The sequence below is a fragment of the Simochromis diagramma genome, unplaced genomic scaffold (genome assembly GCF_900408965.1).
Source record: "Simochromis diagramma unplaced genomic scaffold, fSimDia1.1 OVJJ01000612.1, whole genome shotgun sequence".
In the NCBI taxonomy this organism is placed as follows: domain Eukaryota; kingdom Metazoa; phylum Chordata; class Actinopteri; order Cichliformes; family Cichlidae; genus Simochromis; species Simochromis diagramma.
The window spans coordinates 169,436-313,614 of NW_024387419.1; the positions used below are offsets into that span (position 1 = coordinate 169,436).

At 42.0% G+C, this 144,179-nt stretch overlaps 6 protein-coding genes, 2 long non-coding RNA genes and 1 pseudogene across 8 annotated transcripts; 6 read left to right on the forward strand and 3 right to left on the reverse strand.

The window, feature by feature from the left end:
* Positions 1 to 836: 836 nt before the first annotated feature.
* Positions 837 to 18,134, forward strand: rubcnl (rubicon like autophagy enhancer). The gene is made up of 17 exons (XM_040012559.1): positions 837 to 2,910; positions 5,228 to 5,330; positions 5,681 to 5,993; positions 10,747 to 11,021; positions 11,766 to 11,863; positions 12,391 to 12,778; positions 13,336 to 13,381; positions 13,477 to 13,582; positions 13,775 to 13,911; positions 14,026 to 14,090; positions 14,500 to 14,539; positions 14,682 to 14,759; positions 14,939 to 15,059; positions 15,305 to 15,366; positions 16,411 to 16,564; positions 16,991 to 17,081; positions 17,262 to 18,134. The coding sequence occupies exons 2-17, from the start codon at positions 5,228 to 5,230 to the stop codon at positions 17,372 to 17,374; spliced, it is 2,190 nt and encodes a 729-aa protein (XP_039868493.1). The 5' UTR covers positions 837 to 2,910; the 3' UTR covers positions 17,375 to 18,134.
* A 1,295-nt stretch (positions 18,135 to 19,429) lies between these two features.
* On the reverse strand, positions 19,430 to 29,941 carry LOC120721916. Its single transcript, XR_005693292.1, has 3 exons — positions 29,932 to 29,941; positions 20,678 to 20,682; positions 19,430 to 19,740 (listed from the first exon to the last, which is right to left on the reverse strand). It is a non-coding gene; the product is annotated as an uncharacterized LOC120721916 (long non-coding RNA).
* A 9,277-nt stretch (positions 29,942 to 39,218) lies between these two features.
* LOC120721902 lies at positions 39,219 to 50,914 on the forward strand (annotated as a pseudogene).
* Positions 50,915 to 59,483: 8,569 nt separating this feature from the next.
* LOC120721903 (trace amine-associated receptor 13c-like) lies at positions 59,484 to 60,818 on the forward strand (the record flags this gene model as incomplete). The annotated part of the gene is made up of 1 exon (XM_040012544.1): positions 59,484 to 60,818. A coding segment is annotated over one exon (843 nt), but the record flags the coding sequence as incomplete, so codon positions are not given.
* A 3,063-nt stretch (positions 60,819 to 63,881) lies between these two features.
* LOC120721887 lies at positions 63,882 to 64,852 on the reverse strand. Its single transcript, XR_005693285.1, has 3 exons — positions 64,559 to 64,852; positions 64,399 to 64,470; positions 63,882 to 64,305 (listed from the first exon to the last, which is right to left on the reverse strand). It is a non-coding gene; the product is annotated as an uncharacterized LOC120721887 (long non-coding RNA).
* Positions 64,853 to 76,061: 11,209 nt separating this feature from the next.
* On the forward strand, positions 76,062 to 77,509 carry LOC120721935 (trace amine-associated receptor 13c-like). Its single transcript, XM_040012587.1, has 2 exons — positions 76,062 to 76,574; positions 76,689 to 77,509. The coding sequence occupies exons 1-2, from the start codon at positions 76,396 to 76,398 to the stop codon at positions 77,500 to 77,502; spliced, it is 993 nt and encodes a 330-aa protein (XP_039868521.1). The 5' UTR covers positions 76,062 to 76,395; the 3' UTR covers positions 77,503 to 77,509.
* A 16,183-nt stretch (positions 77,510 to 93,692) lies between these two features.
* On the forward strand, positions 93,693 to 94,989 carry LOC120721934 (trace amine-associated receptor 13c-like; the record flags this gene model as incomplete). Its single annotated transcript, XM_040012586.1, has 1 exon — positions 93,693 to 94,989. A coding segment is annotated over one exon (834 nt), but the record flags the coding sequence as incomplete, so codon positions are not given.
* A 14,714-nt stretch (positions 94,990 to 109,703) lies between these two features.
* Positions 109,704 to 112,644, forward strand: LOC120721904 (trace amine-associated receptor 1-like). Its single transcript, XM_040012545.1, has 2 exons — positions 109,704 to 109,753; positions 111,769 to 112,644. Exons 1-2 carry the CDS (start codon positions 109,704 to 109,706, stop codon positions 112,580 to 112,582), a joined length of 864 nt encoding a protein of 287 aa, XP_039868479.1. The 3' UTR covers positions 112,583 to 112,644.
* A 5,347-nt stretch (positions 112,645 to 117,991) lies between these two features.
* Positions 117,992 to 120,030, reverse strand: LOC120721885 (trace amine-associated receptor 13c-like). The gene has a single exon (XM_040012520.1). The coding sequence runs from the start codon at positions 119,083 to 119,085 to the stop codon at positions 118,192 to 118,194; it is 894 nt and encodes a 297-aa protein (XP_039868454.1). The 5' UTR covers positions 119,086 to 120,030; the 3' UTR covers positions 117,992 to 118,191.
* Positions 120,031 to 144,179: the final 24,149 nt, after the last annotated feature.

Sequence of the window (144,179 nt, forward strand, 5' to 3'; positions counted from 1 at the left end):
GTAGTGTAAGTTCTCTCTGTGTAAGTTTTAGATTTAACAATTGGTACAAACCTTCACAATTTTTTCTTCATTTTTAATGTCATATTTACACTATCTGCAACACCACTGCTGCAGTTTGTGAGCAGTAATGTCACCAGTTCCAAATGAACAATAAATGAACCATAAATATACATTTGATCAAATTTTATTGTTTGAGATTAAAGCACGGGAAAGCAGCTCTATGAGAGGAGAGAAACAGATTCATGCTGCAGGCCAAAAACCCTTATTTACAACCATCCTGTGTACATGAAGCTTGTGTGTGTGTGTGTGTGTGTGTGTGTGCATGAGTGATAATGAGAGAGTCCCACCGGGAATCAGAAGGAAGTGCTGAGTCAGCTCATTACATAACGAGCTTGCATCAGCAGATGATGCACAGTGCTGACCCCTGATTACAGTGAGCAGTGAGCACCATCACTTGTTCATACTTACATACTTGTGAGGACCTTTGCTAACCTAACACACAACACATCGTAGAGATTAACTGAAACTCAATAGTTATTGCAAATTTTTAGCCAGTTTGCCTTTTGCATGCACGGTTTACCCATATGGAAAAGATACACATATATATATATATATATATATATATATATATACATATCTTATAAAGTTTGTATCTGTCTTGTGTGAAACTTGTGTGAAAAGCATACAGGACTGAAAACAGATATAAGATCCCTTGAAAAATTATATAAATGAAACTTGGATGTTTTGGATGTTTTGGATACTTACTAAAACAATATATGAAAGTAATGAGAAAGTGGCCACTTTCATGAGTAAATCATATAAGCCTTATATGACTCACTATAAGTAGGCCACATCTTATGCAAGTCTTTTATAAGTTTTTACTATTTCTTTTCCACATGGGTATAATTACATATGTCCTTTTTTTATCTTCATAAAAGTCAAAGCAGAGAAGAGGGGAGTGACACGAGGCAGTGGAAGGAAGAAGTTTAAGAAGCGACTCAAATATTTCTCACAAAAAACGTTTTTACCAGTTAGAGCTTTCTTTTCCTTCTGATATCACAATTTTCTGACATAAAGTGATGCCATGTGTGTTAATGAGGTACCAGGATGTAAAAATGTGTGTTTCAGGAAATGTGTAGCTCGTGTTTCCTTTTTAAGCACTTTTTTTTTTTACCCCCAAAATAGTGACTATGTTACAAAACCAGCCCCCAGCTTGGGTGTAAGTTGAGCTCACTGTAAGTCAATTATGTGGTCTTCATAACAATGAAAGAGATCTGATTAAGCCACAAAATAACAGAGGAATAGACGACACTGACTCCAGACCAAGTCCCTACTTTCTATGGCATTTTGAATGGCATTATCAAAACATATGTTGTTGTTGTTGTTGTTGACTACAAAGTCTGGTATTCATGTTCACCAGCTAAAAAATGAGGAAGTACACCAAATATGCAATAGTGTACACTTAAAGTGAAATTCAAATCATCTCTGGATGTTCATGCTTGAAAGAATGAAGTGCTGCGGTTTAAGATTTCGGTGTTTCTTTCCCAAAAAGACTCAGTCATCTATCTTTATCTTTTATTAAAGCAAACAAATGAGTTGTAATGTTTATTTCATAATCACTAATAAAAACAGCCATATTTACTTACAACATTTACTGACTCATTACATTTAGGCTTGTAGTTTAAAATCAGACTTATAAGAGTTTTCTCAGATGACTCGTCTTGCTTTGTCTACTGGATCAAGTTACCCCTTAAAGAGAAGACATGGCAAAGTTGAAATATATTTTATTCATCCCAGAGTTGTAAGGTCTCTTTGTTACAGCAGTTAAAAATTAACTGAAAAAGTCCTGAGCATCACAAAAACATTTAAATCACTTCCCCCCTTCAGAACCTGGTTTGAATTTCACCAGTCCACTTGACCGTGTCTAAAGTACTGTGCAAAAGTTCTATGCTATCTCTCATGTTGCTAGGAAAATAGGAAATGTTGCAGCAGTTTACTGAAACATGCAAACCTCCATGGAAATACAGCATATGAAGTGAACACAGACAGGTTCGCTTGTCTGTCACAGACAGACAGACAATTCCTGGTTGCATCCTTTATATCTGAAACACCAATTGTTCTGAAATATCAACCGAATGTCAACTGATGTTGAGCTATGTCTGGGCTCTGAAATGCTGCCACCTGGAGGTAAAGACTGGAGGTAAGTGTCTCAATCTGATCACGTCTCAACAACACCCTCGGCCATTGATACTTGTCTCTGTACTAGAACTTCCTCTTTCACCTCTGCCAGCTGCCAGCTAACATGCCAGCCTTTGCTGAGCACTGAGGAATGTCACGTAAGATATGCTGCTGAACGAAACCTTTGGACTCGCGTCTGTGACGGTGTTTAAATTGAGGAACCTTTGAACACAACATTTAAGACCTGCAATGGGTTTAAGGAAACACTTTTGCTCCTATAATCGATCTGATTATATTTCATTAAATGTTCCTTCATTCTTTAGAATGAAAGAAACAAGAAATATTTTAGTTATGTATTATGTGTTATGTATAATGAACGCTCCTAAAATAAAAGCATGACTTAATACATAATGAATCAACTCCCTGTTATTAAATAGTTGAGAAAAAGTCAGAAGCCTGTGTTTTTTTAAGTGGCAGATTACATATTTAGGGTAATTTTGTGGTAAGGTGCTGTGCGGTGTACTGAGAGCTTCTTGGTGTCTCTGTTCTTAGTGGAAAAAAAGCCCAGCACTGACTGCTGAGACACAGAAAATACAAACCTGATTTAAATACAGGAAGTGCTGAAAACCAACCAGCCCTCTTCCTTTCTCTCCAGCTGCCGCAGCTTTTTGAAGACTCGCATTAGTCTTCCCTTCACCAGACTGACAGGTTTCCTCTTCGAGTCACTAACTGGTGAGTAGCCTGAGCTTTGTGTTCTGGTCAGTGCTGCTTCTGCTGTCTGCTTTCCCCCCTCTCTCTGCTTCCAAAGTGTTGCTTTTTACTTTGACTGAAACAAAAAAGGGAAATATTTTAGACATTATCACTTACAATTAGAATCTACTTCTGCATTCATACAGGAAGCTCTGTTTGCTGATTAAAGCGAAGCAGCTCCTTGAAGATATATGAGCGATATATAAGAGAGATTAATCAGCAGGGCTCATGTAGAAACTGCTTTCTGTGTCGCTTTGAGAGTAATACATTTGTATTTGCGCTGAAATATCTTTGGCTGTTTTCTTCCTTTTTTTTAAAATCTCAAATCTTTGAAATCCACTTCTTAGATTTGTTTGGGGATACATTTTGTTGTATATGTGTGTTATGAGGATACAGAGGGTGGACTATAAAATAACTGTAGTTTTAGTTGGATGTGAGGTCTGTTAATGACGTTGAAGGCTGTTCAGTGCTACATTTTCTCATTTAATTTAGTTCTTTTGTGTTTTACGCTGATTTCTCATCTTTGATTAAACATTCCAGCTTTATTCAGATTCAAAGACGGTGACATTCGGTTCACAACACTTCAGTACCAATGTAACCACTTGTGACACCTCAATTTGATCGTCATGGATCATGCTTTAGCCTAAAATCCCCCTCTAGCAGGCCTTGTCATTTATTCCCAGGTAGAAGTAAAAAAAAAAGTAAAAAAGCAGAAGTTGGCCATCAGGGTGCCCTAAACTCAGGACCAATAAGCTACAGTGATGTCAGGAAAGTTCTTATCTTTTTAAATCACCAACTAACCTCTGCATTATGTTAGGCAGAACTGACTACGTGTAAGTCATGTAAAAAAAAAAGTTAAGTTGTAAGTTGTAGTTATCTGGTTGTATTGACAGCAGCTGAAACTAAAGACATGTCCTGGATATTTTTATTTTGTTTTGGTTGGCTTTATAAGCGTTCGAGTTTTTTTAATTTGAGTTCAAACAATAAAATACTTTTTTAAACGTCATTAATTTAACACATTTCTCAGTGTTACCTTTCACTGTCAGGTCTTTACAATAACCTTTATGTAGACTGATATGCTTCGTAGTTCTAATGTTTTATCTTGCGTACAGGATAGTGCTAATTCTCACAGAGTGATGTCTCCGACACCCATATTTTTATCAGAGTCACACCCACACTGCACAGGCTGGGTTATTTTACAAAGCATGAAAGCTTAGATCTTAGATCTTTCTGCACATGGTTGTTGGAGTTTCTCGGCTGAGACTGTTCTAATTCTAGATGAACTAAAGACTTTGCTAGCATGTATTAGCTTTTATGAAGTATTGGCCACAGTAGCTGTTTTCCAGGAGAGTTTGTGAGATCTTTGAAAGCAACTGAAATAAACGATTGATGTTCAGCCCCATCTTCTGTAACCTAAAAGACATTATAAAAACACCCAAATACCTCTGAACGATGGTTATACATAAACACTCTGCTATTCTCATTATTTTAGTATGACGTTTTCTGTTTTTAATACACTGAATTCCTCCATTTGAATTCATAAGGCTGGTATGAACTTTTAAAAACATATTATTTTTTACAAGGATCTTCTTCATTAGAGTAGTTGTGCAGCAAAACAAGTAATTAGGAATAGTGTATATAAACACATGCATCACTTAACTCTGTTAACTCTTTACATAAATGCTTAAATCACCTTTGCAAACAGTTATCAGCATCTGTGGATGTAGTAATATTTATAACTTGCCAGTTGAAAGAATTGAGAACATCCAGAGAAGTTGATGGCACAGACAAACAGTTGCTCTACTTTGAGCTAATGAAATAATTCAGCTACACACTCTGTGCAGTTGTGACTTGCACAAATAAAAAGTCTATGATGCCACATTTCCTGGGAAATGCATGCATTGCTCCACACTGGGAGTTCGGATGACAGTGTATTTGTAATTGTTTAAAATTTGAAAAATCTTTAACTCTCCCCTGAGATACCTTCACACTTTAAAATTTGCATTATGATAAAGATTTAGGTTATAATCTTGCATATCCTTGCCTAATGAATATGTATATTTATTTATTTATTTATTTTTATTCTCATCAGTTCCAAATTGTGGCAGAACTAATAAACCTTCCCAACATTTTCAGCAGCTTAATAACTTACACAATATTACAGAACATTTAATACTTTCTGATCTTGTACAACCATTAGTCAATAACACAACTGGTACTTGTGTTGCCTCTGCTCTGAAAGCAGCAGGAAGTTTGCTTCAAAGTTATTGAGAAACAATGCCTCTCTTTTTCTGCACAGATGGGAAGCCACAGCACCATGTCCTCCTCTCTGTATAGTTCCAAGTATGTCAGCTGGTATGTGGATATAGTGGAGTCAAAAACCCCTGCAATGGCATCTACAGGTAAGATCCAGCACATATTTGTAAACCTTCTGTTCTAGGCATCTTGAAAGACGCATGACTGCCACCACACAGGAAACACCAGAGAGTTACTGAAACATTTATCGCAAAGCTTTAGTTTAAAACTGCTAGGCTTTTAGCTTGAAATTATCTGGACATATCTTTTCCAGAACAGTCTCTGTTTCTGGTTCCAGCTCCAAAAATCTACGTGCAATTAAAACGAAGAATGCCTTTGGAATACATATTGATCAGGCCTAACTTTTTCTTTGCTGTCTCCCTTGTTTTGCTTTGCTACCAAACACAACAGTCAGCTGCTATGGATTCTAACCCACTTCTCCTTCTGTCACCACCAGAAACTGACAGAGCAGAAGCAAATTCATCATCTTCCCATCACCACCAGCAGACAAAAGTCAATTGCCTCAAAGATTTTAAATCTTTCCTTGACTCCAAGTCAGACAGACTCAGTCACAGCAGTGAGGGTTTGGGTGATGAGTGTAAGAAAGGCAACATAGTATTGACAGATACTGACATCCAGAGCAAAGAGGAACTTTCTCTTTTGGATCCAGAGGATAAAAAATTCCACCTTCCCCGGAGCAGTCCGGTCATTTCCAGACGCAGCAGGCCCATCTCCTGGCACGGAGGAGTAAATGATACATCTAGTCCCAGGTAACCACTATATACTGTGTACTATATGTTCAAAGCATTACAAAACATTGCAGCAATATCATTATTACAAATGATTGGATAACAAATAAAAAAATGACCAAGAAACACAGATCTACATGTGTCATAGATGGAATATACACCTAATTATATAAGAAATAATAACAAAGTGCGGTGAGATACACCTATCAGCTAAAGCATCTGTTGTGGCTGAGCAGTGTGTAGAGCGATCAGAGTGCAGTGTGCTTTTAAAAAAACACAATGCCTCCTCAAAAATATTGAAACTGTCTCCCACATTCTGAGTGACTCTAACTTTTAAAGGGCAACACTGCAAGATAGATACTTTTCTAAAGTCTTGTTGTTATTCATTGGGGGTGAAGAAACCAGGGAAGGGTTTCATGGGTAAAAAAAAGACAAAGCCTAAACGACTATATTACGTTTCTAAAGGTGCTTTTTTAGGTGATGCTTTTCTAAAATAAGCTGTAAGCTGTGATGATGGGCAAACCAGTAACTATCGTATCAAACTAAGTAAGAGTTGTGCATGAGTCATTCAGTCTTTTCTCTTGAGTTCATGAATGACTTTTATCATTAGCTGTTTGGAATCCACACAAAGCAACAACTTTGTCCACTTGAACAAAGCTGCATGCTACATGATTTTACTGCGACAGTTCAGTACGCACAGGTAAACTGTAGGTGGCATAAAACATGTTAACACTTGTATTATTCAGATACTTAGGACCAGGAGTTAAAATGGGATTCGGCTGGTGGGGGAACCCTATAATTGGGTGTAGTGGTGCTGTGCTGTTATTCTGATATTTTCTGTTCTTTGGGCTAACTCGATTTAAATAAGACATAAGCAGAGAGCTAAAAGGCTGATTTCCAGACCTCTAGATCAGCCCAGAGTATGGTATGGCCCCAGGCTCCACCTGGCCCATTTGGTTGCCCCTGCCAGTGTGAGGTCAATTGGAAATTGGGATTTAAGCATAATATAGATAGATATACACCCAGTTTGTCCCATTTCAGCCAGCAAACAGTCCTTACATTTTGTGGGAAATCACAATAGAACTTTGTTTCTTTTGCTGTGAAGATGATATGAAAAAAACAAAACAAAACAAAACAAAACAAAACATGCATTTATGTCTGCAAGTAAATGCCACTTCGAGTTTGCTGGCCCTGAAATATGTCAGAAAGACTGATGCAGAATATAGAGCAGGGGTCTGAAACTTGCGGCCTAGAGGCCACTTGTGGCCCACGTCACACCTACTTGAGGCCTGTATATTGACGTGAAGAAATATAATACAATTTGGCTCTTGAAGTTACCTTTTTTTTTTAGGGAAGATTTGTTTGTTGTTGACTGCAATGTTAAAATAAGTCCTTTAAAAAGCAAAAAGCTATTTAATATGAAGGCAATATGAACAGAGAGTAAAAACATGTTGAGGGATTGAGTTTAGTGAGAGTTATTTGTGAAGAAAACAGTTTTCACTAGCAGTCAAAAACTCATGTGTACACTTATGTCTGCATTCTTATCATAGCTGAAGTGCTGCCACGTGTCTGGTCAGAAACAGTTTACCGATTTGTTTCTTTGGTAGTTCAATGAAAGGCTTCAGTTAGTTAAGAGTGACAAAAAATGTCTTCCTGTTTGTAGTTTTGTCTTGTGATACAATATTTGAAATTATTAAAAAAAACGAACAAAACACTAGATTTTCAGAAATATTTGTGGGTGTTTTCTTATTTGTTTGTTTTTTGAACTACTTGAACACTACAGTGGCCCTCACATGAAATGACAGTAGCAGCAGTGGCCTGCAGCTCATTTAAGTTTGAGACCCCCTGATGCAGAGTTTTTAACACACAGTCTTCTAAGTATTTATTTACTGTAGTCACAGGTAAAGCCATGTGTGTGGTTTTTGGAGCAGATTACTATGTTTAAGGATTGAGAAATACAAGAACTCGACATCTGAACCTTTGCTAGCAAAGCTACACAAGCAACAAGCCCTTCTCTTTTTTTCTTTAACAATCTTTAATTATCCAGCTTTTTATTTTTACTTCCAACAAAATCGCTAAAACAGTAATTCATACTCTGATGGGGAGTTTATCAGTGAATGTTTGGTGAATTCTTTTGCACCTGAGAGGAAAGGAGCAATTAAGAATATGCCACTCTCCAAGCAAGATCAACAGTCTTTCAACACCTTTGCAGGAAATCTGGATTTTCAGTTGAAAAGTGGACAGCGGAGCTATCAGGAATGTGTTGAGTGAAAGGCATGATTGGAGAGGCAAGCTCTGCAATGGGACAAACAGGCTGATGTTACAAACTATGGCTGTTCAAATCTGCTTTTGAAGCAGATGCAAAATGAAATTAACTAAAAACAGGAACTGGTATTTTTGAACTGTATCATACAGCAGGACGTGCAGTGTAAGTCAGTGCTAAAAATGAATCAGGTTTCTGATGCTGTAACTAAAATAGTCAATTTCATCAGGGCAGGAGCATTGAATCACCGACAGTTTGTTGCACTTTTGTAGGCACATCAGACTGAACATGGTGACATAGGTTCCCACACATGGGGGAGGTGGCTCAGCGTAGGCAAAGTGCTAAAAACAGAGCAGAAATTTTGTGACAAGGACATTCCAGAGCTCTCATATGCACAATGGAAAGCAAATCTTGCATTTGCTGTTGATGTGACTTTCCTTTGCATTTTCAAAACTGCAAATGATGTAATTAAACTGTAAACAGAAAATCTGGAAATTTTACAAAACACACTTTGTCCACAATTGTTTGTGGGAATGTTGATTATAGTGATACAATGTTGGCATGTGCTTATTTCACATTTGCATTGACAAATTGTAACATCTACTCTTGACAGACAGTGGCCATTTATAGAGATAATATTAATATTGAGCCGAACTGAGTTCGGCTTATTGATGCAGTTCAACACAACAGTCCCACTTTCTCACGTGGCCCCTTGGGAAATTTAACGGTCCATCCCAGTCCTACACAATATGAAGCTAGTAGCAAAGGTAGAAATTATTAAAATAATACCTAACATGTGCACCACAGCCTGACCTGCACCAGTCCAACATAGTGCATCACTGGAACCTCCACAGCGGTACAGCTAACTAACCTGTTCTGCCTCTTCTACACTTCACTAAACTGTCTATATTGCATACTTTTATGCATCCTTTAGCAAAAAATTAGGACACTTCAGTTAGTTTTGCAGGATCCTTCACAAAAAGGTATCATTAGTCATGTATAGATCTGATAACTATAAAATTAATTAAAGGAGAGTTAGAGTTAAGTTTTCAGTTTATATGGCTGCACCCTTATTTCCCACAGGGTGTCCACAGTGGATGGATCTGCATGTTTGATTTGGCCCTTCCTGATGTAATCCTTTGATTTGTGATAAGCAGTAGGAAGACACAAAGTTGGGCTCCCTTGAATCTTTGTTTTTGCTTCCTCCTGGTCTCAAAGCTTTTCCATGTCAGGTGAATCTGTTAATAACTACACCAAAAGTACATTTTTGTAAAATAGTGTTTTTTGACCTATGGAGACATTATTCACCGTATATGTATCTAGGTAATATGCAGATTCACTTACTGTCTACACTAAGCTAATAAATGGGGAAAAGAAACAAATAACCTTAAAGTCACAACTTTGCCTTTTTTTGTGGAGTCGAACTCAGAGAAAAGGTAATGCAGCTTCACTGAGTTCCAGCTGTAACGCGAACTAAACACAGCACACGGCAATTTTATAAAATATGTATTGCTCTAAATAAGACACGGTGCTGTGTGAATGCCTTCCTGCTGAAACCAAAAGATGGTCACCAGACTGCTCAGTACGCACAACAGTTCCTAGTTATCGGGATAGAAAAAGGGAACAGACAAGTGAAAGAAGCCTCATGAAAAACACAACCTTGCATTCCTCAGTGAGCAGGCTGGGAAAATTTCCTTCATATGAATGAGTATTTTTGTCCTTTAGTTTGTGTGTTTATTTTTTTAAATTACACACATGAAAAGTGCAGGCCCTCTCTTAGCATTTCACCAGCTGTCCCACATTGTCTCACAGACACATACTCTTTGCCCCACATTTAGGTTGTTGCTTTGTGGTCACCTCATACCTAATAGTGAATAGGAATATAGCACAGTCTGCTTATCACAGTGTTACTCTAGCACCACTTGATGGCGATAAGGCTTTAGAGACTTCAGTTACTGTGGGATAACTGGCTGCTGGAGGTAAAGTAACACAATAAAACTAATAAGCTCATGTTAACACTACACAGTATGCTGTATATGTAAACAACAAGCTTTACTTCTTGTGAATAATTGCAGCAGGAGCCAGTGTTTACTGCTTAGGACTCACAGTGTTTGACATTTGAGATACTTTATGGTAAATGTCATGAAAGTTGTGTGGTTGCCAAGAGCCTATGAGCAAACAGGAACTGAAATGAGTAAATAAAGAGACCTTTATTTTATTTCTGCAGCTATGGTTTTACACCTCAAAGTAAAAAGAAGAAACAGGATATTCCTCATGTTTCTGTTGAAAATACAGTGAACATACTATTTTCACTGCTCACACTAACTACTAACAACGAATTACTTGTTAAAGTGATGAGTAAACATTTGATGCCACTCAGCTGCTTGTCAGGTGATGCACAATATGTGCTTTTTTATGGTTAACATTTAATTTGGTGTTTATTTCTTGGAAGATCTTCACTTGCATTGTTTTGAAACTTCTCCATCTAAAGTGAAATGTTTCTCCTGTTAGCTCGGACCCACCATCTCCTGTCTTTGGTTCACCGTCTCTGGGTCCCCAGGAGTGGTCGACATCCAGCAGTGGGGAGGATCTGGAATCCAAACCGAGCTCCTATCAGTTGTCATTCGCAGTGGAGATGGCTAAAAAGCAAAGCTCTACCTCTATCTCATCAAATCTGAAACGGCTTCTGACTCCCAGCCTCCACCTTCCCTACAGTGGTCAGCAGGGATTAGCTGAGGAGCATAAAAGGCGGACCCAGAGTAGTTGCATTCCCAACAACACACCAGGTAAAATAGCATTACTGGGGTTTACTGATTTTTGTTTTGTATTTTTCAGCTGTGTCAAGTAGTAAAGGGTGGCTGGCAGTTTTATTGTGCCTATAAGGAGACTAACCATGTCCAAAAACACACTAACTCTATGATTTCATTCCCGGTTTTGAGCTGCAGATTTTCTTTAATAAGGGAAAAGATTATTTAGGATGGCGTCTTTCAAATGTACCACAAACACTTCTGAATCTCAGCGTGATGAAGTTAAGAGACATAAAAGTTGACGGCAACAACTCATAAAAACCCAGACGTCACACTGTACTTGTAAGGTGTAAAAGTAAAAAAAAAGAATAAGAGAAAGTTCTGTGAGGAGAAGGACGTCAGAAAGAAGCTGGATTCAAGGCATGAGTGTAAACTCAGGGATTCAGGGAAAACGTATACGATAAATAGGGATTATTTTGAACTGTGAAACATGTAAAGCTACTCCAGGCTTTGACTGTAGGCCTTTGTACACATTTATATTGCCACCTTTTCCTTTGGCATAATCTTGAGAAAACTTTTTAGTGTTTTATGAATACCCACGTTTATACCCTCGATAAAGCCCAAGAATAAAAATATAGAACTGAGCAGACAGTAACAGTGATACACCGAGTGCACTGAATGCAAATATGAACCTGACGTTAGCAACACTGAAAACAATATAAATGTTAAGAAGGCTAGAAACCCAGTCAGTTTATTTATGTGTGTGTGTGTGTGTTTCATCAGGATGCGCTACCTCAACACAACAAAGCAAAGAAAGAAGCAGCAGCGATATCCCAGCATCCCCTGCAGAGATCTACAAGACCAGTTGTGAACTGGAAAAGGTACATTACATTTTTCCCCCAACAGTCATTCACAGTTTTATTTATTTTGCAATGAAATTAATAAAAGTAAATATAAAAAAGCTAATGACACACCCCTTTATTTTTCTATTGTAAAACAAGCTGCTTATTTTAAAAATTATTGGCTGAGTCATACAACTGCAAATTATAAGCTACAGATATATGAAATTAAAGGTGGTAGAATAATGTCCCACTATTAAACATCAGTAAGGTATTAGCAAGTGCTTAATTTATCATTTATATATCAACAATCCTCCTTAGCATGCCATTAATAAACACATATCTTTATCCATCTGTTACTATTAGACCATGTAAATGTAAATCTAAGACACTGAACTTTTTTTTTAAAATTGAATTACCTTATTGAATTACTTCATTTTATGCCTTTAATCGGGTTACTATAGTGTTTGGCATTAAATATAGAAATGTGAAATCACAGCCAGATTTGTGCCAGCAGACAGGTGCCAAACGCTCTCAGCAGCGTCTCACCAGTGTCTGTCTGTGTGCAGGAAAACGCTCATTTTATTGTGGTGGACATGGTGCTGGAGATGCTCGAAAATGCAAAATGGACTCTTAGCTTAGATCAGTGGCGTTCCACGATGGACACAAACTGCCTGATGTGCAAGGAAAGACATAAAAGCTCTGCACAGGAGAGTTCGCCACAGAAGCAGACATTTAGATTACACAGGCATAAAGTAAAGTACAGCAGAGTTGATCCTAGACGAGAGAGATACAAGCGAAGACATCTTGATGAAGACATGAAGATGTCACACAGAGAAACACACTCATGTGTAGAGCAGCAAACACAGGACAAAGCGGAGGAGGAAGCAGGGAAGGATGAGCCTAAACATCAAATGAAAACTCTGTCTGTGCTCTCCACTGACAGCGGATTCGAAGGTAAGAAATTCTATTTTTAATGAAACACACATTCCTTAAATAGTTCCTTATCAGACATATTGTTTTGACCAGGAATGGGTCGTCCTACATCTTCCTTTGTCCCAACTTTGTCCGGATAATGTTTTTAGACAAAAAGCCAGACTAAAAAGCTATAGGATGATTTCTTACTGCAATTCATTCAACCAAATTTCATAGTAATCAGCCTAAATGCTGTGAAGATGGTATCAACAGGTTGATTGTTCCTTTCCACCAATCTTCCATCTGAGTCAAAAGTAACAAAGAACTCATATAAACATGCTTTGATCAGCAGAAAGTGCTTTCTTACTGTGAACGTATCTATATTTTATCTGCGCTTGGAAATTTGAAGCCTACAGTATTTGTTTCCCCCCTAGTGTGTTCACTGACTTTATATCAGGAACTGATTGTTTTAAATGTTGTTTTTTTTCTATGACATTTATCAACACATATACAACATCAACTAAATATAGAAATTATTTTCTTAATATTGGATTAAATGAGAATAAACATAATCATCATACTATGTGTTTCTGTTTCAGACTGTGGAGTTGATCATACACTAACTCAGAGAGAGTCTCTAAAAAAGTAAGAAAACCTATTCCTTTCAGTAAACATGCATTTTAATAATGTAAGCGCTTGTTCTTTTAAATCTGACTAAATCGATGATGTCCATGGTGCAGTGCTGAGCAGCTAGCCCAGCAGCTGGTGTTGGATTTCAAAAAAAGTTGGCTCCCTTCTACTGAGCTTCAGCGTGGCCGGCAAAGCCTTCGCAGCTCGCTTCAGGAGGTGAGAACAGCAACCACAAATCAACTATGACTATAACACTTTCTCAACTTGGTATTTTAATGCAAGATAAATATATAATAAGATATAGGTGGCTGATGACAAAGAAAACTTTCCCGCATATTTATTACACGTTGCTGGGACTGGACTCCAGAAATGACCACAAGTATCCTCTGTTCTTCCTGTTCATACCAGCTGCCGGGTACAGAAAATGTGGCGGTGAGCAGCGATAGCCTGACAGAAGAGATCCGACAGCGTACCAGGATGAGAGGATCCCTGAGCTGGGCACCACCACGTTTCCAGATCATCTTCACGGTCCAGCCAACGCACAGGTCTCATTTATATGTGATGACACAACAGCGCAGTGGAAAAATGGTTTATTTCTGATGCTATAAATGATTGTGTATTTAGAGCTGAATGTGTGTGGGTTTCTTTTCTTTGTTCAGACGAAGCGAGGTAGTGGCTTCGCAACACTTCCTGTGTGCAGGTTGTGGGACCGAGGTGGAGCCCAGTGAGTACTGCATTACATAATATGAATTGCAGAGGATTTTTGTTTTAGTTTTTATCTGAACATTACATTCGCATTCATAAAAACATTTTTAATCCCTCCACAGGAGAATAAACTATAGTCAGAAAATGCTTCCATTACCGAAAAAGCAGAGAGATTTATAAGTCATGCACTTCACTAATACAACTGTATTCAGCATTTTTGTCTAAAACTCAAAGTCATTCTGTGAAATGTAACTTTGTCATTTCTTAAAAAGGAATAAATAAATGTAAAAAACTGTTCCTCACTGAAATCATTGTTGTCTATAGTAATCAAGTTTGAGTACCAGTAAATACCAAACACAGGCCTCAGCCATGTCTTCACAATGTAACAAGCAGCAAAACCAAATATAAGACTCTTTGTCTCCCACCAGGGTACATCAAGAAACTGCGGTACTGTGAATACCTCGGCAGGTATGGAAAATAACATGTTATTACCCAAATATTAAAAACACCGTGAGCTAAGTTTTCCTGCAATCAGATATTAAGCCATATATATTTAAATAATGAAGCTATTACAAATGAATCATTGATCTGTTGTTATTCACTTTTGCAGATATTTCTGTGACTGCTGTCACAGCGGCTCAGAGGCTGTGATTCCGGGTCGAGTACTGTCCTGCTGGGATTTTGGCAGGTGATCAAATCAGACAACATATTATAGTAACTGTTAACATATGTTAAATGTATAGTTAATTCATATAGAAAACTGAAATGATTAAATGTCTTGTAAATGTAAATTACTTCTAAATAACTTGCAGTGCACTTCTAAACCTTGTAACATCATCATAACTCACAATAATCCTGATATTTCAGGTACCCTGTGAGTGATTTCTCCAAACAGCTGCTGGACTCAGTGTGGCAGCAGCCTCTGTTTGACCTGACCTGTGTTGGTAAAAATCTGTACAGTAAAGTGAAAGAACTGGACAGGTTTAGGGTGAGTTAATGACTAAATTATTACTGTTGTGCTTACCGTGATCATAGATCATTCACATTTAAAAACATATCGATAGCCATCGGAAGAATCCTGGCATTTTATTTGTTCTTTTACTGGATTTAGTAAGTAGTCTGTGGAATTAGATTTCAAAGCCGATACTGAAATTCAATGACAAACTATTAGGTTGTTTTCATTTAGTTTTGTATTCCTTTTGTTTTTTACTTGTCTCTCTATCCTCCCATCAGGAGGTTCAGGATCAGCTGCTGGGAATCAAGAAGCTGCTAAAAGCCTGCAGATTATCAGAAAGGTAACATTTGGAGATAATACAAAGTTGATATATATTGTATGTATGTATAAACAGCTCATGTCCTTGTTTTATAAAATAAAGACATTACTTCATTTACAGGTTTGGCAGTGAATCAAAATGTGTTTTTCATTAAATTTGCTGGGTATTTTTTTTATGTTTCTATCACATATTAAAGAACTATTACAAGGATTTATTAAGTTTCAAAAACCTTTTAATGGTAAATAAATAAAGAGTTTGGCCGTGACTGTATGCTAGGTATAAGATTTACTAGTTCACCTAGTTCATAGAGTGAATGAAATGCCACTGGGACACAAACTTCAAAACTGAGCAGTATATTTTGATCAGAGTAAAGAGTAATATCTCTAACTACTTCCTATTACAAGTTTAATTCAATGTTTATATGAATAAATATATTTATATAAACATGTAACTGTACTATATTATCATATATCATATTTGTGTGTATTTTACACTGAATTACCTGCAGTAACGTTTGTTATTGAAAATAACAATTGAAAATTATTTTTCTTCAGCGCATAGCTAAAGAAAAGCTTGAAAGGATGTGTGGATGTAACTGTGTTGTGCCAAAACAACCCCAATCCACAAAAGACCTCACAGGACCTACAGCAGATGTGAGGGACCTCCAGCCTTTAAGGGCCGGCGTTCTGCAGGTTTTAGATGTAGATCCTTAAATGGCTAAATGACCTCCTCAACATGCCTTGAAGTTCTCCAGAGGCCTGATAACAAACTAATCATTTGATTCAGGTGTGTTGACCCAGGATGCTATCTAAAACCTGCAGGACACCAGCCCCTGAGACCTGGAGTTCCCCACACCTGACCTACAGGATGTGCCCTAACCATGAAATCTATCTGTCCTAACAGGCCCTTAAAAAGCTTTTAAACTGAGGTCACTGCAATTATATGCTAATCCCTCAGAAATGAACAAAATATTTGAATTCACCTACAGTTTTTAACAAGTAACCTGTGTTGCTAACTCATTAGTAACTACTTAGTAACTTAATCTGCCCTGTGTTTGTGTCCTAGTGTCCTGGCTGAGCTGGAGCATCTTCCTGCTCATCTGAGGGAGCAGTCAAACCTCTTCTCCATGGATGACCTACAGAAGGTGAAGAAGGGTCAGCTGGTTCCACAGGCCAAAGCAGTGCTGCAGTCTGCCATTACTCATGTGGAAAACTGTGAGGTCAGTCATTCTGAACCAGATGGCTCCTGGCCTCTTTAATGTTATTTATTAGCTAGAAAGTACAGACAGTACATTTCTACCTAAGGACAGTATTATTATTTTCCAGTGCTGATGATATGCATTTGGTAATTAAATACTATTGCCGCTTACCTAAATTAAAAGCATTTCTAATTTTAAATTTATTTTAAAGTTAGGGATTGTAGATCTCAGGCCCATTCACCTGACTTAATATGTAAATGATGACTTAAAGAAATAGCTTTTCACGACTCCTATCCTTGTGCCCGTTTAAACAAGTACGCAACATTTCAGACAATATTTCAGTTAAATACAGCCAGGAATACAACACATGTTTAGAGGAGGAAAACGTGTGAATGTTTGTATGAAATTAAATCATTTTGACTTTCTTCTCTCACTTCTTTCACACAGCTGTGTCTTGCCCGAGGTTTTATCTGTGAGTTTTGCAGAGAGAAAGACATCATCTTTCCTTTTCAGACAGACATATGTAAACGCTGTCCAGGTGAGCATAGACAAAGCGAGATGCAGTCTGTGTTCCTCTATAGACTAAAACCAGGATTGACTTTGTACAACTTCATAATATTCTTCTGACAACCCCCCCACAAATATAACAAGTAATATGCTGCCACTGGGTTTATATGCAGGATACATAAAACCTATGAATATCTTCTGTCTTTCACAGAGTGCAAAGCCTGCTTTCACAAAAAGTGTTTTGTGGTGAAAAAGTGTCCAAAATGTGCACGGATCCAGTCTCGGAAAGACCGTCGGAATGAATCCATGAAGAGTGACACCTGAAGCAGCAGCAGTTCTGTGTTGCAGTGGTTCATTTAACACTTTTTAGCTGCATTTTCTTTTCTGTAACTTCACATAAAAACACTTTTGATATGTCAGTAAGTTTCTGCTCTCTCATCCTGCTTATCTCTTACTACTTAAACCACACTGTTAAACATGCCTATTCCTTTACATGACTTAATATTTCCTATGGAAATTTGATCGGCACGAGAGTGATTGTACCTCAAAAAACAAGATAAAGCACTTAAATTATGCAAAACTGTTTTTCCCATTTTTGGCAGGTTATATGTACTTTTCAGTGTAATGCTGATGGACAGCATAGCCATTCAATAGCTGCCTGCGATGTTTCCATGTGCGATATTTCATGTCAGGATTGTTGCTCAACAGAAATAATATATTACACATTACTTACTAATCTCTTGCTGAAGAAAGCCACTAGGTACACTAACTATTTAACCTCTTTTGCGTTATTCCATAACATGGCCTGAGATGCATTTTTTCATGTAGATTCCAGTCAACAATACAAACCTGAAGCTACAGTCCCACAAACACTGACACGAATCCCCAAAGAGGGCACATTAATTTTCTTTCATAATTTATATATGAACACAAAGTCTACAGCATGCCTGCAGAAAGTCAATGTCCTTTTAGCAGCAGCAGATGTTTCAAATGCAACTGTTTCTGTCCAGGATGCAGTGTGCACATTACAATTGTGATACTGTCCTTTCATATAATGAAAATAAAAATAATTTCCACAACTCTACTTGTGAAAAGTTATTGAGAACTTTGCCATTTCCTTGTTCAACCCAACAGTGGCTATATATTATAGGCTTATCATATAAAATGAAACATAGCTAGTACCACTAGCCGTCAGAAATTTGTAATAGAGCAAAATGTTTTAATTTGAAAAGCCGTGGAGCCCAAATATGATGTGTCAGAACAGGAAATTATAATTTAGTGGAGTAATTGCACTGTCAACTATCACCACCTCTTGGACCCCTAAGGACCAGGTGGCCCAGATTTAGACTGCTTTTGTATCATCCTAATACGTCCTCCTAATACTTTTGTACCCATCCTGTTTGCTAAATCTTGGAACTCTGGCCTGCAAAGTGTGCTTGTAATTATTATTTATCCCTTTGCAAGTAGTACACTTCCTTTACTTCCAGAGATCTGTTCCCAAGAATTCTGTCTGTCATTTCTGACCATGAGAAATCACGGTCAGATATGATACTAATTATTCTGCCGAATTGGCACTTTGCATGCACCTACTATTAAGACATATCACCAGATAAGGTTAACTGAAAACTTGAATTATGCAGAAGCCATTCTAGTGCTTCCCCACAGTTTTTAATAGTTGTCAACATCTATATTTTCTTTGTTAAACTGTGTTGAAATCCGTGTTGGTCAGAATAGTAGGGCGTCACATTTTAAGGGCCAAACCTAGTTTCTCCACTATTGTGTAAAATAACAGATTGATCCTGGAGTTTTGAATAAAATGGCAGGTTTATGGTGCAGCAATGAATCTTGGGGGTAATATAATGTAAGTCAATGTGTATTAACATGTACTTCCTGTATACAGTGAGATTGAATTTAGTTTTTTACATGGCAATATTTGCAAAAAGAATACGGTGTAAGCATTTGGTATTAAAAATGTTATGAATCATTTCCACCATTTTTTATTGCATCGTGTTTCTCTTTCACTTCAGTGCCTTGGCTTTTCTTATACCTTCCCCTATAATTATGATTTTATTTTGTGTGGGGAAGGCTAGTATTCTGCCAGTGGTGTGTGGTTGTTTACAGAAAGGCAAGCAGAGACATGGTAAAGAAAAATGAAACAATAAAACAGTATGTACAAACCTCACTGCATGTGTATTATTGGCAAATTGCACTTCAATGAATAAAAAGCTGCTTTTATGCAAAAAAAAAAAAGTTTGCCATCAGTGTTAAGTGGCTCAGGACCACATAACTCTAAATAATATCCTTCAAGCTCAGAAACACAGGCCTAAATGTTGATTGTAAGAAAAAAAAAAATCAAAATATATGACTAAAAGGCTTGAACATTGTTTGACAGGGTTAATTGCGAATACAGGAGGACTAAAATTTTAAAGGTGGTTAATCCGTACATTTGGTGAACCAACAAATCTCTCAGAGATATTAAAGTGCTGGTGGAGTCTGAACCTGTTGTCAGGGGTCGTGTGCAGAGGCGAGGAAGAGATGACCCACACGCAGGACTCTTGGTGCAGAATGAGGTTTATTGGAAACGGAGACAAAAGATGACAGGATGGCTGGCTGAACTTAATGGACTGGTAGACTAACTGGCTGACTGAACTTAACACGCGACAGGAACAACATCAATGACATGACAAGGGCTGAAGGGAAGAGAGGGCTTATATACATGACTAACAATGACAACGATTGGAGACAGGTGAGTGAACAGCTGAACATAATGAACTAATGATAAATGGGAAGAGGACTGAACATAATGCACACAGACCAAGGCTAACACAATAAAACAGGAAGTGGAACAGGCAGTAGATAAACAGTGAACGTGAACTGAAAATACTGGGTCAACGACCCATAAACCCTGACACCTGTTTAGCTTTAATTAAACTTGTCTGTTGTATCAAACTGGACATGGAACATCTCTCCATCATCAACTGTGTCCTTGCTAACATTGCAAAGAGGTTCATATAAAAATGTGTTCACACTATACTCTAACAGCCTCACTTAATATCACACATGTTGGTCAGTAAGAGGAAACTGATCTATTACCACAATGAATCACAGAAGCTTGTTTGCTTGCTATCAGCCAGTAGCAGCTTGTCAGTTTCCTGTGCAAGACCGGAGGTTTATTCATATTGTACATGCACAAACAACCAGAAACAGCTTGGCTTGACTAGCTCAAATCTTGGCTGATGGGACACAGACATACCCTGAAAGCACAGGCCTCACGGAGATTCTGATAGAATATTAGTAAAGCAGACTTAACCCCACTTCCAGACACAAGATGGCAGTATTTTAAAGGGTGGACTCAAACAGGCCATATGGTCTGATATGAACACTGTTTGTGATGAAAGGACAGAGATTGGTTGCCCTTTGTTACTTTTTAATTGATGTCTATTTTTAGACTTCACTAGACAAGTGCTGCTTGCCTCGACAGATTGACACTGGAGTCTGTCATTCAGTTTCTTTGCAGGGCCACAGAAAAATATTTATGAAGTCACAAGAATGCATGAAAAATACAAGCAGTTGCTGAATAAAGAGTAATAACAGGTCACATATGGGGGAATCTCTAGTCTAAGACACACTGACTGTGTTGGGTCTTTGGTACAAACTTTTAGAAGAAAAACAAAAAACTTGAGACAAAAGAGAAGTTAAAGTGAATTCTGTGTGGACTTGTTTGTGCAGTCTTAATGAGCCCAGCTAAATAAAAACTAATAGATGAGTGTTAACTTTTACTTCAGTACCTGTGACACTTGCCTGTGTTCTATGGCCATTAGCAGACCTGAAACACAAACACTCACAAGTTCCCATAAGACTTAACCTGTGGCTCCATGAAGAATGTTTCATAGCCCATTAGCTGCTCCTAATGGCCGTGCAATGAAACCCTCAAGACATGCTTCACACCCGCATGGGTGAGTATCAGATAATGCTATCTCGCCTCTGAGGTGTCGCTGCAATCAGAGGTGTGAAGAAAACAAGCTTCAGGATAAACATATGATGCAGTCTCACAAATCAACATGTGATGCAATCTCAGTTGAGAAGTTTCTTAGCTGGGAAAGTTTTCTGTCATCACTTCCAGTCATTAGATATTTCTGTAATATTTTTATAATAGAGAAGGATCAGATTGTCACAGCACAGCTCCTCAGAGAGTTATAATGTTGCTCTGCAGTTCCCTTAGGCTCTGTGCAATGCACTTGTGTTCTTTAAGTCATTGTTTTGATTTTTAAAGCCCACAACTTCAACTTTATTATGGATTATTTGGATTAACAAATAAAAACTTAAATCTATTTTAATGAAAAAGAGTAAAAATTGCACTGAGACATCAGTCATGCACAGAGGCCAACTGCTGAAGAGCTATGAACACCCAAAGGTTTAGGTGTACGTAGAGAGGATGTTCCTGGGACACAAACACAGAATTACAGCGAAAACAGAAATTAGGCCCATATTCATCAAAAGTCCAGAGACCACACTTTGAATGATTGATAGATAGATAGATAGATAGATAGATAGATAGATAGATAGTGAAGAACGTTTTTGCTGTGTGTGTGTGTGTGTGTGTGGGTGGGTGTTTGTGTGAGTGTCAGAGAGAGAAATAGAGAGAGTGTAAAGTGTAAGTCTAGGAAAACTGGTCCATCCGCAGCCCACAATAGTACTGAGGACCCAAGGCCACACATCTCGGCGATATCTGTGCGGCCGTCCTGGAAGGAGAAGGAGGGAGGCCCTAGATTGGGTGTCCATGTTAATTCTCCCTCAATTAGCCATTCTTTTATTTTAATATGTTTGATATGTTTTAATCTGGAATTAGGATTGAAACCAGCCCAAAACTTTTTTCCTTTTTCTTGCCACTCAGAGGTGGGCTTGCTTGTCTGTTTTGAATTATTATCTCGCTTGTTAACCCAAGTGTGTTTGAACATCAGGGCACAAACTCATGGCTGGATATTCTCATTCATGATTGTCTGGTAGCAGAATTCATGGTTCCATCAATTCAGATAAGTTGTCTAGGTCCTAAGGCAGCAAAGCAGCAAACCACTACACTACCACCACCATGTTTAACTACTAATAGGAAGTTGTTTTTTTTTTTTTTTTTTTTAATAAAATGCCTGTGTTAATTTTACATCACATGTAATGGGATTCAAACTTTCCAAAAAAAATATTTCTCATCAGTTCAAAGAATATTTTCCCAATAGTCTTGTGTTTTTTTGTAAATGCCAGCTAAGACTTTGTGTTCTTTTTGATCTGTGGGGGTGGTTTTCACTTTGGAACTCTCCCATAGATGCCGTTCACTTTGTCAGGCAGTTTCTATTTAGGTGATTTCTTGATTCAGCCATTCTGGCATTAATCAGGCCTGGGCCTGGCCAGTGAATTGAACTCAGCTTACCAAAAAGGAGTGCTACACGGTGATCTAAAATCTGCCTTTGATATTTATCAAATTATGTGGTAATAATTAGTCTCACATTTGAGCAGCATATTAGGAAACACTAAGAGTGCAAGTAATTCAAGCAAAAAAAAAAAAAAAAAAGTAAGAAAGTAGGAAAAACGATGAAAACAAAATGAGGTAAAAGCAGAAAAGGTGTGTGGAGGAGAAAATAGTGATGGAGTCTCAATTATGGAGTTCCACAGGGTTCAGTGCTAGGACCAATTCTTTTTACATTATACATGCTTCCCTTAGGCAGCATCATTAGAAGACATAGTATACATTTCACCGCTATGCAGATGACACCCAACTCTATCTGTCCATGAAGCCAGATAACACACACCAATTAGTTAAACTGCAGGAATGTCTTAAAGACATAAAGACCTGGATGGCCGCTAACTTTCTGCTTCTTAATTCAGATCAAACTGAGGTTTTTGTACTCGGCCCTGAAAATTTTAGAAATATGGTATCTAACCAGATTCTTACTCTGGATGGCATTACCTTGGCCTCCAGTAATGCTGTGAGGAACCTTGGAGTCATTTTTGACCAGGACATGTCCTTCAACGCACATATTAAACAAATATGTAAGACTGCTTTCTTCCATTTGCGCAACATCTCTAAAGTTAGAAAAAAAGTTCATTATTGTTATTAATTATTATTATATCTTTATTTCAGACATATACAACAAACCAATATATACATGTACACATCAAATCAAATCACTTTTATTGTCACATCACATGTGCAGGTACACTGGTACAGTACATGCGAGTGAAATTCTTGTGTGCGAGCTTCACAAGCAACAGAGGTGTGCAAAAATACAATACCATAAGAACAAACAAAATATAAGAATGGCTATATCTGATATGAATAAATATATGTACAATATAAGAGTGTATGCACATTACTGAATGTGTATACTAAATATGTATATCTACGTGTGTGTGTGTGTGTGTGTGTGTGTGTGTGTGTGTGTGTGTGTGTGTGTGTGTGTGTGTGTGTGTGTATACACTCACACACACTTCAAGGACCTCGTTAATCCCACTGGCATGTCTACTGTAGAGGAACCAGAGTCTGGGGATGAGAGGGACGACTCATCAATCACCGTGGGTGAAGTCACTGAAGCAGTTAAACAACTCCTTGGAGGCAAGGCCCCAGGGTGGATGATGTTTTTGTGTCTGAGTTCCTGAAGGCTCTGGATGTTGTGGGGCTGTCTTGGTTGACATGCCTTTACAATGCTGTGTGGAGATCAGAGACAGTACCTCTGAACTGGCATACCGGGGTGGTATCTATCTTTAAGAGGGACCAGAAGGTATGCGCCTGCTGTAGTGTATCACAGCCTCCCCAGGAAAATCTATGTCAGGGTGCTGGAAAGGAGAGCCCGTACGTTAGTCAAACCTTGGATTCAGAAGGAACAATGCCGTTTTCTGCAGGCTGTGGAACACTGCACCAGCTATTTACCCTCTCCATGATACTTAAGGGTGCATGGGAGTTTGCCCAACCATTCTACATGTATTTTGTGGACTTGAAGAAGGAACACCCCGGTCCCTCGGGGTATTCTATGGGAAGTGCTTCGGAAGTATAGGGTGTCTGGCCCATTGCTACAGGAGATTTAATCATGCAACAACTGCAGGAGCTTTTCTCATCCTCTTTGGAAATGCTGCAAGGAGCCACATTTTTTTAAAGCTCAATCTACAAAAAGCTTATCATCTGGTCTTAATCAAAGTGGCTGAGGTGGGTGTTAAAAGCAGTTTTCCACTCATCTCTCTCTTCGAGTATCTTGTCGTGCCCTTTAGCAGTGTTGGGAAGGTTACTTTTAAAATGTATTCCATTACAGATTACAGAATACATGCCCTAAAATGTATTCTGTAACGTATTCCGTTACGTTACTCAATGAGAGTAACGTATTCTGAATACTTTGGATTACTTAACATATTATCATGCATTTTACAACTACATGAATGTACTATTGCTGTGATTTATTACTATTACTGAAGGTCCGTGGCTCCGAACCGTAGTAAATGGACCTCTGACTAATACGGTTCCGTGTTGGGCTCATAGCCGAAAACTAGCTTTACTTTGTTGTGTGGGTCAACTTTTCTTGCGAGAGACAGAGAGAGGCGTTGAAAGACTGCTCCAACGGAACTTATTGTTTCGGAGGAAAACACGAACACAGTGTACAGTCGAGTTTTAATAGCTTACTTACAACTGGGCTCGTCAGGCACTCTTCTTGGCTGCAGTGGTTATTATTATATTTACATGCTTCCAGCTCCCGTTTTTGCTCGATGACAGCTCGTACTTTTCCACTCTCCTTTTTCTCCCTCCTCGCGCTCACAGACACATAACGTGTATGGCAGTCCATTCTCCCTGCAGCACGGACTACACTGCCCATGAGGCTACATTCTTTAGAGCTGTAGCATTCTGCCTATTAGCTTAGCACAACAACAACAACAAAAAGGCGCTCTCTCACCCAGGAAACGCAGAGCGAGAGCGTCACCCTGTAACCATGGCAACCGCAACGCTGCCGCCTGGAACAACAGACCGTAGCTGTCAAACAAAACCCAAACAGTCCTGACCCGCGACAATATGAAACAGGAAAAGTACCGCCGTGTAATCCATTTATTTCAACAAAGTAACTGTATTCTAAATACCACCTTTTTAAACGGTACCTGTAACGGAATACAGTTACTCGTATTTTGTATTTTAAATACGTAACGGCGGTACATGTATTCCGTTACTCCCCAACACTGCCAGTCAGATACCAATAAACAGAACACATAGGATCACCAAGTACCCAGCAGGCCATGTTCCTAAAGATTTCAAATGGCATCAGCAAGAGACCCACAAGAAAGTCTGAGACAGCCAGAGAGAGGAGGAGGATGTTGGTAGGTGTGTGAAGCTTCCTGCAGAGAGACAAAAATATATATATTCAACAATAATCATTTCAATATATCCTTACTGATATCATTTTAAAGGAGGTCTTTTACATTAGTAAAAGACCTCCTTTAAAAAGACATGATTCTTTCTAGCCACATGAAACATTACAGTCATTGCTAAAGTACATCAAGTATGTGCCACATTCATTACACTTATCAATCAATCACTGTGTTTCTAAACTTTAAAATCCATTTCATTTAAAATATTAAATTTGTGCCTGAAGTGAGAGACTGAGATGATGACCAGAAGGTTTAGAGCAGCAGTGAAAGTACCGCCGTGTAATCCATTTATTTCAACAAAGTAACTGTATTCTAAATACCACCTTTTTAAACGGTGACTGTAACGGAATACAGTTACTCGTATTTTGTATTTTAAATATGTAACGGCGGTACATGTATTCCGTTACTCCCCAACACTGCCCTTTTGTCTTAACCAATCACCCTGGTGTTTTTCAGGCTATTGTTAACAATGTTCTCCATGATTACCTAAACTATTTTGTCTTTCTATTTCTCGATAACCTCATTTTCTCAAGGACTCTCTTGAAACACTAAGTCCTTGTTTACCAGGTGCTGCAGCACTTCCTAGAAGATAAAATCTATATCAAAGGTGAGAAATGCGATTCAGTCTCTTTTCTTGGTTTCATCATAGGAAAGAGCAGATCAAGGCAGATCCAGCTACAGTGTAGGCAGTGTTTACTGGCCCTTACCGGTACTCAGAAGCATCGCCAGTGCTTTCTTGGGTTTGCTAACTTCTGTCTCCTCAGCAAAGAGAAGGCAAAATGTTCCCTGGTGCCTTTTTCTCCCGTTGTCTCTGTCCCACAGAACTAAATTATAATGCTCTGGAAGAATAGAGAGAATTGCTGGAAGGAGCTGAGAAACCTTTTGTTGTTTGGATCGACCATTAAAATCCTTTAGTGCCGTTGCTAAGCAACTCCATGCTCATTAAGCCAAGTATATCCTGTTCTTTACTAGATTTAATCTTGCTTTTGCCTACAGACCTGCAATGTAAAAGAAGATGTTCTGTCCCATCATCAGTGCTCCAATCCTTCTGGTCCATCACCCATCATCAGCTCACTAATCTGGGAGATGGAAAGACACTTGTGCAAAATGCTCAGCAGGATGAGTCTGACCCAGGAAAAAAGATCACTTTACTGTATTTTTGTTCCCTCCAGTGTTTATTCCCAGATTATACATTGGGCCCATACTGTCAAGTCAAGTTCAGCTGTCACCCTGGTAATAATGAAAGAACCTGAGTTAAAAGAGAAAAAAGTCCAGTCCTGCCTGGACCATGACATTTTAAGCAGTGTTAAATCCTCTCAATTCTTTAATCTTTGGGCTGAATGAAGGACAACACTCGGTGTATAAATGCTCAGTCAACAATCATTTTATTCCATACCATTGTCATAATTCCATACAACACTCTTGCGCAATACATCCAGATGGGAGATGTGCTGAAGAGGGTAACAGCAGATCTCAACGTGTCTGACCATTTCTCACATTCTTATAGCTTCAGGAGGCCCCCACCTAGTCATAAAACCTAAACATCCATATTCTTTCTCTCTCTCAGTGAGCCTAAGTTATGACCTTCGCTTCCTGTGCAGTATGTTCTGTTCTTTTCTAATCAGACAAATAAGGCCTTGATTCTCTGAAAACTGTATCTCTTATAATGCTGCAGTATCATGCATCATAAAACAATTTCATTCATTCACAATAAATCAGCAGTCTAATGTAATAAATCAGCAGTCTAATAAATGTAATAGTTATCACCTTCTTCTAAGTCAGGAGAATAATGCAAACTAAAACTACATAATAATTTCACAATCTTTGATTAGGGGTCTAACGTGGCATAAGATGATATAATAATCTCACAGCAGGCACATGTTGCAATACATAATATAATAATAACCAATATCATGAATTTCAGATCAATGTAAAATTAGTGATTATTATAATCGAGTGAACAGTGAATGTACGGTGTAACACAGGGGTGTCGAACTCCAGGCCTCAAGGGCCAGTGTCCTGCAGGTTTTAGATATCACTCTGTTTCAACACACCAATATCAAATGATTAGTTCATTACCAGGCTTCTGGAGAACTTCAAGACATGTTGAGGAGGTAATTTAGCCATTTAAATCAGCTGTGATGGATCAAGGACACATCTAAAACCTGCAGGACACCAGCCCTGGAGTTTGATACCTGTGGTGTAGTGAGAAAGAGGAGGGACATTTTTGTGTGTGTCGTGTGTGTATGTCTCTGGGTGGTGGTGTAATAAATCAGGTCTGTGAGAAAACATTCTGATCAGTGAGCTGCAGCTGTCTGATGATGGAGATTCAGAAAGCAGCTGAGCTCTGTTTTCCACAACTCCTCAACAGTTCCTGCAGGAAGCCGACACTTCATTGGTCCAAAGCTGTGCTCCTGAACATTGTGCTGTCCTGCATCTCTCTGATCACTGCTGCTCTAAACCTCCTGGTCATCATCTCAGTCTCCCACTTCAGGCAGAGATACATTTCTCTGCTGAAACTATACTTTAAAATTTAGAAACTTAAATTTCAGAAAATTATGATTTATGGCATTTGATTTTATGATTAAGATTGAGATGATTGAAGTGGTGTATTTTAACCAGCTATTAAGTTTTATATACCTAGACTGAATCTTACTGCATACTTTAACTGATGAAAATCTAATTTAAGCCATTTAAAAAAATATTAATGTCCATTATATTCTTTTCTGTTTCCCTGCAGGAAGCTTCATACACCCAGTAACATCCTGCTCGTCTCTCTGGCTGTCTCAGACTTTCTTGTGGGTCTTCTGCTGATGCCATTAGAGATCTTTAGAAACACAGCTTGCTGGGTACTTGGTGATGTAATGTGTTCTGTTTATTGGTACCTGACCAGCAACATTACCTGTGCTTCAATAGGGAACATAGTTCTAATATCAGGTGACCGTTATGTGGCTATTTGTGACCCTCTGCATTACCCCACCAGAATTACTTTGGCGAAAGTCAAACTCAGTGTTTGTCTGTGTTGGTTTTTTTCTATTTTCTACTGGAGTCTTTATTTGAAAGATATCCTAGTTGAACCAGGCAGGTATAATTCCTGCTATGGAGAGTGTGTGCTTATTATTAATGACATTGCAGGGATTGTTGACCTTGCTTTGTCCTTTATAGTTCCAGTTACTGTTATCATAGTCTTGTATATGAGAGTATTTGTGGTGGCTGTGTCTCAGGCTCGAGCCATGCGCTCTCATGTTACATCTGTCACACTTCAGTGTTCACTGAATCAAGCAAACAAATCTGAGCTGAAAGCAGCCAGGACTCTGGGGGTTCTTGTAGTTGTATTTTTGGCATGCTACTGCCCATTTTACTGCTACTCTCTGGTTGATAAAAATGTGGTCAATGATTCCTCTGCATCTTTTGTGGTTCTTGTCTTTTATTTTAACTCTTGTTTAAACCCATTGATCTATGCTCTGTTTTACCCCTGGTTTAGAAATGCTGTTAGATGTGTTATCACTCTGCTGATATTCAAGCATGACAGCAGTGAGGTCAACATACTATAGAAATATAATGAAACCTGTTCCAGTAAGATGTTCAACCAGTCAATTGATACAGTTCAGTCTGGAAATGCATCAAAAACAAATTGATAAGGAAATTCATAATTCTTAAGCTTTGTTTAAATTATGAAAATAAAATTAATGTGATCATGCGTGAGTTCAAAGTCAAAAAGGAAAGGATTTTCACAAGGAATTGCCATGCGGAAACCATTAGGTCTCAATTATCACTTCTACTTTTTTAGTACTTTTGGCTGAAAATAATTTAAGCTAAAATGTTTAACCTCAGTGGTTCATTTTGTATGTTTGCCATATACCTTTTTAAATTTCATATGTCATAAGCACTATGTTATCATACATATTTTTCCAGGCCTTCATCACATGAAAATAAAAGAGATTTTTTAGGCCAATAGAAATAGTTCCAACATACACAGCAACTGTTTTGTATATATATATAACACTTGCTGATATGATGTAACAAACTGGATGAAATGGATACCAGTCAGTAATCTCTGTTACCTATGACAGACAATCTACAGAAACATGCTTGTGATTGACTGAGAGCTCTGTCTATGGCCCACAGTAGCCTGAATAAACAGCAATTAAACTGGATACTGTCTGTTTGCTGTGTACTGAATGTCAAATGATGCAGTAGGATAGGCTGAGAACAAGTTCATGTAAAGTGTGCTGCAATTTTCTTCTAATATATTCTCACTATTTCCATCTGTGATTTTAGGCAAAGATTTTCTTTCTTTTTGCAAACTATTAGTAACAGTCTACATTGAATTTGAAAGTTTACAATTTCCCAGTCTATGCTGGACAATAGACTTATTAGATATTACGACATTTTGATATTTTGTCACACTGGTTAAGAATAAGTTGAGTTCAGGGCCTTTACGTTGTACACTCTAGTCATGTGTCACACCATTAATGCTTGCACACTGAAACTGAGTAGAGACAATTTTATTTTTATCCTGTTTGTGAACCTTGTGCATCATCATCATCATGATTATGGTGAGATTTGTGCTGAGATTTCAGCCAAACATTTACTTTTGAGGGAATAGTATTGTATTTTTTTAGTACATATTAGTTCATGTCATTGTTTATTAAATTTGCGTAAATATTCAGTAAAAAATATCAAGTTTTTTTTTGATCATATGACAAAAGAAAATGATACTTTTTCAGGAATATTTTAACTTGTTACTATAATGCTACTGTAACGTAGCAAAGTCATATTAAAATTAATCAACTAATTAATGCCAACATGTTCTTGTCAATCTGAAAGCCTCATGTCACTTTAAATGAAGGTTATGTGTAAGTACAGTAAGGAAGATCTGTAATCACTCATCTGCATGCTTTCAAATTCAAAAACTTTTAAAGCACTTTCAAGGGCCATTTTCAAACTTTTCCAGCACAATATCCCTCCCAAAAGAATGTATGTTTTCGTAGTATAACCTCTGGAAGACGATGTGAAGGAAAAGGAAAAGGTTGCCTTGTATGCATATTGTGTATATACTCAAAATGCACATCTCACTTAAAAATTAAGATGTGCAAATGTGAACAAATCAACTTGTTAGAGATATTCATCTCCTGTTGAAAATAACCCCAACCCCACAAAACAAGAAAACTGCACCAAACACCATACAATAATTTACATTAAGGGCAAATTAATAAGTCTCAATTAATGCTTCTTGACACACAAAAATAGGAGACAGATGTTTGTTTGTATTTTTAAAGTTTATTCCTAATACACAGATATAATATAAACAGTATGATATTTACTTATTGACAACTTCGTAGACTTTGTAACTAATTTTATTTCTCTATCTGATAAGAAAAAAAGATAAATGGTGAATGCAATATAGTTTCAAGCTGTTTTAAGCACCACATCTGAAATTCAAGCACTTTTCAAACCTTAAAAAGAGACAATATTAAAATCCAGGCATTTTCAAGGATTTCAATTGCCCATATGAAACCTGAAATAATAAGAACAAATAATTTCATTTCATAGGGACTATTACCAGTTTAAAGCAGTAATCTTCTAGTTCTATAGTTTATGAAAGCAGGTCACTTCATAACATCGGTAACAGGTTTGCACGTGTAATCTTGGACACTTTTAAACTCAACCCATCCTGGCCGATTGAAATACTACGCCATCAACAATGGACAGGACGCTCACCCGAGGCGTACAACAAAGAAGTGCCGGGCTAAACGCGCTGTCGTTCAGAACAGACTGAGGCAGCAGGCAGATATGGCTCTGTCTGAACTACATGATGTGCTGAGTGCATTTCAAAACAACACTAATAAAGCAAACCTCAGACAAGTCATGCCGAACTTTCACCAACGTGTCACGTGTCCGACGAGGGGAGACAGGATATTGGACCATTGCTACACGCCATACAAGCAGGGCTACAAGACTGTTTCACACCCGGCTTTTGGGAAGTCTGACCACAACGCCATTTTCCTCAACCCGAAGTAAAAACAACACATACGGAGGGATGAAGTAACCACGAGGGAGGTGAAACACTGGTCTGCGCAATCAGAGTGACACTACAGGACACGCATAACGATGTAGACTGGGACATGTTCAGAGCATGCACAGTCGACATCAATGAGTTTACGGATGTAGCAGTAAGCTTCGTAAACATGCTAGCAGAGGAGATCATCCCCACTGCGAGAGTCGTGACATTCCCATACCAGAAACCCTGGGTGGACAGATTGATCCGTGCTGCAGTGAATGCCAGGACCGCCACTGTAGCAGGTTGAAAAAAGCTACATGTTTATTTTTGTAAGAAAACCAATTACCCCCTTATTTTTTGTTTATTATTGTGACTTATTTTGACATTGTTATGTGTTGTTATATTGGTTATATTTCATTATGCCAGTAGATGGTGCTCTTGCACTGCTGTGGAACTACCAGAGAGACTCTAGCTATAGGCTCTGCGCATGCGCAGCTCAGAAATAAATGAGCTCCGGCCTGAGCAAGACGCTAACTTCGGTGTCCTCTCTATTAATCCACAGGTACTGACAAACAAACTTTTATGTTACCGAACTGGTTCTAAATGTCATGTAAGTTGAGTAACAACTGTTCGGCTATATTTTGAGATGAGAGTGATGATGTTGTTTTGTGGTATTTTGTTGTAATGAGTATTAGTGTATCATCGGCATAATGCTATAATGCTACGTAGCACTATAAGTATATGCTATGACAGTGGCAACCTGCGACTTCCGAAAATGTGTTGTAGTGTTTGTTTTAGTGTTAGCCAAGCAGTACTGAGTACATGTATTAAGAGGAAAGCTTTTTGTTGGTGAAACAACGTTGCAGTCGTCTGCCGCCATGTTGTGTTGCGTTCAAGGGACGCCATGTTCAAAAGTAATAGCGTATATGGCGTGAATGTGGGGAAAGGTTGTGTGAATGTGAGATGGGTTATTTTGGTATGTTGTTATGCTTTAACCGTGAGTGTTTTGTTTAAGTTGTGAGTATGTAAAGTCATTTTGAATTAGTTTGTATTTATTTTGCTTTTGAGAGAATGCTTTTTGTAACTTCATTTTTGTTTATGAACTCTGTTATTTTATGGGAAGAATGCATGGTCTAGTGTGATTTGTATTGTGTATATGTAGAAATAAATGAGCTCCGGCCTGAGCAAGACGCTAACTTCGGTGTCCTCTCTATTAATCCACAGTTTGCTCATATTTGGCTACGCAGTGCTCTCTAGCCTGTGTGCCGCTTGCTGCCGGTCCAGATTCCCCTAGGTCTGGTGCCGGTAACAACTGGGGGCTCGTCCGGGATCGTCTAGTGGTGACGTGTGTGCCAAACGACCAGAACTGGTGTCCAAAGTCTCAGGGAAGGCTGCATTGAGTGCGTCATCCAGGGAGCCCAGGTCACAGTCAAAACGTCAAGATGGCCACTGTTACCCCACGGCGGTTGTTGATAGTAAAGATCCAGAAAAGACTTTGTGATTTGAGTGTGAGCCAGCTGCGCACTGTTGTTTCTTCAGTGGAGGATGGCAGTATGACTCGCAATCTTGATGGCTTAAGTGAACCAGAACTGTATGACCTGATCGTTGAGTACATCAGAGGTGAAAAGTTAAGAGCGTTGGAGGATGAAGGTATGGCCCAGCTCTTGCTCCTCGACGACATCGTGAGTGACCTGCTGTCAACGGACGTCGGAGGGGCTGGAGATCATCTGGCCATGCCGCTTGAGATGGAAGATATTCCTAACCAGCAGCAGGAGTGCCCTACTTCACCCCACACTGACCCCACACATCCTGACAGACACCTGGCTATGCCAGCTGACCACATCCCCACTCCACCATCACACCCTAACACAGACTCTCACACACAGCCCATTCTACCGCAGGACAGAGACATCTCCACCTTTCCCTCATCCATGCTAAGAGACACTGATACGCCCACCAAGAACTTCAACATCCCAGCTTCAGTGTCACCGGCGCCTAGTGTTGCTGGGGTTTCCCCTGGCAGGGTGAGTCGTCCGTCCAGAGGATATGACCAAGTTTTGAGTCTCAGTGATGTGGCAGCTTTGTTTCCACGCAGAGAATTCAAGTTGCATGGTGGACAAATTTCAGATCTTGGCTCGGATATGTCCTACAGTAGTCTGTGCAAACAAATTGATGAGGGGTTACAAGAAGGGTTTACTGAGTGTGAAATAATCAGAACCGTGCTAAAGATAATGAAGCCTGGTACTCTCAAGGAAATGTTAACCAACAAAGATGATTTGACAGTTGATGGTTTGAAGAAACTTCTCCGCTCTCATATTCGAGACAAGAATAGCGCTGAACTCTTTCAAGAGCTAAGTAATGCTAAGCAGCAAGACAAAGAGAGTGCACAGCAGTTTTTGTACAGAATTATAGGGTTAAAACAGCGTGTACTATTTGAGTCACGACAGCCTGGTGCAGACTTTAGCTATGACAAAAAGCTTGTGCAGGGCACATTTCTTCACACCCTTTATCAAGGGTTCAATGAAAAAAACAACTATGTGAGACAAGACCTCAAACCTTTTCTTAATGACTTGCAGGTTAGTGATGACTTTTTGCTTGAACAGATTACAAAGTCCACCAGTGAGGAAGCTGAGAGACTGAGGCGACTGGGTACAGCATCTAAAATCAGACCTGTGACTGTAAGTGCCGCTCAGCTTGCTAACACGGACTTGACTGAGCAAGCGAAGGTTAACACTGAGCTACAGGCTAACCGTGCAGCTATTAGAGAACTGACTGCCCAAGTGTCTTCATTGACCAGACAGCTAACTAAAGTGGTGAGCCAGACTGATAGTGTGGCATCTGGAGACTCCTGCTCGCCCCTGAACCACCCTCCAACACCTCCAGCTGAGAACCGGGGCAGATGTGGTGATTGTGTACAGCAAGGCAAAGTGAGCTGCCCCCACTGCTTTGCGTGTGGCCAGCCAGGACACCGGGCTATTGGCTGCCTGTGGCGTAAGGTGTTGGGAAACGGGGTGAGGTCACTGGAGAGGGGCTGCCAGTGACCGAACAAGCCGAGGAGTCCCCAGCACACACCAGTTTTGCTAAGACTTCAAGTGTGGTGAGATCAAATGTACCCAGTCCTGCACCACCAGCGAAACCCACTGCACAGCTTATTGGGAACAGATGTATGGTCTCATGTGCCATCAATGGAGTACCACTTAAGATGCTGCTTGATTCAGGGGCCCAAGTGACTATGGTATCAAGAGCATGGATAGAGAAAAACATCCCCCACATTAAGATCAAGCCACTTGAGTCCCTCCTTTCAGACCAGCCTCTGGAAATAGCAGCAGCTAATGGTACAGACGTTCCATTTAATGGTTGGGCAGACACGGAACTTCAAATTCAGAGTGTGAACTATGGGCATGTCGCCATACAAGTGCCAGTGCTTATCAGTCAGCACAACCTTAACTGTCCTATTTTAGGCAGCAACGTAATAGCTGAAATCCTAAAAACCAATAAAGAACAGAGAGGTGGGGCTGACCTGTCTGCGCTCCTCAAAGAAGCTTTAAGTGTCAGCAGCAGTGCAGTAGATGCTCTAGTTTCAGCACTTCAGATGCCCACCCCTGATGAAATAGATCCTGAGTGTAGTGTGAGAACAGGAAAAAAAGGTGTAATGATTCCTGCAGGACAGATTTGTGAAGTAAAGTGTAGAGTCAGAGAATGGCCAAGAGGTGGCCCACGACTCTTCCAACCAAATCTAGAGAACAGCTGCCCTGAGGGTTTGGAGTTGTTCCCAGCTTTGGTAGATGTCCCCAGTGGGTCGACAAAAATTGTTAAGATTCCCATTCAGAATCCTACCAAACATGACATTTTTCTCTCCAAAAGAACAGTCTTAGGTACATTGGAAGAGGTGACTGAAGTAAAACCTGTCAAGTATCTCTCTGCTGACGCAGGGTCATCAGCCCATACAAATGTAAAAGTGTGTTCAGTTCAGCTAGGTAACGAAAAGCATCAGACAGAAGTCAATGAAGGTCAGAGATGGCATCCACCTGTTGATTTGTCCTACCTGACAGAGGATGAACAAAAGGTAGTTAGAGACATGTTGTATGAACAGTCAGATGTTTTTGCCCAAAGTGACTCTGACATTGGTTGCATCCCAAGCTTGCAGTTGAAAATTAATCTGAAAGACGATACGCCTGTCCAGACATCCTACAATTCGGTCCCCAAACCTTTGTATAAAGAGGTAAAAGAATATGTTCAGAATTTGCTGGACAACGGCTGGATCAGAAAGTCCACATCACCCTACTCATCTCCGGTGGTGTGTGTCCGAAAGAAAGACAAAAGCTTACGCTTGTGTATTGACTTTCGGGGCCTTAACCGTAAAACCATTGCTGACCGCCACCCACTACCACGCATCCAAGACCTGCTGGATAATTTGGGGGGCTATTCATGGTTTTCAATACTCGACCAGGGTAGTGCGTACCACCAGGGCTTTGTTGATGAAAGCTCAAGACACCTGACAGCATTCAGCACGCCTTGGGGGTTGTACGAGTGGATCCGCCTCCCATTTGGCCTTACCAACGCCCCAGCAGCATTTCAGAGATGCATGGAGGGGGTCCTTGATGGTCTGAGGGATGAATGCTGCTCACCATATTTAGATGATGTGCTTTGCTTTTCCAAGACTTTTCATGACCATGTTGATGATCTGAGGCATGTGCTTTGCCGCCTGCGAGAGCATGGTGTGAAGCTACGTCCCAAAAAATGTGAACTGTTTAAGCGTCAGGTCAGGTATGTTGGGCGCTTGGTGACCAGTGAAGGTGTCCAGATAGACCCAAAAGATCTCGAAGCAGTGGAACATTTGAGAGACAGAGAGCCAAAGAACGTGGGAGAGGTCAGAGCACTCCTAGGGTTTCTAGGTTATTACAGGACGTTCATTCAGGACTTTTCTAGAATAGCGAGACCACACAGTGAACTGAGAGCTGTAGCTCCTGAGTTTCAGCCAATAAGACACGAAATGGAATCAGTGGAAGTGCAGCAGGGAAGTGCAGTCCCACCAGCTGTATCTACAGAACCAGCAGATTTCCCAATGCCTGTTGTTTCATCACCAACTGTGGAAACCCAGGAGGAACCTGCAACTGAGGATCTTATGGAGGACACAGGGTCGGAGAGCTGTGTGGATAACAGGGACCCTGCCCCAGAGACACCAGAATGGGATGTGCCACCAATACGGAGGTCGACCAGAGCTGTGAAACCGAGAGAGGTTTTTACATATAGCCAAATGGGACAGCCTTCATATCAGCTCTGGAGACCTGGAGCAAACATGATGCTTGCGTATGTTCCCTGCCACATGCCACTTTACCCAGCTGTTCCTGACTGTTATTACCCCACACCAGTATGGACATGTTAGACTGGTGACCAAAAGACCTTTTGACATTACTCCTGGAACTGTAATAGTTTTGACTATTAGACTTTAAAGACTTTGGGCAAACGCCATGAAGTGTGTTAGTTTGGTTCCAGATGTCCGGAGCCATCTCTTAAAGCAGGGGAGAGTGTAGCAGGTTGAAAAAAGCTACATGTTTATTTTTGTAAGAAAACCAATTACCCCCTTATTTTTTGTTTATTATTGTGACTTATTTTGACATTGTTATGTGTTGTTATATTGGTTATATTTCATTATGCCAGTAGATGGTGCTCTTGCACTGCTGTGGAACTACCAGAGAGACTCTAGCTATAGGCTCTGCGCATGCGCAGCTCAGAAATAAATGAGCTCCGGCCTGAGCAAGACGCTAACTTCGGTGTCCTCTCTATTAATCCACAGGTACTGACAAACAAACTTTTATGTTACCGAACTGGTTCTAAATGTCATGTAAGTTGAGTAACAACTGTTCGGCTATATTTTGAGATGAGAGTGATGATGTTGTTTTGTGGTATTTTGTTGTAATGAGTATTAGTGTATCATCGGCATAATGCTATAATGCTACGTAGCACTATAAGTATATGCTATGACAGTGGCAACCTGCGACTTCCGAAAATGTGTTGTAGTGTTTGTTTTAGTGTTAGCCAAGCAGTACTGAGTACATGTATTAAGAGGAAAGCTTTTTGTTGGTGAAACAACGTTGCAGTCGTCTGCCGCCATGTTGTGTTGCGTTCAAGGGACGCCATGTTCAAAAGTAATAGCGTATATGGCGCGAATGTGGGGAAAGGTTGTGTGAATGTGAGATGGGTTATTTTGGTATGTTGTTATGCTTTAACCGTGAGTGTTTTGTTTAAGTTGTGAGTATGTAAAGTCATTTTGAATTAGTTTGTATTTATTTTGCTTTTGAGAGAATGCTTTTTGTAACTTCATTTTTGTTTATGAACTCTGTTATTTTATGGGAAGAATGCATGGTCTAGTGTGATTTGTATTGTGTATATGTAGAAATAAATGAGCTCCGGCCTGAGCAAGACGCTAACTTCGGTGTCCTCTCTATTAATCCACAGTTTGCTCATATTTGGCTACGCAGTGCTCTCTAGCCTGTGTGCCGCTTGCTGCCGGTCCAGATTCCCCTAGGTCTGGTGCCGGTAACACCACCTACAAAGCAGGTGTCGCCACTGGCGATATGAGCGCCTACAAATCGTCCTCATACGAACTGCGGTGTGCAGTGAGGGATGCCAAACGGCGGTATGAGGAGTGTGTGGAGTCTCGCTTCAGCCAGGGTGACACACGGAGCATGTGGCACGGACTACGCACAATCACAGATTACAAAGCCAGGGATACTTTGCCGACCAGCGCTGTCTCTGCATTCACCAACGAGCTGAACCAGTTCTACGCCCATTTCGAGGTTAGCCAGGTGGCTAATGCTAACTACTGCCTGACAACTGAGGACGGTGACTTCATCAGAGAGGGACACAACAATCATCATCGCAGAGCACGACGTCAGAGCGGCGCAGAGGAGAGTGAGGGCAAGGAAAGCGGCAGGAGCAGACGGAATCACCGAAGGTGTGTTCACTTCGATTTTCAACAAATCCCTGGCTAAGGCTACGTCCACACTAGTGTTTTCAGTTGTTTTCAAGAGTTGGACGTCAACACTAAAATGGCCGAAAACGATGATGTTGCAGTTCTAAAACTGCTGTCCGATGCTGTCCACCATCTTGGTTTAAGTGGTCACATGACTGCATCATATGACCAACATGTGTCATCGTTTTTGAGTGTCTCACTGAGACAGGACAGCTCTGTTTTGAAATGTATGCGTTTTCGAGAGTGTTTTCAAAACGCTGCGTTTTTCCTTGGGGAAAACGCCGTCTCAGTGTGGACGGGAGGCCAAAACGGATAGAAAACGATACGTTTTCAAATTAAACACATTAGTGTGGATGTAGCCTAAGTCTGTGGTCCTCACATGCTTCAACACTAGAATTACTGTCTTTTTTATTTTAGATCCAAGGCAGGCCAAACCTTACAACCTTCAGAAATGCCTGCCGTATCTATACAAAGTATCCCACACATTGACTGACCTGCAAATATGAAAGACACACATTCAAAATATATGGAAACACAAGTCTGTTTTATTTATAAAAAATTGTGTGAAAACAGAATGAAAAGTTGCTAATACAATGACATGAGTGGCATTGAGATTTCTGGTGCCAGTAATCAAAGAGACAATGCCTCGAGATACATTAATTTCTATTACGCAACACCTTTGATTTGATGACAAGGACACGTGGGCAGAACGGGTGAAAACAGACAAATTTGCGGCGATCTCTGACATCTGGACACGCTTCAACTGTGTTAACAGTTTCACTCCAGGAGAACACATGACCATAGATGAACAGCTGTTCCCTACCAAGGTTCGTTGTCCATTCACACAGTATATCGCAACCAAGCCAGACAAATTTGGGATCAAGTTCTGGATGGCCATGGATTTGGAGACCAAATATGTCTCCAATGCATCTCCTTACTTGGGAAAGGACTCCAGTAGTCAGAAGGGAGAGAGGTTGGCAGAGAACGTGGTCATGAAACTGATGGAGCCGTTTTTGGATGATGGGAGAAATGTCACAATGGACAAATGCAAATGCAAATGTTGCAGACAGACAGACAGACAGACAGACAGACAGACACACACACACACACACACAAACGCAGCAAATCTGTCTTTATTAGTCCCAGAAGTGGAAAATCTGCGTTGTCATTGTGGACAGTGCAAGACAAAAGCAGGAAAAATAAAAACTGTACCGAGAGTACAGTATAAAAAGTGCACTACACAAGGCCAGCCGCTTGAAGAGGTATACCAGAGAGATCGAAGGCAGGAGAATAAACCAGCTGTTCTCCACAGAACCAGCCAAAGTGTACTCTCAGTGGCAGGGGAACAATATGAGAACAGCACCACCAAGGCTGGAGACGGAACAATACTGGAAGACCATATGGATCCAGTAACCATCACAGTGGCAGACATCAACAAAGGGTCTCCAATATGAAGAGTTGGACAGCACCAGGTGCCGACATGGTTCATGCCTACTGGCTGAAGAAGGTGACTGAACTCCACGAGCGCCTGCCAGCACAAATGAACCAGCTGCTAGTTGACAAGAGACACCCAGCATGGCTAACCGAAGGCCGGACAGTCCTGATCCTCAAGGACCCCCAGAAGGGACCGGTCCCCTCCAACTACTGACCAATAACCTGCCTCAGCACCACATGGAAGCTCCTTTCAGGCAACATAGTGGCTAAGATGAACAGACACATGGGTCAATACATGAGTGGGGCACAGAAAAGGATGGGCAAGCATACCAGAGGCGCAAAACACCAGCTACTGGTAGACCGAACAATCAGCCGAGACTCCCGTCAGTGAGATCATTGAGAAGACTGGTTACGGATACTGACTACGGAATGGAACAGTTGTCAGCCACCTCCTGTACATGGATGACATCAAGCTGTATGCCAAGAGTGAATGAAACATCGATTCACTGATCTACACCACCAGGATATACAGCAATGATATTGGAATGTCATTCGGACTGGAGAAGTGTAGTCGGATGGTAACAAAGAGAGGGAAGGTAGTCAGAACTGAGGGGATCAAACTACCAGAAGGCAACATTGCAGACATAGAGCACCGTTACAAGTACCTGGGGATCCCACAGACAAATGGAAATCATGAAGAGGTCGCTAGAGAAGCTGCAACCACGAAGTACCTGCAGAGGGTCAGGCAAGTCCTCAGGAGTCAGCTGAATGGCAAGAACAAGATCCGGGCTATCAACACCTACGCCCTGCCCGTGATCAGGTACCCTGCTGGGATAATAAGCTGGCCAAAGGAGGAGATAGAAGCCACTGACATCAAGACCAGGAAGCCCCTGACCATGCATGGAGGGTTTCACCCCAAGTCCAGCACCCTGAGACTGTACGCTAAGCGGAAGGAAGGAGGCCGGGGACTGGTGAGTGTCAGTACCACGATCCATGTTGAGACAACAAACATCCACGAATACATCACGAAGATAGCCCCAACTGACAGGGTGCTCAGTGAATACCTCAGGCAGCAGAAACCCAAGAAAGAGAAGGAAGGCGAGGAAGCATCATGGAAGGACAGGCCCCTGCACGGTATGTACCACAGGCAGATAGCGGAGGTGGCTGATATCCAGAAATCCTACCAGTGGCTGGACAAAGCTGAACTGAAAGACACGGACGCACTAATCATGGTAGCACAGGAACAAGCTCTGCGCACAAGATCCATAGAGGCTGGGGCCTACCACATGAGGCAAGACGCCAGGTGCAGGCCGTGTAAAGATGCCCCTGAGACAATCCAGCTCATAACAGCAGGGTGCAAAATGCTAGCAGGTAGGGCATACATGGAACACCATAACCAAGTGGCCGGCATAGTGTACACGAACATCTGTGCCGAGTATAACCTGGAAGTTCCGATGTCAAAATGGGAGACGCCCCCAAGGGTGGTGGAGAATGACCGAGCTAAGATCCTGTGGGACTTCCAGATACAGACGGACAAAATGGTGGTGGCTAACCAACCGGACATAGTGGTGGTAGACAAACAGAAGAAGACGGCCGTAGTGATATATGTAGCGGTTCCCAATGACAACAACATCAGAAAGAAGGAACACGAGAAGCTCAAGAAACACCAAGGACTCAGTGAAGAGTAGAGATGGACCGATCCGATATTACGTATCGGTATCGGTCCGATACTGACCTAAATTACTGGATCGGATATCGGAGAAAAATAAAAAATGTAATCCGATCCATTAAATATCACGAAAGCACCTCACAAAACTTGCAACACGCCGTAACTCACCTCAGAACGTTAGCACGTCGGAGCAGTATGCATCACGTGGTAGAGCGGCTGTGGCATGCGGGACCTGTCGGTGGTCTGGATAGCATTTGGAGCTTCGCTAGCAACCCGGCATTTCATCTCCGACAAAGTTATCCCGAGAGAAGTAAAGCAAGTGTGTAAGTCCATCTCTGAATGTTTGTAAAGCATTCCTGCGTTAAGCTTAACAAACAACTGCCTCTTCTTGCTGCTACTTCAATCATGAAACTGCTTAACGATCAGCTGATCGGCTTTTCTGTCGCGAGTCCGTGTCTCTAGTTTGCTTTTGGCCCACTTTGCACCAGAAAGAGGAAACCAGCGGCTGAACAACAGCAGCACGTTTAAGCTTGATAAGCTGTTGTTAGAATTTATTTAATATTACTTTCTACTCGAGGATTTTTTTTTCTATGCAGCTGACGGCTGGTAACTGTGCAGGGGCGGATCTAGCAAAGTTTAGCCAGGGGGGCCGATAGGGCATTAACAGGGAAAAGGGGGCACAAAGACATACTTTTCTTTCTTATTCTCATTTAAAATGTCTAGCTTTTAATAAATAATTATCTGACACCCAAAGTTTTAATTTGATGCAAAATGAATAGAAGTCCATTACTGTATATAGTAACTATTAAGTCTAATATATATATATATATATATATATATATATATACCCTAGTAAGCTATAGTACTTTTTCCTTTGGGAAGGTACCATCTGTGCAGTCTGCAATTTTGTTGAAGAAAGATGTTGAATCTATTTAATATTTCTTGAAAAATAATTGATTTCTGTGCATTTTTTTTCACACTGCATCAAATTAAGGTTGATTACGTCGATTAAGCATCATGAGGTGGAGCGTGAGGGGTGGTTCCCTATTTTTTATTTATTTATTTTTGTTGTTGCTGAGAGTTGGAACCCTATTAGTTAGGTTGCTTAATATTTATGCTAAGTACTCTTTAAAATACCAGAATAGGGAGGATGGTGTAGGTTTAAGTTTATTAGATTGATCAGTATTGCTGAACTATGAAATATTTTTTTTTGCATACAGGTATAACAGAATAGCTTTAGTGTAGTTGTTGTTTTAAACTTGAGTATGAACTTATACAAAATGCAGCAAGATATTTAAAAAAAACAGTTTTGTTGATTAAAAAACACTATATCGGATTCATATCGGTATCGGCAGATATCCAAATTTATGATATCGGTATCGGACATAAAAAAGTGGTATCGTGCCATCTCTAGTGAAGAGCTCGAGAAAATGTGGAGGGTGAAGGTAACAGTGGTCCCAGTGGTAATCGGAGCACTACGTACAGTGACTCAAAAACTAGGCGAGTGGCTCCAGCAGATCCCGGGAACAACATCGGAGATCTATGTCCAGAAGAGCGCAGTCCTGGGAACAGCTAAGATACTGCGCAGGACCCTCAAGCTCCCAGGCCAGGGGATTTAAGAAAAATAAATTATATATATATATATATATATATATATATATATATATTTACAGTGGCTTGCAAAAGTGTTCGGCCCCCTTGAACTTTCCCACATTTTGTCACATTACAGCCACAAACATGAATCAATTTTATTGGAATTCCACGTGAAAGACCAATACAAAGTGGTGTACACGTGAGAAGTGGAACGAAATCATACATGATTCCAAACATTTTTTTACAAATAAATAACTGCAAAGTGGGGTGTGCGTAATTATTCAGCCCCCTTTGGTCTGAGTGCAGTCAGTTGCTCATAAACATTGCCTGATGAGTGCTAATGACTAAATACAGTGCACCTGTTTGTAATCTAATGTCAGTACAAATACAGCTGCTCTGTGACGGCCTCAGAGGTTGTCAAAGAGAATATTGGGTGCAACAACAACATGAAGTCCAAAGAACACACCAGACAGGTCAGGGATAAAGTTATTGAGATATTTAAAGCAGGCTTAGGCTACAAAAAGTTTTCCCAAGCCTTGAACATCCCATGGAGCACTGTTCAAGCATGTGTGGCGGAAAACTAACACTGCACATCACTCTGAAAACACCGTCCCCACTGTCAAATATGGTGGAGGCAGCATCATCCTCTGGGGGTGCTTCTCTTCAGCAGGGACAGGGAAGCTGGTCAGAGTTGATGGGAAGATGGATGGAGGTATGACTCACACCAAGTGCGAGAATAATGTCCTGCATGAATATCCTTTAGCCCCAGTGGGAGTGTGCTGTACCACTGTTGGGATGTCTTTGAATGTCTTGGACCTAGAGGTCAGCATCTCATTTTACACGGACAAAAATCTATTACAAAACCTATCTCTCTCCGCTAGCAATATACCCACAGGGGAAGAGAGGCTTTTCTCTAATTGTTTTTCCTTGGCTGCAGTTCTGGGCTGGTTATGAGTGAACCCAGCCCACATTAAGGCTCTGATTGGTGATTGGGTCATTCAGGCCCATCATTTACACACTGCTATGTAGTGTGTGGTATTATTCATAGAGTTCTTTTTAAATTCTGGAAACAGCATGCATTTGGCACTGAAATTGAAGTTTGTATTAATGGAACATTTTAGTGTTACAACAAATAAAAGAACTCTAGCCTTCCACTACCAACTGCAGTTGAAACAAATATACAGAAATATGGATAAACGATGTATCTGCCATTTTCACAAACATTTAGCAACTAATGTTAAATAGCAACTGTTGGTTGATACACTGCAATCTAAACAGAGGCTGTGAAAAACACATTTGCCACTGAGTCAGGAAGGACAAATGTGAATTTTAATATCATTCTCAGTTGCATTTTCATATAGCAAAACATTGAAATGCCATCAAGTCTGGATCTAATATTATGTTATACAATCATCATCTAAATAAGATACAGGTTCTCTTATATCATATTAGAGGAAGGATGATTATAGTGGAATTATTATTAATTTATTATCTATCTTAATATTGTTATTATTATTATGATTATTATTCCCTGATAAAAAAACAAACAAACATTTTTTGTGAAGAGTGTGGAAACCTCTTGACCTCTTCACTTGACTTGACTGAACATGACTGAAGTTCAGGAATATAAGGTTGGAGCATTTACAATTTTTAAAAGACGCTAAATAAAATGAGGAAATCTTTAGGTGCATCTTCTTTGAGCTTATATGTACATAAAATTCTTTTTTGTTGGAATTGCAACAGACCTCTGAACCAGAAAAAATAAATCTTATTGACATTACATGCTTTTCACAACATTTTAACTGTCTTCATTTTCCTTTAAATAAATGCAAACTTTTTGTACATTTTCAAATTGTCCACCATATCTCTTCAGTAATGCAAAATATCCAGTGAAAAGAATCTGCATGAGTGTTCAGCAGGAAGACAATCATGAAATGCTATATTTTCTCAGTGCAAAGGGCACCTCACTCCGCTCATCATGAGAAACATCCAAAAAGAATGGGAAAAAAAAGAAGAAGAAGAAGAAGAAGAAGAAAAAAAGGGAAGATGGATGGAGCCAAATACAGGGCAATCTTGGAAGAAAACCTCTTGGAGTCTGCAAAATACTTGAGACTGGGGCGGAGGTTCACCTTCCAGCAGGACAACGACCCTAAACATAAAGCCAGGGCAACAATGGAATGGTTTAAAACAAAACACATCCATGTGTTAGAATGACCCAGTCAAAGTCCAGATCCAAATCCAATCGAGAATCTGTGGCAAGATCTAAAAACTGCAGAGTGAGTTCCTGGAGCTCCTGCAAGATGTAACAGCCTCCCCCACCAGTTGAAGAGCCCCCAAGGCTTACAAATTTAAATACAACAATGACAACTATTATCAAAATTAACCTAACAATGTGGTTCTGTTTGCCTCATCAGGTGGTGGCCTTGAGCTTGCACTGGAACGGTTCGCAGCAGAGTGTGAAGCAGCGGGAACAAGGATCAGCACCATGGGTAGCTGGACTCTCCCTTAGAGATGGGATAGGACGGCTTGCCATCTGGGAGGGGCTCAGAGTAGAGCCGCTGCTCCTCCACATCGAAAGGGGCCAGTTGAGGTGGTTCAAGCATCTGACAAGGATGCCTCCTGTGCGCCTCCTGAGTGAGGTGTTCCGGGCATGTCCCACAAGGGAGGAGACCCCGGGGCAGACTCAGGACACGCTGGAGAGATTATATCTGTTGGCTGGCCTGGGAACACCTTGGTGTTCCCCTGGACAAGCTGGAGGAGGTGGCTGGGGAGAGGGAGGTCTGGGCTTCTTATGGATGGATGGATAGATGGGTTTAAAAGATAGCACTGTAAATTGCATGTGAGATGGGGAGTTTAAAAAAGTGAAACCTCAGCAGTTTGTGTAGAGAAAAAGAGCAGAAATGGAAGGATGGGGAGGTGGAGGTAGAGGTGGGGTTGGTGGTAGAGATAAGGAGTGCTCTATAAGGGAAAGCTTTGATCAGAGAGCTGCAGCAGTTACAGTTGTCTTTTGATGGAGATACAGAAAGGAGTCGAGCTCTGTTTTCCAAAACTCCTCAACACTTCCTGCAGGAAGCCAGCACCTCACTGGTCCAAAGCTGTGCTCCTGAACATTGTGCTGTCATGTGTCTCTCTGATCACTGCTGCTCTAAACCTTCTGGTCATCATTTCAGTCTCTCACTTCAGGCACAAATTTAATATTTTAAATGAAATGGATTTTAAAGTTTAGAAACACAGTGATTGATTGATAAGTGTAATGAATGTGGCACATACTTGATGTACTTTAGCAATGACTGTAATGTTTCATGTGGCTAGAAAGAATCATGTCTTTTTAAAGGAGGTCTTTTACTAATGTAAAAGACCTCCTTTAAAATGATATCAGTAAGGATATATTGAAATGATTATTGTTGAATATATATATTTTTGTCTCTCTGCAGGAAGCTTCACACACCTACCAACATCCTCCTCCTCTCTCTGGCTGTCTCAGACTTTCTTGTGGGTCTCTTGCTGATGCCATTTGAAATCTTTAGGAACATGGCCTGCTGGGTACTTGGTGATCCTATGTGTTCTGTTTATTGGTATCTGACTGGCAGTGTTGGGGAGTAACGGAATACATGTACCGCCGTTACGTATTTAAAATACAAAATATGAGTAACTGTATTCCGTTACAGGTACCGTTTAAAAAGGTGGTATTTAGAATACAGTTACTTTGTTGAAATAAATGGATTACACGGCGGTACTTTCCTGTTTCATATTGTGGCAAACAGGGCTGGACTGGGACAAAAAAATCAGCCCGGGCATTTTGACTAGCGACCGGCCCACCAGCAAAAACCATAAAGCCTTTGAATAAAAACAAATGTCGTTGTGACAGTGATGTGCACTGTCTTGTTGGTACATATGTATCAATCTAATAAACTTAAACCTACACCATCCTCCCTATTCTGGTATTCTAAACTGTCATGGTCCTGGGTCAAGCGACCCAGTGTTTGAGTTTATGTATCTTTTGTATTTCTGTTGTGCCTTAGCTTAGTGCACCTAGTTAATTTCTAGATTGCTTGTTCCTTAGTTGTTTATGTCATCTCCCCCTGTACTAAGTCTCCCTGGTTCATGTGTCACGTCTGCGTGGTTATGTTTAGTTCATGTCATGTCTAATCTCCATGTTTCCTGTTTTACTTTGAAAGTCTGTATTCAATGTCAGTGTATTCAGTTTCACCTCTCCTGTCCTATCGTTATGGTTCATGTGTGTCAGCTGTGCTCCCATGTGTGACCACTTCCCCTGATCATCCCTCATGTGTATTTAGTCTCTGTGTTTCATGTAGTCTGCGTCGCGTCGTCTGTGTTCCCACCCCCTGTGTTCCGTATCTCCAGCCATAGCCTTTCCATAGTTTATGTCCAGTTTAGGTTTCTGCTGAGTTATACTCTTATGCTGCCCTCACACTGGTTTGTTCCTTTTCATCAGCCATAATAAAAGGCTCGCTTTTGTTTAATCCACTCCTGTATCTTCGCTTGTGTTCGCACCTGGGTCCACCACACACATTTCCGCACGGTCTGCCTCCGCAGATCATGACACTAAACAGTAGCCGAAACCCAAAGAGTTGGTCGAGTTAACCTCCTGAACTACACATGGTGGAAACCTAAAATTAAGCCAGAGAAGACTAGAGGTGAGGCATGATCATTACTGAATATTAAAAATAATAAATGACAGATTTAGTGATATTTTCATAAACTATTCATTTACCACATCAATAAACAGCATGGCAGGGCAACATATTTTTTCTAACATGGCAACCTTTAAAAAGTGAAAGGAGATAGAAAGACAGATGAGAAAGAATAAAACTTAATTGAAGTTTCTAGAAAATGTGGGAAAACACTGCCATCATATACAGTGCTTACTTCTGAAGAAATTATGTTGGGACCCTCCAAAAAAATTACTATGTACAATAATGGATTTCTATACATTTGACATCAGATAAAAACTTTGGTTGTAAGATATGGATAATTATTTGTTAAAAGCTAGACATTTTAAATGAGAATAAGAAAGAAATGTATTTTTTGTGCCCTCCTTTTCTTGTTAATGCCCAACCTGGCCCCCTGGCAAAATTTTGCTAGATCCACCCCTGCACAGTTACCAGCTTTCATCTACCAAGAAAAGGATCCTGGTGTTAATTGTCTCTCAGTAAGGACATCTCCTGGTTTCACCTTCATGTTTCCTACTTGCCACATATCCAAACGGATATCATGAGCAGCAATTTTACAGCTGTGGCTCCAACAAACATCAGCTGATACTAGAATGGTAAATGGTAAATGGCCTGTATTTGTATAGCACTTTTACTAGTCCCTAAGAATCCCAAAGCGCTTTACACATTCAGTCATCCAACCATTCATCCACCCTTTCACACACACATTCAAACACTACAAAGTAATATTAAATAAATTCTAACAACAGCTGATCAAGCTTAAATGTGCTTCTGCTGTTTAACGCTTCGCTAGTTTCCTCTTTCTGGCGTAAAGTGGGGGATAAACAGGCAAGAGAGACGGGACTTGCGGCAGAAACGCCGATCAGCTGATCATTGATCAGATTCGTAATTGAAGTAGAAACAGGAGAGGGAGGGGGAGAGAACGGGAGGAGAAGAGGCAGCTGTGCAGCATAACAACAGAATAACTCCAGCTTTGTGTCCTTTTTTTCATCCTAGCTGAAGTCCGGGACAAATCGCGTTTATTTTCAGCTCAATACGAAACACGTAAAACTCTCTCTGAATACCAGAAGATTCCGTTTTTTATGGCACAGTTGGCAACTCTACTAACTAACCTTATGAATAAAATAAAGTTCAACAGTCACATCATAGCACCCACCCAGTAGTATAGAAACTCCGTCATGCTAGCTAGTACGCAGTACAAGTTATTGTAACTGATGGTAAAAAGTCAGCATAACGAAAATAAACTACATTTAAACTTGGTTTATATCTGACCCAGATAGACTGCAGGTCATAACTTCTTACCTGAAGCTCAGTTCACCTGACAGTCGGCCGCCTCGGGTCTCTGCCCCTCCGCCCCTCCGCCTCCCCTTTCCTTCATCCACCTGCTGGCCTCCACCACTTGCTAATTTTACTGAATCTGTGAAAGCTCCACCGTAGCCACTACCAAACAATTGAGTTATTATTTACACATCTGCCAGCATCTGTCCAATCCGCCACCTTTCACTGTTTACACCGTTACGAAAAAAAAGACAACAACAAAAACCATTGGCTGTAAAAACGAAAAATTACCATTGGCCCACCGGGCAAATGCCCGGTATGCCCGATGGCCAGTCCAGCTATGGTGGCGGGTCAGGACTGTTTGGGTTTTGTTTGACAGCTACGTTCTGTTGTTCCAGGCGGCAGCGTTGCGGTTGCCATGGTTACAGGGTGACGCTCTCGCTCTGCGTTTCCTGGGTGAGAGAGCGCCTTTTTGTTGTTGTTGTTGTTGTTGGGCAGAATGCAGAATGTAGCATCATGGGCAGTGTAGTCCGTGCTGCAGGGAGAATGGACTGCCATACTCGCTATGTGTCTGTGAGCGCGAGGAGGGAGAAAAAGGTGAGTGGAAAAGTACGAGCTGTCATCCAGCAGAAACGGGAGCTGGAAGCATGTAAATATAATAATAACCACTGCAGCCAAGAAGAGTGCCTGACGAGCCCAGTTGTAAGTAAGCTATTAAGACTCGACTGTACACTTTGTTCGTGTTTTCCTCCGAAACAATAAGTTCCGTTGGAGCAGCCTTTCAACGCCTCTCTTTGTCTCTCGCTAGCAAAGTTGATCCATACAACAAAGTAAAGCTATTTTTCGGCTACGAGCCTGACACGAACCGTATTAGTCAGAGGTCCCTTTACTATGGGTTCGGAGCCGCGGACCTTCAGTAACAGTAATAAATCACACAGCAATAGTACATAGATGTAGCTGTAAAATGCATGATAATATGTTAAGTAATCCAAAGTATTCAGAATACGTTACTCTCATTGAGTAACATAACGGAATACGTTACAGAATACATTTTAGGGCATGTATTCTGTAATGGAATACATTTTAAAAGTAACCTTCCCAACACTGCTGACTGGCAACATTGCCTTTGCCTCAACAGGGAACATAGTTCTAATATCAATTGACCGTTATGTGGCTTTTTGTCACCCTCTGCATTACCCCACCAGAATTACTGTGGCAAGAGTCAAACTTAGTGTTTCTCTGTGTTGGTTATTTGCCATTTTCTACAGCAGTCTCTATATGAAGGATGTACTGATAAAACCAGGCAGGTATAATTCCTGCTATGGAGAGTGTGTGTTTATCATTAATGATATTGCAGGGATTTTTGACACGGTTTTATCTTTCTTTTTGTTCCAGTTCCAGTTATCGTAATTCTGTATATGAGAGTGTTTGTAGTGCCTGTGTCTCAGGCTCGAGCCATGCGCTCTCATGTTACAGCTGTCACACTGCAGCGTTCATTGAATCACACAAACAAATCTGAGTTGAAAGCAGCTGGGACTCTTGGAATTCTTGTAGTCATGTTTTTAATATGCTACTGTCCATTCTTCTGCTTTTCTTTTGGTGTAGAAGACATGGTCAATAATCCATCTACATTTTTTGTGATCATGGTCTTTTACTTTAATTCTTGTCTAAACCCTTTGATCTATGCCCTGTTTTACCCCTGGTTTAGAAATGCTGTAAAACTGATCATCACACTGCAGATTTTCAAACATGAAACTAGTGAAGCCAACATACTGTAATAAGACTAATTAGACAAAATCATGCTCCCATAATATAGTAAACCTGTAACTTCATTAATTTATTATCTACCCTAGAAATGTAAAATTGCTTTCTACTGTATCATGATGCATGCAATTAAATTTATCTGAACATCCTGTTTATCTACAATGTTTATCCAATTCACTGGATTAACTATAAATTCAGTGCAATCAATGTTAGCACATTTGTATTCATTTCTGTTCTATTCAAAACACAGACAGACAGAAAATTGCAAATTAAATTTATTTGATTACTTTTTTCTTATTTAGGTAGAAACATTACAAATAATTTTTATGTGAAAACTGTCATTTGTTACTTGTATTTGAGTTTAAGAATAAATTAGCTTCAGTACTTTATGTATTTTTCTCATTATTGTATCTAAGTTTTCATACATATGACTGCTCTAATTAAATAATTAAAAACATTAGCATGCACATTAACAGGTTCCTATGTATTGCATGTACAGTTCTGTAAATGTAGCCTGGAGAAGCAGTAGTGACCCTGCTATAAAGCTATCAGCCGCCCACCGAGGCCCACTCTTTCGATTACACAGCATTGCCCAATTTGTAAACAAAGTGACCCATTGGAGGCTTCTGCAGCCACAACCAGCATTCGATGGGAGGCTTCAGGAAAATCATCCACAGGTGATCTCTGTAACAGCTAGAGAAGTCAAGCGGCCCTTGGATGCGTACAGTAGCAGGTGAGTGAGTCAGGGATGCTCAGATGGCAGCTACTATTTATAGCAGCACCATCTAATGTGATTGGTTAGTAGCAGGATCAATAAGCCAGTATTGAAATATAATATTCATTCTGCTACATTGGCTAAACCCAGAGATTGCCTGATTTGTTTCCCCGGAGGAGGATAAGCGCCAGTCCACAACAGCCCCGGTTGTGGTCTCCATTTCAACTTGTGTTAAAAGTGTAGACTGCAAACTATATGCCAGTTTAATTGTGTTGACAGGGCACATAAAACTAGAGTTTTGATAGAAAATACACACGAAACAATAAAAACAGCCTTTTCTAAGCACAGCGCTCGAAAGCACAAGGTGCTTGTGACAAAAGACAACCAATGGCCATTAGGTGACATCAAGTTAACACGGATGATATTCTAGCCCTACACCAGACTCTGCAGCAAGGACGTGGGCTCTGCCCTATGCTCTCCTGGCAAAACTATTGAATCAGCAGGCAGTGGCATCTGAAAGGGCCGTGGTTTCCTTGATACAGGGGGATCATCTTTGGTTGAGGTCCAGGCTTCAAGGAGGGTTATATGCTCAAGCTGCCTCTGGTATGTTCTGCAGAAATGTGTTTAAAAATAACTGAGAGTAACATACGTTCAGTTCAGATAAAATATAAAGAAGGTTTGAAGTTCTGAGAAAATTTAAGCTGATTAATAAAAGACCCATTGTCGTTTATCCCCGCTTTTGCTTCCTTTCCCTTCATCATCTGCATCTCTTGCTGTTCCCAACAATGCATTGCAGGAAGACAGCAAAAAGGAATCATCATCTTTTGATAGTGCAGTGGTAGTAAAACAAACAATTAAACAAATAAAAGTAAACTGCAATAAATTACAGGGAGCAATAAAATAAACTAATAACTCTTTTAGACAACGTCCCCACCTACACAGGTATTTTTGAAAATGCAGCTTTTTCTATGCGTTTGGACCTTTCATTCACACCTAAACGGCGTTTCAAATCACCAACAACTGAGATTTTTTAAAACTCAGTTTTTGCGTTTACGTGTGGAGAAGGAATTGGGTGTTCGTCACGCAACGTCACAGGTGTGTGCCTTTTTTTTTACATCACGCTGTTTACATGAGAAGAATTTCTACAATGGCGGATACAGACAAAATACTGTTACTGTTAATATTACTGTCTGCCATTTTTACACGCTTACATATACACATGCAGTTACTGTCCCTCCATTTAGAAAGGCAGAGGCGTCACGGTGTAATTATTTTACGTGTAGTTGCTTTTTTTCTGTGTAATAATATTCAACATTGCTATCAATACATTTTTCAAAAAATGCCTCTCTGTGCAAAATGGGTTCAAAAACAAACAACTGTGGGATACTGTTGCTGTGACTTGGACAGAGGGAACAAATCGTGACAGGATCAGCCTGATATTGTTAGTATCCCACTGTGACTTTACTGTATAAAGAACCAACATCTCCAAAGTGTCAGGAGAAGTTAGTCAAGAAGTAAGAAGTGTTTGTGAACTAAAAATCAAGAATGTGGGATACTGTTTGTCCGTGATTTGGGCAGCCCAGTGCGTGCTCCCGACGTAGGGAAAACTAATTCTGTTGGGAATTGATCAGTGGTCTTTGATCAGTGGTTGTTGATCAATGGTCATGAGAATTTACATAATTATGATGAAGGAACTGACCTCACAGCCCATTGTTCCTTCAGTGGGCTTGCTTCAGTCATTATGCAAATGTACTGTTGATAAGATTGGGGAAACCTGCAGTCAGCTGAGACTGAAGAAGTCACTTGGATGAGTGATGAAACGTTTCTCCCACTGAAAACACAACGTCCAGATGAACAGAATCAACTTTTGGAGATTTACTTACCTGGACAATTGAGGATGCATCAAGACGACTCACAGACATGTTTCATATTTAGCTCTATACAATGGTTTTTTTGTTTGTTGGCCAACTATTTTCTTATTCACAAAGGTTATATGGAGACATTTTGGTTATTGCCATAGACGCATTCTCTTACTACGGATGGAGGATGTTGCAGTTTTACAACCCATGGACTAAGACTCAATATGTTCACTTAATATCAAATTGAGACTCACTTGTGTTTAAGCCTCTCACACACCCACACTGCTCTCCTCCAGCTTATATCACCTCTGGAGGGTAATTGGTGATAAACGAGGGCAGATGAGCAGCAGAGAAACAAGGGGAGGGGCAAGAAAGAAGGAGGGGTAGAGGGAGAGGACAACACCATGCCCACACACTCCCACAGCCTCACAGGATGTAACAGGTTTCCTTTAAACTACACATGTAATGCGGATGTGAGAGAGGCTGTGATGAAGTCCAGGAGTTCTTAAGGACGTATGTGCTCCGGTCCAGAAATTTGTATGAGATATTGGACTCAGGTGGTAAAGTGCTGTCACACCCTGAATAAATTGTCCTCTGTTGTTACAGATATTGTTTCAGTTATTCTTTGGTTAGCTGACATATTGGTTACATAATCATATTGTTTATCAGAGGGGAAGTGAATTTTATTAAAATGAAAAAAAAAAAAAAAAAAAAAATACTGGAGCCTAAGGTTAGGTGCAATAATATTCAACCGTAATATTAGCTTATAACTGTGTTGTCAGTTAGCCAGTGTTGTGTCAAAAAGTCATGTCTGCCATAAACTAATTTCCGGTATTTGTCAAAAACTGGTTGATCATATTTAAACTGCTATAGACAACTTTTTGGTCTATAATATGTGAAACATATGTCAAATGTATCCCTCTTGGGTGACATCGAGTCATTTTGTGCCACAAACAACATTCTGTTAGGGTCCCTGGGTCGTTGACCCAGTGTTTTGTGTTTTGGTTCTTTGATTTTGTTATTTCATTATATTCTAGCTGTCATGGATCGCTGTGTGGCAAGCAGGAGGAGGACCCAAATGCAAAACTCACAGACACGGGGATGAACTCGAGAAACACAGCTTTAATGCTGGCACGGCAGAACACAGGAAATACAAAACTAAACTGGGGAAAAGTAAACTAACGCTCGCAGGTAGACACAGGAAGATCCACACAACATGCGGGAGAACGCGACGCCGAACAGAGGGAGATGCAGACAGAAATACACAGAGGGTTAACGAGGAAAGTGGGAACACACGGGGAACACAGCTGACACAGATAACCATAACGAGACAGGGCGGGGTGAACATAACACTGACGGGAGACGGGCAGAGTCAAACAGGAAGTACAGAGGTTCAGACAGGAGGAGAGAGAGCACGGGGAAAACACAGACATAACGGGCAGGGGAAACATGGAATAAAACATAAGGAGAGACGAGGGCTCACAGATACACAGAGGGGCACACAGGGGGTAAAAGCCACGAAGGGAAAACACTTAGGGAACACCACAACAGGGCAACTCAGGAAACATGGCCTAAATAGGGAACAAAATACAAACATACAAGAAAACTAAGAATACTGGGCCAACATGGCCCAGGACCATGACACTAGCTTTGCTTTATGGGTTTTAGGATCATTCTTAGTTTAGGTTCTCTGGGTGGGGTTTGGTTAGAGTTTTAGTGTTCTGGTTTTCTGTCTGTGTTCCATGTTGCTGTCTCCCCTGTCTGCTGTATCCCCACATCCAGTCAGTGTCTGTGTCTGCCCTGGTCCCACGTCTCTGTTCCCTTTGTTGTAGTGCCTGCATGCGAGTCTGTGTCTTTGGTTCAGTCTGTGTTATGTGTTTCCTGTTTTACTTTGAAAGTCCATGTCTGATGTTAATGTATCTGGTTTCGCTTCCCCTTGTCTCGTTAGGCCTGATTTTCCCCAGCTGTGTTTCCCTCCTGTTACCCATTCCCTGATTGCTCCCTCTGTGTATTTAAGCCCTGTGTTTCTCTGTGTCTGTGTTGCGATCTACTGTTTATTTAGCTGTGTGTTCTGTCAGTCCGCCTGGTGTAAGTTTATTTTGATTTTCCCCCAGTTATGTTACATTTGAGTTTAATATTAAAGTTGTTTTGAGTTCTCATCTGTCTCTGGAGTCTGCACCTTGGGTCCTATTCCTGTCTGCACACAGCCGTCACTTAACACATTCCTGTAACAAGGTAGAAGCTGCAATCAGTTTTTGGCAGTGATGTTTATTTCTCATTTATTCATTTGACATTAAAATTACTTTTTAAGAGTAATCTGTCCAAGAGGACAGTAGAAATTGCAACAAATATAATAATCATTCTGCAAACATATTTTAAGTGGCCCAAAAGGACTGGATTGGTTTTAACGTAGTTACAATAACACAGAGTTATAAATGTACTTAAAAGATGCAGGGGCGGTCCTAGTCTGTTTGGTGCCCTGTGCAAACACCCCCTCTTCTGGAAAATGTGTCTGTACTCCAAATTTCTCTCCCATGTTTTCCATAGTGGTGAATCTCTCTTGGATGGAAGATACTGCAGCATCAACAACAACATTAAAAAAAGGTCACCTCCAGCTCTTTGGGGCACCACTCAATGGCTCACCAAATGACTCGTAAGAGAAGTGCTGCTTTGTAGATCTCAGTCTTTTCTGTTGCAGAACAGCCTCTATGTTCATGTCCTCACACATATCATTGGCTGACATTTGTGCAGCTGATTAGCCTGTTGCTCTGTAGTTGCGGAGACCTCTTTCTGTCTTTTTGAGGAGATTGACTGCTACATGCACATGTATGTTGGGAGACTGCATGAGCTTGCTCACATGGTGGATGTCATACCACACCACTGAACAAATGCTGAATCTGTATGATCCCACCTCCTCAGACAAAGACTGGGCCTCAATATTTATAACTGAGTGTTTGGTGTGGTCTCTCACCTCCATTACAGCCTCTCTCACTGCAGATGCTTGGTACCTCAGGGGCTCAACACTGTTGATCTTACTTTCCCACCTTGTTTCAGACCACATCTTTAGTCTAATGTTAGCATGTTTTTCAGGATGGCCCATCTCTGAGTGGAGTCTTAAAATAAATTGTAAAGTTTTTGAAAAATCCCAAATTAACTTGTGGCATCAATAGATCCCTTTGAAGCATCAGCCACAACCAAATTCAGTGTATGAGCTCCACAGGGAACAAAAGAGCTCTAGGATTCAGTTCCAGCAGCCTGGCTTGAATGCCCTTGAATTTCCTCTCATGTTAGCCCCATTGTCATATGAATGACCTCTTCAGTCCTGAAAGGGAATTTTCTGCTCTTCCAGACTGTTTAAAATCATGGATGTGAGATGCTTCCCTGTGGATTCGTCAGCTTTCATCAAAAACATAAAATACTCCTCAACATGGGGCTTCTCTTGTAATGACACAATCCGAATCACAACTGACAGCTGCTCAGTGTGGCTAATACTAAACTACTAACTAAAACTACTAAACAAATTCACGAGTTTTGTACATGGTGACCAAGATAGCTGGTGTGGCTGCTGGACACGGTTAATGTGCTCTTGCATTATGGGATCAAACCTTGCCATGAGTTAAACTTCTTTTATAAAATTGCCATTTGATGGAGAAAACAATGTTTCCAGGTGTGTCCTTAAAGTGCGTTCACACCGAACTTGATAGACGTGACCAGAGCGGTTTACATGTAAAGTCAATAGAGCAGCGCGATGAAGCGTGACTGGGGGTCGCGCGATGACTTCAGAAGCAGATTTGCGTCGCAAAAACGCTTTTCTGCCTGATTCGCGCAACCAAGTAGTGTGACTGACACGTTTGAAGCGCGAAGTAAAATACGTGCTGCAGTTTGTGTGGTGCATTTTGTGCATTCACGCTTATCGCGTCTACCGCTCGAGTTGGAAAAATCTGAACTCCAGCGTCAAGTCGCGCCGCGACAAACAAACAGGGGCCTGGTGATGTGATACTCTGACCTAGTTCAAAGGGGCAGGTCCAGCTAAAGCCATTCATTCTAGCAATCAGTGTTTTTGTGATGAGGCAGCAGCTCTCCAGGGCAGAAACAGTGTTCTAATTTTTCTCCTCCTTCTCCCTGAGGCTCTTCCACTTTAAGCTGGGTCCTTTTTATTCCTGTCTCTCTGTAAATAGTTATAATTTATATATTTATGTTTATTGTTTTTCTGTTTGATCATCTTAATATTATTTCAAATACATTTTTGTAATGACTAATGTGTAAAGCGTCCTTTACGACGCTGCTCTGCTCTCCACAGTGAAATGAGAAGGGAGACTCTCTCTTCAAACGCTAGATCGACACCTGCCGTCTTGGAAACATACCGTCTGGCACCACTTCCTCCCACATTTCTGCTTCACGCGTGTGAAAATTGCATATTTTAAAGCACGACCTGTTGCATGGTTGAATTTTAGCCAAGCTTTAGCTGTTGGATAGGTATTAGATGGATCAAGGAGACCAGCGCACGCAGGCCCGGATGTACTGTCTAAATCAGCTGTCTCTCACCCTTTACCCACCCCTGTTGCTTGTCATGTGCTTCTTTGGTGTATTAAGAGTTTTTTCATGTGCTATGTGCAGAGGTGTTTTTTTTCTGTTCTCAAACTGACCCTGTTGGAGCTCAGTCTGGGTGGAGTTATTTTTTTCTTCTTATCTTTCCTCATGTGGTGCATTTTCCATTGTTATACCTCTCTGACCTGTCTTCCCCATGTGATGTTTTGTGTAATGTATGTATGGTCGGAGGGTAAGATGGCGCTGCCATTGCGTGCAATAGGTCGGCAGCCTTATGAAATTTCCCCTTGTGGGACTAATAAAGGTATATCAAATTAGATGTCTGGTTTTCACAAAAAGCGAAAACAAAAGCAGAAAAACAGTAGTATTTTTGTGATGTAGGTCTTTGGTGTTTTTCAGTTTAACTGAGTGCTGCATAGTCTGACCTTGGAGCAAATTGCTGAGCTGTCCACTTCTAGGTGGATTGGCAGGTGTCTTGAAGGTTTTCCACTTGTAAATAACCTTTGTAAAATGATGGGTGTCACACTGTTTAAAAAGTTGTTACAGCCTTTCCCAGACTGATGTCCATCAAAGGTTCAGTCTCTAATATAACTGCTGATGTTTTTTCTTCCTGGCAATGTTTTAACAGACACCAGAATGTTGACCAGTAAACTGCCATTCCTGGGATTATAGATGTGGTCACATTAATGCTGATCAGTTAATCAAATCCATTTGATTATCAGCACCAGGCTGGGTTCATACTCAGGACAGTTTTGCTATGAGGCAACAGTGCAAACCACAACATCACCATGCTGGCCAGAGACAATAACTAAGGTTCAAAATGTGAAAGAAAATATATAAAGCTGAAAATGTAAAATACATGCAATACATGAAAAATAAAACTAAGAACCAAACAGAGAATACTAAAAACTGAATTAAAAAGTTAGAAAATTCAAATTTAATAATCTAAGAAAATCTATTAACCAAGTGTGAATGAGACAGTCAGTGTTAAAAAATGAAATTGTGAAGGAAAGGAAGAAGAGAAAAGGAGGGTCATGTTTTAGACTGAAAGAGATTGGTGGGAGGAGTGAGATAAATTAGCTGTATGAGAAGAATTTCTAATTAGAGAGCTGCAGGTGTCTGATGATGGAGATACCGAAAGGAGTCGAGCTTTGTTTCCCACAACTCCTCAACAGCTCCTGCAGGAAGCCGACACTTCACTGGTCCAAAGCTGTGCTCCTGAACATTGTGCTCTCATGTATCTCTCTGCTCACTGCTGCTCTAAACCTTCTCGTCATCATCTCAGTCTCCCACTTCAGGCAGAGATTAACTTTTCAACTGAAACTACAGTTTAAGTTTTGGATGTGTGAAAACTTCCGTTTACATTATATGACTTAGTGATTAAAGAATGAAGTGAACTTTTCTTGGTGTATTTTAACCATGGTCATAATGTCTTATTTGCTTGAATTGAATCATGCCTTAATAGTGCAGCTTTTTTACTGAAGACATGTTGACATTAACAATGTGCATTATTTTCTCTTCTGTGTCCCTGCAGGCAGCTCCACACACCCAGTAACATCCTCCTCCTCTCTCTGGCTGTGTCAGACTTTTTTGTGGGTCTCCTGTTGTTGCCTTTAGAAATTTTTAGAAACACAAGCTGCTGGGTACTTGGTGATCGTATGTGTTCTGCTTATTGGTATTTGACCAGCAACATTATCTGTGCTTCAATAGGGAACATTGTTCTAATATCAGTTGATCGCTATGTGGCAATTTGTGATCCTCTGCATTACCCCAGCAGAATTACTTTGGCGAAAGTCAAACTCAGTGTTTGTATGTGTTGGTTTTATGCTTTTTTCTACAGCAATCTTTATACAAAGGATATCATGATTGAACCAGGCAGGTATAATTCTTGCTTTGGAGAGTGTGTATTTTTTAGCAGCAATATTGCTATTGTTGCTGACCTTATTTTATTCTTTTTTGTTCCAGTTTCTGTCATCATAGTTCTATATATGAGAGTATTTGTGGTGGCTGTGTCTCAGGCTCGTGCCATGCACTCTCATGTTACATCTGTCACACTTCAGCGTTCACTGACTCAAACAAACAAATCTGAGCTGAAAGCAGCCAGGACTCTTGGGATTCTTGTAGTTGTGTTTCTAGCATGCTTCTCTCCACTCTACTGCTACTCTCTTGTTGATGAAAATGCAATCAATAATCCAGCTGCATCTTTTGCGGTCATTATCTTTTACATTAACTCTTGTCTAAACCCTTTGATCTATGCCTTGTTTTACCCCTGGTTTAGAAATGCTGTTAAACTTATCATCACGTTGGAGATCTTCAAGTATGACACAAGTGGTGCCAACATACTGTAAAAAGAGTACGAAACCTGCTCGTGCAATGGTTAGCACTGACACACCACAGCAAGAAAGCCCTGGATTTGAATCCAGCTGGTGCATAGTTTTAATGTTCCCTTGTCTATGGGGGGTTACACAGCTTCTGCTCAGAATCAAAAGACTTGCATGATGATTCTAAATTGACTAGGTGTGAATGGCTGTCTGTCTCTACTTTTTGACCTTTGACATACTGACCACCTGCCCAGGGTTTATAGTATGTGTCTGCCCCCTTGGACCATGATATGGGCAAATAGAAGAGAATGGACGGTTGAAACTGACTTACTGAATTATGGTTCTAAACAGTGATAGAAAAAACATCACTATTGCTGTCACAGTTGTGACTGTGGTGCATATTCTAAATGAAAATTACGAGAAAAATATATGTAAGCATTTTTAATTCTTCTTATGTTTTTTATGTGTTAATTATTACCTAGTAAATCTCACTCCATTTCTTTTTCAGTGTATTCACCTTTTGGCTCCAATAATGTTCACTTCAGTGGTTCATGTTTTCTTGTTTTCTCTGGTTATTATACACTGTTGTTATATTTGTATTTTATAAATACTGTGTTGTCAAACATAGTGTACAATAAAATTAGATAAGAAGTTTATTAATCCTGGGATAAATTATTGTGCCTTTTACATACAGAAAAAGAAACACTGTGTTCAGAATCAGAGAGAGTAATAAATGTAACAGCTGGAATAAATTTAAGAACAGAAAGTTAAACAGCTAATGAAAAAGATAAGAAGAATTGTATAAAACATAAATATGAGTATGACCAGTAGTGCAAGATGACAGAAAGTGTCACAGTAAGGATAATAATGTTAATGCTTCTAGCAAGTGCAACAATTGTTAACTAAAACTAAATTACAAACAATAATAATAATACAAATAATGACTTACTTTCTGTTACAGCTCAGTAATAAAGTGGAAACATTAGGATAACAGGGCAAAAATAAGACCTTAATAATGTGGTAATTTCTAAGTTATTACCACTCAGTTTTCAAAGTAATAACCACTTAATATCCAGGTAATATCATGGTAGCACAATTGATTACAGTTGAGTCATAATACACTGAAATGTATCTAATTGGATAATAAGTGGGGGTGTAGAAAAATACAGTTCAGTAACAAAGGGGTAATACTATAACAAGGCAGAAAAAAATAATATAACAATATAGTAATTTCAAAGCTATTACCACTTTGTAGACACCACTTTTCACACCTTGGCTCGTGTGATAAGACAGAGGAATAATAGGAGGCTCAGGACCTTATCAGGACACTCTGGGACTCTCCACTAATTGCTCTTAGAACCTCTCAGATGACAGGCAAAATGTCTTCAAGAAACATAAGAAGTCCAGAAGCTTTTCTTTCCAAGCTCCTTCTCATTTAATGTTTTCTTTCGTTATTTCTACTACTTTCTAAATTGTAGATACATAATAAAGACATCAAATATATGAAGCAATATATGGAATCATGTCACAAAGAAAAAGCTTAAAAATAACTGTAAACATGTCTTATATTTTAGATTCCTGAAAGTAGCCACCATTTGCTTTGTTGACAACACTGCAAACCCTTGGCCCTCTCTCAATGAGCTTCATGATTTAGTCACCTGAAATGGTTTTCACTTCACAGGTGTGCCTTGTCAGGGTTCATTTGTGAAATTACTTGCCTTCTTAATGGGGTTGGGACCATCAGTTTAATTTTAAAACTGTGTATATACTGTATATTCTGTGTGTAGTTATTATCTCACTCTCACTATTGCCTGTTTATGCCCTGTCCTTTTCTTCGACATCATGCTGCTCTGTTGTATCTTAATTGCCTCTTGGGGATAAATAAAGTCTTTCTGATTCTGATCTGATTATCTGAGTCGTGTTGTTCAGAAGTCAGGTTGGTACACATCTAGCAGCCCTATTTGACAACAGTCAAAATTCAAGGACCAATAAGATAATTAAAGAGAAACAACAGTCCATCATTACTTTAAGAACCGAAGGTGAGTCAGTCCAGAAAATTGCTAAAACTGAAAAAAGCATTCTACAATCAAACCAGCTCCCATGAGCACCACCCCAGGAAAGGAGGACCAAGAATCACCTCTGCTCTTGAGGATAATTTCATCCAAGTCACCAGCCTCAGAAATGGCAAGTTAACAGCACCTCAGATTAGAGCCCAGATAAATACCATAAATGCCAGATAAATAAATGCAGAGAGTTCCCTCTCTACATCAACTGTTCAGAGGAGACTGCGCAAATCAGTCCTTTATGGTCAAATATCTGCTAACACATTACTACTAAGGAAAAGCAACACGTTTTTTTTTTTTTTTTTTGTTTTGGGGGGGGGCTCATGAACCACAAAGAATGGACGTTAGACCAGTGGAAATCTGTGCTTTGGACTGATAGGTCCAAATTTGGGATCCTGTTTCCACCCTCCGTGTCTTTTTGCACTGCAAAAAAGGTGAACGTGAACATGATTGGTTGAAACAGTTCAATTTAGCCTTAGGTCTGATATGGGCTCACATTTCTTCTTCTTCAACTTTCTGGACATCTCCTTATATGGAGATGACCCTTCTATAGGCAACACTCCTGTTACCATGATAACCACCTCTTTCCTCCCCCAGGTCTGTAGAGTTAAAAAGGGGGGTATAGTGCATACTATAACAGCAGATTTATGATCGAGGCCACATTCCTGTGAGGAAGTTGTGAGGAAGTGTTGTTTCTGTTAGTATCCGTGTGAGTCCAAAACTATTCTACAATGCACTGTGTGCAGTAAAAGACAAAACACAAATATATGATGCTAATTATGAGATATTAGTCTTAAAGTTAAAAATAAATCCTAATACACTGTTGGGGATTAATTCAAAACTGAAGGCACACTGAACCAGTGTGGGTACCACAGCATCTTTTGGGGACCTCAAACACACCTCCAGGCTGTGTATGGCGTAGGGGTATTTTACCAAGAAGGAGAGTGATAGAGTGTTGCGGCAGTCACCTGACACACTGCCACATAAGCTGTGTCCCAAAACGTCGGCTGCATCCTTCGGAGGACCCGGCCTTCACGGTCTACGTGGGCCGGGTCCTTCAAAGACCTAGAAGGCCGGAAGTGCGAGGCTGTGAAATGGGACTGTCTAGCCTTCAGATTTGCGTCACCGCTGTGTCGGTGGAGTTTAATAAACTCAGCCGTCTGCTCCTTGCTTTCTAAAATATAACAGGACACTGGCGTAAATTCTCGACCGTCTCACACTTCTGTTTAATCAGTTTTCTGTTTAACGTTTATTCAGCTGTGTGAAAATCCCGGAGGAACCCACCCGATGGATTAATAAAGTTGTATTTAATCTAATAATCTAATAACTTTGATCTCAGCCAAACCGATTTACTCCGTATTGAGAGTGGAGAGATATTTTGCTGCTATTGTTAATAATCATCATCATTACCATTGCATTAATAATATAATCTACAGCATTGATAGTGCATTCAGATGTTTAAACATTTTGGTACCCAATTAGCCTTTATTACAGGTGCAGTTATAACCAGGTGTGAGCACACACAGATATATAAACATATAGGTGAACTCTAAGAAGAAAACTGTGTTGATATTTTTGCAGAAAACTATTTATTTACACTTTTATATTTACAATCAGTTTATATTTATATAAACAAAAGAAACATTCACAACTAGAACAAAACTGTCTTATATACAATATCAACCGTTTCTCCCTTATTTACTGTTTTCTTCCACCATACAGCCAGCATACAACTATACTATTAGAGGAACATCACTGGAACGTGGCCAGAACACACAAAAACAAGAACAAGACAATATATAAAAGTTCAAGTTCAGGCTCAGCTTTGCAGAGCAATTCATGGAAAACAATTGTACTCCAGTTCTGAAACCTTTCATTTGAAAACCTGTTTGCTCCTGAAGATCCTCTGGGTGTGGACCCTGCTGCTGCTGCTGGCACAGTGACTAGTAATGCAGAGACAGAGGACAGGGACATATGAGACAGAACCAGACTTAGCCATTATCACTTCTGACATTTAGTAATAACGCAGTACTTACAGCTCTATAATTGTAGTTTTACAGGTGAGATGCTCAGCATTGTGTCCTCCAGGTCTTTATCCTCATCCATCCCTGTGATGGAGGCAACAATTAGACAAATATGTACGGAATTTATATTTCATGTCAACAATGTTATTAAAATCTTATTAAAACAACTTACCAAGAGGTTGTTTAGTTGGGGCGTTTGTAGTAGCAGGCGCAGACTGCTACTTCTTCCGCAGGTAATGCTGCAGCTTATGAATCCGTGTTCCTTGACTGCAGCTCTTCCTCATGATAAGGTCTGCATAGCCGTCACCTCTGCCGTCCCAAATCTCCTTCCAGGTGCTCTTGGCTCATGAGCCAAAGCCAACCAGCTGATCATCCTCAGAGGCTTCTGCTGCAACACTCACTCCGCTGGTCTCGTAGCTCAGAAGAGTTTTTATCTCTGCAAAGCTGAGGGCTTACTGTACAAATGAATGCAAGCGCTCCTTGCCATGCCATTCGCCACAGAGGTCCCTGCAGCCTCTTGCTTCTGGAGATCTTTGATCAGGTACATGGTGTCCCCGACATCATTCTCCAGAAGCCACCGGAAAGATTTCTCTTTATATTTTCCAAACTGCAGGATGTACTCTCCCTGCACTTCCTTCATGTCAGAGGCATCCCCTCCTCTCTGATAGATGACAGTCAGAGCATCGTCCTCCCTCACAGGTGCAGACTTGTCCTGAAGCTTGGGGTCATTTTTAATCCTTTGAGCTTCTTTTGACGAGTCCTGGAGAAGGTATCCAAGTGGCCCCTTGCGGAACGCCACAGAGATTTTCCCTGGATATGGCGCAACTTTCTTCTGCATCTTGACATGCAGTGAAAAAATAAACAATTATATTAAACAAAATTGATTCCAAACACAAACAAAGACATTTCAGGTTACAATCTTGCTGCACATTGTGGCTGGGTTTAAACAGCAGGATGCAGGAGAACAATAACGAGACACAATTGGAAAGAACATTGACAACATTTGCAATAAAAGTGTTTTTTTCCTCCAGGTATAACAAACTGTTCTGTCTGTAAATAAAAACCTTTCATGGTTGAATGATTATTGGCACATCTGCAAAATTTGTGGTAACTGCTTAGTAGTCATGGCACATAAGAATTGCTGGTAGATTAACAACATATATGTATTTAAGCTATCGTGTTTATTCATACACGAGTGGGCATTGCTCATGTTATAGTGATATCAAAACAGATTTTCGCATTGATAAGGTGACTGACCATTACAACATGAAAGCAATACATTTTCTTTTAAAGCAGGTTCAGTTATTTAGCATGTCATCTCATAACAAGACACTTATTGGTTATTTAATTGTACCACATTATAGTAATGTCAGTGTCACAGCAGTCGGAAACCTACAAAGTTTATTTAATGGCAAAACACGTCAATGAAACACACAATTTATTTAAGGATCACGTTCATTCATTTTTTACCGTGCCACTTTACAACAGCAGATAAACTCCCACCGTCTTTAACTGAGCGATGGATGCTTCGTAAATGCAATCGCAACACGCCTATTACCTGTAATATACACCTGTAAATGTATTCTGTTGGTTTACTGTTATTTCAAACGACGTTTCTTACCTTTGATCAATGAATGAGGAGCGTTGGGATGTGTTGAGTTACTTGTTTTCTCTCCCGAAACGTAAAAGAGGAGATTTTTTAAAAGTGCCGCCGCATCTCAAACTCGCAACAGCGCCGGAAGACCGTAGTGGCCAAAAATATATTACATCCGTAGTGGTTTAGCACTACCATAGAGAATGAATGGGAAACGGTTTAGGCCGTTTAGCTAAACAATCCCAGGCTCCCGCCACAGCTGGTACCAGCCACTTCAAGCCACTTCGACAATCTCATTGGACCCAAAAAAAAAAAAAAAAACAGCTATGGAAAAGTACAGTAAGGAGTCACTGGAAGCCAGGTTAATCCAACCTTGGTCCATACCTCTCGCCACCAGTTTCTTTCTTTTGAGCAAAAAGGATGATAAACTCATACCTGGTATAGATTTTGGAGGACTGAATGAAATAACTGTGAAGAACCCTCTGAATCATCGAAACCAGTGCATATCTTACTTGCATCCTGTGTAGTGGGCGCTGTTACCTGGGAAATCAAGACCTTGGTGCGCTGTGCACAGCCAGAAGAGCCTGATCCAGCTGCGGCCCACCTCACAGGCTATTTGTTCCACCTACCGCACACTCCCATGTGCTGCACTGCCTCCACACAGCGCACTTTGATTGCAAGGACAATTTCCTTGTTAAAATGCTTTTAGTGACTCTCTTTAGAAGGTGATGCATGCAAATATGTTTTGGCATGTGAGACCTGTGCATGCAACAAAAGGCTCCATCAAGCATCTCTCCATTTTTTACGCCCCTTAACGGTTCTAAGTCAGCCCTGGTCTCACATTGCCTTAGATTTTGTCACCGGCTTGCCGTACTCCTCTAGCAACTTTGTCATATTTTCCATAATCGACAGGTTCTCCAAAGTGGTCCATTTTGTGCTTCTGTCTCGATTCTCTATTTCTAGTCATCGCTATTCAGTGATATGAATTATATCAGAACGCGGCAAATAGACTCCAATTTGTTCATGTAAATGGGGAGTCTTCTTCACTCGGTAGGATTAATTACAGAGTACCACAAAGTCCTGCGCTAGGATGAACGCTGTTTACTTTATGCATTCTGCTTATGTATGCTTGCTTTAGGCCGTATCTTTGAAAGTCATAGCGTACATTTTCAGTTCTATGTAGATGACCCCCAGCATCATCTATCCATGAATCAGATAGCACACCAGGTTAAAGTACAGGAATGTCTTGAAGACATAAAGACGTGGTTACCTCTAATTTTCTGTTTCTATATTCAGATAAATCTGAACTTATTGTACTCGGTCTTAAAAATCTGAGGAAAATTGTGGCAAACCAGATACTTACTCTGGGATTACCTTGGCCTTCAATAATTCTGTAAGGAGTCTTGGAGTCATTTTTAAACAGGATATGTCCTTCAATGTGGATATTAAACAAATAGGAGAGACAGACACACTCTATTACATTTAAAAGTGACCTTTTTAATAAAGCTGAAAGCTTAGGGCTGAATCAGGTGACCCTGCCCATATGGAAAAGAAAGAGTAAAAACTTATATGATTTACTCGTGAAAGTGGCCACTTTCTCATTACTTTCATATATTGTTTTAGTAAGTATCCAAAACATACAAGTTTCATTATATAATTTTTCAAGGGATCTTATATCTGTTTTCACTCTTGTATGCTTTTCATACAAGTTTCACACAAGACAGATACAAACTTTATAAGATTTATATATATCTTTTCCATATGGGTGAACCCTCACTGCAATAGGACTAGGCTGCTGGAGGATTCCCATGATGCACTGAGGGTTTCTTCTTCACTTGCCTTTTGTTACTTTTTTGTTTAAATACCAATTTAAGGGAGTTTTTCCTTCCCGTTGTCGTCAAGTAATTGCTCATAGAGGGTGTTTTAATTTGTCGGACAATGCTTATGATTTTCTGTGAGTCTGTTCACCCCATTGCCATCCTCTATGCTGTTGCATGCTGGAGCAGCAGGTTAAGATGCCAACACATTTTACGTGTCACACAGAATGAAAAGGCTTCACCACATCTACAAAATTAAAAGAAAAAGGTTAGTCATATTATTCCTCAGAACACCTCAGCGATTCCCCTCTCGAGTATATTTGCTCCGGGCCTGCAAACCTGTGTTAAAAAAATGAAATCAGTTTAATTATCATGTCAAATCTTTTGAACTCCTGGCTCCACCCAGAGCCTACATCCACAGAACTACCTAGAAACAAAACCTGTGTGTTAACATGAACTTCACATTTGAGAACCCCGTTTTTATTTTTTTTATTTTTTTCTCTTACTTTGCTCTTGTTTTCTTGCTGTACCATGTCTTATCGCATGCCCCTACCGGTTGTGCTCTCTTTTTTATAATTTACTATTTTAAAGGGAAAAACCTCGGTCACTTGGACCAGTGTTTGTTATTCCATAACTGTACTTTGAATGTGACAAATCTATCCTTCCCCTATGTAATTCATAAATGTTGTTTTGGTTCTGACTATTTTTCTCTATAACATTTAATTCACTTCTACAGTGGCCTGCTATGGTTAATGGTAACATGAGTGATATCAAAAATTTTCTTAAAGCAAACATCAGCCACCCAAAATTAGCAGCCAAAAGGTTAAGTCTGCAGCTCCACACTCTCATGTGAATCTACAGTCTCCACCTCTGGTCTCTCTTATCCTCCTGCTCCTGCCAAAAGCAAAACAAAGCAAAGCAAAGCATCCACCCCTTTCTTACCGGCATTGTGAATATTTGTCAACATTTACTCATCCTAACGTTGGTCCAGTCTTTGTCTCAGTGTCAAGTCAGTCAACACTTTAGTCCCCATCGTCAGTCCATCACAGCCCAGTCACACATATTCATGCACATGCACTCACCCGCATTCACACGAGATATTACTGATAATAGAGTCCTGCGCGTAACCTTTTCCAGTGTCCATCACCAGCAAGATGACGTCATCATTTTAAAAAGAATAACAAGTGTTTATGATTTTGGACTGGATTGACTCACTGCAATCCTTTTAGACAGGGACTCACACTCTGATCAGGTCTCCATAGGTAGCCGTCTCCTCAGCCCATTGTAATCTGGAAAAGCTCACCTTATATTTGCTCTCACAAAAATGTTAATTCAATCTTGCAGGCCTGCTTAGAACAAAAAATAGAAAAAAAAGAGCTGATTATTAAGTCATCAAAACAGAAAACATCATCACCATAAGGGTGACACCTGACAGGTTTTCGCTAAGTGCACTGTTACAAAAATAATGGGCCCAGTTCTGGACATGTCCATGTATAGAAAAACTCTTACTGAAACAAAACCCCAAAAATCTGCCAGATTAATCACAGAAAAGTTTTGTTTACTAGTGTAACAATATGTTATGGGACATCACTAAATTATAATTTATTTATTTACCTTTCTGTGGCGATGCTCTGGACATTTCTAAACCTCCACAAGTTCAGCATCAATTTTCATATGCTCTCACTTTAACAAGACCAGCCTTCACCTCTCACCCGTCCTCGTCCCCTATTCTCACAGTTGCCTGTGTGTCCTCCCAAATCTCCAGCAAACACAGGCCCAAATCAGCTGTTTCTTCTTCTCTGTTATTCTCTCTTCTGCTGCTTAACTCCCAGAATGGACATAAACATAAACCTCAGACAGTCCCATCAAGTGCTTTCACACAATGATGTCACTGGTACACTTCCCAGCTGGTGATTAGAGCACATGTTTCCATCAATGCTGCTGAACCCTTCAGAGTTTTAGGTCAGTTGTGCTGTCTTTTGCTTTTGCCTGCTGCTAATTCTTCAAGTCCACAGTGTTGCTCTGTATGTCTTCAGGAAGAGATTGACTGTCCTTTAAGTTTCTCCTCAGGATAAGGACAGGATGAGAGGTGAAGCTATGAAATTTTGACCCAAAACCTGGCCTGTTTGTTGTCCCAATTAAGTTAATCTATCATTTTGCCACTGTACTCATCCACGAGGTTGAGCTAAGTCCATGGGCACCTGTATCAACACACTAAGACATTTCTTTAATATCATTTTCCTAGTTATCAACACATTCATTGTCTAATTCTTCTATCTAGATTTTAAGACATCTTTCTCTCTCTCACGTTACACACACATCAGGCAATTACCTCCAAACTGCCTGCAAACATTTCACTTCCTGTCACAGACACAGCGGTTTTCACACACACTCCTCACTTCACTCCATCAATTTCTGCAACCTAATCGAACTCTTGTTTTATGTTCACTCTCTATATACTGTACCCTCTGTAACTCTACTCATTTTTAATGTACTCATTTTAAGAATGCACCCTCAGCCACACACACAGATTGAGCAGCTTCACACAAATATATACTCAGGTCTTTACATTTGCAAGCATTAACCAAACGAAATCCTTCACATCAAAGTCTTCAACGTGTTTATCAGAATTCCTTTAGCACAAATCTTCAGCACAATTAACAGTTTTTCCACACACATCACAATTCTTTTAGCTCAGCTCTGAGGCACAATTCACACAATACTTTGAGCACAATTTGAGCACAATTCACTCAGCTTCTTTAGCAGATCTTCTCTTACACAAGCCACACCCTTTTTCTATCACACTTTCAAAACAATATGCACTTTTGACCGTGCATCCAAAGAACAATTTTACACTTCCCCTATATATTCACACGTTTATACGTATAACAAAATAACACCAAATGCCAAGATACATTATTTCCATTTCCTTACCACACTTTACATCATCCTGTACTGGTACCAGTTTTCCCCTACACAATTTTGACAACTTTAAAAGCCTATGAGCCCAGGTCCAAATTAATTAATCAATTAAACCATTTCTGTCCCGGACAGAGGCCTGATTTCTAAGTCCTATTTTAATTTAAAAGTGTTTCCCCCACCCGCAGCTTTACCGGAAGCTTTACTTTACCAGCGTCTCTCGCCTAAAACTTTACCAGCCACTCTATGTTGAGGTGGTCATGCTCGAGGCCCGGCCTCTTCACTCAAACAATGCACCAAAAGTGGTCCCTGACCACCGGCCATTAACCAAGGTCCCAAGTCTTGGCAGTGGCCAACTGAGATAATCCTGACGCCGCAGGGTCTTGCCACACGTCCAAAGCAAGGAGGGGGTTCTCACCCCTGAACTTGTGTGCACTCCTAGGGATCGCCCTCCCCGTCCTAAATCAATTTAAATAAATTTTCAAACACCACTGGGGACTCTAACCACCAGTTTACTGATGTCCAGGCCCAGCCTTCTGCCCAAAATGGGAACTCAAATCCCTTAAACAAGTGCCTAATTACCTACTCTAATCTCTTTTCTCTTGACACAACACAGTTAACATTGCACACAACACATGAACATTAAAATTCAACCCAACATTAACAGTAATACATTTTCATCAGATATTTCCCCAGACTTTACTGTTATTATCACAAATTTCCCAAAATCACCACGGATATTTCACCAGAAATCCACTGAACAGATTTTGTAATTTAGCTTAATTTTACTACAACTGAGCCAATTTAACTGTGAAGATCATCAACTCGGCGAACAGATAATTTAGAATCCATCCAATAAGCACACTTTGCTTTTTTAACAGATGGTGCTTAACTTTAAATTTGGACTGGTCCTCTGTTTGCCTCATTTCACGATCCCACCTTAGGCCAAATTGGTCCTCTCAGCCGTAAAAGAATCCGGGTTCACGGCACCAATGATCAAATCCGGTTCTTTTATATTCTTTTACTGACCAAGAAAAAACCCGACTCAGTGTGGTCAAAGCTCAAAAATCCTCTTTATTCTACATTTCCGGAAAAGGAGATGTGCACAGGCTACATCCTGAGCAGATCTGAAGCATTACAAGCCAAATGAGCATAACATAATCAGTCATACGTCACACATGGTTTTGATCAAAACAACTCCTGCGCTGTACTCTAGTTTCACTTCCTGTACTCTGCAGGCCTGCACAAAGCATCTTCTGCAGTTTCCTGTCTTACACAGTACTCTGTGACCTTTAGCACACATTCTAACTCAAAGTGGCGTTTTTTCTACACTGGCCTCTATAAAACAATATAAACAGAAAATAAGCACTAAGAATATATATTTATTCCGTAACACAGTTCTGTGGTTTCCTGGATACTGAGTGATCCCCTTTGGTTATCCTGGTTCAGATTTCAATAGGAAGATGAGGCTTGTCTGCTCAAGTTGCCTGTGGTATCATCTGCAGACATAAGTTGAAAATAAAATAGTCATCCCATTTTAGTACTGTTAAAAAAAAGATGAAGATGGTTAACAATTATGACCCAAGTGTCTGTTTGTATAGAAATGTTCAACATTGAGTCCAGAAAAATAAAGGTTTATAAGTTGACTGTGGGAGAGAGCGAGTTTGAAAAAAAGAAAGCTCCAAAGGTTGTGTCATTAGAAAGAGGAGGGATGGGACTGGTGGGTGAAGGACAAAATAGATAAATGATTTCTGTGAGGAAAAGCTTTGATGAGATGCAGCAGCCTGATGATGGAGATACACGAAGGACTAAAGCTCTGTTTTCCACAACTCCTCAACGATTCCTGCAGAAAGCCAACACTTGACTATTCCACAACTATGCTGCTGTATATTGTGATGTCATGCATCTCTCTGATCACTGCTGCTCTAAACCTTCTGGCCATCATCTCAGTCTCCCACTTCAGGCAGAGACCAACTTTTAAATTAACTTACATTAAGGTTTAGATATATGAAAAGTGAGATTTGCATCATTGGAATTAGCAAAGAATACATTAAGTGAAACTAATAAATGTCTTTGGCTCAACCATGACTGTTAAGTTGTGTAAGGTTCACCGTGTCTTAATAAGGAAACAATTTCACTAAATACATTTTGACATAATTAACATATGACATAATCTCAACTATCTTATCACTATCATTTCGCTGCCCCACCTTGGGCATAGATAAACCTCAGCTGAAAGGTGAGGTTTATCTTTAGACTGTAATTTAATTTAGTGATGAGTTAAGTTAGTTTGGCACATTCTGTGTATTTTAAACAAGAATTGAATCATGCCTTACTAATAAATCATTTCTACTAATGGAATTTTCACTAAAGACAATGTAACATTTTTAATGTGTATTATTTATTTTTTCTGTTACCCTGCAGGCAGCTTCGCACACCCAGCAACATACTCCTCCTCTCACTGGCTGTCTCAGACTTTCTCATGGGTCTCCTGTTGATGCCGTTACGAATTTTAAAAAGCACCATCTGCTGGATACTTGGTGATTTTATTTGTTTTCTTTATTGGTATCTGACTGGCAATATTACCTGTGCTTCAATAGGGAACATAGTTCTAATATCAGTCGACCGCTATGTGGCTATTTGTGACCCTTTACATTACTCCACCAGAATTACTGTGGCAAAAGTTAAACTCAGTGTTTGTCTGTGTTGGTTTTATGCTATTTCCAGCATTAGTCTTTATGCAAAAGACTACCTGATTGAACCAGGCAGGTATAATTCCTGTTATGGAGAGTGTGTCATTAATGATATTGCAAGGACTATTGACCTTGTTTTATCCTTTATATTTCCAATTACTGTCATCATAGTTCTGTATATGAGAGTATTTGTGGTGGCTGTGTCTCAGGCTCATGCCATGCGCTCTCAGGTTACAGCTGTCACAATTCAGTGTTCTCTGAATCAAGCAAACAAATCAGAGTTGAAAGCAGCCAGGACACTTGGAGTTCTTGTAGTTGTGTTTCTACTGTGTTTCTGCCCATATTACTGTGTCTCTCTTATAAGGGAGGACTTTAGCTCAGTAGCTCCTGTAATGTTTGCATGCCTCAAACATTAATGATGACACCTTCAGTATTTCTCAGTTCCATTCTTTAATTCGCAGGCTTGCAGCGGCAACACAGTCTGCAGCGCTAACTTGTTCATCTACCGTTTTTCATTGTCCCTCTTTTCTATCCTCTCCTTCCGCCTAACATTCGACCTTTCAAAATAAAATCTCTGTAAACATCACAGCGCCCATTGTGATCAGTCTGTTCTTTTCAAACTCCTGTTTAAACCCAGTGATCTATGCCTTGTTCTATCCTTTTTTTCATAAAAGCTTTGAAACTAATTGTCACTTTACAGATACTGCATTTGTTGTAGAATATGTAGACAGTAATTCATTGTGACAGGAATCACACCCACTTTTACGCTTTTCACAAACTTTATTTCTTATTGTTACTGTTTACACACTGGTTGCAGCTTTGCAGCTCACAGCCACACACGCTAATAACAACAACAGTGAGGACCTAGTTCATTCTTTTAGTACAGGTGTGGCATGTTTACTCATGCCACTCAGGTGTGTCTGCCTCCCCACGCCACAGACCGCCACATTCATCTACATATTCTGTGGTCATAGTACAGGGTGAGCCATTTATATGGATACACCGTAATAAAATGGGAATGGTTGGTGACATTAAAGTCCTGTTTGTGGCACATTAGTATATGTGAGGGGGCAAACTCCTCAAGATGGGTGGTGACCATGGTGGCCATTTAGAAGTCTTCTAAATGTCTATTGTGTTTCCTTATACCTTATCTCACCTTCATCTCTGTATTAGATGTCTCTGTTGTGCTATTTCCTCTTCTATTTTGGTAGCCTTTTTTCTTGTCTGTTCGGAATTGAGTTTTACTTTCCCCAGTCCCTTTAGCTCCAACTGTGTACCGTGTTGTTTTCTTTCATCTTAATTACCTTTTGTTTTTTGTATAATCCTTCTTTGCCTGTAGTTCTTTGTCACCTTATCCTGTTCCCCATAGCCTGTTTAGAGTTCCTGTTTATTATTCCTCCTCACCTTAGTTCCTAGCTTCCAGTGATTCTCAAGCACGTCCATGTGATCGATGGATTTTGGATTTTCTCTCAATAAAAGATGGAAAAACTGCCTGCCTACGAGTCTGCATTTGACATCTGCACTTATTACAACAGATTGATACAAATGGTAAATGGCCTGTATTTATATAGCGCTTTACTAGTCCCTACGGACCCCAAAGCGCTTTACATATCCAGTCATCCACCCATTCACACACTGGTGAGGGCAAGCTACATTGTAGCCACAGCCACCCTGGGGCGCACTGACAGAGGCGAGGCTGCCGGACACTGGCGCCACCGGGCCCTCTGACCACCACCAGTAGGCAACAGGTGAAGTAGGACACAACAACCAAGACTGTCCAAGCCGGGGCTCGAACCAGCAACCTTCCGATTACAAGGCGAACTCCCAACTCTTGAGCCACGATCGCCCCACGACCACATAACGATGTCAGCCTGGGAGAGGAGTTTAAGCTCTTTGAGAAATAATTCTTTATTTCCATGAGATTCTTACTGACATGTATCTGGACCACAGTGAGGCTGTGAATGGGTGGATTAGATCAGTAGCCTTCAAGAATCCCAGGCGAATGAACCTGATTTCACACTTCATCCTCCCCCAACAACTGCTCTGGACTCCACACCATAGCATCCTGCCTCGTCTCTTGCCTCCAGCTGTTCATCTTTGCCACTACAGTATTACAACTCCTCACTAAACAGGTCCTTGCTGCTAAAGCCCTGAACCTCAATCACACTGTCATAGTGGTCCTGCTCGACAGCTGCCCTTGCTTTGTCAAAGGCTTCAGTAAAGCTTCTTTAAAGCCTGTTGCTGGTCAGGTTTATGTTGATGGTCAGCATATGCACATGGATAAGAGAGAGTTGGTTGCAGCCCACACTGCAAAATCTCCAGTGTTAAATTGACACTAGAAAGAGTCTATATGTGTCCACTCTTTTGAGTGTTTAAATTAACACTTTTGACAGTGTTAGATTTCTAACAGTAACCTAGTCAGTGTTAAAGATTAACAATGACTAACACTGAGTAGTGCTGATTTTCTATCACTGGAAAATAACTAAAAATGCTGGTAACATTTCAGTGTTAGAAAAACAACACTGCTAATGTTAGTCATTGTTAATCTTTAATACTGACTAGGTTACTGTTAGAAATCTAACACTGTCAAAAGTGTTAATTTAACACTCAAAAGAGTGGACACATATAGACTCTTTCTAGTGTCAATTTAACACTGGAGATTTTGCAGTGTTTCTTTTATCATCTGCATTGCTTCCTGTGCCCAAAAATAACCCACAGAGTGCTTGATCATCTTGCAGTCTCGGGTGGGATGCTGTAAAGTGTGCGTTCAGGCTGAGGCCACTGTCATTCAGTTCTTGGCGACTGAAAGTGATCAGTGCGTTGCTGGAGGACACAATAAAACAGAACCACCATCTTTTGATTGTGTATGAGGTTCTGTTGGTAGGGAAGAGAAGAAGGAGAGGTGAAGGGGGTGTGGAGGTGTGGCGAGATAAATCCCCTATGTGACAAGAAGCTCTGATCAGAGAGCTGCAGGAGCTGCAGCTGTATGATTTTGGAGATGCAGAAAGAAGCCGAGCTTTGTTTTCCACAACTCCTCAACAGCTCCTGCAGGAAGCCAACATTTCACTGGTCCAAAGCTGTGCTCCTGAACACTGTGCTGTGCTGCATCTCTCTGCTCACTGCTGCTCTAAACCTTCTCGTCATCATCTCAGTCTCTTACTTCAGGCAGAAATTAACTTCTCAGCTGAAATTGTAGTTTAAGTCTTAAAAACTAATGGAATTAGTGAAGACATTTTTACATTTTTAATGTGTAATATATTCTTTTTTCTCTCTCCTTAGGCAGCTTCACACACCCACTAACATCCTCCTCCTTTCTCTGGCTGTCTCAGACTTTCTCACTGGTCTCCTTATGCTGCCACTAGAAATAATTAGAAACACGGCCTGCTGGGTACTTGGTGATCTTATGTGTTCTGTTTATACTTACCTGACAACCAGTCTTTTCTGTGCTTCAACTTGGAACATAGTTCTCATTTCAGTTGACCGCTATGTAGCTATTTGTCACCCTCTTCATTACCCCACCAGAATTACCGTGGCAAGAGTCAAACTCTGTGTTTGTTTGTGTTGGTTTTGTTCAACCTTCTACGGCAGTCTTTATACAAAGGATGTTCTAATTAAGCCGGCCAGGTATAATTCCTGTTATGGAGAGTGTGTGTTTGTCATTAATGATATTGCAGGGTTTATTGATCTTGTGTTATCTTTTATTTTTCCAGTATCTGCTATCATAGTTCTTTATATGAGAGTGTTTGTGGTGGCTGTGTCTCAAGCTCGTGCCATGCGCTCTCATGTTACAGCTGTCGCACTTCAGCGTTCAAGCAATCAAGCAAACAAATCTGAACTGAAAGCAGCCAGGACTCTGGGAGTTCTTGTAGTTGTATTTCTCGCATGTTACCTTCCATTTTACTGTTACTCTCTTATTGAAGTAAATGTGATCAATGACTCATCTACATTTTTTCTGATCATTGTGTTTTACTTTAACTCGTGTCTAAACCCACTGATGTATGCCCTTTTTTACTCTTGGTTTAGAAATGCTGTTAAACTTATTATCACTCTGCAGATTTTTAAGCATGACACTAGTGAAGCAAACATGTTTTAAAAAGATAAGGAAATCCACTCTACTAAGAATTGAAATCAATAAATCGATAAATTCAGAAATCTGAAAATGAAAATTTTGACCTTGTCACAAATGAGGAAATATAGAAAATGTCATTAAAGTATGATAGTGTTGCGGCAATTTATTTTATTATTTCTTATTTTTATTTGATTATTTATATTATATGCCACTTCCGAAAAGGAAATTGCCAGTAAAATTTCATGAAGTACTTTTTTAAAGGTCTGATTTCCTAATACTTTTTACATAGACTTTATCCAGCTTTTGGCTCAGTGTGATTAAAGAATGTGTGGGGATTATATCATTTTAATATCATGTTTATTCATTCATATCCTTTTTATTCGTTTATATCCTTTTCATTAAGCTTTGAGTAGTGGCATTTGATTAAAACATTTATTCAATATATTACACATATAGTTTCAGTTACAGAGGAGTTGGCCTTCTGTCTGGTAAGAGGTTATAAGCTTTAGTTGGCGAGGTGAGACGTGAGACAGAGTGCACTGAGGTGTCTCGACCTCAGTGCGAGACACACACAGTTTGCCTGCACACACACACACACATAGTATATAGACTCATATTTTGCTTGTAACTGCATTTTGTGCCTGCATAAGTGACAGTTTTTTGTAGGATGTGGTTCTGATGTTCCAGAGATAAGCGAGAGTAAGAAGATCAACAGGAAGCGCCTGGCGTCAAGACGGAGAAAATGCTCTTTTTGAATGTGTCAAAGGTTGTGGTTATTGTAATTTATGCATGTTATGTATCTGCTTTGACGCATGAAGGGGCGTAATAATACATAAAACATTCTGAGTAAGCTTTCTTTGGGGGATTCATGCTGAGGATTGTGATGGTGTATTTCCTCCACATAAAATCATTGTTTTGACGCACTTGGACTTGTGGTCATTTGTCTCTCACCTCAATCACGAATCGGGACAAATGTTAATTTTAGTATTGTCTCTCTGTCTGTTGCTATTATCATTTACCACTGTTATACTGGTTTCATAAGTACCATATTACCATGTATTTTATTTTTAAAGGGGCCTACAGAAATAGGTCATACCACAAAAATAACTTTCTATCCAAATTTAAAGGTTTTCCAAAATTATGTTAACATTAACTGGAAATGACAAGTAATGAAAAAAAGACAGATGTATAAGCAGGCTTAAGCTTTTATTACTCATTTTATATAATTGTCTATATACAACAATAATAAAATGTAATGTAAGAAATGTAACAATAGCTGTGTTTTAAAAATACATTTTTGCCATTGAAAAGACTGTTTAGGGCTTAGTGGTCATAGTTTTGTTAGGTGTTTGTTGTCCCGACACCAATATTTGTATAATTATACTCCTATAACAACAACTCCTTCACACAGTGCGTATGATGTCATCATAGACAGACTGGCAGCCTATTCCAGCAAAATAAGGTATAAAGAAATGCAAATTAAACAAGATGTTTTATAGCTAAAACTTTGAGAAGCGTAACACAACAATTTTATTACATTGTGTAATAATGTATTAATGCATGCTCAATCATCCAGGTAAGAAAATCCCAAAATGTTGATTCTGTTCGTCTGGACGTAGTATTTTCAGTGAGAGAAACATTTCGTCACTCATCCAAATGACTTCTTCAGTCTCAGCTGACTGCACGTTTCCCCAATCTTATAAAAAGTACATTTTGCATAATAACTGAATCTAGCACCACTGGCAAAAAACGAGCTGCGAGGTCAGTTTCTTCATCATTAATATGGTAATTGTTATGACCATTAATAATAATAATAATAATGGATTGGATTTATATAGCGCTTTTCAAGGCACCCAAAGCGCTTTACAATGCCACTATTCAGTCACTCTCGCATTCACACACTGGTGGAGGCAAGCTACAGTTGTAGCCACAGCTGCCCTGGGGCAGACTGACAGAAGCGAGGCTGCCATATCGCGCCATCGGCCCCTCTGGCTAACACCAGTAGGCGGTAGGGTGAAGTGTCTTGCCCAAGGACACAATGACCAGGACAGAGAGCCCGGGGATCGAACCGGCGACCTTCCGGTTACAGATACGCTTCCCAACCCCCTGAGCCACGGTCGCCCCAACAACCACAGATCAAAGACAATGATATTGATCATTCATCACTGATCAGTGACAATGGCCATGAGTACTATTCTCAGAGAGTTGGGGAATGGTTGCAATCACAGCATTACAAGATCTGTCCACCTCAATTCAAAGAAGGTCTTTTCCTTTTTCATGTATATGGCCTCCTTGACTCCCCACTTTCTTCCTGTTCAGGATGTGTACATCCTCATCGTTGAAAGAGTGTCCACTGTCTATCTCTCCTGTTGTACAATCCACTTAGGCAGCGGTTGTTTGGTTTCCACAATGTATAAATCATGGCGATCCTCTTGGCTCTTAACAGCGTACACTGTATTACTCTGTTCGTGTCAGGGGATTCGAAGCTTGGGGTGCACCACTTTTTGGCACAGCTTGTGTTGAGGTTTAAAAGCCACAGAGAAGCGGTGTTTAGAGATAATGTGTCTCAACTGTTTCGATAATCCTGACACATAAAGGATCACTAAGGGTTTTCACTTAGACAGCAGTTGTCCTTCTCGCCTGGATCGCCTGGAGCTTTCTTTAGGTGCCTTCCCAGCTTTGACAAATGTCTCACTGGGATAACCACATTTACTCAGGGCCTCCATGATATGACGTTCTTCTGCTGGCCACTGTATGTCTGGTGATGGTGTTTGCTCTGAGAGTCAAACCTTAAAAACTGATCCGTATGTATTGATTTAGGGTACACATTGACTTTTAACTGTCCCCCATTACTGATGAAAGTCTCACAGTCTAAGAAGCCTAACCTGTAATTTTTCTTATCCTCTCTGGTGAACATGATGTGTTGGTTCATCCCTTGATACGTCCAGATTTGATTTTCACCCAGGTGTCATCCACATACTTGAACCAAGTAGGGTTTCAGCAAAAAGCACAATCATAGCAGTTCCTTTATACCCTTTGTGTGGATACAATCTTTGTCTGTTCAGCAGTTGGGAGTTAAATTCTCAACATCATGTGAGCACCAGCCTGATCATGAACTGTGCTATGGCCATCAACACAACTTAGAGTCAGTTGTTTTCCCATCTTTGCAAATACATTTTTTGTACAAGAGAGTTCAAATTACATACCAATAATTGACAGAGGTTAGGTGACTGGAAAGACTAATTTTCCATCACACCAACCACATTCATATACATTTTGATGGTCCTCAAGACATTGAAAGACTTCAGCTTAGATAAAGGCTAAAACTAAAACAATGGCATTAACAGTAAAAAATGACTACAGGGGGATTATTTTGGAATATCAGAGATCAAGCGGTGCTTTTGGCATGAGAAAAAAAAAGTTCTATTTAGGGTCTAATTAAAATAGAATTTCGCCAGGTCGTTATTGTCCTTAATGTACCATTTGTGTATTATACAGCGGGAGAAACAACTGCTTCACACAGGGTTCATAGTCATGACCTGGCTGACACTGTCAGCAGAAATGGAAAGGGAAATAAATAAAAACTAAAATAACAACAATATACAAAGAATAAAAAAACAGAACAGCTTTACAAAGAACCACAAACTACATTTTAGAACCAAGATAAAAAGACGATAGCTAAAACTAGATAAGCTTCTCAGATAAGCTTGACATAATGAGAGCTTGAGAACAATGTCAAATAGCAAAAAAAGTTTTTTAGGGTAAAATAACACTATAGGCTTGACAGCCAAAGCTAGATTTATTGCCCCCACCTCACAGTCAGTGATGTCAGAGTGGGTTTGGAGTCAAAATGTGAGGCAGAGTGAAAAGCCTAATGCCAGAGCTCCAGAAACCCTGATGCTTATAAGATTCAAGATTCAAGATTCAAGAGCTTTACTATCAGTACAGTAGTCTACACAGTATACAAGGGGTCTCAAACTCAAATGAGCCGCGGGCCACTTCTGGCACCGTCATCTCATTGGAGGGCCACTTTAGTGTCCAAGTAGTACAAAAAAACAAAAACGAAAACACCCACTAATATTTCTTAAAACGTAGTGGGTTTTTTTTATTTTATTTAATTCCAAATATTGTGTAACAAGACAAAATTGCAAACATGAACGCAATTTTTTTCTCACTCTTAACTATCTGAAGCCTTTCAGTTTCAGTTTCATTTGTCATACGCAAGTTAGCGCAGGGTCAGAATCAGAATCAGAATCAGAAAGGGGTTTATTGCCAAATGTTGAGCAGGTTTACAACATTAGGAAATTGCTGCGGTGCTTCAGTGCAAACATAGTGTCATAAAGATATAAAAATAAGAATAAGAATTAAAAGTGCTACGTAGAAAGATATGTGCATGAGATATACATGAGATATATACATGGGAATAAGAATTAAGAGTGCTACGTAGAAAGATATATACATTAGTGCAGGTGGTGATCAGTGCCAAACATGGAATGATGCAGTGACACAGCGTAGGGTCATGTGATAGTGGCGGGGACAGTCATATGGTTATTGTTCATGTGTCCAACAGCAGAGGGGAAGAAACTGTTCTTATGGCGAGAGGTTCTGGTGCGAATGGACCGGAGCCTCCTGCCTGAGGGGAGCAGGTCAAACAGACTGTGTCCAGGGTGAGAAGGGTCAGCTGAGATCCGAGCTGCACGCCGCAATGTCCTGGAGGTGTACAGGTCCTGCAGAGATGGGAGTCTGCAGCCAATCACCTTCTCAGCAGAGCGCACAACACGCTGCAGTCTCTGTTTGTCCCTGATAGTGGCTCCAGCGTACCACACGGTGATGGAGGAGGTGAGGATGGACTCGATGATTGCAGTGTAGAACTGCATCATCGTCCGTGTTGGCAGGTTGAATTTCTTCAGCTGCCTCAGGAAGTACATCCTCTGCTGGGCTTTCTTGATGACGGAGGTGATGGTGGGCTCCCACTTCAGGTCCTGGGTGATGGTGGTACCCAGGAAGCGGAATGAGTCCACAGAGGTGATGGGGGTGTCAGTCAGGATGATGGGGGGGAGTGGGGCTGTGTGCTTCCTGAAGTCCACAATAATCTCCACTGTCTTCTGGGCATTCAGCACCAGGTTGTTGTGGCTGCACCAGGACACCAGACGTTCAACCTCCCTCCTGTAGGCAGACTCATCCCCGTCCGAGATGAGCCCAATAACGGTGGTGTCATCTGCAAACTTGATTAGCTTGACAGACTGGTGGGTGGAGGTGCAGCAGTTGGTGTACAGGGAGAAGAGCAGAGGAGAAAGAACACAGCCCTGAGGGGAGCCGGTGCTGATGGTCCGGGAGTCCGAGACATTCTTTCCCAGCCTCACATGCTGCTTCCTGTCCGTCAGGAAGTCAGTGATCCACCGGCAGATGGGATCAGGCACATTCATCTGGGAAAGCTTGCCTCGGAGATGGTCTGGAAGGATGGTGTTGAAGGCAGAGCTGAAGTCCACAAACAGGATCCTGGCGTAGGTTCCTGGGGAGTCCAGATGCTGAAGGATGAAGTGTAGGGCCATGTTGATGGCGTCGTCTACAGACCTGTTGGCTCTATATGCAAACTGTAGGGGATCCAGGAGGGGGGCCGTGAGGGTCTTGAGATGGGAGAGAACTAGGCGCTCAAATGACTTCATGACCACAGATGTCAGAGCCACGGGTCTGTAGTCATTTAGTCCAGTGATCCTAGGTTTCTTGGGGACAGGGATTATGGTAGAGGACTTGAAGCAGGCAGGCACATGACATGCCTGCAGTGAAGAGTTGAAAATGCCAGAAAACACTGGGGCCAGCTCGTTTGCACAGTGTCTGAGGGTGGCAGGAGACACGCCGTCTGGGCCGGGAGCTTTCCGAGCATTCAGGTTCTTAAACTGCTTCCTCACATCTGCTTCATGAATATGAAGAGTTGTGGTGGGAGGAGGTGGTGTGAAATCCTCTTTTGTGTGGGGTGAGGAGGGGGGTGTTGTAGGTGAACGGTTTGAAGGTGGTGATGGCTCTATGGAGGGGGGAGAGGTGGGGGAATGAGTGTCCAAAGTGTCTCTATTGTTGGGGCCGTTGGAGGTGTGAAGGCTGCCTGATGGCTCGTCAAAATGGCAGTAGAAGTCGTTTAGGGTGTTGGCTAAGAGCAAGTCGTCAGTGGAGTGGGGGGTTTTAGGCTTGTAGTTGGTGATATTCCTAAAACCTTTCCACACAGAGGCCGAGTCATTCTCTGAGATCTGCTGCTGCATCTTCTCAGAGTGCTGATGTTTAGCAATGTCCGCTTCTTTAGTGAACCTGTACTTGGCCTCTCTGTAGCAGTCCCTGTCTCCGCTTCTGAACGCCTTTCTCTTTTCCAGCCACAGCTTTTTGAGTTTAGGAGTAAACCAGGGTTTGTCATTGTTATAACTCACCCTGGTGCGTGATGGCACAATGCTGTCCTCACAGAAGTGGATATAGGAGGTGACAGTGTCCGTAAACTCGTCCAAGCTGTTAGAAGCAGCCTTCATTGTGTCCCAGTCTGTGGTCTCCAAACACGTGCGAAGCTCCTCCACAGCCTCGTTGCTCCACAGTTTTTTTGTCCTCACGACAGGTTTGGAGAGCTTCAGCCTCTGTCTGTACACGGGGATTAGGTGGATCATGGCGTGGTCAGAAAGTCCGAGTGAAGCGCGCGGCACCGCGCGATAGGCCCCGCTGATCGTGCTGTAACAGTGGTCTAATGTCCTCTCCTCTCTGGTCGGGCATTTAATATACTGCTTGTATTTGGGAAGCTCATGGCTCAGATTGGCTTTGTTAAAGTCCCCAAGAGCAATGATGAGAGAGTCCGGGTATGTCCGCTCCATGTGGAGAATCTGCTCCGCGAGTGCGCCCTGAGCTGCCTGCGCATCCGCGTCTGGCGGGATGTAAACAGCGGCCAGGATGAATGAAGCAAACTCCCGCGGAGAATAAAACGGCTTGCAGTGAATAAAAAGGTATTCCAGAGAGGGAGAGCAGTGCTGAGCAATCACTGTCACATCTGTGCACCAGCCACTATTGATGTAGAAGCAGACCCCTCCACCTTTGGACTTACCGGATAGAGCGGCCTGCCGGTCCGCGCGCAGCAGATGGAAGCCCTCCAGCTTTAGCGCGCTGTCTGGGATGTCCTCACAGAGCCACGTCTCCGTAAAACATAAGACACAGGAGGAGGCAAGGTCTCTGTTCATGCTTCTCATCAGGGCAAGTTCGTCGACCTTATTACCGAGTGAGCGTACATTAGAAAGGAAGATCCCAGGAAGAGCCGTTCGCAGTCCGCGTCTCCTCAAACGCACGAGTGCGCCGGCTCGCTTTCCTCTCTTTCGGCGTCTCGCTTTCCTGGTCAGAGTCTGCAGTAAATCTGCCGCAGATGCGACAAATATTGGAAATAAATCCACAGGCGTTGTGGTCCTGTAGTTAAGGAGCTCTTCTCTGGTGTAAGAGTATCCAGAGGAGTGCCCAGACACAGAAGAAATGCACAAAAACAAAACAAAAGTAACGCACTGAAGCACCAGGGCATCCATACGCGGCGCCATCTTGGTTAAAAAAAAAACAAAAAAAACAAAACAAAAAAACAACAACATTGCAATGAAATGTATTTGACAAGCAGAAAACAGTCACTCAGCAGTATAGTACAGTATAGTATAGTAGTTTCATTGAACTACCAAATAAACAGCTCTTTCTGGCCAGACACGTGGAAGCACTTTTGCTACAATTTTGTTTTGTATTTAACAAAATAAAAATGCAGGCATAAGTGTACACATTAGTTTTCGACTGCAAGTGAGAATTGTTTTCTTTCCAAATAAATCTCTCACTGAACTAACACAGGCCTCAACATGTTTGCACTCTCTTCTTACCTCGGCCAGGTCCGCGGCTCCGAACCGTGGTAAGGAGACCTCTGGCTATTACTTTGGGTTCCGTGTCGGGCTCGTAGCCGGGAACTAGCTTTACTGTCTACGTTGCAAGCGAGAGACAGAAAGAGGCTTTGAAAGGCTGCTCCAGCAGAACTTTTTTGTTTCGCAGGAAAACACGAACACAGTGTAAAGTCGAGTCTTAATAGCTTACTGGGCTCGTCAGGCACTCTTTTTGGCTGCAGTGGTTATTTTTATATTTACATGCTTCCATCTCCCGTTTCTGCTCGGTAGCACCTGTACTTTTCACTTTCCTTTTTCTCCCTCCCTCACGCTGTCACGATATATATATATTTTTAGTGCTTATTTAGTGCATATTGTTACTTGTTTTTAATATAGTCTAAAAGGGCCAGCTCTGACTAGAGTCTGAGCCAAAACGTACTGACAGGAAACTGCATGCTTTTGCAGAGCATATGAGGTGCAGAAAGAAAGTGAAACTAAGTGTTGGATCGAAACTTAAAGTGTGCGTGACGTCTAGAGGAAGTATATATGTACATCAGGCAGGCTGCTGCTGCTTCAGACCTGTGTGTGCTCAGTCTCCTTTTTTGGAAATGTAAAATTAAAGATCATTTTTTGAGTTAGACCACTTTGAGCCATGTTTTTCTTTGCCACCAAAAGAATGCAAAGAACTGAATTTAATAATTGGTGCCAGTGACCCAGATTCTTTTGCGGCTGAGAGGACTAATTCGGAGCTTAAGGTACAATCTGATATGAGGCGGACAACAGACCGGTCTAAAAAGATTTAAAGGTAGGCAGAAGCCTGTTCAAAGTAAAAGCAAAATTGTGCATATTGGATGAAATCTAAATGATCTGTTCACCGAGTTGATGATCGTCACCGTCAAATTGGCTCAGTATTGGCGAAATTAAAGTCAATTATAAAATCTGTTAAGTAGATTTCGGGTGACATGTCCATGGTAATTTTGAGTGAAGTAAAGTAAAGTCTGGGAATATTTGATAAAAGCTTATTGTTGTTAATGATAAAGTGAAGTTTAAAGTTGATGTGTTGAGTGTAATCTTTTCAGCCAAGTGAAAAGAGATTAGAGAGTAGGTAATTGGACATTGGTTTCAGGGTAGGAGTCCCTTTTGGTCAGAAGGCTGGGCCTGGACATCAGTAAACTGGGTGTTAGAGTCCCCAGTGATGTTTTTAAAGTCATTTAAATTAATCTAGGATGGGGGTGTGACCCCCAGGAGTGCACACAAGTTCAGAGGTGAGAACCTCCCCCTTCGCTCCGGTATCTCAGTTGACCACACTGCCAAGACTTGGGACCTTGGTTAATTGTCAGTGGTCAGGGACCACTTTAGTGCGCTGTTTGGTTGAAGAAGCGGGGCTTCAGGCGTGACCACTTCAACGTGGATTGACCGGTAAAACTTTAAGTAAAGCTTCAGGCCGCAGTTAAATACTGGACGCTAGTTAAGTGGAGTTATTGGTCAAGCTGCGGGGAGCGCTTTTAAATTAACATAGGACTTAGAAATCTGGCCCCTTTGTCCCGGACAGAGAAGGGTGTATTGACCAGCAAGGTGGGCAAACCTGGGCTTAGAGGCTTTTAAATTAAGTCAAAATGGTAGGATGACTAGTACTAAAGGAAGATGATGTGAAGTTGTGATTTGGAAAGGAAAATTATTTATCTTGGCAGTCGGTGTCTTTATAAATGTGTGAATGTATAAATGAAGTGTAAAATTGTTATTTGGATGAATGATTAAAGGTGCACATTGTTTTGAGAGAAAAGGGTGTGGTGTGTGTGTGTGTGTGTGAGACGATTATCTTTTAAGGAGGTTCAGGGAAGTGTGCAAAATGCTGATGAAAGTATTGTGTGAATGATGCTACAAAACTGAGCTGAAAGAATGGTGATATGTATGGAAAAACTGTTAATTGTCCTCAGGATTTGTGCCAAAAGAGCTCTGATAAGCACATTGAAGATTTTGATGTGAATGCTTGCAAATGCAAAGAGCTGAGTATATTTAAGTGTGTGCATGTGTGTGTGTACTGAGGGTCCATTCTTTTTATATTAACACGTAGCAGAGTTACATAGGGTCTATAGACTGTAAATATAAAATAAGAGTTCGGTTAGGTTGTAGATGAAAATTTACTGAAGAGAAGAGTGTGTGTGTGTGTGTGTGTGTGTGTGTGTGTGTGTGTGTGTGTCTGGCAGGAAGTGAACAACTTTGCATGCCCATAAAAGGAAACTGGCTGATGTGTGGAGTGTGCAACCAGAGAGAGAGAGAGACGTGTTAAAAATCTAGGTAGTGTTAAGAAATGGTAATGAAAATGATATTAAATAAATGTTTTAGTGTGTCAATACAGGTGGACTCTTCTCAACTTGAAAACGTGAGTACAGCGGCAAAATGATAGATTAACAGAATTGGGACGAAAACAGGCCAGGCTTTGGCTTAAAGATTTGACAGCTTCACCTCTCATTCTGTCCTCATCCTGAGAAGAAGCTTAAAGGACAGTCAGTCTCCTGATGAAGACAGAAGACAGACAGAACACCGTGTACTCGAAGAATTAACAGCAGGCAAAAAGACAGTGCAGCTGACCTATAACACTGAAGACTCCAGCAGCAGCATGTAAGGAAACACTTGATGGAACATGCACTCTGAATTACAAGCTGGGAAGTTGAACAGTGGGATGACTGTGCAAAAGCACTGGACAGTACTGGATACTGAGTTTCATATTTGCCATGCTGGGAGATATCCTCCAAGAAAAGACTGAAAAGATCAAGAGAGAAGGAATGGAGAGAGGAAACAGCTGATTTGGGCCTGTGTTGATCTGCGAGGCCACACAGGAAACTGTGAGAACAGGGACGAGGATCAGTGAGAGGTGAACCGAGACATGATGCAGTGAAAGCATGTGGGAAATTGGATTGAAGATTGAGACTGAACTCATGGAGGTTTAGAAATGTCCAGAACATCACAACAGAGAGGTAAAAAATAAAAAAATAAAAAAAAGAGAGAGAGAGAGATAAAGAAATAAATAAACTAACAATTACATGAATGACTAGAAAAGACACATACACAAATTGTTACATGTGAAATTATTTTTGGAGAGAATCAGAAGTGAGACAGTTTGAATCCACAACTCAGTGCAAATATGCATGAATTAAACCTGATTATAAAAACACATCGAGGCAATGAAGACCAGCTTACACGCAATATTAATATGAATACAAATACATACACGCAATGAAGACATGCTTACATTCATGAATGTGAATACATGACATAAATGCTAAATGGTGGAGATTTAACACATTTAAGTTTGAAGTTGAGGAATAACTCAGGGAGTTCCATGACAATAGAGTGATTTTTGTGAAAAGGAAAAAGGATAAACCAGTGATTGGAAGTTTAAAGTAGTTTTAGAATAGTGAATTAGTAGTGCTTTTGTGCCGATTGAGCAAAACAAGTTATTACTCTAGAAAGAAAACAAAAAAATAATTCAATAATGTGGTAATGTTTTAAGTATGCATTTCTCTTGTCAAGGCAACTTCTTCTGAGAGGAGAGAGTATGCAAATTAGCTGAATGTGTGGCGACAAAAAAAAGAACTGAAGCTTCCTTTCTGGCTGTGAAAGATACATGTCTGTGAATGAGAAGAATTGCTTGGTAAAATATATAATGGTAAAATACAGGATAATTAAATAAAGTGGTCAGGTCTGTGACTAAGTGCAGTATTCCAGATTTGGAAAAAAAAATTAGAATTTAGTGATGATAGATTGTTATAAACTGTTTAGAAAGGGATTAATGGGAATTAATGTTAATGTTGTGCAAAACTGTGTGGCTTTTAACAAGATTTTCTGTGTATTTAGCAGGTGAAATTATGTCAGTTGACCTCAGAGTGTCAGGATGCTGAAGAACCTGAGGCCAACATATTGTTAGATTAGTAAGCAAAAGTTTTCTCTGATTAAGATTTTTGGGGTTGTTGTTTTAGTGATGGGTTGATTCTGTCAGTTAGGTTTGGGTTGTTTTCTTATTTCAATAGAGGGAGTTTTATTAAACATGGACATGTCTATAATGGGCCTTTATAATTGTAACAGTACACTTAGGGAAATCGTGTCAGGTGATTATGTTTCGTGCTTTGATGAGCTAATAATCAGCTCTCTTTTTCTCATTTTTGTTCTAAGCAGGCCTGCAAGATTGAATTAACAGCGTTGTAAAAGTTTTGGGAGAACAAATTTAAGATGACCTTTTCCAGATTACAACTGGCTGAGGAGAAGGCCATCTGTGTGGATCTGATCAGGTTGTAAGATAATAAAGAACTCTTTTCCAAAAACAAAAAACAAAACAAAATAAAACAAATGAATGAACTCATGTTGCTGAGGGTGGAGAATTTGATTATTAGTCTCCACTGTCAGCAAATATCTTGAGTGAATGAGTGAATGTGTGACTGAAATGTGACCTGACACTAAGACAAAGACGGGACCAAGGTTAGGATGCGAAGGGGGGATGCTTTGCTTTGCTTTGCTTTGTTTTGCTTTGCCATGAGCAGGAGGAGAAGAGAGAACGGAGGGGAGACTGAAAGGTTCACATGAGAGTTTGGAGCTGCAGACTTTTTTGGGTCGCTGATGTCTGCTTTAAGAAAATTCTGTTTTATTGACTGGGTTTAGATTATGGTAGTACATTATATAGTTGGGAAGATGCCAAATGCTAAAGGGGAGAAAATGTTGGACGTTACTCATGTTACTATTAACAAAAGCAGGCCACCGTAGAAATCAATTAAATTTTATAGAGAAAGATAGTTACAACCAAAGTAATATATAGAAAAATAAAATAGAATAGGAAGTTGTTGACCTGTCCTTTATGGGCTGAACTGTCATGGCTTGCTGTACCGGAGGAGTTGGTGAAGATGATGGCTGAATAGGTGGCTGAGCTGATGATAAGGCTGATGAGTCGTCTACCAACTGAGCTATTGACTGGGCTATGGATTGTGAGGCTGAATGTGATGGAGGTGACGGCTGGGCAGCTGACTCAAAAAACACAGCCCCGGTATAAACAGTCACAAGGTCTGGCGAAACAGACAGAGTGTCTTTTCTACTCACCACAGCCGTCAACTCAGAAGTCTCGGGACCTGGCTGTGGCGATGGGCGTCGGCGGCGTGAACGTCGCTTCCTTCTCGGGGATAGCTCCGACCGGCCGGGTAATTCCACATCCGGCGGGCCGGGCCGCAGATTGCCCGGCGGGCAGTGCAAAACATTCACCACCGGGCTGGGTCGGGAAGCGGTAGCGGCTGGAGGGTGAAGGTGCAGTTCTTTCAGAAGGAAGTCCTGTGCAAGCGGGTGAAGAGAGTCCAGTAGCCAGGGGTGAGCAGAAATTAGCTGCTGTAGCCTGGCTTCTACAGCGCGGTGAAATTCCTCTCCCTCACGTTCAAGCCACAGGTTGACCAACCTCGAAACGGAGTCAATCACTTCCTCCCGAAACTCCTGGGAAGGTGCGGATGCTGCTGGGTCCATGTTTGGTCGGCTCGTACTGTCACGGCTGGGGCAGCAGTCGTGTTGTGGAATGAAAGGAGGACCCAAAATGCAGGCAGCCGACTGATGATATGAGTGAGAGTTTATTTACAGGTGACAGTGGCAGGAACAGACAACGAATCATGAGACATACTAACGGAAACCTAAACTGGGAAAACTAAAGAGCAACTAGAAATCCTCAGGGCACGGGGTGAAAGGCAGAGAGACGCAGTCTGACGGAGGATACCAAAAACGCAGAGATACACAGATGAACGCAGACGAGCCGACAATGAACACAGACCGACACCCACTAAATATACACACACAAGGTAATCGGGTAATCACACACAGGAGGGAAGAACAGCTGAACCCAATACACATGAGGACCGGAGGAGACAAGCTGAACACAATGACAACAGACACAGACCTTCAGAACAAAACAGGAAATCTAGAACCCGAACCGGACACAAGGGGGGAGGACACAGAATAACTAGAACAGAAGGACATAATCATAAAACACAAAACGCTGGGCCAACGACCCAGCACCATGACAGAGGGGAGAAGAGACGGTGAGAAAGGGGGGAAGAAAGAAAGAAAAACAAACAAAACACCTGGATCACCTGTATGGAGAAAAAAAAACAGAAGAGAAAGCAAACAAAAAAAGAGCAGCATAATAAAAACAGCACCATCACAATAAACTAGCTAGCAGTAGATAACAGTAGATACTGAAAATAAACGATATTGTGCAGCACGCAAGATAGACAGCGCACAATGTGCTTTGAGGCAGCAGCCAAGAAAGGTGTAGTCGCGTCTGTGAACACCCGTGTGTACACCTGTGTGCATACCTGTGTGGATCAGCATGCTTGTATTCCAAAGGTTTCTCCATGTAACGATCTGCTAGGGAGTGTGGGGAGCCATAGCCCCGTCCCCCAGGGCATGAAGCAGGTATGGAGGAGATCCAGGCCCCAGATATCCAGAGGCCCCAGAGTACAAGGACCCGAGGAGGACCACCAAAGGGGGGGGAACCGTGCCCCCCTTTGCCACTCCCGGCAGGGAGTGTGGTGAGGGGAGATAGGCCTCCGTACTTTGGAGGGCCTGAGATGTACCCAGAGAGGTTGAGTCTAAGACCCAACCTGACATATAGACACAGACAAACAGGCACACGCGGACACAAACGTGCGTTCCCACCCCCATATACACAACCAAATACTCGGCACTCACCCAACGTGTAGACAGACACAAATAGACACTGCACAGACAGTCGCACTCCCCAAACATACTCTATATCCCAGGTCTAGGTACCCCCGCCCTCAGAGGGGCAAGCCGCACCTAGACCCAGGAGATGTAACCCTTCTCTCTGGGGTGGAGGCAAGCGGACCACCTCCTTATCTGCAGTAGCAGGGAGGCCCCGCATCCCAGACCCCAGTCTGACGGCCAGCACCTCCTCCCAGCCCCCCAGCCCTGACGGCTAACAGAACCGGGGTGAGTGAAGACCCCAAACCTCCCTACGCCCGCTCATATGTAGTGTTGCTGTGTGCTGTTCTAAAGTGCATTTAAGACACAGGAGAGCATGGTTCCTGCTTCCTCTCAGAGAGCAGCCCGGCTCCTCCCGAAAACCCTTAGTGTCTATGTGCATTTAAAAAGGCTACAGTCTTAAAGGGCTGTGCTTGTAACACTCTGCCTTCATATTAAATAATTTTTCATATAATATTTTTTTACAACTATTTCTTCACATCAATATGCGGGCCGCAAGTAGAGGTGACGTGGGCCGCAAATGGCCCGTGGGCCGCAAATGGCCCGCGGGCCGCGAGTTTGAGACCCCTGCAGTATACAGTGTACCAAAATGCTGTTTCACTCTAAGCCGCATGGTGCATTTATAAATATATAAAGGATATATCTCCAAGAGATATAAAATTAGGAATTATAAATGAATAACATGCTAAGTTTCAGTAAGACCTTAGTAGTGGTTTCCAGTATGATCCGCTGTTTTTGTTTACAGTTCCTGATCAAACAGTGTTCTGCCACACAAAGGATGTCCTACAGTTGCCTCCATCCTGTAGACTGCTGCCATCTGTGGCCACAGTTGGCTGTCATGTCTGGAAACTAACTTCACTACAAGCCACTGGAATCTACAATTTGTGCGATGGGCATGTGTCTGTGTCCTCTTACGAAGAATTGAACCTCTGCAAACTGTGGGGGAAACAGCTTGTTAAAGTTGTTTGCTCATTGCAGAGTGTGGATGAAACCTGATGTTAATTGAGGTCACCATAACAAGACAATAATCTAACTATAATGAGCAATATTAATACCAGGTTAATGACAAAACTATTTACCAACTGTGTGTGAGACAGTGAGTATAAAAAAAAGTTGTGTTGCGTTAACAGGTTTGGTTGAGAGAAAGAGGAGGCTCCTCATCTTGAAAACTGAAAGAGCTTGGTGAGAAGGTGGAGATTAATCAGCTTTATAAGAAAAAGTTCTGATCAGAGAGCTGCGGCTGTCTGATGATGGAAATACAGAAAGAAAACAAGTTGTGTTTTCCACAACTCCTCAACAGCTCCTGCAGGAAGCCAACACTTCACTGGTCCAAAGATGTGCTCCTGAACACTGTGCTGTCCTGCATCTCTCTGCTCACCGCTGCTCTAAACCTTCTCGTCATCATCTCAGTCTCTTACTTCAGGCAGAGATTAATTTTAAATATATGACAACTTTAATGTACATTATATCACTAAAGTGAATTTTGCTTGATGTATTTTAACCATGATTGTAATGTCCTGTTTGCCTAGACTGAATTAAGCCTTACTAATGCAGCATTTTCAATGAAGACAGTTTGACATTAATAATGTGCATTAAATTCTTTTGTGTCTCTGCAGGAAGCTTCACACACCCAGTAATATCCTCCTCCTTTCTCTGGCTGTCTCAGACTTTCTTGTCGGTCTCCTGTTGATGCCACTAGGAATCCTTAGAAACACAGGCTGCTGGGTACTTGGTGATATAATTTGTTCTCTTTATTGGTATTTAACCAGCAACATTGTCTGTGCTTCAATAGGGAACATTGTCCTAATATCAGTTGACCGCTATGTGGCTATTTGTGACCCTCTGCATTATCCCAGCAGAATTACTTTGGCAAAAGTCAAACTCAGTGTTTGTCTGTGTTGGTTTTATGCTTTTTTCTACGTCAGTCTTTATACAAAGGATATCCTAATTGAACCAGGCAGGGATAATTCCTGCTACGGAGAGTGTGCATTTGTCATCAATGATATTGCTGTTGTTGTTGACCTTGTTTTTTCCTTTATTGTTCCGGTTTCTGTCATTGTAGTTCTGTATATCAGAGTATTTGTGGCAGCTGTGTCTCAGGCTCGTGCCATGCGCTCTCATGTTACATCTGTCACACTGCAGCGCTCACTGAATCAAACAAACAAATCTGAGCTGAAAGCAGCCAGGACTCTTGGAATTCTTGTAGTTGTGTTTCTGGCATGCTTCTGTCCACTCTACTGCTTTTCTCTTGTTGATGAAAATGCAATCAATGATCCAGCTGCATCTTTTGTGGTCATTATATTTTACTTTAACTCGTGTCTAAATCCTTTGATCTATGCCTTCTTTTACCCCTGGTTTAGAAATGCTGTTAAGCTTATCATCACTCTGCAGATTTTCAAGTATAACATGAGTGAGGCCAACATACTATAAAAAGAGTATGAAACTTGGTCTACTAAGATATAAAATCAGTTGTGCAATGTTTTGCGCTGTCACCCCACAGCAAGAAAACCCCGGGGTCTTTCTGTGTTTAGTTTCTGGTTTCTGCAGCTACTCCATGCATGAAATTAAAAATGGAAGTTAGCTGGTGAATGGTTGCCTGTCTCTATGTGTTGGCCATAAATAGACTGGCCACCTATCTGGACCCTGATTTGGATAAGCATAAGGAAAAGAATGCATTTTTACTGTATTACTGAAACTGACTTTGAATTATGGGTATATTTAGTGATAGATGATGTCAATAATGATGAGTATAGATGTAAAAATGAAAAAAGATATGAACTGTGACTGCAGTATGTCCTTACCAGTAAATTATAAGTAAAATTAACTTTTGCACTTATGATGACTTCTTAAGTAAAAATTATGAATTTGGATGTGTTAAATGTTTCCTACTAAATCTCACTCCCACTCTTTTTCAGTATATTCAGATTTTGGCTCAAAGTAATAAAATATTCTTAACTTCAGTAGTTCATGTTTTCTCTTGTTATTATATAGTGTCATCATCTTGGTGTTTTATAAGCACCATATTATCCAGTTGGGGCTGCTGCAGGGGCCCAATTCACCCATTCGCTGTAATCTGCCCCTCATTTTTTTTTTAACACTTTATTTGTAGTGTTAAAAAAATCATTCTCCCACTGTTCTCGAATGTGTGTAATAGACAGGCTACACCTATTCATGATATGTGAGTAAATAAATGATATTCTGCCTTTTTTCATCTCATTGACCCTTAGTATGGAATCCAAACAGGGAGGAGCGGGTAATGTAGCAAAGTTAGAACCCTTTTTACATATAAAATCTCTAATTTGCAAGTATCGCAAAAAATTATTATTATTCAGATCAAATTTTCCAGATAGTTGTTCAAAGCTAGCAAACGTATCTGTTACTGTTTGCCATGAGGACTCACATGCAGGACTCTGAATTAGGAAGCTTCACAAGCAATTTATTTACACAGTTCACCGAGTGTATACACAAATGTGCAGAAATAGTGCTATGTACAAAAGTGGGGTGATGGGGCTCCAGGGAAATCCAGGGAAACAGACTTTCGCTCTTCTTGCAACAATCCACACACATGATCAGGCTCTCTTTCTCCGACACTCACCACACGGGAAACGGGAAAACAGTCCTGGGAGTCTGTACACAGGGAAATGTTCGGTAGTTCAATGCTCAGAAACACGAAGGGAAAACTTAGCTGGCAACTTGATGACACTAACGCGAGTCAAACACAATGATCGAGTGAAGAACAGCAGTCATCGTCTGGCTTAAATGCTGGTTGCGTTAATAAGCCTCAGGTGCTTCCTCCTCCAAGGGGCGTGGGCCGAGGGCGTGAGATACAGGAAGACAGAGAAAGAGAGGAGGCAAGAGAGAGAAAGAGAGAGAGAGAGAGAGAGAGAGAGAGAAACAGCCGATGAGCGCCCTGCTGATCCCCCAGGCCGTGACAGTATCAATAATATACAAATCTTCAATGCTGTGAATGCCCCTGTCGTACCAAGTTTTGATAGTTTATCATTCCAGTCCTTTAGCCATAAAGGGATGGCATTAAGATTTGCCGCCCAATAATACGTGTGCAAGTTTGGCAGTGAACGCCCACCTATGTGTTGGTCTTTCCATAAATTCTTTTCCTGTGTGAGGTGATTTATTAAGAGTACATTTGCATAATGACTGAAACCAGCCCACTGAAGGGACAATGGGCTGGGAGGTCAGTTCCTTCATCATAATTATGCAAATTCTCATGACCATTGATCAACAACCACTGACCAAAACCCACTGACCAAAGACCAAAAAAATCTAAATCTTGGGCCCATAAAAGAGGTCAAAGTAACAGAACTCTACTCAAGGTTGACAAAAAAACAATACTGATAACTCAAACAAACTGACTGTTAGGTTTAATGTATGTATTGTAGGTTGCCATTTACAGTGGGGCAAAAAAGTATTTAGTCAGCCACTGATTGTGCAAGTTCCCCCACTTAAAATGATGACAGAGGTCAGTAATTTGCACCAGAGGTACACTTCAACTGTGAGAGACAGAATGTGAAAAAAAAATCCATGAATTCACATGGTAGGATTTGTAAAGAATTTATTCGTAAATTAGGGTGGAAAATAAGTATTTGGTCACCTCAAACAAGGAAAATCTCTGGCTCTCACAGACCTGTAACGTCTTCTGTAAGAAGCTTTTCTGTCCCCCACTCGTTACCTGTATGAATGGCACCTGTTTGAACTCATCATCTGTATAAAAGACACCTGTCCACAGCCTCAAACAGTCAGACTCCAAACTCCGCCATGGCCAAGACCAAAGAGCTTTCGAAGGACACCAGGAAAAGTATTGTAGACCTGCACCAGACTGGGAAGAGTGAATCTACAATAGGCAAGCAGCTTGGTGTGAAAAAATCAACTGTGGGAGCAGTCATCAGAAAATGGAAGACATACAAGACCACTGATAATCTCCCACGATCTGGGGCTCCACGCAAGATCTCATCCCGTGGGGTCAAAATGATCATGAGAACGGTGAGCAAAGATCCCAGAACCACACGGGGGGACCTGGTGAATGACCTGCAGAGAGCTGGGACCAAAGTAACAAGGGTCACCATCAGTAACACACTACAACGGCAGGGAATCAAATCCCGCAGTGCCAGACGTGTTCCGCTGCTGAAGCCAGTGCATGTCCAGGCCCGTCTGAAGTTTGCCAGAGAGCACATGGATGATACAGCAGAGGATTGGGAGAATGTCATGTGGTCAGATGAAACCAAAGTAGAACTTTTTGGTATAAACTCAACTCGTCGTGTTTGGAGGAAGAAGAATACTGAGTTGCATCCCAAGAACACCATACCTACTGTGAAGCATGGGGGTGGAAACATCATGCTATGGGGCTGTTTTTCTGCCAAGGGGACAGGACGACTGATCCGTGTTAAGGACAGAATGAATGGGGCCATGTATCGTGAGATTTTGAGCCAAAACCTCCTTCCATCAGTGAGAACTTTGAAGATGAAACGAGGCTGGGTCTTCCAACATGACAATGATCCAAAACACACCGCCCGGGCAACAAAGGAGTGGCTCCGTAAGAAGCATTTGAAAGTCCTGGAGTGGCCTAGCCAGTCTCCAGACCTCAACCCCATAGAAAATCTGTGGCGGGAGTTGAAAGTCCGTGTTGCTCGGCGACAGCCCCAAAACATCACTGCTCTCGAGAAGATCTGCATGGAGGAATGGGCCAAAATACCAGCTACTGTGTGTGCAAACCTGGTAAAGACCTATAGTAAACGTTTGACCTCTGTTATTGCCAACAAAGGTTATGTTACAAAGTATTGAGTTGTATTTTTGTTATTGACCAAATACTTATTTTCCACCCTGATTTACGAATAAATTCTTTACAAATCCTACCATGTGGATTCATGGATTTTTTTTTTCACATTTTGTCTCTCACAGTTGAAGTGTACCTCTGGTGCAAATTACTGACCTCTGTCATCATTTTAGGTGGGGGAACTTGCACAATCGGTGGCTGACTAAATACTTTTTTGCCCCACTGTAGAAAGCTAGAATGCTTCTGTTTGCTATCTCGGTAACCTAAGCATATGACTACGTACATTCCGGTTCCAAAAAAGTCATCTCCCTCCTGCTTTAATGACTACCGTCCTGTTGCACTTACTCCCATCCTGATGAAGTGCTTCGAACGACTAGTCATGAAACACATCAAGACTGTCCTGCCCCCCTCCCTGGATCCCTTCCAGTTTGCGTATCGGCCCAACCGCTCAACCGATGATGCCATCTCCACTGCACTCCACTCAGCACTCACACACCTGGACAAAAAAGACTCGTATGTTCGAATGCTGTTCATAGATTTCAGTTCAGCATTCAACACTATAATCCCCCAACAGCTCACTCAAAAACTGGTCCAGCTGGGGCTCAACACCTCACTGTGCAACTGGCTGTTGGATTTCCTCACCGGAAGACCTCAAGCAGTACGGGTCGGCAGTAATACATCCAGCACCATCATTTTAAACACGGGGGCCCCGCAGGGATGTGTGCTGAGCCCCCTCCTCTTCACTCTGCTGACCCATGACTGCACTCCATCATATAGCTCCAACCTCTTCATCAAGTTTGCGGACGACACAACGGTGGTGGGTCTCATTAGCAACAGGGATGAGACCGACTACAGAAGTGAGGTGAGACGCCTGGCCACGTGGTGTGTTGACAACAATCTCTCTCTGAATGTGGAGAAGACGAAGGAGATTGTTGTGGACTTCAGGAGAATGCACACCCAACATGCTCCTCTGACCATTGACGGAGCGTCTGTGGAGAGAGTGAGCAGCACCAAGTTCTTGGGTGTGCACATCACAGAGGATCTCTCCTGGACGTACAACACCACAGCACTGGCCAAGAAATCACAGCAGCGTCTCTTCTTTCTCCGCAAACTAAGAAGAGCAGGAGCACCAGCCCCCATCATGTACACTTTCTACAGAGGCACCATCGAGAGCATCCTGTCGAGCTGCATCACTGTGTGGTTTGGAGCCTGCAATGCGTCCTGTCATAGAACCCTCCAACGCATAGTGAGAGCTGCAGAGAGGATCATTGGTGTCTCTCTCCCCTCCCTCCAGGACATTTACAGCACTCGTCTCACTAAAAAAGCCCTTTGCATAGCAGCTGATCCCACGCACCCAATGCAAAGCTTCTTCAAGCTGCTGCCGTCAGGGAGGAGACTGCGGAGTCTCCAGGCCAGGACCAGCAGACTGAAGGACAGCTTCATCCATCAGGCTGTCAGGAAGCTTAACTCCCTCCCGATTCTGCCCCCTCTCCCCTCTTCTCCTCCATGGTCTCACTGAACTCTGTCACATACACACACACACACACACACACACACACACTCTCTGACTCACTCACTGGCCTGCACTAGTTACCAGTCACTTTGTGGAGCATTGGACTGCCATTACCTCATAAGACTTTGTTGTTATACTATCTCTTACCGTATATTACTAAATCTCCATTTGCACTATTTGCCTATTTGCACTACTCTGCCTGGTTTACACTCAATGTCATTTACCCTTACCTGAATATTGTATATTGTATATTGCATAGCTTTCTTGTTAAATTGTATTGTATTTATTTAAATTTTTACTTTTTAATTATTTTATTTGCATTTTTTAGTCACTCTTATATTTAAATGTTCATTTGCTATTTCATCTAGGGTTTGAGAGTAACGAAATTTCTATTCTCTGTATGTCCTGTACATGTGGCAGAATTGACAAATAAAGTTGACTTTGACTTTGACTTTGATGACTTTGATAAGGGGAACAAGCAGCCTTGAGAAGAACAGATTCTACCAACAACAATCTGGGAGAGCTGCACTCCCATCATATAACCACACACAATGTATAATCACGCTTGCACAGCACAATCACACTTTGTATCTAGTTATAGTAATTTCTCATAGGTAATACAGCAACAAGCTTTATGAATATTCATGTGTATAACCAATAAAAACAACCTGCAGGGGGAAAGCAAGTTGAAGTGGGTTGGAGACAGCTGCTTCCCCCTCGCGAGTGAAAACTTGAGCTCTGTGTGACCTTGTTCCTGAGTGAGTTTCTGTTTTATCCAGCAGTATCAGGGGTAAAACTCTGACACTGACCTAACTAAACAAGATGAATGGGAAACTTAAATAGTGGCTGATTAGCCCACAAAAACACAAAAAGGGGTAAAAACACACAAAGCCTAACTGAAACTAACATAACAAACTAATTCTAAACCAAAACCAGTTATTCACTGTCCTTTAAATCAATTCCTATATTTAAAGACAGACAAATGTGAATCCAGTGTTATATATAAGCCTCTACACTGATATTGCCACTGTGTGGCTGAAACTGCAGCCATCACACTGACAAAGAATATCCATGCCTCATCCCCCTTAGAAAATTGAATGGACCACTTAAGAATATTGAGGAGGAGAGTAAAAACAACCATGGTCCAGAAGAGCTTGGTCGTTTTTACTCTCCTCCTCAATATTGAACCCTTAACAGACTCCATTCATTTTCAGTACACTCATAATGTCATGGTACAGAACCTGAATCATTGCTTTAAAACCTGGACTGAAAGCAAAAAAGCACTCAAAGTTTACCACAAATATTGGTGTTTAACCCGGTCAAAAGTTTTTTGTTGGTCTATAAAAATGAGACCAATATCTATGTCCAAAGAGCTAGAGATTTCCAAAATATCTCGAATTAAAGTGATATTATCACTTATTAGTCTGCTTGTTCTGTCTCCATGAATGACAGAAGCCATCATATCCCAAAGTTTAGTCCCCAGGGCTTTGGAAAAAATCTCACAGTCTGAACACAGAAAAGAGACTGGTCGCCAGTTTTTCAAATTGCATAGAGCTCCCTTCTTTGGTAGCAGAGTAATGACCACTCTTCTACAGCTCAGAGGCAGAAAGCCTCTATGCAGACTATTCGTGATAACCTCCAGCAAATCCTCATCCATCACCGACCAAAAAGATCTGTAAAATTCGACAGGAAGACCATCTATGCCAGTGTGATGCCTGTTGTACTCCTTAGCATCTAACATCCTCTTCAACTTTTCTACCTTAGTGAACATAATGATGTCAGGCCAGGTAGGATCCAGAAGAGAAGGAAGTATTAGCACTGTGGTGCAAAGCTGAGCTGAGCTGTTCTGTAACCACTCTGAAGGGGGATAGATCTATAGTCAAGAAGAGCCAGATAGGAATCCCTGGCTTTTTTAACAGTTTGAACAGCCAGTACCAATACTCTTTGGAAACCTTGGACTGCTGGTGAGATGCTTCAATCTATATGATCCATGACCCATATGTAACTGCAAAAATGCCAAAGAGATGTCATGAAAACTGAAGGCCATTATCTTCCAAATGACTTCCAAAATACCATGGTTTGCAAAAATAGACCTTAGATGTACAATGGCATTTAAACACAATATATAATCATATATAATGTAATGTGTAAAGACTTATATCAAATGATAAAAATAGATTTTACAGCGTCACACCAACAGTCACAGGACATGCTTTGACCTTTTTCCATTAAATGTAAATACCTGAATCAGTCACAAAATTAATGTCAACTGCCATAAAATATTCATAATTATCTGCCCATACTGACCATGGAACACCAGTATGATGAAACTTAAGACTATAGTTTATGAAAAGTTGAATGAGTTGTTATAAAAATTACAAATGGATAAATTCGTGGAAGATGATATGCTTTATCTAAAACATGAGTAAAGATGATTTGGTAATGTGACTGTAAGTTTGTACAACAAATTAATTTATGTTCTGACTAAGCTATTGCAACCTTTGAAATAAGATCTCAAAGGATTATTTGTGAAAAACTCATGAAAACTTCTTTTTCCATATGACTATCCAGTTGCTGAGTTTGCAGGCAGTTTTTTTTTTTTCTCGTATGTGCATCGAGACTTGGTGAGGGATGGTGAAGGAGCTCAGACCCTGGTTCAGCCCGGAGCATTGTGGAGTTAAAATGTATTCATGGTGAAATTTACGAATATCCTACGAATGGGTCTATATGGTTCTGTGCGGCCTACACACAGTTTAATGCTTATCCTATGCCCTGAATTGACGCGCTCTGGGACTGATTGGGCACTGCTCTTTTTTCACAACACTAGATTTGACCAAGGGATACTGGCAAATTAACTAGTCTCCAGAGTCTAAGGAAAAAATGACCTTCTACATCTTGTATGGTTTTTGCCAATTCATTTTCAGCTCTGCTTGTTCAGAGCCAGGCCACTTTCCACTTTCTCATGTACAGGGTGCTGCAACCGCACATGCATGTGCTGCTGCCTACTTGTATGACATTATCAAAGACAATGACACCTGGTCGGCGCATGTACAGATGATGGCCATGATGCAGGAGTCTCTGAGGCAAGCGGGGCTCTTGGCTGCCCCCAAAAAGTGTGCTTTGGACATACGGAGGTACAGTATTTGGTGTACCACTTGGGGATGGGCAGGTGCACCCTCAAACAGGAAAGACAGCGGCAATCGAATCCTGCCAGACCCCCAAAACCAAAAACAGAGGTGAGGCGGTTTTGGGGGGCTGGTCAGCTGCTATCACTTTATTTACTGACTAGCCCCCTTACCTACCTGTTTTGTCAGCAAAAGAATCAACTGTCAGGGTCCTGGGTCTGAGCGACCCAGGATCCCTGAGCAGTTATGGACTAATATTATAATATATATTTTGTATTGCTGTCCCTCGTTATCCCTGCTTGTATGTGTGTGTGTGTGTGTATGTGTTTCTGCGGGCGCCTTCAGGCCTGGTGGGTGTGGCCCTGCTGGCGGACTGGCCACACCCGAAGCCACACACCTGCTGCTGATCAGGCCTCGTCGGGGGAGCTACTTAAGAGAGTCTTGGAGCTCCCACCGATGCGGGATCATTTCGTGAGACTTCCCGTCAGTTCTCCAGCTGGTCTGTTTGTGAGTGTGAGCTTACCAAGTGAACTGAGGGTACTAACTACTGCCTCTATTTTCCCAGGAAGGATTGCTGGATGAGAGGGCAGCAGACACAGAGTGCACTGGCACGAGGGAGCAGGCACATGGGCACAAACACTGGGAGAAGACACGGAGTGGAAGTCGGGAGCACACGGGGATGTATTATTGTTGTGTATCAGTTCCATCACTGTAAATAAACGCACTGCTTGTACATAGAGCACCGCGCCTGGGTCCTCCTTCCCCACACCCCCCACGGTTTGCCATGCCGAACCGTGACATCAACTGTGTACAGCAAGAAGTTGTCTGAGCGAAAGAGTGCTTGGTCCAATGTCACTGCCTTAATTGCATTGGTATCCAGCTCTGCAATTGTTCAAGTTCAAGGTGATCAGTGGGTGTGTGTGTGTGTGTGGCACGGTGTGATTTATGCCTGAGCTGCAGGGGAGGTGTGGAGGTTTCAGCGGCAGTGCCAGGTCATGCTGCCTATTATCAATTAAACACATCTCCCTTAATTTGTCTCAATATTACTCTAGGAAAGTCTACCTGACTAGGTAGAGTTAAACTGAGTGTATGGAGTCCTGTGGGGGGGTTCTGCCATAACCATCTTGTTCAAGGTTCAAGGTTCAAGGTTCTTTATTTGTCACATGCATAGTTATACAAGTATAACACACAGTGAAATGTAGGCTGACACGCTCCACGACATGTGCAAAAATTGGGGGGGGGGGGGGGGGGGGTGTAGAGGAAGAACATTATATATATATATATATATATATATACACATATATATATATATATATATATATATATATACAGACATATAGTATATACACTGGGTGAATGTGCAGTAGTAGCAGCAAGCAGGTGAATTCTGTACATTAATATGAATAGACATCTGACTATTTTACAGGAGACAATATAAACATATTTAAAATTAAAGGAATTTGAAATGTACATTGTGCCTTGGTTTAGTGTCTGGAAGAGAGTCCTGTCTCAGTCAATTATAGATGATGTGAGAGGGCGGGTGTGTGTGTTTAGGGCACGGATGGCTTGGGGATAGAAGCTCCTCTTGAGTCTCTCTGTCCTTGCCCGGAAGATGCGGAACCTTCTACCAGATTGCAGAAGTTGGAACAGTTTGTTGCCAGGATGGGACGGGTCCTTCAGTATCTACCCATAGCCCAGTAACTGTTACACTAGTATGTAAGTAATCAAAAGACCTCATCATCATCAACCCACTGTCATGGTCCTGGGTCGTTGACCCAGCGTTTTGTGTTTTGTGATCATTTTCCTCTGTTCTAGTTCTTCGGTGCCCTCCCCTCTTGTGTCCGGTTCGGGTTCTAGATTTCCTGTTTTGTTCTGAAAGTCTGTGTCTGTTGTCATTGTGTTCAGCTTGTCTCCTCTGGTCCTCATGTGTATTGGGTTCAGCTGTTCTTCCCTCCTGTGTGTGATTACCCGATTACCTTGTGTGTGTATATTTAGTGGGTGTCGGTCTGTGTTCATTGTCGGCTCGTCTGCGTTCTATGGTGTTCCGTTCCTGTCTCTGCCCCACACCCCTTTTGTATGCTCTCAGGTTTGTCATTTAGTTCTGCCAGTTTAGGTTTCTTCAGTTGTTTTCTCATGCTTCGTTGTCTGTTCTGCCACTGTCACCTGTAAATAAACCCTCACTCATATCATCAGTCGGCTGCCTGCATTTTGGGTCCTCCTTTCCTCCAACACCACACGGCTCACCCCGCCAGCTGTGACAGTACAAGCCGACCAAACATGGACCCAGCAGCATCCGCACCTTCCCAGGAGTTTCGGGAGGAAGTAATCGACTCCGTTTCAAGGTTGGTCAACCTGTGGCTCGAACGTGAGGGAGAGGAGTTTCACTGCGCTGTAGAAGCCAGGCTACAGTAGCTAATTTCTTCTCACTCCTGGCTACTGGACTCTCTTCACCCGCTCGCACAAGACTTCATTCTTAACGAGCTTCACCTCCACCCTCCAGCCGCTACCGCTTCCCAACCCAGCCCGGCGGTGAAGGTCTTGCCCAGCCCGCCGGAGGTTTTGCCCAGCCCGCCGGAGCAGTCGGCAGGGAGGAAGTGACGATCACGCCGTCGGCGCGTCACCCCACAGCCGGATATTAGGACTTCAGAACTGCCGGCTGTGGTGAGTGAGAAGGACCCTTTTTTGGACTGTGGGACAGTTTATTCAGGGGCCTTGTTTTGTGCAGCAGATGACAAGGAGAACTGTTTGTTGCCTGTTCATTCTCCTGCTCAGCTGTCTTTACCCCAGTTTGCTTCCCAGCCAGAAGCTCAGTTAACTGCCCAGCCGTGACCTCCATCTCATTCAGCCTCACTACCCATAGCCCAGTTACAGTCACAGCCAGACTTATTAGACACCATGTTACAGTCCATAGCCCAGTCAATAGCTCAGTTGGTAGGAGACTCATCAGCCTTATTATCAGCTCAGCCATCGTCTTCACCAACTCCTCCTGTACAACAAGTTGAGTCAATCCAACCCGAAAAGAACAATTTTTCAACTGTTCATTCCAAGCAGAGAGACAAACCACCCAATATTGTAATCAGTCCTCAAAAGCTGGCCAGTTCAGAGACTGTGACTGTGACTCTGGACCCCTGGAGGTTAAGAAGCCAGCTGAGGACTGCACCCGGCTGTCGCTGCCTGAGCTGAGTCGATGCTCTGTGCAGCCGCAGTCTGCTTTGTGTTTGCCAGAGGCCCGTGCGCCTGCTGGCTCTGATCCGTTCCTGCCAGAGGCCCGTGCGCCTACTGGCTCTGATCCGTTCCTGCCAGAGGCCCGTGTGCCTGCTGGTTCAGCCCTGCGTGTGCCAGGGGCCCCTGTGCCCGCTGGTTCAGTGACTATTTCCGCTGGGGGTTCTGGAGAGCCCGGCCAGCACTTTCCTGTCTCCGCTGGAGGGTCCGAGGGGCCCGTTCAGCCGCCTGTCTCCGCTGGAGGGTCCGGGGGGCCCGTTCAGCCGCCTGTCTCGTCAGCTGGAGGGCCCGAGGAGCCCGTCCAGCCTCCTGCCTCGTCAGCTGGAGGGCCCGAGGAGCCCGCCCAGCTTCCTGCCTCGTCAGCTGGAGGGCCCGAGGAGCCCGCCCAGCTTCCTGCCTCGTCAGCTGGAGGGCCCGAGGAGCCCGTCCAGCCGCCAGCTGCAGCCTAATCATCCTCGCCTGCTGCAGCTTCATCTCCGCCTGGTCCGGCTTCAGCATCCTCAGCGTCGCCTGGTCCGGCCTCTGCTTCTGCCTCGCCTGGTCCGGCATCTGCATCCTCAGCGTCGCCTGGTCCGGCTCCAGCATCCTCAGCCTCGCCTGGTCCGGCTCCAGCATCCTCAGCGTCGCCTGGTCCAGCCTCTGCTTCTGCCTCGCCTGGTCCGGCCTCTGCTTCATCTTCGCCTGGTCCGGCTTCAGCATCCTCAGCGTCGCCTAGTTCGGCTTCAGCATCCTCAGCTTCGCCTGGTCCGGCTTCAGCATCCTCAGCGTCGCCTGGTCCGGCCTCTGCTTCTGCCTCGCCTGGTCCGGCCTCTGCTTCTGCGGGGGCCACGCAGCCTTTGGGTCCCGAACCGCCGCCTCGACATCGGCGGTCATCTGCCAGGCCACTAGTTGGGCGTCATCGTCGATATGGATGACCTCCCAGACGCCGCTGCTGCCTTCCGCGTGGCCGGCCTCCAGACTTGTGTCGCCGCCGCCGTTGCTGTCCGCACAGTCGGCCGCCTGAACTGTTTCCTTGTCGCCGCCATTGCTGTCCACACGGTCGGCCGCCTGAACGGTTTCCCCGTCGCCGCCGCTGCCGTGTGCACGGTCGACCCCCTGAACTGTTTCCACTTCACCACCGCTGCCTTCCGTGCAGTCTGCTTTTGGATCTGTGTCGCCAACGCGGCCGGCCTCAGACGATGAATCGTCCTGGACTTCTGAGTTGTCAGCCTCCGGGCCGGCCTCCTGAACTGTGTTTTGTTCTTGAACTCCAGCATGTGTGTTTGTGTTTTGGACAATTCACTTGGTTTGCTGGAGCTTGTTTTTGTTCGGTGTTGGTCCCTCCGTCCTGGGCCCCCGCCGCCCGCCCTGGGTTGGTCGTTTGTTTTTGTTTTGGGCTGTCTGGAGCCAGCCCTTGGAGGGGGGTACATGTCATGGTACTGTCATGGTCCTGGGTCGTTGACCCAGCGTTTTGTGTTTTGTGATCATTTTCCTCTGTTCTAGTTCGTCGCGGATAAAACCATCCGCGACGCTCTGAGATCCCGCACCGCTGCCTACAACACGGGACTCACGACGGGGGACATGGACCCGTACAAAGCCGCGTCATATAACGTGCGGAGGGCGGTGAAAGAGGCGAAGCAGCGCTACGGGAGGAAACTAGAGTCACAACTCCAACAGAGTGACTCTAGGAGCCTGTGGCGGGGACTAAGGACAATAACGGACTATAAAGCACCAACAACCGGTATGACGAACGCGGCCGTGACTCTGGCAGACGAGCTGAACACTTTCTATGCTCGCTTCGAGGCTGCAGCTAAGGACTCCAACGATGCTAGTGTTAGCGGCGCTAACGGCTGCAGACAGGAAGATACTGCCAGCACCGGAAACGTGCTCGTCATCTCCGAGCATGAAGTAAGGAGAGCCTTCAAGAGAGTGAACACCAGGAAAGCAGCAGGCCCAGACGGCATCCCAGGTCGTATCCTAAGAGACTGCGCATACCAGCTAGCTCCTGTGTTCACTGAGATATTCAACATCTCTTTATCTCAGTCGGTGATCCCCACATGCTTCAAAGAGTCCATCATTGTTCCTGTCCCGAGGAAACCCCACCCTGCTTCTCTCAATGACTATCGCCCTGTAGCCCTCACCTCAGTAGTGATGAAGTGCTTTGAACGCCTGGTCAGAGACTTCATCATTTCTTCACTACCAGACACACTGGACCCACTACAGTTCGCTTACCGTCCAAATCGTTCCACAGACGATGCCATCTCTCATCTCCTCCACACATCACTCACTCACTTGGACACTAGAAGGGGGAATTATGTTAAAATGCTCTTCATAGACTACAGCTCTGCATTTAACACCATAATTCCCTCCACACTCACCACCAAGCTGGAGCATCTGGGACTCAGCTCATCTATGTGTCAGTGGATCTCCAACTTCCTAACTGGCAGACCACAGGCAGTAAGGATGGGCGGACATGTCTCAGCCTCCACCACTCTCAGCACTGGAGCCCCCCAGGGGTGTGTTCTGAGCCCCCTGCTGTACTCTTTGTACACATATGACTGTGTGGCCACTACCAGCTCCACCACCATCATCAAGTTTGCTGACGACACCGTCGTGGTGGGCCTGATCTCTGATAACAACGAGACGGCCTACCTGAAGGAGATTAGGAATCTGGAGAACTGGTGCCAGAGGAACACCCTCCTTCTAAACGTCAGTAAGACAAAGGAGCTGATAGTGGACTTCAGCACTAAGCAGGAGAGGAACTACCAGACCCCTGTCATCAACGAGTGCCCAGTGGAGAGAGTGGACAGCTTCAAATACCTCGGAGTTCACATCACGCAGGACCTGTCATGGTCCTGTCACATCAACACTGTGGTGAAAAAGGCCCGTCAGCGTCTCTACCACCTCAGACGCTTGAGAGACTTCCAACTGCCCTCCAAGGTGCTCAGGAACTTTTACTCCTGCACCATAGAGAGCATCCTGACGGGAAACATCTTAACCTGGTTCGGGAACAGCACCATGCAGGACAGACGAGCTCTACAGAGGGTTGTGCGGTCAGCTGAGCGCACCATCTGCTCCGAGCTCCCTGACCTGCACTCAATCTACAGCAGGCGGTGCTGGACCAAGGCCAGGAAGATCGTGAAGGACCTCAGCCATCCCAACAACAGACTGTTCTCTCTGTTGAGGTCAGGAAAGCGATTCCGCTCCCTGAAGACCAACACAGAGAGACTGAGGAGGAGCTTCTTCCCGCAGGCGATACGGTCTCTCAATCACACCACCACACAGTACTGACCCACACATATAGTTCTTACACACACACTGGACATTCTGGACATTGTTTTCACTTCATTACTTAAATCACGCTGCTGTTATTGTGTATATGCTGCTGTTATTGTGTATATATTTATTTATATTTCTTCATACATTCTTATATAGTTCTATATTTTGTATTTTGTTGTACAGTTATTTTATTTTATTTTAAACTTTAATTTATATATTTTATCTTATTCTCCCAGTTAAATTTACCCTTCATTCTAATTTGTGTTGTACACTTATTTCATTTTTAACCTTAATTTATATTTTATTCCTTCCTAGTTAAATTTACCCTTTTTAATTTTTCATATTTATTTCCTATCCTATTCATAGCCTTTTCCTTTTTTGTTTTCTTTAGGTCACGAGCAGTTGTCCAAGCATTTCACTACATATCGTACTGTGTATGACTGTGTACGTGACAAAAAAAATTTGAATTTGAATTTGAATTTCTTCTGTGCCCTCCCCCCTTGTGTCCGGTTCGGGTTCTAGATTTCCTGTTTTGTTCTGAAAGTCTGTGTCTGTTGTCATTGTGTTCAGCTTGTCTCCTCCGGTCCTCATGTGTATTGGGTTCAGCTGTTCTTCCCTCCTGTGTGTGATTACCCGATTACCTTGTGTGTGTATATTTAGTGGGTGTCGGTCTGTGTTCATTGTCGGCTCGTCTGCGTTCTATGGTGTTCCGTTCCTGTCTCTGCCCCACACCCCTTTTGTATGCTCTCAGGTTTGTCATTTAGTTCTGCCAGTTTAGGTTTCTTCAGTTGTTTTCTCATGCTTCGTTGTCTGTTCTGCCACTGTCACCTGTAAATAAACCCTCACTCATATCATCAGTCGGCTGCCTGCATTTTGGGTCCTCCTTTCCTCCAACACCACACGGCTCACCCCGCCAGCCGTGACACCCACAGCTTATTGTGATGGCATGGAAAAGCTCTGGGGAGTGTGAATTGCTCACTTATGCTGAGTCCCTCCTATATTAACCACCCTCGATGAGTAATATGGCTCTATTTAACTAATAGAGCCATATTACATATTACTTAATGTTCAGTCTCGAACAGTTCTTGACCAGCTCACCAAGTGCATCCAAATCACACGACCGATTGAGGAAAAAGGACCATCATTGTGTCTCTGTTTCAGCTTGCGTTAAAAGTGTGGACTTGAAACAGTGTGTCAGTCAAAAACAAAGGAAGTTGCAATCTCATCAAAAATCAGCGATACAGGTCACACAGAAAAAGACCACAAATACAGACACCTGCAGAAACACTGGCAATGACACTGCCAACCACAGGTGCCATAATACCCAATTAACTGGTATTTGTAATATAGACTAACACTACATTAGATCAGCTTAATATAATGAACTAACTAGAACTAACTAACAAACTTTATAAATTACAAATTTGTTCCATTTATTCCGCCCTAGTCCGTGGGTGAGAGAGTTGCTCCCAATGTATGGTTTTCATGCTCTTCAGCCCCTGGCTCTTTCGAGCACTACACATCTGATGCAAACGTCAAAAGATTTAAGATTTATCAGAAATAAGTACAGTATCATAGCAAACAGACTGCATGAAAGTGCCAATGAAACCTTGTCTTGTCAAAAAACTAATAGCAGACTGATTGCATGTTGTTGGACTTGTTTTCCCATTTCATCATTGGACCCAATACAGTCATTTTTACCAGAAAAGTTAAAACAAATGGATATGAAGAAATAGCTGGTTAACAAAGTTGCTGTTCTAGCCCTGTACCATCAGCATCTGTGGTAAATACACTTTCTTAAAAAAAAAGAGAATTACCTCCGATTAGTATTATTAAAAAAGAATATGGTTTGAAGCTGATTAATAATTGTGACCCTTGTGTATTAAGAAGATATTAAACCATGACAACTTCTGTAGTGACAAGCTGTAGGACTGGTTTTAATAGTTCAAATAAAGAAGACATTAATACGCTTTGCGTGACATAGTGAGTCTGACAAAGTGGAAGTGCCGATTGTGTGCAAAGAAATAGGAGGGACAGTGTGTTTGTGTGCACGCGCGTGTGTGTGTGTACGTGAGTGAAGACGAGGGGATTGGGGTGGGGGTTGATAAATCCACCCTACGGCTCTGATCACAGAGCAGCAGGAGCTGGACATGCCTAATGGAGATACCGAAAGTGCCCGAGCTTTGTTTTCCACAATTTCTCAACAATTCCTGCAGAAAGCCGACACTTCATTGGTCGAAAGCTGTGCTCCTGAACATTGTGTTCTCCTGTATCTCTCTGCTCACTGCTGCTCTAAACCTTCTCGTCATCATTTCAGTCTCCCACTTCAGGCACAGATGATTTTTTTTATTGACAATAATGAAATGCAACTGATAAATATCTCTGTTTTTAATTTTTACTTTCGTTTTGTTAGATAAATAAATATCTTTGTCTCAGTTATCACTGTTAAGTTGAATAGGCTTCGTCATGTCTTAATAATGAAACATTTTCACTAAGATGGTTTTAACATGATTGACAAAACATTTTCAGTGCAGCTGTCAGCAGTCTTATTTTCATCCTAATCTTACACTTCAGACACTTCAAACTGAAATTGCTTAGTGATGAGTGGAATCAATTTTGCATGTTCTTGGTGTATTTTAATCACAACTGAAATATTTTTATTTGCCTCGATTGAATCATGCCTTATTAATAGGACTTTTTCACTGATGGAATTTTTACTGAAGACATTTTGAAATGATGAATTACTTTTTTTTTTTCTCTTTGTAGGAAATTTCACACACCAAGTAACATCCTCCTCCTCTCTCTGGCTGTCTCAGACTTTCTTGTGGGTCTTCTGTTGATGCCAGCAGAAATATTAAGAAGCACGACCTGCTGGGTACTTGGTGACATTATGTGTTCTGTTTATTGGTATCTGACCGGCAACATTATCTGTGCTTCAATAGGGAACATAGTTCTAATATCAGTTGATCGTTATGTGGCTATTTGTGACCCCTTGCATTACCGCACCAGAATTACTGTGAAACGAACCAAACTCAGTGTGTGCTTATGTTGGTTTTATGCTATTTTCTACTGGAGTCTTTATATAAAGAATATCCTGATTGAACCGGGCAGGTATAATTCCTGCTACGGAGAGTGTGTGTTTGTCAGCAGTGATATTGCAGGGATTATTGACCTTTTTTTATCTTTTATTGTTCCACTTTCTGTCATCATAGTTCTTTATATGAGAGTATTTGTGGCGGCTGTGTCTCAAGCTCGTGCCATGCGCTCTCATGTTACATCTGTCACACTTCAGCATTCAAGCAATCAAGCAAAGAAATCTGAACTGAAAGCAGCCAGGACTCTGGGGGTTCTTGTAGTTGTGTTTCTGTCATGTTACTCTCCACTTTACTGCTATTATCTTGCTGAAGAAAATGTGGTCAATGATCCATCTGCATCTACTGTTATCATTATCTTTTACATTAACTCTTGTCTAAACCCTTTGATCTATGCCTTGTTTTACCCCTGGTTTAGAAATGCTGTTAAACTTATTGTCACTCTGCAGATCTTCAAGCATGGCACCTGTGAGGCCAACATACTATAAAAGACTCTGAACTCTTCTCCAACTAATTTTTGTCATTATTTTCAGCTGTTAGATTTTTTTGGTTTGTAAGCACCATTTTATGTCAGTCATATATATATATAGAAACTTAGCAAGCAGTTTGCTAACTGTAGCATGGGAGATGGGTGGTCTCGTAGGGTGTCTTGTATTGAAATCTGCTGCAATGACCGGGTTACTGCGTTCACCAGATATCAACACAATTTCGATCCGCTCCTCATGTGTTAACCTCTTCGACATGTCAATGGCTGTGAACAAAGAGACACTTGTAAATAACTCATGAAAGAATAAAGTTACGTTGAAACCAAGCACACCGTTGTTTTTCTTGTGACATTACCAATAAGTTTGATGTGTCACATGGCCCTCTTCCTATTGAAAAAACAAAAGTTGTATCCAAGATGGCCGACTTCTAAATGGCCACCATGGTCACCACCCATCTTAAGGAGTTTACCCCCTCACATATACTAATGTGCCACAAACAGGACTTTAATATCACCAACCATTCCCATGTTATTACGGTGTATCCATATAAATGGCCCACCCTGTACATACATTCAGCAACCACTTTATCAGTTACAGTTTACTCCAGTGCTCACCACAATAATCCATATTCCTAATTAGCCTTTCTCATCAGCAGCAATTCAATTAAATTCAATTTTATTTATATAGCGCCAAATCACAACATAGGCGCTTCATATTGTACAGTAGATCCTACAATAATAGATACTGAGAAAAACCCAACAATCATATGGCCCCCTATGAGCAACCACTTGGGCGACAGTGGGAAGGAAAAACTCCCCTTTTAACAGGAAGAAACCTCCAGCAGAACCAGGCTCAGGGAGGAGCAGTCATCTGCTGCGACCGCTTGGGGTGAGAGAAGGAAAACAGAATAAAAGACATGCTGTGGAACAGAGCCCAAGATTAATAGCAGGTACAATTCAATACAGAGAGGTCTATTAACACATAGTGAGTGAGAAAGGTGACTGGAAAGGAAAAACTAAATGCATCATGGTAATCCCCCAGCAGCCTACAGGGAGTGCAGAATTATTAGGCAAGTTGTATTTTTGAGAAATAATTTTATTATTGAACAACAACCATGTTCTCAATGAACCCAAAAAACTCATTAATATCAAAGCTGAATGTTTTTGGAAGTAGTTTTTAGTTTGTTTTTAGTTTTAGCTATTTTAGGGGGATATCTGTGTGTGCAGGTGACTATTACTGTGCATAATTATTAGGCAACTTAACAAAAAACAAATATATACCCATTTCAATTATTTATTTTTACCAGTGAAACCAATATAACATCTCCACATTCACAAATATACATTTCTGACATTCAAAAAGAAAACAAAAACAAATCAGCGACCAATATAGCTACCTTTCTTTGCAAGGACACTCAAAAGCCTGCCATCCATGGATTCTGTCAGTGTTTTGATCTGTTCACCATCAACACTGCGTGCAGCAGCAACCACAGCCTCCCAGACACTGTTCAGAGAGGTGTACTGTTTTCCCTCCTTGTAAATCTCACATTTGATGATGGACCACAGGTTCTCAATGGGGTCCAGATCAGGTGAACAAGGTGGCCATGTCATTAGTTTTTCTTCTTTTGTACCCTTTCTTGCCAGCCACGCTGTGGAGTACTTGGACGCGTGTGATGGAGCATTGTCCTGCATGAAAATCATGTTTTTCTTGAAGGATGCAGACTTCTTCCTGTACCACTGCTTGAAGAAGGTGTCTTCCAGAAACTGGCAGTAGGACTGGGAGTTGAGCTTGACTCCATCCTCAACCCGAAAAGGCCCCACAAGCTCATCTTTGATGATACCAGCCCAAACCAGTACTCCACCTCCACCTTGCTGGCGTCTGAGTCGGACTGGAGCTCTCTGCCCTTTACCAATCCAGCCACGGGCCCATCCATCTGGCCCATCAAGACTCACTCTCATTTCATCAGTCCATAAAACCTTAGAAAAATCAGTCTTGAGATATTTCTTGGCCCAGTCTTGACGTTTCAGCTTGTGTGTCTTGTTCAGTGGTGGTCGTCTTTCAGCCTTTCTCACCTTGGCCATGTCTCTGAGTATTGCACACCTTGTGCTTTTGGGCACTCCAGTGATGTTGCAGCTCTGAAATATGGCCAAACTGGTGGCAAGTGGCATCTTGGCAGCTGCACGCTTGACTTTTCTCAGTTCATGGGCAGTTATTTTGCGCCTTGGTTTTTCCACACGCTTCTTGCGACCCTGTTGACTATTTTGAATGAAACGCTTGATTGTTCGATGATCACGCTTCAGAAACTTTGCAATTTTGAGACTGCTGCATCCCTCTGCAAGATATCTCACTATTTTTGACTTTTCTGAGCCTGTCAAGTCCTTCTTTTGACCCATTTTGCCAAAGGAAAGGACGTTGCCTAATAATTATGCACACCTGATATAGGGTGTTGATGTCATTAGACCACACCCCTTCTCATTACAGAGATGCACATCACCTAATATGCTTAATTGGTAGTAGGCTTTCGAGCCTATACAGCTTGGAGTAAGACAACATGCATGAAGAGGATGATGTGGACAAAATACTCATTTGCCTAATAATTCTGCACTCCCTGTATAACTATTGCAGGGTAACTAAGGGAGGATTCAGGGTCACCTGATCCAGCCCTAACTATATGCAAAAAGGAAAGTTTTAAGCCTAATTTTAAAAGTAGAGATAGTCAAAGCATTTAGGCATGTAGATATAATCAAGGTGGTGCCTGCTGGAGGTCAAACCGAGGATCAAAAAATGAAAAAAAGATGAGTAAATGTGGCATAATTGTTGATGTCAAACCAGCTGATCTGAGTATTTCAGAGACATACTGATGTACTGAGATTTTTCTGCACAACCATCTCCAGAGTTTATGGAGTGGTCTGAAATGAGAAAATTATTCAGCGTGCTGTAGTTTTCTGGGTTGAAATCCTTTGTTGATGTCAGAGGAGAATGGCTAGACTACTTCAAGCTGATAGGAAGGCAACAGAACCCAAAATAACCACTTATTACAAACAAACAACTAAGATCATGAAACTGAAGCTATATTTTGCACAAAAAGTGTCAGACGGATTGGTGCTGTGGTTGCAATGACGCAGACGCTGTACCAGTCTGAAGGGTGAAGAGACAGTTAAACATAAAAGTGAATCTCTTGATTTACCGGTCGATCTCTGTCCCCACCCTAACCTATGGTCACAAAGTTTAGGTAGTGACCAAAAGAATGAGATCATGGATACAAGCAGCGGAAATAAGCTTTCTCTGAAGGATGGCTGGTTTCTTTCTCCCTTAGAGATAGGGTGAGGAGTTCAGCCATCCAGGAGGGGCTGAGAGTAGAGCTGCTACTTCTCCACATCGAAAGGAGCCAGTTGATGTGGTTCAAGCATCTGACAATGATGCATCCCAGGCACATTCTGTGTTAGGTGTTTGTGGAAGCAGGTTTTTTTTTCTGTTGTGTTAATCACATCAGGGATGTAAGTCCTTAGGTGACGGCCAAGCAGAAAACGAGGTAATAATTCTCTCTGCAAGGGAGAAGGTATAGCCCCCCCCCCCCCCCCCCCCCGGTGAGAGGGGCCAACATGTAAGAGTTTGTGGAATGTTCTTTGTCTGTGTCTCTGTGTATAAGATGTAAGGGTGGTGGCCACAATTCAGAGATGGTCCTAGTGTTTCACTGGGATGCTCTCTCCTGGACAAGCTGGAGGAGTTGGTTGGTGAGAGGGAGGTCTGGGGTTCTCTCTTTAGGCTGCTGCCCCTGCCAGCCACCGATAAGTGGAAGAAGATGGATGGATTGATGCAAAACTGTTCACGAAGTGAAAGATATCAAGCTACATTCCAAGTCATACTAAACTTTTTTTTTTTATCCCTTTTGAAGGCAATTTGATCCATAGTGTAGTGATTTATATGTTTAACTGTCAAGCAAACAATCCCTGGTTCAAGCTTGAGAGAAAACGTAAATCCTTTGAGGGTTATGTCATGAAGGGTGTCTAGTGTAAAAATCTGCCGAATCAACTCTGTAATGAGTGGTTAATGTAGTTAAGAGTAGCTTTTTTTTTTTTTTTTTTCCAAAATTTCTAGACTACACCTAATACCACTAGGTAGCAATAATGTACCACTGGGCAATAGGCCCTGCACTTTGAGTGGTCTGTCCACAGTGTTTCCAAATGGGACCCAAAGGGACAAGTTCGGAAGACAGACAGACATGTCTGTCTTCATGCATGTGCTAATATTGGTCAATTTTGTCAGCAATTCTTAGCCTTGTTCTGTTTTCTATAGCAGTGTGTTTGCAACAGATAATCCAATTCAACTAGGCAGATGTAATCCCTGCTAGAGAGAATGTGTGATTCTCATGCGCTGCATTACTGGGACTATTTTTTAACCTTGGTTGTTCCATTTACTCTTATATTATAAGGGGTATGGGTTACAGCCATTCCTCTAACACCATTTGCATATAATGTTGTTTTTTGCACAGTCAAAGGAGCATTCAAGAAACATTTCACTGTGTGTTGTGCTCGTATGACTATGCATGTGATAAATAAAGAATTTTCTGGGATGCTTAGGACTCATATTGCACTGCTGAAAATAGTTTATTTTGATGCATATGCTGGTTTTTTTTGCAAATTTGCATTATAATATTTATTTTCATTTTTGCTGCAGTATATAAAAATTGGTGTATTTCAGAAATAATAATATGAAGACACTTAAAATAAATTTCCTGTGGTGGGAAACTATTTTGTGCAACTTTTTTGTATTTTCAGTTTTGAGGGATAAGCCTCTTAAATTTCTCTAACTAGAAATATATGTTAAAAAAAAAAACTATTTTAATTCTTTTTGTAGTTTATTGCACTTTGTTGCAATTTATGTAATTACTATGCACTTAATGCAGACATATTATTAAAATTTGGGCTATAATGGTTGTACTGATGTATATCAACTTGAAATGCTCCCAAAAATGGCTCCACAACATGTAAAAATATAATATGAGCTCTGGCGAACTTGGTTCTATGGTAAGCCCAGGTTAGGCCTGGAAGTATCCCCACAGTAGCAGCTAGGTTCAGTTTAGGACATAATGGCTTCCGGGTAGCTATGCTACGGGGACGTGAAAGGGATTGCTCGTTGTGGCATTTGACTGTATGGCGCACTTTGTTATATTTTCGCTTGGGTGATACTTTTATTTATTCACATCATGTAAAATGTAATAAATAAATTATAAAATACAAAAACCAACTATTTGCATTTCAACTTGTAACTATTTAAATTTTCAGCTTTTTCCTTTTATACAAATTTAAAGTGAAACAACACAAAACACTGCAAACCACAACACAATAAAATATAAATTAAAATATGCAAAGCAAAAAGATGCACATTCTCTGTCATATGGGCCTGCATGAATAAAGTTTCTGAGTCCTTTATCATCCGCAACTGAACATAGTTGTGGATGATTACTGGCATAAGTAATTTGAATGCTAGTGTTCGTGGAATTGAAGTGGTCAAAAATGCTTTTTTTCCCCTCTGTAATTAATGCAGTAGATTACCACATGGGCCCATTTCCTGATTTAAAGCAGTTTACTGGAGCAGGGTTCATAGTCTTTTTATAGTATGTTGGCCTCACAGGAGTTATGCTTGAATATCTGCAATGTGATAATAAGTTTAACAGCATTTCTAAACCAGGGGTAAAACAGGGCATACATCAAAGGGTTTATACAAGAGTTAAAATAAAAGATAAAGATCACAAAAGATGCAGCTGGATCATTGACAGCATTTTTATCAGTGAGAGTGTAGCAATAAAATGGACAGTAGCATGACAGAAACACAACTACAAGAACCCCCAGAGTCCTGGCTGCTTTCAGCTCAGATTTGTTTGTTTGATTCAATGAACGCTGAAGTGTGACCAATGTAACATGAGAGCGCATGGCACGAGCCTGAGACACAGCCACCACAAATACTCTTGTATACAGAACTATGATGACAGAAACTGGAAGAATAAAAAATAAAATAAGGTCAACCATTCCAGCAAAATCACTGATGACAAGCACACACTCTCCATAACAGGAATTATACCTGCCTGGTTCAATCAGCATTTCTTGCGTATAAAGACTGCAGTAGAAAGTTGAATAAAACCAACACAGACAAACACTGAGTTTGACTTTTGCCACAGTAATTCTCGTGGAGTAATGCAGAGGGTCACAAATAGCCACATAACGGTCAATCGATATAAGAACTATGTTCCCTATTGAAGCACAGGTAATGTTTACAGTCAGAAAAAAATAAACAGAACACATAAGATCACCAAGTACCCAGCACGTCATGCTTCTAAGGATTTCTGCTGGCATCAGCAAGAGACCCATGAGAAAGTCTGAGACAGCAAGAGAGAGCAGGAGGATGTTGCTGGGTGTGTGAAGCTTCCTGAAATAGAACAAAAAAGAATATATTAGTAATTTTAAAATGTAAAAAGGTCCATTATTAAGACTGTAAGACAAAGACATTAAGGTGTATAAAAATTAAATATTGTGGTTTAAATTGACCAAGAATGTGCCAAATTAATTTCAATTTAGATAATAAATCATGGTGTTAAACTTTTTAAATGAAGATACAGTTTAAGTTTTAGAAACATTATATGTGCCTGAAGTAGGAGACTGAGATGATCACGAGAAGGTTTAGAGCAGCAGTGAGCAGAGAGATGCAGGACAGGACAATGTTCAGGGGCACAGCTTTGGACCAGTGAAGCGTCGGCTTCCTGCAGGAAATGTTGAGGAGTTGTGGAAAACAGAGCTCAGCTCCTTTCTGTATCTCCATCATCAGACAACTACAACCTCTGCAGCTCTCTGACCTGATCTCACAATTATACAGCAGATTTATCTCTGCGTCTGATTTGTCTCCTCCTCTCATTCATGCTCTGTAGAATTCGCTCCTATTTCTCTCTGCACAACCTCTTGGACTGTCATACACCTAATTTATTTTGTTCAACCTCTCTTTCCTTTGTTCTGCTGTGCCTCTTTCTCTCTCTCCCAGTCCTCTCTCCTGTTATTTCTGTCTTTCTCTCATTTGGGCAATTTTGATTTCTTTGCATTTGCTTCACCTGTGGAGTTCCTGCTCCACTCCAATTTCACTTCACCTGTTGTATTCTCAAATGCAACTTTCACTTGGTAAACATAATTTGTTCTTACAATAAACTATTAGTAAACTTAGCAAACTGGCTGAAGGGAGCAATCAAAGTGAAGAAGGGGACCTATCAGGGTTAGTCTGTGGACCTCATCCCTAATATCCAATCTCTAATATTCCTCTAATATATCTAGTAGTTGGTGCATTGTCCCAATTGCCATCTCCATCTGAGAGAGCACAGACCTTCCTCTTTTCTGGTGGCTGCCACATGAGCTCTGAGCACACTAGCACAAAATAAGGACACCGAGATTCACAGTAAAACTTACAAAAATGATACAGAAAGAAGAGTTAGCACTCACTGCAGATACTAAAAAATATTTTATGCATGTATACTGCTAAAACAGTGTGTTCAAATGTAATTACTATTAACTAGCTCTGATTCTCTCTGCATTTTTGGTCGTAGAAAATCAGGGCTTAGAGAGAGTGTCATTTCTAAAATGTCCTCTTGTGAGATCTGTGAGCAAATTGTTTTACCTGTTCATTATTTATTTTCACTTTTTATGAGTTCACTGTGAGTAAAATATTTCTAACATTTACTGAAGAAATAGTTTACAATGTTTTGTAGAAAGCTATACTTTATTTTGCTTAAAAAAAAACTTGAGGCAATGCCCTGCAGTTGTATTTTTTATTCAGAATGTGATTGAAATTGTGAATATTTAAATTATTGAGAGAAGACTGAAGAAGCATTTAAAAAGAGTGTTACATATTTTGCTATTTTATTTTCAATTGTAAGCATGGTTAATGTTACAAGCAATAATTTTTTATTTGCTAACAAATTGTGAAGTGTTAATTTTTACAAACTCAGTATGTCCTATGACACTGTCGTTGACAGGTCAGGTTTTTTGTTAAATGCGTTAGATTGGATCTGATATTGATGATGAGCCAATCCTGTTGATGGACCAGTTGATTTTTTCCCGTGCTCCAAAACAGAGTGTGGTAGGCCAGCTGCAACAGAAATCCCACGCCATTTTGAACTCGCTGTCCCCTTTCAAACACAAACACACACACACACACACACACACACACACACACACACACACACAAATTCCCCTAGACTTTTGGACATTTTACTTGAAGGACTTTTAAGGACTTTTACAGACTCCACACATCTCTGCACACAGGAAGTAGACTTGGTGTAGGCAAGTTGGACCTGTTCCTCCAATTTAAGGTTTTACTCCAATCAGCTAACAAGGTCTATGTAATGTCAAATTAATGTTGCTATTTATTTTCTTTGAGAATCAACCCGTGTCTGAACTTTGGAAAAAACGGGGCATATACACAGATTTTTTCAATAAGTAAGGAGCAAGCCGAATATGGTTTTGAGCATAGGGGTGTAAATGTATGTATTTGTTTGTCACTGTTTTTGGTCTATGGCAGTGGTTCCGAAACTTTTTTTGCTGCGCCCCCCTTTGTTTTACAAGAAAAATGTTCGCGCACCCGCGTGCACACGCGCGCATGCACACATCCTCCAACCACACACACCCATATTTTGCTCCATTGCAGTTTATTTCACACCTCAAACATTTAGTAAACAATTAAGCAAATACAAGTAAACTGCAATAAATTAAACTACTAACTCTTTTACGCTACGTCCACACCTACACGGGTATTTGTGAAAACGCAGCTGTTTCGTCCACACGTAAACGGCGTTTCGAATCACCGAAAACTGAGATTTTTTTAAAACTCCTTTTTTGCGTTTACATGTGGACGAGAAATACAGAGTTCGTCACGCAATGTCAAAGGTATGTGCCTTTTTTCACGTCACGCTGTGCGCCACGTTATTGTTTACATGGAATAAATTGCAGAATGGCAGATAGAGACAAAATGTTAATCTGACTATCTGCAGGTTTTACACGCTTACATACACACGCAGTTACTGTCCCTCCATTTACAAAGGCAGAGGCGTCACGATGTGATTATTTTACGTGTAGTTGTTGTGGTATGTATTTGTCTGTTTTTGGTTTGGTACTTGTTCTGTTTAAAAGGTGTAAAACCTGTAGGGAGGGAGGGCTGAATAAAAGTGAAAAAGTAGTATCAAAGTAGTATAGAATTAGTCCATTTACTGTTAATAAATAAAACAAGTACAATAAATAAATTCATTGAGTAAGAATTTAAGGAAAAAAATTGAGGATAGGATAAAAAAAATTAATTGATTGATCAACAAAGAGTAGTGATAAAGCATAAAGAAATACTGGCAATTCAAAAAAAGATTAAGCAACGAAAGAAAGAAATTGAAAATAATTGGAAGAATAATAAAATAACAGATGATGTTGAAATAAGTAATAACAAATTAAAAACAGTAAATGAATACACGAGCAACAAAATAATTAAGGTATAATTATATAGGAAGAGTGAAATATAAAAGAAAAATTACAATGGCTACTACCACCCCTGCAACATTCAATGAAGAAGAACTAGCAGCTCCCAGCAATATGAGACAGCTCAAGGACTTTGTAAATGCCAAATGTTGGAAAGAGAAACGGAGAAGAAAAAAAGGGCAAAATCGTAAAAATGCTTCGATGATGTCTGGATGACGTGGGAAAAAGGATTTCTCACTACACATCCAGGAGCACCACTCCCAACTAATGATACAATACAAGCCCTGCATCAAAAAGCAAAAGAGAATTATGATAAGGCACGTGCAGCATGGGAAGAGGGAGTAAGAAAGGCTTGGGGTTCAAAGAAAGTGGACATGGATAAAAAAAAGAGATCTTCTGGTCACAATAACAACAATGTGTCAAATGATGGTTAACAGGAAGAGGCATAATCATTTAACACAAAGTCATAGTGTTAAAGAAATTGAAACTGGACCAACTGTTGTACAGACCACACCCATGGTTTCACTTCTACATCCCTTCCTATTAATGAACCCTTTTTTTTTTTTGTTTGCCTGTCCCGTTTGGCTCTTTTGCCATCAGAATTATTGTCTAAAGGCGAAGAAAGACGCCCAACGGATTTACTTTACCAAATGGACCATCCCAGCCTTGCCGTAATGGTCCATTTGATTCACCTTTTATTGTTTATTTTATTTTATTTTCACTTGTTAAATACGGGACAGACTTGACTGGGGAAAAGAAAGGAGAAAGAAAGAGGGAAAGAAAAACAGCGGGGAAGAGGGACGGGGATAAAGGGAAAAACAACAGCGCACAGTGTGCTTTGAGGTAGGAGCCAAAAAGGGTGTAGTTTGTGTGTGTGAGCACCCGTGTGTACACCTGTGAGCATGAGCACGCTTGTATTTAAAAGGTTCCTACATGTAATGATCTGTTAGAGGGTGTGGGGGGCCACAGCCCCGTCCTCCAGGGCATGAAGCAGGTATGGAGGAGATCAAAACTCCAGACATCCAGAGGCCCTCAGAACACAAGAAACCAAGGAAGACCAACAGAGGGGCAGCCGCGCCACTGTCCCAGAAAGAGCTGAGGAGAGTCCCAGATGAGGGGTCACTCAGCAGCCGCGGAGCAGAAGCCAGGAGGGGGGGCTGCCCGTGAGCTCCGCCGGCAGCCAGCTGCGCCCTTGGAGGGGGGGAAACTGCACCCAAGCCAGGTAGTGTTACCCTTTTCCCCGGGGTGGAGAGAAGCAGACTGCCCTGACTCGGCAGCAGCAGGGAGGCCCCACATTCCAGACCCTGATCGGGCGGCCATCTCCTCCTCCTAGCCCCCCCGCTCCGACAGGCTGCAGAGAACGGGGGTGTGTGAAGACTCCAAAGCTTCTTCTGCCCGCTCATATGTAGTGTTGATGCATGTGTGTTCTAAGGTGCATTTAAAACCCAGGAGGACATGGAGCTACCTGCCAGAGAGCAGCAGGTAAGCGCATAGCCCGTCCTGATAGCCCTCAATGTCTACGTGTATTTAAAATTGAGAGGTGGGCAATGACGCAGGGGTGAAAGGAAGGAAGGGAGGGGCAAGTGACCCCTCCCTGGGGCCAGCTCCCCTGCTGACCCCAGTAGGCACCCCCATACTCTGCAACCCGCCAGGGAAAGGGGGCCCAGGCCCATCCGGACCGGGGCACAGTTCGGCGGCGCTGCCTGGCCCCACAGAGCCCAGGACTTAGCCCACACGACCCCACCACAGAGAAAACTCCACCCACCCCACCATCCACTCATCTTCCAGACTACACAAGACAATAGACGCCCAGGCTGAGATCTTCCTCCACCTCTGAACATTTATAAAGTGTTGCTCATCCTTGGTGTGTAATTTATAAACAAATATATAAATGTTTATTCTTGATTAATAAACTCATATATAACTTGTTCATGGTAAAATGTACAAAGTCTAAATAAGTGATTCAAGTATTTAGAAGCACATTTATATATATATAATGATTAAGATATAAGTGCATTGTTTGAGAGTGTGTTAATGGCTATTCGGCCATTCTGGCTACCGAGGGAATTTACAGCAGTGATTATTACGGCTGTTTACATTCCCCCACAAGCCGACACTGACCGAGCACTCAGGGAACTGTACAGCGCGATCAGCAGCGAGGAAACCGCACACCCAGAGGCAGCGTTTATCACGACCGGGGACTTTAATAAGGGAAACCTGAAGAAAGTCTCACCCAAACTCCACCAACACATCCATTTTAACACGCGTGGAGACCGGCTACTCGACCACTGCTACACCTCTTTCCGGGATGCGTACAAAGCCCTCCCCCGCGCCCCATTCGGCCAATCAGATCACCGCTCCATCCTGCTCCTGCCCGCCTACAGGCAGAAGCTGAAACAGGAAGCTCCAACCCGGAGGGCGGTGCACTGTTGGACGGACCAATCGGAGTCTGCGCTGCGGGACTGTTTTGATTACGCGGACTGGGAAATGTTTCACGTGGCTGCTAGGGACATTGATGAATACACAGACTCAGTTTGCGGATTTATCAGGAAATGCGTGGAAGATGTCGTCCCATCCAGAACAGTCAAATCCTTCCCAAATCAAAAACCCTGGATTAACGGAGATGTTCGCGCGGCACAGGAGCACCGCCTTTGCCTCCGCGAACACATCGGACTACAAACACGCACATTACCAACTCCGTAAGACGATCAAAGCAGCCAAACGTGAGTACAGGGACAGGGTGGAGCAACAGTTTGACAACCCTCGGAGTATGTGGCAGGGACTAAACACGATCACAGACTTTAGAGGGAAAACCAGCACACCGCAGACCACGGCCTCTCTGTGTGAGGATCTAAACGTATTCTACGCTAGATTCGACACAGCGAACACCATGAGACCGGACAGTGTGCGCACCGCGGATGACGTCAGTGCGCACACTGTGTCTGAGGAGGATGTGCGGAAGTGCTTCAGGAAGGTGAACGCACGCAAAGCTACTGGTCCGGACAGGATTCCCGGCCGCGTCCTCAAGTCATGCGCGGCTCAGCTGGCTGGAGTGTTCACGCACATCTTCAACCTTTCCCTCTCTCTGTCTGTAGTCCCAGCCTGCTTCAAAATGGCCACCATCGTCCCTGTACCCAAATCCTCCACCATCTCCTCATTGAACGACTGGCGACCTGTAGCCCTGACCCCCATCGTAAGCAAATGCTTCGAGAAGCTGGTCAGGGACTTCATCTGCTCTGCACTACCCGACTCACTGGACCCTCTACAGTTCGCATACCGCCACAACAGGTCCACTGATGATGCCATAGCCCTGACACTACACACTGCCCTGTCACACCTGGAGAAGAGAGACACATATGTGAGAATGCTGTTTGTAGATTACAGCTCAGCATTCAATACCATCGTTCCCTCGAAGCTGGACAGGAAACTGCAGGATCTAGGACTGAGCAGCTCCCTCTGCAGCTGGATCCTTAGCTTCCTGTCTGACAGACGCCAAGTGGTCAGACTGGGCAGCATCACCTCATCCCCCATCACACTGAACACTGGTGCTCCACAGGGGTGTGTACTGAGCCCTCTCCTATACTCACTCTACACCTACGACTGCACAGCCACTAACAACTCCAACATCATTGTGAAGTTTGCGGACGACACTACAGTGGTGGGTCTTATCACCAACAGTGATGAGACAGCTTACAGGGAGGAGGTCAGCGCCCTGACCCACTGGTGTCAAGACAACCATCTCACCCTCAACGTCGCAAAGACAAAGGAGTTGATAGTGGACTTCCGGAGGTGCAGAGAAGTACACACCCCCATCACCATCAACGGCGCTGCTGTGGAGAGAGTGAGCAGCTTCCGGTTCCTTGGTGTACATCTGGCTGAGGATCTTACATGGTCAGTACACACAAACAAAACAGTGAAGAAGGCGCAGCAGCGCCTCTTCTTTCTCAGGAGACTGAAAAGATTCGGCATGAGCCCCCGCATCCTCAGGACCTTCTATCACTGTGCCATTGAGAGCATCCTCACTGGATGCATCACCACCTGGTATGGCAACAGCACCGCCTACAACTGCAAAGCTCTCCAGCGAGTAGTGCGGTGCTCTGAACGGATAATTGGAGGTGAGCTTCCCTCCCTCCAAGACATCTACAGGAAGCGCTGCCTGAGGAAAGCGGGGAGGATCATCAAGGACTCCAGTCACCCCAGCCATAAACTGTTCAGACTACTTCCATCAGGAAGGAGGTTCTGCAGCATCCGGTCCCGTACCAGCAGACTGAGAGACAGCTTCTTCCACCAGGCCATCAGACTGCTGAACACGTCATAGACACCTCAGCTTCACTACTGGAACTTCAACATTATGCACTCCATACTGTACAGTAATGCCACTGTTTTGCACATGTCTCAACTCTGTATATTTTTATATATTTTATTTATTGTTTACTCTATTTAATTTGTAAAATATGTGTACACACACACACACACACACACACACGTAGAAAAAAATTTAGTATACACATCCAGAAATGCATATACTATTATATATTGTACATATATTTATTAGTTTCAGATGTAGCCATTCTTGTATTTTGCTTGTTTACATTATTGTATTTTGCACAACTCTGTTGCTTGTGAAGCTCGCACACAAGAATTTCACTCACATGTGCTGTACCAATGTACCTGCACATGTGATGTGACAATAAAAGTGATTTGATTTGATTTGATTTAATGGAGGTTTTATTAATACTTATTTCATATTGTAATTCATAGTTAATTCAGGCACTTACTAGTTGTTAAGTATTTTGTTTGACCTCATGTAAATGGAGTGTCGTACCATTATAAAGCATTAATGAAAATGAAAGTAGCTTAAGACTCTAGCAAGTCTCAACTATCCTTACAACAGAAAAATTATGTATATATAGATATTTATTGCCAGATGCAAACGTAACCCACCTGAGGTTTACAGAATACTAAGTTTAAAAGCGAGGTTTGAAAGAAGACTGCAATGCTAATGCATCAAAAAACAGCATAACTGTAAGGCTAGTTATCCACGTCAGCTCAGCTCAGCTAAATTAGGGGGGGCAAACTTTGCAGGGCATGTTTAATGGTGGGCTATCAGTTTCTACTTTTAACTATATTTTAGTAACAGTTCCTTCATGGAAATTCTTTACTTTTTCTCAAGGAAGTTTACATATTTGTCAACTTCATTATCTTGAAAGTTCATTAAAAACAGCAGTTAAAGCTAGAAAAAACATTTTTATTAACTAGATAACACAACCTACTTAAACAACCTACATACCTGCTTCTCTTCTATTGATGGATTTTTAGCATGATTGTCTTCTTTTTCCTCAAAACTGTTATGATATATTTAAAAGGTAACATTTACTGAGATGCTAATTAATATACTAGCCATATTCACAGGTGTGGAAATAGTTAGCTAACTTTTGATTTTTGAGAAACAATTTTTTTGGTATTAAGCATATGATACAATTGTATCAGAGCTAGAAAAACAACACAGCTGTAAATCAATGTGTGTTTAAGAAACACAGCCAAAGTCAATGTCATTATTAGTTATAAAATAGAAAGTGGCTTAAGCTGAATGCTCTTCATGTTCAAGTTAACTTAAATGTTAACATTTAAACAAATTTTATCGTACTGAATTCATACACATCTCAATACATAGAAGACAGCAGTTTTATATTTCCAGACTATGGACACATTCATTTACTGGATTTGAAATCTTTATATAGCAGATGTTAGTCAAGTCACTCCGCATTATCTCTGTAGTATGTTGATCTCACTGCTGTTAGCCTTTAATATCTGCAGAGTGATGATAAGTTTAACAGCATTTCTAAACCAGGAGTAAAACAGTGCATACATTAATGGGTTTAGGCAAGAGTTAAAATAATAAACAATGAGGATAGAAGATGCAGAAGAAGCATTAACTTCATTGCCTGCAAGAAAAAAGTAGCAGTAAAATGGACAGTAGCACGCCAGAAACACAACTACAAGAATCCCAAGGTTCCTGGCTGCTTTCAGCTCAGATTTGTTTGCTTGATTCAGTGGCTGCTGAAGTGTGACAGCTGTAACATGAGAGCGCATGGCACGAGCCTGAGACACAACCACCACAAACACTCTCGTATACAGAACTACGATGATCGTAACTGGAACTATAAGAGATACAACAAAGTCAACAATTCCAATAATATCATCAACAACAAAAACACACTCTCCATAGCAGGAACCATACCTGCCTGGGTTTATCAGGGCATGCTTTGTATAGATGATGTTGTACAAAATAGCATAAAGCCAGCACAGAAAAACACTGAGTTTGACTCTCGGCACAGTGATTCTGGTAGGGTAATGCAGAGGGTCACAAATAGCCACATAGCGGTCAACTGATACGAGAATAATCATTTCAAATGAAGCATTGATAAGAATGCAGCTCAGATAAGTATAAAGTGAACACATGAGATCACCAAATACCCAGCAGGCCGTGTTTTTGAAGATTTCTACCGGCATCAACAAAAAACAGACAAAAAAGTCAGAGACAGCCAGAGAGAGGATGATGATGTTACTGGGAGTGTGGAGCTGCCTGCAGGGAGACAGAAAATTATAAATTACACATTAGTCATGTCAAAATATCTTCAATGAAGATGTTCTATTAGAGGCATGGTGCAATTAAGGAAATAAAACCTATACAGTCATGATGAAGTACACACAGGACATTCATCTTGACATAATTCATTAATTACTTAACTAATTTACTAACTAATTACTAAACTTGATTTTCTAAAAGTTGAACTTTAGTTTCATCTGAGAAGTTAATCTCTGCCTGAAGTGGGAGACTGAGATGATGATGAACAGATTAAGAGCAGCAGTGATCAGAGAGATGGACGAAAGCCCAACGTTCAGGAGCACCGTTTTGGACCAGTGAAGTGTCGGCTTCCTGCAGGAACTGTTCAGTAGCTCTGGAAAACAGAGCTCTGCCTCTGGATGCATCTGGATCTCCATCATCAGGTTCCTGCAGCTGTCTAATCAGAATTTTCTGTCATACAACAAATTTATCTCCTTCTACCATACCTCCCATCTACTGTTGTGCTCCCTGGAGAATGATATCCTCCCTCTTTTTGTGCACACAACCTCTTGTACTTTTCACTTTTGATTTCTCCGTCTCCCATCCAAACATATCTATCACAATTAAAACCAGAAGATTTACATTTTAATGGCCAAAACTACAAACTTGGGCCTAAAAACAGTCATCTACAAATCAGCCATCCTCAAACACACAATAATAACATGGACTGAACCACCATTCACAACCACTAGCACTTTATATAGCCTCTGTAGAAACTATCTACACCCTCACTTATCTTAACTGCACTACTGTATAGCTCTGTGTAAATAATCATTCTGTACATTCGATAATCTTTAATCCTACAACTGTTTACAACTTGCATAGTTCCCATTTCTGTATAGCTGTATATCTCAGATTCTGTAAAGTTATTTATTTCATATTCTGTATAGTTTTTCATATTTATATCCTGTTCATATCCTGTACATAGCTTGTACTCAATACAGCCTGTACATACTTATAGTTATAGAATATTCACAACATACTTCATACCGTGTACATTATAACATACCATAATAGACCCATTTCTGTAATATACTCACATATCTATATTATTGTTAATATATATTGTAATATATCTATATCACTAAAGCACTTCTGGATGGATGCAAACTGCATTTCGTTGCCCTGTACCTGTGCATGTGCAATGACAATAAAGTTGAATTCTATTCTATTCTATTCTATTCAATTGTCTCTGTTCTCCTTTTACAATCAGTATGCAAGAGTTAAGATGAATATTTTATGCAGCACCTAATCCAGATAAGCTGAATACACACAGGCAATCAATACAATCCTTGATTTATGGCACAATTAATTTGTTCTTACTGTGTAATTGATGCTTATGTTAGTTTCATTTATAATCAAGATACCTAAGTTAGTGTTGTTCCAACAAAACTGACATCATACAGTTTCATATGATGATGTTATAACATATATACAAAACCTCCAAGCACTGAGATTTCAGTCATTCTGTAACTGCAGTGACAATACAGACTTTTATACAGTTTTTAGTTTTTCTGTCAACGTAGTTATAATCAGCAGTCACAGAATCAACTGTTGTCTGTGATTACGCTTGTGGGACAAGACATGAACAATAAATGTTAAATTACAGGCACTTCTATTTGATTGAATCTTGAAAATGTGCACCCTTTAAAAATATGAAGGAAAAAAATGTGGCTCTCTGTAAAATGTAAAAAAAACCCAAAAAAAACCCCCACAGAATGCAGGGTGCTGGCATTGTTGATTGATTGAGCAGACAGCCCGTACGACAAAAATCTACTGCCAAGGCCTGGATTTGACTCCACACCAGGCTATTTGCGTGGCTAAATGCCAAAAACATTAAAAATAAAACACAAATTGCAATAATTTGTAAACCTCATAAATACAATTTGTATTCCCAAAATAACAAGTAACAGAAAATACACCAAATATTTAAAAAGAGGACATGGAACTTTTTTTTGCTTGCCCTGTCTCGCAGTGCAGCAATCAGAATTGTTGAAAACACACTGAACATCTGCTTCAACGCCTGTTAAAAAGAAACAACACAGCAGGCAAACCATAGCAACAACCAACATATGCATAAGTACCACTAAATAATAAATATTAAATGTTACTGAGCAGGACAGAGTATTAATGATACATGACATGTTTAGAGACAGCAGTCGACTAAGATATTGTGAGTCTGTATCTGTGTGCAAATCTGTGCGTGGGAGCATGCTTGTGTTCATGAGGTTTCTCCATTTAAGTATCTAATAGTGTGTGGGGGGAACATTGATCAGTTTCAATATGATGGCAGCAACACGTCTCTGGGAAAGGGCAATGTTTACTATGTGTTGCATCCCCTCTTTGTTTCGCAACAGTCCATATACAACAGAGAAGTGAGGAGACCTCTGGCTGTTATTTACTCTGGGAAAAACTGCACAGAGGTTTATGAAAACAAGCAGTATGTCTGGAAAATAGTGCAGGAGACTGCAAGAGTTCAAAGAGAGGAGAGAAACACAACTACAGGAATCCCAAGAGTCCTGGCTGCTTTCAGCTCCGATTTGTTTGCTTGATTCAGTGACATGAGACCGTATGGCTCGAGCCTGAGACACAGCCACCACAAACACTCAAATATAAACAACTGTGATGATAATAACTGGAGCAAAAAAAGAGAAAACTAGGTCAAAAATCCCTGCAATATCATTAATGACAAACACACACTCTCCATAGCAGGAATTATACCTGCCTGGTTCAACTAGGATATCCTTCATGTAGAGACTGCAGTAGAAAACAGCATAAAACCAACACAGACAAACACTAAATTTGACTCTCGCCACAGTCATTCTGGTGGGGTAATGCAGAGGGTCACAAATCGCCACATAACAGTCAACTGAGATGAGAACTATGTTCCCTATTGAAGCACAGACAATGTTGCTGGTCATATAAATATAAAGTAAACACATAAGATCACCAAGTACCCAGCAGGTTGTACTTCTAAATATTTCTAATGGCAGTAACAGGAGACCCACAAAAACATCTGAGACAGCCAGAGAGAGGAGGAGGATGTTAGTGGGTGTGCGAAGCTGCCTGGAGGGAGACACAAAAGAATATATATAATATTAATCATTTCCATTAATATGTCCATGATTCAATCTAGGAAAATACAACTTTACAATCATGGTTAAAATCAAGAATGTGCCTGTTCATTCACTATTAAATCAAATGAAATAAATCATAGGATTAAAATTTCAAAAACTTCAACAGTAGTGTCAGCTAAGAAGTTGTTCTCTGCCTGAAGGGAGACTGAGATGATAACGATGAGATAGTTGAGGTCATGTGTGAGGAGAAATTGTTAGAAGATAAAGAAACTCACAACTCGGATATCTATTTTTTACATGCGCATGGGCGGTCACTGCTCAACAGATGTGACACAGAAAAACCGCCCAGGGCATTCAGAACATCCTTTATTTATACTTAAAGCAAGTTTCCACAGCAGTAGGAGTGGCATGTATGGAACTGATCATTTTTCCTTAAAAGGAGAAAACCTTTCACTTATCTGCTGAAAAAGGAGGTAACTTTGTATGTATAGAAATTCAGACATTCCCATGAAAGGAGAGAAAGAGAGGGAGAGCGCCAGCTCGTCTGTTTAAAACAGGAGGTAGTATCATATGTCACCGCATTCCTCTACACATATGGCTTCAATCTCTCTTCCTGTGTTGGTTCCAGTTCACAAGCTCTTCTTCCTTTAAATGAAGCTACAACTAAGCATAATCACAAAATTAAAAATCTTTCATCACTCCCTCCTGTCTGTAGCTGAAATTAAAGAGATACATCAATGTGTTTCAGACACAGACCCTACATTGTGAGTGCTTTCGGTCTGGTCGTCATAAAATGTGTATCATTCAAACATAATCATTCATCACATTAGTTTCATACTCATCGTCTTCTCCTTCTTCCTCATCTGGCACAGTGACATATGCAACAAGAGACTGAGATATCATTCTTGATACAATTCCTCTTACACAGGGGATAATGCATGTAGTAAAGATACAAAACATGATAAGTATTAGGCCAAAAAACATCAAAACCTTAAACATCAATGTTCTCCATGAGCCGCTCATAAACCAATCCCACCAATTACTTTGTGAATTTGCCCAATCAGTTACCTGTGCCTGTTGAACATTTCTAAGTAATTGTAGAGCATTTGTCATATTATCAGAATGCACATTGTCTGGAATATATGTGCAACAAGTTGTATTGAACAAAACACACAGTCCACCCTTTTCTGCCAAGATCATGTCCAGAGCAACTCTGTGTTGCATAACAGTTATTCTTATGGCATCAATTTCCTGATTTTGTTCGTTGTTGATGGTGGTCGATGCATTTAAAAACAGCCCAAAACGATAATCTAGAGTTTCAATACGCAGGGCATGTTTTCCAACTCCAATCCATGGAAATATTGCATGGACAATCTTTTCTCCAGTAGTCCATGTTTTAAATTCTTTCGGTACGTCAGTGCCCCACACGGAATCATGTGGCTCCACTTGCTGGGCTTCTCGTTTCCTTCTCGTAGATTGGAAGCTCTTGATTGCCGTTATCTTGAATGTGTGGTCAGAGATGAATATAGGGGCACATGTGCCTGTCCACTGCTCTGGGAGTACGAAATAGGCACGCTGTCCACATAACCATGCCATTCCCTGTACCCAATAGGTACCGTTAGATGGACCGTTGTTCTTCACTGGGCCACCAAGTGCATGTGTATACGTTCCTACACAGTTCCTGGTGGTCCCTAAATCGATGGTTCCTATCGTCTGGCGATAACATCTCATATGCTCCCATTTTATTGGATTGTCTAGGAATACCAGGAAATGCAGTGCTTCATGTCTTTGTTTAACCTTCAAGTTAACCCAAAACAATTGGTCACAGGTGCCATCTCGAAGTCCAATAGTCAGGGGGTCGCTGTGGTTTAAGACAATTCCTGAATATTGATAACCTAGACTGGCAAAGCTTGCTGCGCATGTCACTTGAGTCATGTTCATAGGTCTGCCATATAATGTAGCATGCTGTGTTGTAGCAGGCATGTGTGAGCATATATAACAATCTTTGCCTTCTGTGCGATTATATATGTATCTATACCAGGCATTGTTCATCCAGGGATGGATGTGATCCTGTGTCACTTCAGCCAGGTGTGAGTTGTCATATGTCCATGCCCTTCTATGCAGGTTGGCTTCTTGATCCTTTAAGTGCATCAGGGTCCGTGCTGTAAGCAGCAGGGCCAAGGTGGTAAACAGAATAATCTTCATGATGACCAGACACACCGATTTACTCTGGTGAGTAGACTACAGGCGAGAAGTAGAAGGCGGGATATACCCGATCAGCCCTCCCTTCACCTGTAGATCACCAAAGAGTCGGGGTGGTGGTGTCTTTAGGTTGTGCTGTCACTCACTTCCACTTTTTTGCAATGGCTCTGGTGGATCCAAGAGGGCCTCTCAGTGATTTTGCAAGCTGTTGGTGTCGTTAGGAGTACTTGGTATGGACCTTCCCACCGGGGTGAGTTCCAATTCTTTCTCTGGAGTACTCGTATAAGGACCCAATCGCCTGGCTTTAATCTGCAAGAGATTGGAGAGGAATCACACGGCAGTTTATTGTTCAACACAATGTCCTTGTTTTTTAGTAGCTTTACCATCCATTCTGCTAAAGTTATCTCTCTAACAGATTTATCTATTGGTTCACTTGTTATTGGTAGTGGAAAAGGTCTCCCATGAATTATTTCAAATGGTGTCAATTTTTGGGAGCCCTGAGTTAGTCTCATCCACATTTTTACTAGACCTATGCATTCTGGCCATGGTCTTTTTGTTTCTTCCATGCATTTCCTCAGTCTTTGTTTTATAGTGCCGTTAGTTCTTTCTACTAATCCTTCACTCTGAGGATGGTATGCACAATGATTTTTAATGTTAAAATCTAATACTTCTGTAACTTTTCTGATAACTTCGTTGACAAAATGTGTGCCATTGTCAGATCTAATCAATGAAGGAATGCCATGAGTGGGAATGAAATGATTACATAAACATTTTGCAACGGAGACTGCATTATTCCTTTTTACTGGGTATATCTCTGGCCAGTTTGAAAACACATCTGTTACGTTCTGTGAGGCTGTGGGAGTGTGTGGGTGGGGTGTTTGCCCACTCTCCCCGCCTCCACCCCTCTTGCCACTCCTACCTCTCTCTGTCTCTCTCACTCTCCTCTCTCCCCAGGACACAGCTGCTGCTGATTAGCCTCGTTTGCCACCTGACTCCAGTCAGCAATCATCCTCTGAGGCTATTTAAACTGGGGATGAGCTGTGAGCAGGGTGGCTTTTTCCTCGGTGGCAGGTGTTGGACAGACAGCCTCTTTCTGACCAGTGAGCAGACGGGCTTGTGGGCCCTGAGAGTGTCTCCCCGTGGTGGGGAGTGGGGTAGGAAGTGTGGGAAGTGCCTCCTTTTTTATTGTGTTTGTTTGGTAGTCTTCCTGCCTTTCGTGGCTGTGAGCGTTTTCTTTGTTTCTTTGGCGTTGTTGGTAAGACGGCGTTGCCGGCCTTTTACGTTAATGTTAATGTCGTTTGTAATCCACCTGTACCATTTTGTAATAAAGTTCTATTAATACAGAACAACTCTGTCTGTTTTCCTTCTCATTCTGGTTCCGGACTCATTTGTTACTGGTCCCCTCACTCACATGCCTAGACCCCTTCGGGGGGAACGTAACAATGTGGGGGCTCGTCCGGGATATGAATGGAAGGAAAATTGAGTTTTTGTGAGTTGTTTGCTGGTGGCCTGGTTAGTTGTATTGTACCGGCTGCGCTCCCTCTCCAGTTAGCAAAAGGGGAGTGTCTAGCTGAGCGTAAGCTCCTCCTTCAGGCACTCATTTTTTATTTTTCCTTTATTATTTTCGGAGTAATCCCGGGTGGGGATTAGTTCCCTGTCGGGGGTAGGCTTGTCGGTGCTTTGTGCACTTGATGCTTAGCCTTTAAAGTTGCCTCGAGCCTGGTACACTCCAGAAGCTAACTAGGCTAAGATTTTAGTAGGCAGGTCTGGGGAGAGGGTCGGCGGTACTTTTATTTATTGGTTAACCTCTGGCCACACTTTTCCCGCCTGTTTTCTCATTTGTGTATTGGAGGTGGTGCTTCTTTGTTGTTATTGTTAGCCTCAGGTAGTTTTTTGTTTTTAGAGTTGATGGCTACCTTTGATATTGCCGTGTTTAAGAAAAACCCCTCGCTTGTCCAACTGGACGCCTGTAGGAAGAGGGATTTGCATGAGGTGGCATCAGGTTATAGCATTTCTGTTTCCACAGCTCTGCGTAAGGCTGAGCTGAAAGCTGCTCTTGTGTCTGGCTTGGTGGAGAAAGGGATAGTGGCCTTGCCAGTATCTGCCAGTCCACTTGAGCATGGTGCAGCATCTCAGCCCGTTCCGCAGGCACTAGCTCAAGCTGTAGGTCCATTGGTGTCGACACCTGTTGATCAGGGGCTGCCTGAGGACAAACCCATGACATTGCCCTCGCTTCGAACCCCTCTCCATGGAATCAAGTGAGGGCTCGAAGCAGGATGCTAAGCTCCGTGTACGCCTGGCTCGTCTCCAGTTAGAAAAGGAGGACCGTGAGAGGGAGTTCCAGCTAAAGAAAGAGCTGGAGCTTAGGCGTTTAGACGCAGAGCTTGCTAGAGCCAGAGAGGTCGAATTGAGGAAGGTGGAGGTGGAGGCAGAGACAGCTGTAAGGTTGCGACAGCTGGAACTCCGGCAGGTTTCCCTTCCTCCAACTGCCTCCATTCGTCAGGCAGACACCCCGTTTGACGTAGGGAAAAACAGTCGTCTGGTTCCGATGTTCCGTGACACTGAGGTCGACAGCTACTTCGAGTCGTTTGAACGAATAGCCACGGCCTTGCACTGGCCACGGGATTCGTGGGCCATTTTGCTCCAATGTAAGCTGGCGGGTAAGGCTCATGAAGTTTGTTCCTCGTTGTCAGCTGAGGACAGCTTGGACTATGACAAGCTGAAAAGGGCTATCCTGCTGGCCTATGAGCTGGTCCCAGAAGCCTATAGGCAGCGTTTCCGGGGGTTGAGAAGAGGTCAGGGTCAGTCCTATCTTGATTTCGCCAGGGAAAAAGGTGTTCTTTTCGATCGGTGGTGTGCGGCCTGCAAAGCCACTGACCTGGCTTCGTTCCGGGAACTAATGCTCATAGAGGAATTTAAGAACTGCATTGCTGAGCGCATCGCGGTATATATTAATGAACAGAAGGTTTCCTCGCTACAGCAGGCTGCGACGCTGGCTGATGAGTTCGCGCTCGTCCACAAAACCAGTGTCAGTAGGTATGACCGGCGCGATGCCCCAGTGAAAGCTAGCGAGGTGCCAGTTGCACAGCACCCAAAGAGTGAGGTACTTGTGTTTCGTCCCAAGGCAGACCGAAAGTGTTTTTTCTGTTTTAAGTCTGGCCACCTGATCGCAGATTGTGAAGCTTACAGACGGAAACAATCAGTCTCATCTTCACGTAAACCAAAAGGGGTTGGGCTAATTAAAACCATGCCTCCTGTCAGTAGGCCCCCTTCCCCTGAGACCCCGGATGAGTGTTTTAAGCCCTTCATTTTTAAGGGGATAGTTTCGCTTTCTGGTAAGACCGAGGATAAGCGTGAAGTGACCATCCTGCGTGACACTGGTGGCTCACAGTCCCTCATACTAGCTAGTGTGCTTGAATTTAATGAGAAGTCTGACTGTGACTCTAGCATCATTGTAAGAGGTGTTGGGATGAGTTTTGTGCCTGCTCCCCTCCATCGTATCTGGGTACAGAGTGAGCTGGTGAGTGGTTTCTTCTCAGTGGGTGTGCGGCCTTCTCTCCCGATTAATGGGGTGGATTTTATAATGGGAAATGATATCGCGGGTGGGAAAGTTTACCCTACCCCTGAGGTGACCAACAATCCTGTTGTAGAGCCTGTGTTAGATGCCCTCAGCCTGCAGCACCCGGATGTGTTCCCGGTGAGCGTTCTGACTCGTTCACGTGCCCAGCAACAAGGTGGGGGGGTTGATTTGTCAGAATCAGTGATCGGCTCTATTCTAGAGAAGGATGTGATGCCCTGCACCGATGAGGGAGATAATGGTGCCTTAGAGTTAGCTCACAGTGTGGTTGAGCCAGCTCCTGTGTCTGGAGCTCCTTTTCTGCTCACCCGGGAAGCACTTGCGAAGGCTCAGAAAGAAGACCCTTCATTAGTTCAGTGTTTTACCGCAGCAGCTCAGGATAAGGGAGGTGAGGGGAGCAAGAGGCAGACATTTTTCGTTTGGGAAGGTTTATTGATGCGCAAGTGGACCCCAAGGCCTGGAGAAGACTGGAGCGTAGTGCGGCAGTTGGTGGTTCCGACCAGTCTGCGGTGGCATGTGCTGCAGTTAGCACATGATCACGCATGGTCAGGTCATTTGGGTGTCACTAAAACATATGACCGTATACTGCAGCATTTCTTTTGGCCGGCAATGAAAGCAGATGTAGTGCAGTTTTGTAGCACCTGTCACACTTGCCAGCTTGTGGGTAAACCGAACCAGGCGGTGCCCCCCGCCCCCCTACGTCCTATCCCTGCCGTCGGTGAACCTTTTGAGCATATCCTGGTAGACTGTGTTGGCCCCTTACCAAAGACGCGGGCAGGGAATCAGTTCTTGTTAACCATAATGTGTGTGTCCACTCGATACCCAGAGGCGATTCCTCTGCGGAAAATCACGACAGCAAGCATTACCAAAGCACTAGTCAAATTCTTTACCACCTTTGGCCTCCCGAAAACCGTGCAGACAGATCAGGGTACCAATTTCATGTCCAGGGATTTTAATCGGACTCTACGGTCCTTTGGAGTTTCTCATTCTGTGTCTAGTGCTTATCACCCAGAGTCACAAGGTGCACTGGAGCGGTGGCATCAAACTCTCAAGGCGATGTTGAGTAAGTATTGCCACGACACCGGAAAAAGCTGGGATGAAGGGGTCCCTTTTGTATTGTTCGCTATCCGTGATGCGAAGCAGGAGTCTTTGGGGTTCAGCCCAGCTACCCTGGTGTTTGGACATGACGTGCGGGGTCCGCTAAAGGTGCTGAAGGAGAGTTTTCTCAGTGGTTGTGTGCCTAAAACTACTGTGGTGGAGTTTGTAAAAACATGCAAGGACAGGTGGCAACGGGCTACTTTGTTAGCAAAAGAGGCTCTCTGTGTATCCCAGGCAAACATGAAAAAACGATGTGATCAAAAAGCAGTGGAAAGACAGTTCCAACCTGGGGACAAAGTTCTTGTGTTGTTGCCCGTGCCCAGTTCTGCCCTCATGGCTCGTTTCTCAGGCCCCTATGTGATAGTGAAAAAAGTGTCTGACACCAACTATATTCTTAACACCCCAGAACGCAGAAGGAAGACTCGCCTATGCCATGTCAACATGTTGAAACCATACCATACCAGAGACACCAGCATGACAGAATCATCAGACACTGCTGGGACGGCTGTCCCCGGTTCAGTCCCTGTTGCCCTGCTAAGTGTTGAAGTTAAGGGTGATGATGATCTGGGTACCCTTTCTGAGGGACAGCAATGTGGGCGGTTGTCAAATTCTGTTTTTTTAGCTAAGGCCGAGGCCAACCTATCTCACCTTCCTCCGTCCCAGTGTAAAGAGGTTCTTGACTTGCTGCACTCCTACCTGTCTCTTTTAGTGACGTACCCTCGCGTACCCACGTTTGTGAGCATGACATTGACGTTGGAGACGCAGTCCCAATCAAGCAGCATGCATATCGTTGCCCCTTTGCCAAACGTGAGGTCATGAAAGAAGAAGTTGAGTACTTAGTAGAAAACGGCTTGGCACAACCTAGTTGTAGCCCCTGGAGCTCCCCATGTCTACTAACACCTAAGTCTGATGGCACACCCCGTTTCTGCACAGATTATCGGAAGGTAAACGCTGTAACGGTCTCTGACTCTTTTCCGCTTCCTCGTATGGAAGACTGCATTGACAGCATCGGCCCTGCCAAATTCATCACCAAACTCGATCTCCTTAAAGGCTACTGGCAGGTGCCTCTCACTCCCAGAGCTTCAGAGATTTCTGCATTTGTCACCCCTGACCACTTCATGCAATACACAGTAATGGCCTTTGGCATGAAAAATGCCCCAGCTACTTTTCAACGACTGATGCAGTTGGTGTTGGGAGATGTGCCCCAGTGCAATGTGTATCTAGATGACGTGGTGCTATACACAGACACATGGGCAGATCATATGTCCCTTCTGAGGACAGTGTTTCAGCGGCTAGCCGAGGCCTCGTTGACCCTCAATCTCGCTAAGTGTGAGTTTGGTAAGGCAACCGTCACTTATCTAGGTAAACAGGTGGGGTTTGGGCAGGTCCGCCCAGTGGAGGCGAAGGTTGCTGCAATCCTGGACTACCCGAGTCCAGCCACCAGACGGGAACTAAGGCGGTTCCTAGGGATGACCGGATATTACCGGTGTTTCTGTAAGAACTTTTCTGTGGTCGTGACCCCGCTAACCAAACAATATAGTGGCTGATGCACTCTCACGCAGCTCGCAATAGGATGTTGTGGTTGTGGTAGGGCTTCAATGTAAGGGGGGGGGGAATGTTACGTTCTGTGAGGCTGTGGGAGTGTGTGGGTGGGGTGTTTGCCCACTCTCCCCGCCTCCACCCCTCTTGCCACTCCTACCTCTCTCTGTCTCTCTCACTCTCCTCTCTCCCCAGGACACAGCTGCTGCTGATTAGCCTCGTTTGCCACCTGACTCCAGTCAGCAATCATCCTCTGAGGCTATTTAAACTGGGGATGAGCTGTGAGCAGGGTGGCTTTTTCCTCGGTGGCTCTACGCGTTTCGGTGCTAGGTGTTGGACAGACAGCCTCTTTCTGACCAGTGAGCAGACGGGCTTGTGGGCCCTGAGAGTGTCTCCCCGTGGTGGGGAGTGGGGTAGGAAGTGTGGGAAGTGCCTCCTTTTTTATTGTGTTTGTTTGGTAGTCTTCCTGCCTTTCGTGGCTGTGAGCGTTTTCTTTGTTTCTTTGGCGTTGTTGGTAAGACGGCGTTGCCGGCCTTTTACGTTAATGTTAATGTCGTTTGTAATCCACCTGTACCATTTTGTAATAAAGTTCTATTAATACAGAACAACTCTGTCTGTTTTCCTTCTCATTCTGGTTCCGGACTCATTTGTTACTGGTCCCCTCACTCACATGCCTAGACCCCTTCGGGGGGAACGTAACAACATCTATAATCACTAAAGCATATTTTGATCCTTGACATTCATTCAGTTCAATAAAATCCATGTGGATAGTATGAAATGGATGAGGTGGTGTGGGGAACTGGCCTCTCTTAGGTCTTAAATTTCCTTGTGAATTGTGTTTTTGACAGATTAGACATGTTCTTACAAATTCTTTCACTGAAGTTTCAAAATTTATAGTGTAGAAATGTGTATTAATTATCTTTAACATCCCTCCTGTTGACACATGCGTTATACCATGGGTCACTAAGGCTGCTGTTTTGTGTAGAGACTTTGGTAATATTGGTTTTCCATCACAAACCATTAAATCATCTTTTAGTTGTGCTCCACATTTCAGCCACTTGTTCTGTTCAGTGGTTGTTGCAGCTTTTTGTTCGTCTCTTAGTACGTCAAGTGGTATTTGTGTACAACGTTCGGATGTTAGAAGCGTTATCGTTTGTTGTGCAGCCTGCTTTGCTGTTTGGTCTGCAAAGTTATTTCCTTTTGTGACAACAGAGTTGTCTTTTTGATGTGCCGCACATTTACAAAGTGCCAATTGTTTTGACAAGGTGATCACTTCCAGTAGAGTCTTCAGTAGGTCCCCATGTTGTACTGGGTTACCTGTGGATGTGACCATACCTCTATTTTGCCAAATTCTCGCAAAATGGTGTACTGCTGAGAAAACATACTGGCTATCAGTGTGAATATTTATAGATTGGCCTTTGTGTAGTTCACATGCTCTTATAACTGCTTTCAGTTCTGCACTCTGTGCTGAGTGTGAGGGTGTAAGAGGTTTTGCTTCAATCACACTGTCTGCTGTAGTTACTGCATAACCTACGCAGTTTTGGCCAGTGCTACTTTTAGATGCTGAACCATCTACAAAAATATCGCTGAAACCAGGTTGTGGCGTGCTGTGGATGTCAGCATGTGGTTTGGTGTCTTCATCAAGCTTTTCTATACAACAGTGTGGGTCACCCTGTCCTGGCGTAGCTAAAAGTGTGCTTGGGTTTAGCTGGCCGCATTTTTCAATCTGTATCACAGTGACTGTGATAACAAAATGCCAACATAGGATAGTTGTCTTGCATGAGTCAGATATGATAAGTTTCCTTGCAACAGAATAGAGGTTACTGCATGCGGTACTCTAATTATTAGAGTATGACCTAGTACAATGTCAGCTGACTTTTTTACTGCTTCTGCAGCTGCTGCACAAGCTTGTACACATGTAGGTAATCCTGTGGCAACAGAGTCTAATTTACTGGAATAAAACGCCAATGGGCGTTGTTTTTCGCCAAAAGCTTGTGTCATGCCTTCAGAAATGTGTTCTCATGTGTTTTTTTTATCTCGTTATCACAGCTTAGAGCGACTCGTGTATCTTCGTAGCGACTCGTGTATCTTCGTAACCATGACAGCACGAGAGCAGTGCATGCTGGGAGTCAGGAAGTGAATCTACCGTGTGACTTGGGATATTAGCGTGTGGGCTCATGCAGCCGCCAGCTCCGCCGTTACAGGTTTAATCCTTTTGTCCTCGCTAAGGCATAGTCTGTGAGTATAATTCATTTTTGTACTATTAAGCGGCGAAGCGTTTGAACCGTTGTCTGTTATTCGGTTAGCTTTATTGTGTCTCATATAAGCTATGCGGCTAGGTTGTTAGGCTGTAATAATTAGCCAGATGTTTTGAGCTTATTGTATCTATAATACATCTCATATATTTCATTGTATCGTGTTTACAGTTTCACAAAAAAGTACCCAGTAAAGCTCCTGGACTTCAACCCCCTGTGTCTCGGAGATTTATTTGGGAGTGTTTAAGCTGGATGGAAACTTAGCCCATTACAGTGAAAAGACTGCAACGCAGCTAACGGGGCATACAGGATCGCCGCCGTACGCAGCCACTCATTATCAAGAGATAAACGGCTCCCACTACAGCCTTCGGAGAGCTTCGCCTTCAGCCTTCCTCTCCCGATACCGGAGACCCAGCGACACGCAATGTCACAACGTAGCAATGCTAACAAAGGAAATGGAGACAACCAGTCAGAGTGTGTGCGCTCAAGGAGCAGTCGCTCATCTGGTACATCGTCTGGCTCGAAAATCAGCATAGCCATCGCCGTGGCAAAAGCAAAGGCTGAAGCCGCGCAAGCTAGAGCGGCACATTCAAAAAGGGAAATCGAGCTTAAAGTGGAGCAAGCACGTATTCAAGCGAGCCTCGACGCATTAATGGACGAAAAGGAAAGGGATGCTGCCGTTGCAGAGGCGAACTCCCTAGTAGCCGGTCTACAAGATATGGGTCTCGAAGTACGCAGCGAAGTTAACAGCCCGGTCCCCCAGTCTGTCAAAGACCAGCGCGTAGCCGCCTTAGTCGCCGAACAGGCCAGCCTGAGCGCCAAGGGTCTATCGGCTACAGAAAACAACCTTCCCCCTTCTCAGCCAGTCACTCACCCGCATAACGCGGCTCAGACCCAAGATGCCGCTCCCGCTGCTATTACGCCACGCCAAGCTCTTCAGGGCCCTTGGAAAAGCGAGGTACCGTTAAGACAGAGCTCCAAGTCACCCTTCTACCCCCCTCCAACTCCACTCCTACAGCAGAACCCCAAACGAGATTCTACGTTTCCCACGCATCAGCCCGTCCACGGGACACTCTACGGAGGTGATTACGACCACTCTACAACCACTGACCTTATCAAATATCTCACTCGTAACCACTTGGTGACTTCAGGTCTCACCGCATATGACGACCAGCCAATAAACTACTGGGCCTGGAAAACATCGTTTCAGGACGCCACTGCCAATCTAGACCTGTCTGCCGCAGAAGAACTCGACCTCCTAACCAAACACCTGGGAAAAGAGTCAGCAGAACAAGTAAGAAGAATAAAGGCGGTCAACATCAGGAACCCAACTACTGGGCTGTGCTCAGCATGGGAGCGCCTCGACGAAGTATACGGCTCACCAGAAGCAGTCGAACAAGCTCTGTTCAGCAAACTAGAAAGCTTTCCGAAGCTCACATCAAAGGACCCACGGAGACTCCGGGACCTAGCCGACCTGCTGTCAGAGCTACAAGCCGCCAAGGAAGACGGCTACCTCGCGGGCATGTCGTACTTGGACACCTCCAGAGGGATTAAGCCCATCATCGAGAAACTTCCATATAGTTTACAAGAAAAATGGTTATACCACGGGGCGAGATACAAACAAGAACATTTTGTCAGCTTCCCACCTTTCCCCGTGTTGGTGGACTTCATCCGCACCGAGGCGAAAGCACGTACGGACCCAAGTTTCAGCCTCTTCATGCCAA

Bases quoted from the DNA above. Each gene is read 5' to 3' on its own strand.
- LOC120721935 (XM_040012587.1), top strand. From the start codon at position 76,396: ATGATTTTGGAGATGCAGAAAGAAGCCGAGCTTTGTTTTCCACAACTC. The intron at 76,575-76,688 runs GCAGAAATTAAC...CTCTCTCCTTAG, and splicing joins ATCTCAGTCTCTTACTTCAG to GCAGCTTCACACACCCACTA.
- LOC120721904 (XM_040012545.1), top strand. From the start codon at position 109,704: ATGGTGTTCCGTTCCTGTCTCTGCCCCACACCCCTTTTGTATGCTCTC. The intron at 109,754-111,768 runs GTTTGTCATTTA...TTCTCTTTGTAG, and splicing joins CCCCTTTTGTATGCTCTCAG to GAAATTTCACACACCAAGTA.
- LOC120721885 (XM_040012520.1), bottom strand. From the start codon at position 119,085: ATGTCTTTGTCTTACAGTCTTAATAATGGACCTTTTTACATTTTAAAA.
- rubcnl (XM_040012559.1), top strand. From the start codon at position 5,228: ATGGGAAGCCACAGCACCATGTCCTCCTCTCTGTATAGTTCCAAGTAT. The intron at 5,994-10,746 runs GTAACCACTATA...TTCTCCTGTTAG, and splicing joins AATGATACATCTAGTCCCAG to CTCGGACCCACCATCTCCTG. The intron at 17,082-17,261 runs GTGAGCATAGAC...TGTCTTTCACAG, and splicing joins CATATGTAAACGCTGTCCAG to AGTGCAAAGCCTGCTTTCAC.